Source organism: Mustelus asterias, chromosome 13, assembly GCF_964213995.1.
Source record: "Mustelus asterias chromosome 13, sMusAst1.hap1.1, whole genome shotgun sequence".
Classification (NCBI taxonomy): domain Eukaryota; kingdom Metazoa; phylum Chordata; class Chondrichthyes; order Carcharhiniformes; family Triakidae; genus Mustelus; species Mustelus asterias.
This window is the reverse complement of record NC_135813.1, coordinates 61,666,458-61,810,636: the sequence shown is the minus strand read 5'-3', so window position 1 is coordinate 61,810,636 and position 144,179 is coordinate 61,666,458. Positions and strand designations below refer to the sequence as shown.

At 43.9% G+C, this 144,179-nt stretch overlaps 4 protein-coding genes across 11 annotated transcripts in view; 3 read left to right on the top strand and 1 right to left on the bottom strand.

The window, feature by feature from the left end:
• Positions 1–49,208, top strand: part of lztr1 (leucine zipper like post translational regulator 1) — an 86,926-nt gene extending 37,718 nt beyond the window's left edge. Inside the window, exons 9-21 of one of the 2 annotated variants that reach the window (XM_078226884.1) lie at positions 1–195; positions 2,954–2,998; positions 11,808–11,918; positions 15,163–15,255; positions 15,492–15,587; positions 16,085–16,250; positions 20,968–21,137; positions 21,606–21,762; positions 26,565–26,691; positions 32,539–32,688; positions 38,081–38,186; positions 39,393–39,473; positions 47,042–49,208. The exon at positions 1–195 is cut by the window's left edge and continues 7 nt beyond it. In XM_078226884.1, the coding sequence (XP_078083010.1) occupies positions 1–195; positions 2,954–2,998; positions 11,808–11,918; positions 15,163–15,255; positions 15,492–15,587; positions 16,085–16,250; positions 20,968–21,137; positions 21,606–21,762; positions 26,565–26,691; positions 32,539–32,688; positions 38,081–38,186; positions 39,393–39,473; positions 47,042–47,158 (1,614 nt within the window). In that variant the 3' untranslated portion in view covers positions 47,159–49,208. Of the gene's footprint in view, positions 196–2,953; positions 2,999–11,807; positions 11,919–15,162; positions 15,256–15,491; positions 15,588–16,081; positions 16,251–20,967; positions 21,138–21,605; positions 21,763–26,564; positions 26,692–32,538; positions 32,689–38,080; positions 38,187–39,392; positions 39,474–47,041 lie in introns of both variants that reach the window. The other variant, XM_078226883.1, reaches the window with a different exon arrangement.
• Positions 49,209–71,687: 22,479 nt separating this feature from the next.
• Positions 71,688–93,941, top strand: LOC144502688 (uncharacterized). Its single transcript, XM_078226877.1, has 7 exons — positions 71,688–71,920; positions 73,790–74,024; positions 74,566–74,689; positions 78,812–79,029; positions 79,356–79,432; positions 90,872–90,988; positions 93,044–93,941. Exons 2-7 carry the CDS (start codon positions 73,803–73,805, stop codon positions 93,243–93,245), a joined length of 960 nt encoding a protein of 319 aa, XP_078083003.1. The 5' UTR covers positions 71,688–71,920; positions 73,790–73,802; the 3' UTR covers positions 93,246–93,941.
• A 5,466-nt stretch (positions 93,942–99,407) lies between these two features.
• On the bottom strand, positions 99,408–109,309 carry sirt4 (sirtuin 4). Of its 6 annotated transcripts, XR_013499373.1 has the most exons (5): positions 105,609–105,706; positions 104,387–105,181; positions 101,796–101,991; positions 99,862–101,192; positions 99,408–99,528 (listed from the first exon to the last, which is right to left on the bottom strand). XR_013499373.1 is itself a non-coding variant. In XM_078226879.1 (4 exons), exons 2-3 carry the CDS (start codon positions 105,179–105,181, stop codon positions 101,839–101,841), a joined length of 948 nt encoding a protein of 315 aa, XP_078083005.1. In that variant the 5' UTR covers positions 105,609–105,706; the 3' UTR covers positions 99,666–101,192; positions 101,796–101,838. The 6 variants fall into 6 exon arrangements, 5 of the variants coding, with proteins under 5 accessions (XP_078083005.1, XP_078083008.1, XP_078083006.1 ...); XM_078226879.1 differs by lacking the exon at positions 99,408–99,528 and having other exon boundaries at positions 99,666–101,192; XM_078226882.1 differs by lacking the exons at positions 99,408–99,528; positions 99,862–101,192; positions 105,609–105,706 and adding an exon at positions 109,225–109,309 and having other exon boundaries at positions 101,282–101,991.
• A 329-nt stretch (positions 109,310–109,638) lies between these two features.
• ctu1 (cytosolic thiouridylase subunit 1 homolog (S. pombe)) lies at positions 109,639–122,376 on the top strand. 2 transcript variants are annotated; one of them, XM_078226875.1, is made up of 4 exons: positions 109,639–109,721; positions 112,300–112,405; positions 115,627–116,134; positions 119,353–122,376. In XM_078226875.1, exons 3-4 carry the CDS (start codon positions 115,639–115,641, stop codon positions 119,880–119,882), a joined length of 1,026 nt encoding a protein of 341 aa, XP_078083001.1. In that variant the 5' UTR covers positions 109,639–109,721; positions 112,300–112,405; positions 115,627–115,638; the 3' UTR covers positions 119,883–122,376. The 2 variants fall into 2 exon arrangements, with proteins under 2 accessions (XP_078083001.1, XP_078083002.1); XM_078226876.1 differs by lacking the exon at positions 109,639–109,721 and adding an exon at positions 110,621–112,164.
• The last annotated feature ends 21,803 nt before the right edge of the window (positions 122,377–144,179 follow it).

Below are 144,179 nucleotides of genomic sequence, written 5' to 3'. Positions count from 1 at the left end.
AGAATTCCCACTGAACACTTACTCCGAGGTTCCCCTCCTCCACCTCAGAGGAGATATGGCCACACCATGGTGGCATTTGACCGTCATCTTTATGTGTTTGGTGGTGCTGCAGATAACACATTGCCTAATGAGCTGCATTGCTACGATGTGGACTCTCAGACTTGGGAGGTCATTCAGCCCAGCCCAGACAGTGAGGTGAGTTGAATTGTGTACTCTGTTCAAAATAAATTTTCCTTAAGTTTTGAAATATATTTGTTTGGTGCAGCATAATCTAATTTTTTTTTTTAGTTCTTTTGAAATGATAAATAATTCATACAATTTTAAATAGTAAAACACCGGTCTTGAAAATGACTTTTCTGATATATTGTGTTTCTTCAGTGCAAGTGACGTTCATGTATAATCTCATTAACCCTCCCCTTAGCTCACCACCCCTATTCATGGGCAGTTCTTTTCCTCATGTCATTGGTTGCTTTCATGCTTTTCGTGCAAGTGAGAGTATATATTGTTTATGCCTACTTTTGGCTTTACAGTACACTTCCTCTTTCTTCCACCCACATCAACCCCAACTTTCACGGATGTGACTCTTTTAACATATCTTTCAAATTCAAAAGCCCTTTGGTAACTCTTGGATATCTTTAGCGAGTTTTTTTTAATTCATCGATCATGATTAATGTAGATAGTTCACCATTATGTCTTCTAAAAGATGTTGACAAGTGCAAACTCAATGTCGCTTGCATAAATCGATGCCCTGTTCGATTGCCTAAGTTATTTGTAGTAGTTAAAGGATGTTGTCATTTTGCAATTGAAGATCCCAGCAGGATCTAAACTGAGCTATCTCAGTGCAGACATTCATAAAGCACCAATACGTCTGAACAAAGCATTGATTTTTGGATTTCATTTCAAAGCCCAACACATTAGCTGTAATATATTTTAAGGTGGTGCGGGAAATTTCATTTTGTATATTAGAGAATACACCTCAGCACAAAAGGCATGTTCAAAAGATTGATTTTACATGTGAGGGTGAATACTTTTGTATTTGACATATAAAAAGTTCTTTCATTTATTTCCTCTGTGAAAAATCTGTTCTTCACAAATGAGAAGCGAAATTGCAGTTTCCAGATGTTTTCCTTGACCCAAACAATTCGCCACATGTGTGCAAGAATAGCACAGTGCAGATGGCAAAAACTCCTTTAAAGGGTCTAATTTACTCTTGAAGTTTAAGTTTTTCATGTGGCCCTGATTGCTGAGTGTGGAAGTGAGGCTGATCTTTCCTAGCTGACTGGTTAGTCAAGGAGAGTGAACATTGTGCAAACAGTCAAACCAAGATTGTCAATTTGGAATGAAAGCGAGAATGCAGGAAATACTCTGGTCATTGACATTCACGAAGCAGAAAAAAATCAGAATTTCTGGTGTGCTAAAGCCCATCTTTCACTTTGCAAATGACGACTGATCTCTGCACCTAGCATTTACAGTTTTTTATTTTATTGTTATTTTGGGGCTTTCAGCAAGCTCAGGATCCTCCCCATCTATGTTTCACCACCCACCGCTCAGCGATATAATTGTTGAAATATCAAAACTAAACATCGTTTGAACATCGGCTGAATGTTTCATAGAATCATTGAATCCCTACAGTACAGAAGGAGGCCATTCAGCCCATCGAACCTGCACCGACAACAACCCACCCTATCCCTGTAACCCCACATATTTGCCCCGTTAATGCCACTCGACCTTGAGGTCTGGGTCCATAGGACTCTGAAATCGGCCCCGCAGGTGGAGGAGGTGGTTAAGAAGGCATATGGTGTGCTGGCCTTTATCAATCGAGGGATTGAGTTTAGGAGTCCGGGATAATGATGCAGCTATATAAGACCCTCGTCAGACCCCACTTGGAGTACTGTGCTCAGTACTGGTCGTCTCATTACAGGAAGGATGTGGAAAAGATTGAAAGGGTGCAGAGGAGATTTACAAGGATATTGCCTGGATTGAGTGGCATGCCTTATGAGGATAGGCTGAGGGAGCTCGGTCTTTTCTCCTTGGAGAGACGTAGGATGAGAGGAGACCTAATAGAGGTATATAAGATGTTGAGAGGCATAGATCAGGTGGACTCTCAGAGGCTTTTTCCCAGGGTGGAAATGGCTGCTACGAGAGGACACAGGTTTATGGTGCTGGGGGGTAAGTACAGGGGAAATGTTAGGGGGAAGTTTTTCACACAGAGGGTGGTGGGTGAGTGGAATCGGCTGCCGTCAGTGGTGGTGGAGGCAAACTCAATAGGCTCTTTTAAGAGACTCCTGGATGAGTACATGGGACTTAATAGGATGGAGGGTTATAGGTAGGCCTAGAAGGTAGGGATATGTTCGGCACAACTTGTGGGGCCGAAGGGCCTGTTTTGTGCTGTAGTTTTTCTATGTTTCTATGAAACTAGGGTCAATTTAGCATGGCCAATCCACCTAACCCACACATCTTTGGACTGTGGGTGGAAACCGGAGCACCCGGAGGAAACCCACGCAGACATGAGGAGAACATGCAAACTCCACACAGACAGTGTCCTGAGGCCAGAATTGAACCTGTACCCTGACGCTGTGAAGCCGCAGTGCTAACCACTGTGCTGCCCACTTTTATTTCTCTTTTTTAGATGGAAAATCTAAAAAATCTGGGTTTGGTAAAGTTTAAAACTCTTTGCTGTAAATTCAAACCAGAACACTTGTGTGTGTGGTGCTACAAAGTTGAAAAGATGAGAACTTCCTTCTTGCATAGAATATTGCATAGAATATACAGCACAGAAATTGTCCATCTGCTCCAACTGGCCTGTGCTATTCAGTATCCAAACATATTGCCTCCTATCTACTTGTACTGTTCTATCTGGTATGATTATGTATAACATGCTTTTTTATACATGCTACAGTATTCCATAACATAGGTCTAACTTAATCTATGTTTTACTGTCTTCAAAATATAGGGGAGCAACTTATACACAGAGGCAACTTATGATCCAGATTTTATGGTGAGTTGCTTATCCTGCCAATGTTGCTCTTCACCTAAGTGTAAAACACTGACTTGTAATCTCCAAGGAAATTAAGGCAAGGTTTGGGAGGGAGGGGGAGGTTATTGTGTATTACCAGATTGCAAGGTGCACCGGGATTGAAACTGGTGCAGTGTGAAAGGTTTGACTTTTCACAGTATTTCCATGTTTCCCGTGGGTTAAGGAAGCTTCTTTGTTCACTCATTAGTTGCAAGTATAGTCGTTTTTTTTATACCCGGTATTTCCTCTGAAAGAGGAAGAACAGCCAGTATCTGTACGCAGTGCTTTAAAACCATTGTTTTATATTGCCACTCTCATTAACAGCACACCTCCTCTTGAAAGTGAAGAGACAGCAGTCTTGCAAATTTGTTTGTTTTGGCATTAAGTGAGAAATATATTTAGTCACAGTACAGAATGTTTCTTCAGGGGCTTTGGGTTCAAGATAATGATGTCGTTAGTAAGTTTATTGTGGTGAGGCTGGCACAGTGTAATTCTGAGTAACTATTAACTAGTCTGATATTTTTTAAATATAAAGTGACTTCAGTGTTTTTGGGAACATGCAGAGTTTGACAGGTGGCACCAGTTGAAGGAGGGAAACTGGAGGCGTATTTAGGAGGAGTCGGATACAAACAGATAATTTTTCGGGGTGTTTGCATCACAAGCATAAAATATTCTATTTTTGCACTTGAGGCTAAGACGTTTATTGTGATAACATACTTGCCTGTTCTATTTGAACTGCATTTTGTATTTGTGTTTTGGCGAGTTAAAAGGTAGCTCTTTATCAGAACTTCAGTATCATCCACAGTAATGTTAGCTCAAAAACAAAGCTGAGGGAGAACACTCAGTGACTTTGGAAACTCCAATCACAAGCCACAGATCATCAGTGATATTGCAGATATGGATTTTGCCATAGACCATGGGTGGAATCTTTTCATTTTTTGACTTTGTGTCAACTCAGGCCCTGCCCGTCCAAGAACGTATGCTCTTAGACCTCAGTTCCTGACGGATCAGGGCACCCCGATGTCAAAAGTACAATAATAGAATGAAAGGACCACCTCCCCGTAACCACGGAAATGGAACCGTTGACCACCTCCCCTGGTACTGCCTGTGCATGAACCCCCCTCCCTGGGGGCTGTACTTAGCTGTGCGCTCCTAGGGAGTTCTGTCTGTCAATTCCTGGTTTTTAAAACCTATTGTAAACCCTGCCGATGTGATGATACACTGCCGGAAATGGGTGTGGAAAACGCTCCTCCCCAGTGTCTTGAGAAAGGATTTATAATGTATTCTGAAATGGGGACATTATGATAAATTCGGCATGTTTGATAAATGCCACACATCAATGGGGCAACAGTCTAGTGACTTGTGTGTGGCCCTCCGTGCAAATGTGAATCCACCCAATGATGGCAGTGAATCTAAATAAATTATTTCTGCAATATGGGATTTTCACCGCTGTGGATTTACACTAGCTTATTTAAAACAACTAAAGTAAAAGCAGGAAGAATCAAATTTACAACACATTGTTGTTTTAGCTTATCATTGTCTTCTCACACAGTTTAAGGTTAATCTCTGGATGTAGCTGCCAAAGACAACACTCAGTAATGGACTTCATAAATATTTAACTCTAAACGTTGAGGCTCAACAAACTGCTTTAATGCAACTCTGAGAATAAGGTTGCTATACTAACATAATTCATTCAGATTGAATTTATTTGTTTTGAAGAATTAAAGCTTCACATTTGACAAAATCTTGGGCCACCATCCGAGCTGTCAGCAACACTGAACGGAATGGCAGAATTAATGAATGAATCACTAACATCCTGAACCATTTGCTAATTTTGTCACAATTCTGCCTTGCAACTTAGTTCTGGACTTTACATGTGATCCAGAAGTATGTGCCTGAGTTCTGAACCATCTGTTTGGAGAGTAGCCTTAATAGGTTAGGAGTTTCGTACAATTTGAATTTTGGAGGCAATGCAGAATGACTTGAGCATTTTCTGTCCTTGCTCCACTTGGACTTTGAAGACCATCCAGGCTGAATGTCCCATTCACCAGTTAGCAATTGTAAAATTGGGATAGATTTGTTTTATTCATTCATGGGATCTAGGTGTCCCCAGCAAGGGCAGCTTTTGTTGCCCATCCCTAATTGCTCTTGAACAAGTAAGTGGTTCTACTTCAACCACTATAATCCATGTGGAGTAGGTACAACCACAGTGCTGTTCATGGGTGTAGTTCCAGGTTTTTGACCCAGCAACAGTGAAGGAACAATGATACAGTTCCAAGTCAGGATTCTGCGTGGCTTGGAGTGGAATTTGCAGGTGTTTGTGTTTCCATGCGTATGCAGCCTTTGATCTTCTTGGCAATAGAGTTTGCGGGTTCAGAAGGTGCTGCCGAGTTGTTACAGTGTACCTTCTAGAACTGAGATGGCACACACTATTGCTATGTTGCACCTCGTGAAGGGAGTGAATTGTGGTGGTGATGATGGGGGTGCCAATCAAGCGGGCTGCTTTGACCAGGATGGTGCTGAGCTTCTTGAGTGTTGTTGGAGCTTCACTCATCCAGGCAAGTGGAGAATATTCCATCACTCCCTTGGCACCAATAACTTCTAAGCAAGTGGACACAAACAAACATTGTACTTCTTCAGCCATTCCATCACACAACCTCTTTTAATAAGGTAGACGTGGCCTCTTATTAAGGTAGCCATCACCTACAAGTTTCCTTCTAAATTACACTTCACCCTGACTTGGAACTATATCGCTATTCCTTCACTGTCACTGGGTCAGATTGGAACCCCCTATTTAATAGCACTGACAGAGTGCCTTCACCACATATACTCCAGCAGTTCAAGAAGGTGGTCTACCACTACCTTCTCAAGGGTTAGTGGGCATGGGTCAGAAATGCTCTCCTTGCCAGTGATGCCACACTCCATAAATTAATTTAAAAACAGATTATGCTAGAAGACTGGGAGGAAGTGTTGTTTGTGATAATTTGCCATGAGAAAAGATCCAGTGCCTTGAGACTGCCCTGGTATGTCCCATTGAAGAATGTTTACACCAATGGTTAATCTCTGGAATTTTTAGTTTCAATCCCGGCTATTAGAACAACAAACTGTCATTTCTGTGCCAGTTAGAATGTATGTTGGTTAAATGTGATTTCAGTGGCTCACAGCAAGCAAGAAATAAGGATTGCATCTTTGCTATATTTCTTCAAAATGAGTTTTTCTTGTTTTCATTTTTAGCTCTCTTTTCTACCAGTTCTATATAACCCCTTCTCATCTTTATTTTAGTTTTCGATAATCTCTCTGATTTAGCCTTGTGTTTGAGGAGTTGTCTCCCACACAGACTGGTGTGGCAACCCAATGAAGTGAGAACATGTTTACCACATATTGGTGAATTTCTGATCTTGGCTAGGCCGTCATGGTTAATTGAGGAGAAATGCAAGTTGTTTTCCATAGAACGATGGTTAAATCACAGAGCCACACCAGAGTTATGCATTCCATAATGTTTTCCTTTGCATTTTCTGATGTCTTTGCATTTCAGTGTGAAAGAAAACAAAATCAGCATGGAATGCATTCTGCCTCCTGACCTCTGAGCTGAGGGGTGCTTCATGATGCTGTTGTATGATGTATGATGCTTCAAGTGTGGGGGGCGGGGAATATTTCAAGTTGATGAGTGCTTCCAGTTTGTTGTCTGGCATAGTTGAACAGCTGTTCTAGCTAAATGAGAAGTTAAAAAGCCAATTGAACTGTTTTGACGCTGCAATAACTTCACTGAAGAAATGTGAGCTTCAATGGAACATAAATCTAATCTTGCTTGTGTGTTTGCTCTCCGTCTCCCCACCACCACCACCACCTTGCATGACAATTCGAAGTGAAAGGGTAAAGCTTATTGGTTGTGTTGGTGAAGACAATATGGTCTCCGCTATTTTAGTTAAGCTCAAGTGTCCTGTCCATGTGGGATTAAACAAGCTTGGTGTACGTTAGCAGGTTGTAAGCTTAGCTCCTTAGAAAAAAGCTAGTTGCTCCCCAGGGTATGATCATGGTACAGTTCAGTACTTACCTGCAGAGATTATTCATATGCAACACTCTAGCACTATCCAGTGGGAGAGAAGTATTATTGCACTCACATTAGAACAAGTAATCCAGATTTCACCATTGTGCAATTTTTATGCTGTAATGGCTGAAAATGGCTTGAGCACACCTGGAGCATTGTTGGGTGGTACACTTGTGGTTTAGACAAGCAGACATAAAGACTCAGCTACTGTCAAAACATTTACATTAGCAATTTTTTCTTTTTGATATCTTGTGGTTATAAATAATTTTCTGGATGAGAGGGCAGACCTGTGACAATTCTGCTTTCTCATTACCTGCCAGAGGCAGAACAAAAGAAATTGGGAATAATGCTGTCACACATATTTCTCTCTTGGCAAATGCTAAGTCTCCAAAGTTGATATCAATACTCGGGAAAGTAGTTCTGATCAGATGCTAATGCCCTGATAACTTATCGCTTCAGCCCATTGCTACCAGGTCTTGCATTAGCTATAAACATGTTTCTTACTGGCTGTGGGGAACAGGGAAGAGAGGAACATGCGCAAAGTTGGGCACTTACACGGAGAGATGACACAAACTTGGATTGTATTCCCTGGAATTTAGAAGGTTATCGGGAGATTTGATCAAAGCTTTCAAGATAAGAAGCTAGGATTGATTGAGAGAAACTATTTCGGCTGCTTGGGAAGTTTAAGACTAGGGGGGTAGACATAGTCTAAGAAAATAGATTTTTCAGGAATGTAGAAGCGTATCTGTACACAAAAGGTGGTTAAGTTTGGAAGGGCAATTGCTGCTAATTCAATTAATTTTAAATTAAAATTGGCACGTTGGCACAGTGTCAGCACTGCTGACTCTCCCGCCAGGGTCCCAGGTTCAATTCCAGGCTAAAGTCACTGTCTGTGTGGAGTTTGGACATTCTCCCTGTGTCTGCGCGGGTTTCTTCCGGGTGCTCAGGTTTCCTCCCACAGTCCAAAGATGTGCGGGTTAGGTTCATTGGCCATGCTAAATTGACCCTTAGTGTCAGTGGGATTAGCAGGGTAAATACATGGGGTTATGGGGATAGGGCTTGGGTGGGATTATGGTCGGTACAGACTCGTTGGGCCAAATGGCCTCCTTTTGTACTGTAGGGATTCTATGAAATGTCTATGAAATCTGAGGTTGGTAGATTTCTGTTCACCAAAGCGGTTGAAGAATATGTGCATAAGCAGTGAGTTAGGTCACAGATCAACCATGACTAATTCAGTGAGCTGGATGACTTATTCCTGTAGCTGTACTATTCACAACCATAGACATCCTAAAGCATTGTTACAGCTAACTAGGTACTTTAGGAGTTCATTGTAGTGTAGGAAATGATAGTCATTCGTTCACTTGGTTATTTAGTCAATTTGCACACATAAAGTTCCCACAAATAACAATGTGATAAAGCCGCACAGTCTCTTTTTCTTGTATTAATTCGGAGACGTTGGGGGTAACACCCACGCGCCTCTTTGAAATAATGCAGTGGGATCTCTTAGGCTCATTGCAGAGAACAGTCGGAGGGAATTTCGGTTTATCTCCTCCTCTGAAAGGAGGCACCTCCGACTGTGCAGCACTCCCTCATTACTGCACAGGAGCTTCAGCCTTGATTTTTGTGCTAAAATCCTGGAGTGAACCCATAACCTTCGGACTCGGGCGAGAATGCTACCAACTGAACCATGACTGACACACAAAACAATTAGGAAAGGAAATGATGTTACTCTTCACGGCAAAAACATTGAAGCATAAGAGTAAATAAGTCCTTGCAATTGTTTAGGACCTGGGTGAGACCACATCTGAAGTATCATGTACAGTTTTGGCCTGCTTAACCTAAGAAAGTGTACACTTGTTTCAGAGAGAGTGAAATGAAGGTTCACCAGACTGATTCCTGAAGTGAGGGGATTGTCTTATGGGGAGAGATAGAGTAGACTAGGCCTTTATTTACAAGAGTTTAGAAAAATTCCTGATTGAAAAATATAACATTCTTAAAGGGTTTAACAGTTTAGATTGTGGGAGAATGTTTACCTGGCTGGGAGTCACAAACTCTGGGTCATGTAGGAACATATGACTTGGGAGTGGGCTATTCGGCCCTTTGAGCCTGCTTTGCTATTCAATAAGATCACGGCTGATCCGGTTGTGGCCTCCACTTTCCTGTCTGGCCCCTGTAAACCCTGGCTCCCTTCTCCTTCAAAATGTATCTGATTCAGCCTTGAAGAAATGCAATGACCTAACCTCCATTGCTTTCTGGGGAAGAAAATTCCATGGACTAACAACCCTCAGAGAAAAAAATTCTCATCTCCTTCTTAAAAGGGAGACCTATTTTTCTTAAACAGTTTCCCCTCATTCTGGTCTCCCCCAGAGGAGGAAATTATCCTCCTGGTATTCGCCCTATCAAGTCCCGTCAGGATGTTGTATGTTTCAGTAAGATCACCTCTCAATTTTTTAAATTCCAATGGGTACAGGGCTAACCTATTCCAGCCTTTCTTCATAAGGTAAGCCCTTCATCCCAGGAATGAGTCAAATAAACCTTCAATGACCTATTTCCAAAAACATTTCTCAAATAAGGAGACCAGAATTCAATACTGTACTCTAGATGTGGTCTCACCAAGGCCCTGTACAGAGGAGGTAATACAGCTATTCTCTCTTCATGCAATAAACGGCAACATTTCATTTGCCTTCCTAATCACTTGCTGTACCTGCAAACTAACTTTTTGTGATTGGTGTACCAGGCCACATAAATTCTTGTGTATCACTGAGTTCTGCAATCTCTTTTTATTTAAATAGTATTTAAATTCTTCCTGCCAACATGGACAAGTTCACATTTTCCCACATTATACTCCATTTACTAATCTTTTGCCCACTCACCTAGCCTATTTATATCCCTTTAAAGAATCTTTACCTCCTCTTGGCAACTTACCTTTTTACCTTTCTTGGTATCATCGGCAAATTTAGCCAGAAATCATGTGCCCCTTCTTCCAAATCGTTGATATCGATAAGGTCACAGACTCAGAATGAAGGGTCAACCATTTAGGCCTGAAATGAGGAAACATTTCTTCAATCAGATGGTTCTGAATTAATAGAACATAGAACATAGAAAGCCACAGCACAAACAGGCCCTTCGGCCCACAAGTTGCACCGATCACATCCCCACCTCTAGGCCTATCTATAGCCCTCAATCCCATTAAATCCCATGTACTCATCCAGAAGTCTCTTAAAAGACCCCAACGAGTTTGCCTCCACCACCACCGACGTCAGCCGATTCCACTCACCCACCACCCTCTGAGTGAAAAACTTACCCCTGACATCTCCTCTGTACCTACCCCCCAGCACCTTAAACCTGTGTCCTCTCGTAGCAACCATTTCAGCCCTTGGAAATAGCCTCTGAGAGTCTACCCTATCCAGACCTCTCAACATCTTGTAAACCTCTATCAGGTCACCTCTCATCCTTCGTCTCTCCAGGGAGAAGAGACCAAGCTCCCTCAACCTATCCTCATAAGGCATGCCCCCCAATCCAGGCAACATCCTTGTAAATCTCCTCTGCACCCTTTCAATGGCTTCAACATCTTTCCTGTAATGAGGTGACCAGAACTGCGCGCAGTACTCCAAGTGGGGTCTAACCAGGGTCCTATAAAGCTGCAGCATTATCTCCCGACTCCTAAACTCAATCCCTCGATTAATGAAGGCCAGTACGCCGTACGCCTTCTTGACCGCATCCTCCACCTGCGAGGCCGATTTAAGAGTCCTATGGACCCGGACCCCAAGGTCCTTCTGATCCTCTACACTGCTAAGAATGGTACCCTTCATATTATACTGCTGCTTCATCCCATTGGATCTGCCAAAATGGATCACCACACACTTATCCGGGTTGAAGTCCATCTGCCACTTCTCCGCCCAGTCTTGCATTCTATCTATGTCTCGCTGCAACTTCTGACATCCCTCCAAACTATCCACAACACCACCTACCTTGGTGTCGTCAGCAAACTTACCAACCCATCCCTCCACTTCCTCATCCAGGTCATTTATGAAAATGACAAACAGCAAGGGTCCCAGAACAGATCCCTGGGGCACTCCACTGGTCACTGACCTCCATGCAGAGAAAGACCCCTCCACAGCCACTCTCTGCCTTCTGCAGGCAAGCCAGTTCTGAATTCTTTGAAATTTTCTACCCCCAGAGGGTGAGAACATCCATTAACTGGAACTTGCTATTAGGGAGAAAAAAGTTGAAATAGGTTACTGGAATTTCTGTTTAGATGTTCTCCTTATCTCACCACCTTCATATCCCTGCCCCACTTCTCACTGTTCAATCTGCAATGGGAGCAAACAGCAAAGGCATTTTGCTGTGGAAATAATGATGGGATGAAGGGAGAGAGGAAAATGTTTAATTTTGTCTTCATTACAATTATGGGGGAAAATTAAACATTACACTTGTGCAGTAAAGATTGGAGTTGACGCACACTTATGGAGTAGAACAGAGATTTTTAAATACATTCAATTTGAGCTATATCCTCCTAATTTGGGACTGTTTGATGAAACTGTATTGACTTGACAGCACTTCTTATTGACAATGGATGCATAAAATTAAAGTTCTTCTGATTCCATTTGCAGCGATGACATCCCTCCCTTATCTCTTCAATCTTCTTGGTACCCCACCCCATGTAAAAATATATTTGTGAAGAGTATATAAGTGATCGTCAATACTTCAGTCCTGAAATGCTTTCATCCTTTCAATTCGCAGATGCCTAGTGGAAGACTTTTCCATGCTGCAGCAGTTATTTCTGATGCCATGTATATATTTGGAGGGACAGTGGACAACAACGTCAGAAGTGGAGAGATGTATCGGTTTCAAGTAAGCAATGCGCCAGGCACTTATGTGCACATGCACTTATGTTCATTAGCCCCTATTTTATATAACTCATGTTGCCTGGTGCCAATGATAGGCAGTAAATCTTGAAGAATGGATTGTTAGGAATGAGTGTCCATTCACTGTTCATTCATTCTTCAGGGCAGTGCCTTGGCCAATCAGAGTCAAACTGCCTGATTTAAATTTCAAACAATGCTTGGCAACTGTCAGTTGCCATCAACTGGTGCATTCCATCAACTGGTGCATTCTCCATGCATCGCCTCTACCAATTAAAGCCCAATTGCCAATAAATCACTGTCCTTTCAACCAGTATAAATGTGTTGTTTTTCCCTTACATTACTATTCTTGTGATTGTCCTGATGAGTGCAAGATGAAAAACTTTGACAAAGTGTCTTTTTTTCAGCAATACACTTTAAGTAATCAATCCTCATAATACTAAAATTGTGAAGGAATTAAGAGGTCCTGGGCATTCACAAGGCTCGTTGTAGTTATACTATACTGTGATTTTGGCAACATTACTATGCAGTATGATTTGCATGACCAGTACTGTATATTTTTTCAGTTTTAACAGATTATTTCCAACAGCATTAAAGAACCAAAAAAATGGTAGAATGTGAGTGCCTTTGCTGGATAACAGCGTGTGAGGATATGGAAAATTGAACTAGTTCACAACTATTTACGCAAACATCATGGCTTGCTTTTTTGAATAGTTTTTAAAATATTCATTTCGGGATGTGCTAGGCCAGTATTTATTGCGCATCCCTAATTTTGGTTGTGAAGGTAGTGGTGAAGTATCATCTTGAATTCTGCATTACAATGTGGTGTCGGTACACCTACATTGCTGCTAGGGAGGGAGTTCCAGGATTTTGACCCAGTGACAGCGAAGGAGCGGCGATATATTTCCAAGTTAGGACCGTGCGTGGCTCAGAAAGGAACTCCCAGGTGAAGATATCTACTATCCTTGTCCTTCTAGATGGTAGTTAGTGATCATTGGGTTTGGAAGGTGCTGCCTAAAGAGCTTTGGTGCATAACTGCAGTGCAACTTGTAGATGTTACTCACAGCTGCAGCGGTGGTGGAGGGAATGAATGTTTGTGGAAAGGGTACCAATCAAGCAGGCTGCTTTATCCTGGATGGTGTCCAGCTTCTTGAGTGTGGTTGGAGCTGCACTCATGTAGCCAGTGGAGAGTATTCCATCACGCTTCTAATTTGTGCTTTGTAGATGGTGGACAGGCTTTGGGGAGTCAGGAGTGAGTTACTCACAGCGGGATTCCTAGCCTCTGACTTGCTCTTGTAGTAACAGTATTTATATGGCCAGTCCAGTTCAGTTTCTGGTCAATGATGTTGATAGTGGGGGATTCAACAATGGTAATGACATTGAATGTTAGGGAGCAATTGTTAAATTCTCTGTTATTGGAGATGGTCATTGGGTGACACTTGTGTGGCACAAATGTTACTTACCACTTGTCAGCCCAAGTCCAGATATTGTCCAGGTCTTGCTACATTTAGACATGGACGGCTTCAATACCTGAGGAGTTGCGAATGGTGCTGAACATTGTGCAATCCAGGAATTTGTCATGTTTCAATAAGATCACCACTCACTCTTCTGACCAACAACGCTGCAGTATTTCCACACTCTTCCGCATCTCCGCCAGTCATCTTTGGTGAATTATACACTTTTTCGTCAATTTGATAGTATCTTTAATTTCATTACTTAGCCATAGATGGTGTATCCCTCTCTTTAAAGTCTTTCTTTCTCACCGGAATGTATCTTTACTGAGTATTCTGAAATATCTCTTTAAATGTCTGCATCTCTACTGACCTATCCCTTCACCTAATTTTCCAGTTCACTTTAGCCAGCTCTGCCTTCATGTCCTCATAATTGCCCTTATGGGTGGCACGGTGGCACAGTGGTTAGCCCTGCTGCCTCACAGTGCCAGAGCTCAGGGTTCAATTCCAGCCTCGGATGACTGCCTGAGTTTGCACATTCTCCCCGTGTCTGTGTGGGTTTCCTCCAGCTGCTCCGGTTTCCTCCCACAGTCCAAAGATGTGCGAGTTAGGTTGATTGGCCATGCTAAATTGCCTTTTAGTGTCGGGGGATTAGCGGGGTAAATACGTGGGGTTACTGGGATTGGGCCTGGGTGGAATTGTTAGTGCAGGCTCGATGGGCCAAATGGTCTCCTTCTGCACTGTAGGGATTCTATGATTCTATTTAAGCTTGAAATGCTAGTGTTAGATCCACTCTTCTCTCCCTCAGATTGAATGTGAAATTCATTCATATTATGATCACTTCTACCTTCAATACTAGTTCATTCATTAATCTTGTTCATTGCACATTAACCAATCTAGTAGAGCCTGCCCTCAGGTTGGTGCTAGAATGTTGCTCTAAGAAACTGCCATGAAAACACTATGAACTCATTATCTGCAGTACCTTTGCCACTCGGATTCATCCAAATTATATGTAGATTAAAATCGCTCATGATTATCACCGTACCCTTTATTTCTTCCTATACACCCCATCCTACAGTGTGGTTACTGTTCGGGGGCCTATCAACCACTCCCACAAGTGACTTCTTACCTTTACTGTTTCTCATCCCTATAGCTTGGCAAAGAAATTTAAAATGCTACAAAGCACTGGAATTTATTTCTAAGCACATGGAATTATCTTATATAACGCCCTGGTCAGGCCACACATGGACGCAGTTCTGGTTTCTATATTGTATCTCTAGAATCCTTGGAGAAAAAGCAAAGATGTACAAGAATGGTACCAGAGCAAGGAGATCACAGCAATTGGGAAAGCTTGAATAGGACTTTTTTTCTTCAGAAAAGAGAAGACTTAGACAGGACCGAATGAAGTTCTTAAAAATTATGGATTGGGTGGGACAGGGGAGCTATGAGGGTTATGAAACCCATAAATGCAAGATAGTTACAATTGGGATATCAGGAGAATTATTTTGTTCAGAGAATCGTTAGAAATTGGAACCCGCTACCATAAAAAGTGGTTCAAACAAATGGTTATGATGCTTTCAACAGCTAGATGAGTACACAGAAGAAAAGAGAATGAAAAGGTATGCTGAAAGGTTTAGTGTGGTAGATGGAATGGGTAAAAACTTATGTAACAGAAGCAGAGTGGTTTGTATTTGTGTGGTATATTTTATGTAATTCTTTGTGTTGTAAGCATGCAGCACCTACACATCTTACATAATTCAAATCTCTGTCTTTCAATTACAGTTTTCTTGTTATCCGAAATGCACTTTGCACGAAGATTATGGGAGGCTGTGGGAGAACAGGCAGTTCTGTGACGTGGAATTCATCCTCGGAGAGGTAACAACTACTAGTCCTGATTAACACCAGCACCTTCAGCCATGTTGAGATTTGGTTAATAAGGGCAAAACTGCCTTTAAAAGAAAGTTTGAAGTGTGAACATTGTCATTTCAGTACTAGACCTTGTTGTGATCAGGTGCATCAGGTGATTTTCAATGGCTTTTATCATCTACCCTACTTCATAATGTTTCCTAAGGGTCAAGTATTAATCATCATTTCGTCTGACCTGATACCAGAAAGAAGAACGAGTTAAAGGGCATATAGCAATGGTTACAGCTCGAAGCAAATGGTTAAGAAAGAAGATTACCCAGGCCAGAGATCGGCTAAAGCAGGTAAGTAATTGATATCTGGCGTAAGGACTTTGCTGCACTTTGTGGAGCTTGTTTTCTGAATGTTGCTGAAGACTGCATCATTTTAAACTGAGAAATCCAGATGTCTGGATCGTGTGTTAAACCCTGATTAACTCTGAAGTTGATGGAAAGGGATTGCAAGGGGATTTGCGCACAAGAATAAAGAAGTGTTGCTGCATATCCTAACTTCTTAAATTGCTTTTCCACGTTAATTAGATATTGCAAGAGTTAACACCATTGTTAATGTCAATGGTGACACTAACCATTGTCCTTGATGAGTTAACCTTGTAGTTATTCCACAACATGAATACAGATATGAATGGAACATGTTATTTTAACCTCCTGTCAATGGGGAAAATAATGGGGCGTTTGTGAACATTTTCTTGGTGTCAATTATCATGTAACCAATTTCTTCAGTACTATGAGTGTGACACTGATTTTAATATTTTACCCCAATGTATGTACTTCCTGGCCAGCAGAAAGCCAAGCAGGAGACCGCAGTTGGAGAAGAAATAGCAGGCACTAACCCGAAACCAACAAGTTCCCCACTTCAGCTGGAGGTGGTGATCCGTGAGGCTGAGGCACAACCATTTGAGATCCTGATGCAGTTTCTCTACACAGACAAAATCAAGTACCCACGGAAGGGTAACGTTCAATTTTTTTGCTGCTAAATGAAATCCCCCTACTTTGAATTTTAAAAATTAATTAAGGTATTAATTAAGCAGGAGCACCTTCAGCCATGTTGAGATTTGGTTAATAAGGGCAAAACTGCTTGCTGAATTTCAAATGTTTTTTGGGGAGTTGAGGGGACTCTGCTTACTCCTTCCGATATTCTGGAATTGACCCTTTATCCACAGAATTTCTCAAACTTTTCTCTTCCATTTTTACAAATAAGTTGCATATTAAATGTGCAGTAGGCAAGTGCCATTATAATGCTGCCTGGTCTGCTGAGTATTTCCACTCTTTTTCTGCTTATGTTAATCCTTCGATGGTTGGTCTCTTTTATAAATGTGGAAAAGCTGTCAATTTGACTTGCTGAAATCTTCCACTATGTTTCAACAATGTTAATTCCTTGGATTATCTGGTCCTTGGAACTGGGCTAGACTGGCACACATCTGCAAGATAAATCTGACCATGTATTCCAGGAAAGGATCAGAGATTACATTTTTGTGGTTTTCCCTAACATCTGGACATAACTCAAACTTTGCCTCTGATGGTGTACAGTGATTGACATATGTCCCGCTGTTGTCCATTCCATGTTTTGCAATTTTAACTGATGATGCATACTGTCCAATAATCTTACAGTTTTTGAGCCGAGCTTCGAACACGAATAATAAAACAACAACAACTTATATTTACAACCAATGTTCAGGACTCCCTCATTACTATCCCTAGGCATGTCCTGTTGCACCACAGGACAGACCCAACAGGTGACGGCACAGTGGTACACATTTTGGAGAGAGTGGCCCTGGGAGTCCTCAACATTGATTCCTGACACTCTGAAGTCTCAAGTCAAACAGAAGCAAGCAAACCTCCTGCTGATTGCCATCTACAATCTGCCCTCAGCTGATGAATCAGCACTTCTCCATTTTGGACGCCAATTAGAGCCATAGAATGGTTACAGCACAGGAGGAGGCCATTTGGTCCATAGTATCCATGCTGGCTCTCTGTAAGGGCAACACAGTTGGTCCTACTCCCTCGTCTTTTCCTCGTATCCATGCAAATTTCTTTGATTCTGATAATTATCCAATTTTCTTTTGAAAGCAGTGATTGAATCTGCCCCACCACACAGTAAGATGGTGTCTTCAAGGTCCTAACCACTCACTCACTATGTAAGCAAGTTTTTCCTCATTCCCCTTAAATTGGTATCCTCTGGCTCCCAACCCTTCTGTCAATGGGAAGAGTTTCTCTGTTTTCAAATTAGGTGACACCTTATGGGCAGGGATGAGAAGAAATTGTTTCCCTGAGGGTTGTGTGACTTTGGAACTGTCTGCCTCTAAAGGCAGTGGAAGCGCAGTCATTGAATATTTTTAAGACGGAGGTAGGTAGATTCTTTGACAAAGGGTCGTTTGGACTCAAAATGTCAGCTCTTTTCTCTCCTTACAGATGCTGCCAGACCTGCTGAGATTTTCCAGCATTTTCTCTTTTGGTAGGTAGATTCTTGTTGGGCAAGGGAATCAAAGGTTATCGGTGATAGATAGCAATGTGGAACTCAAAACATAAGCATCAGCCATTGTCCTATTGAATGATAGAGTAGGCTTGAGGGACCAAATGGCCTCCTTCTGCTCCTATTTTGTATCTTTGTATGTTATTCTGTCCAGAACCCTCATGATCTTGAACATCTCTGTCAAATTTCCTCCTATCCTTTACTTCTCTATGGAGAACTGCTGCAGCTATCCACGTCACTGAATTCTTTCATCTCTGAAGCCATTGTTGTAAGCCTTTACTGCCTTCACATCCCACCACACATACTCCCCGCGCCCCCCCCCCCCACCCCAGAATCACCACCACACCTCGACATGGTGCCCAGAATTGGAAGCACTGCTCCAGCTGAGTCCGAATGTGTTATTAAGATTCACCATAACATTCTTTTCATTCAGTGCCTCTATTTATAAAGCCCAGGGACCAATGGTCTTATTGACTCCTTCCTCACCTTGCTCTGCCACCTTCACCGATTTGTAAACATTAGACCCCAAAGCTCTCTGTTCTTGCATATCCTTTCGAATTGTATCCTTTATTTTATATTGCCACTCTGCATTCTACTAACCAAAATCCAACATTTAATACTTCTCTGCAGTAAATTTCATTTGCCTCACGTTCCACTAGCCTAATTATGTCCTCCTCAAGTTTTGATTTGATTTATTATTGTCACATGTATTGGCATACAGTGAAAAGTATTGTTTCTTGCACATTGTACAGACAAAACGCACCGTTCATTGAATACATTGGGAGAAGGAAAGGAGAGGGTACAGAATATCATGTTGCAGTTACAGATAGGGTGAAGAGAAAGATCAGCTTAATATATGGTAGGTCCACTCAAAAGCCTGATGGCAGCAGGGGAGAAGCTGTTCTTGAGTCAGTTGGTACGTGTTCTCAGACTTTTGTATCTTTTTCCCGATAAAAGAATGTGGAAGAGAGAATGTCCGGGTTGGGTGGGGTCCTTAATTATGCTGGCTGCTTTTCCAAGGCAATGGGAAGTGTAAACAGAGTCAATGGATGGGAGGCTGGTTCGCGGGATGGACTGGGCTACATTCACAACTCTTTGTAGTTTCTTGCGGTCTTGGTCAGAGCAGGAGCCACACCAAGCTGTGATAAATCTGGAAAGGATGCTTCTTATGATGCATCTGTAAAAATTAGTGAGAGTCGTAGTGGACATGCCAAAGTTTCTTAGCCTCCTAAGAAAGTAGAGGTGTTGGTGGGCTTTGTTAACTATATCACTATCCTTTTCATAGTTCACGATACTTCCAAGTTTTATATGATCTGTAGATTTTGAGATTATGCTCTGTGATCCAAATTAAGGGCTTTACTATAGATCAAGAAAAACAGTGGTCCTAACATTGACTCCTGGGGAACACGACTGCGCCTTTCTCCAGTCCAAAAACTTTCACTTGTCCTGTTTTCTGTCACTCAGCCAACTTCATAACAATGTTGCCACTTTCTCTTTCTTTCCATAGCTTTAACTTTGCTGATTAGCCTGTATGTGTACTTAATCAAACACCTTTAGGAAATCCAATGTGCACCACATCAGCTACATTACTCTTACCAAACCTGTGTTTTTTTTTAAAAACTCAATCATGTTGGTTAAACATGATTTGCCTTTAATAAATCCACGTTGGCTTTCCTTAATTAACTCACATTTGCCCAAGTGACTGTTTATCTTGTCCCAGATAATCGTTTCTAAAAGGTTTCCCACCATTTCCTGCGATGGTCAAGCATCTACCTGATAAAATGGAAAATTACCCAAGTATCTCCATCCCATCAAAAAACAGGACAAATGCAACCCGGCCAATTACCACTCCAGTCAACAGCAAAGCGATGCAAGCCGTCATTGGCAGTGCTATCAAGCAGAGGAAAGTGAGATAAAGAGGTGGAGGGGTGCAGGGAGGGAATTCAGAGTTCGAGAGAACATGATTTTATAATTGTGGATCTCCTGTGGCATTGCACGCTGTGTGCAAGTTGAAATTAGAAGACTCATAAGAGCAATTTTCCCAATGCTCTTCGATTTGTTTTTTACTTGAACTCATGGTTTCTATTGGTAAGCGTGGTGGTGTTTCTGTCACTACTGATAATCAAATATTGCTGAAAAGGCTAACGTCGAAGCTTCAACATATTTTTTTTCAGCAATACTTATGTTCTGTACAAAAAAATGACTTAATAATAAATTAATTGAGTTCAAACTCCACAATGGCAATTTGAAAATTTAAAACTGATTTGTGTGTGTGCATTATATATACCAGATATATTATATCTAATATATAATATTTTTATATCTGCATATAAGTTTGGCCTACATGTAATTCCAGTCACACACCAAGGTGGTCTGCTCTTAACTGCCCTCTGAAGAGGTGAGTAAGCTTCTCAGTTGCATTAAAGTTAAGGAAGGCCAAGCAGCTCGTTTTCAGGGCAACTAGAAAGGGGCAATAAATTGGTGGCAAAGCCCACATCCTGTGAATAGAACATAGAAAAAATACAGCACAAACAGGCCCTTCGGCCCACAAGTTGCGCCGGTCATGAGGAGTAAGATTGAATCCTGTTTCAGGTAAGGCTCTGTTTTAAACATTCACATTTCTGTGAGACTTTCCCTGTGTGCATAATGGGCTTTCTAACTTATTCTTGCTATGAAATTCTTATTTTAATAATTTTGAAAAGAAAATTAGGTGATTGTTCTGCTCATCAATAAGAGCAATGGTGGCAGAAAATGGAAATTTTTCCACCTTTTTTTTCCTTTCCTGTCAACACAAAGCACTCCCAGATCGGGTACTGCATGGATTAAGCACCATGTCTAGTTGCGGAATACAGGGAAATCTCTGTTATACAGCGTCCTCTGAGAATGAGAGATGCTGGTTAATCAAATACGTTGGTTAACTGAGATGTGAGATGCCTTCCTCGTTTTCACCCAATGAAAAAGCTCCAGGATGATCATGCGGGTGTCGAGTGAGTAGCGCGGAGGGGAGAGGGTGCTGCAGAGCAGTGCGAGGCTGAGACAGGAGCAAGGACAGGCTGCCAGTAACTATTATCAGTGAGCTTGACATCTCCAGCCAAAGCACACAATTCCAGTTAGTAGAGTGCCGGATAACTGAAATTTTACTGTATTATTTTCAACGCTGAAATAAATGGGCTGTGTTGTCTTTATGTCATGTAGGTCATGTGCAAGATGTTTTGCTGATAATGGATGTTTACAAGCTTGCCCTGAGCTTTCACCTGGCTCGACTAGAACAGCTGTGCTTACAGTATATTGAGGCCTCAGTTGACCTTCAGAATGTGCTCACTGTGTGTGAGAATGCCAACAAATTACAACTGGACCAACTAAAGGTATGTACACCATGTGGTGAGGACAAAGTGACCAAATGGCTTTGTATAAAAGTGCCGTTTACAGTCTCACTGTTCCTATCGCTGGGAGTTAACCTCTTCACCCACCATATTGCATATTCTTCTGAGCTACTTAAGTCCAACAGAGAGATTAACACCATCACTGTTTAATTAATTTGCTTCTGAGCAAGCTGTTTCCAGCATAGTGATAATTTTACAGCTGAATTGGAGACTGCTTGATGTTAGCACTTGGTGCCAAAAGTAAAAAAGTGTCCCATTCCCTGGCGTTGACTTAACTTCCCTGGGATGAATAGCATGCCTCTTCTCAAGCAGTTCTATTCTTGCGACGGGTAGTGATGGGCAGCTGTTGAAGTGGTGTTAAGTGGTGCACAGCGCAGGTACACTAATTTCTTTCAAGAACTGTTCCATTTTGGACAAACTGGAGTGGTTTTAATGTCTTCTTTGTTTCAGGAATACTGTCTAAATTTTGTGGTGAAAGAATCGCACTTTAACCAAGTGATAATGACCAAAGAGTTTGAGTATCTCTCCCCCTGCTTAATTGTGGAGATTGTAAGAAGAAAGCATCAGCCCCCGATACGAGTACATTCCGATCAGCCTGTTGACATAGGTAATTTGTGTCAAATGAACATTTCTTGTATGCAGTACTCTCTTGTACTAGTTCAAAGCAAATATACTTTTAATTTATTTATTTGTTCCCACTTTCTCTTTGTATAGATCTGTAATAGGTATCTATATAGACCTATAATAACCTTGATTACTGTCTATTACAACTGGCATCACTCCAATTGTTTCTTTCACTGTGAGGAGGTACTTCTCAATATTTCTTCCTGAAGTTCTCATCAACATCTGAAACTGTGTGCGGAAGAACTTGATCAAGGCACTAGTTTGGCTGCTCTTGCTTGGGATAGGAAAAGCAAAACTAGGATAAAATGGGAGATTTTGTGCTTGGGGAAGACTGAGGCTTGGATTCACGAGCTGATGGGATGCAATGCAGTGATCCAAGAGCTATGAAGCTTGAATCTGGTGCCATTGGTCCAGAAAATGTTTTAACCAGTTGCACTGATTACAGCGAGTGGAAGCAGAAATAAAATGCCTGAGCTCAATAGTAATGTTCCCTAATAGAAAAGGCAACTACTCCTTTACCATATACACCTATTATTCATAGAATCCCTACTGAAGGAGGCCATTCAGCCCATTGAGTTTGCACCGACAACAATCCCACCCAGGCCCTATCCCCACAATCTGGTATTTACCCTGTTAATCCCCCTGACACCAAGGGACAATTTAGCATGGCCAGTCCACCTAACCTACACATCTTTGGTGTGTGGGAGGAAACTGGAGTACTCGGAGGAAACCCACACAGACATGGGGAGAATGTGCAAACTCCACACAGACAGTGACCCAAGCTGGGAATCGAACCCAGGTCTCTGGAGCTGTGAGACAGCAGTGCTAACCACTATGCCACCATGCCACCCCTTATTGATGATCTTGTACTGACATCTGAGCAGTGCAGTGGAATATTCAATTATTAAAAAGAGAAAACAATAAAACTCTTGATCAGGGTTGATTGTGTCCACCCACGTAGGGGTGAGTTGACAGGTGCACTCTTCCTCCTTCATAAGGTACCATGCCCTAAGAAGGCATTGGAGACCATGGACTTGTAATGGATTGGTCCATGATTATGCTCGGCAGTGTGGCTGACCAGGAAACCTTCCTGCTCTTACTGCCTGCCATCAAGCCTATTAGAAGGACTTAGAGAATGATAATCAACCAGTCTGGCCATGTTATGGGTCTGCCTTCCATGGCTATCAAGTCCTGAAATACATCTCAAACTTGGAGCTTCTGTCGCAGAGGTACAGGTGCCACAAGACCTCCCGATGCATTATTACGTATATTTAAAAATTAATTGCAAAAGCAAATTGTACCAGAGAACTGGGAGACAGCTAATGTGATTCCTATATTTAAAAAGGGAGACAGAACAAACCCAGGGAACGATAGATCGGTTAGCTTTATGTCAATGGTAGAGGAAAGAGGCGTCTTTACTCTCAAGATGTAATAGAACATCTAGAAATTAAGATATTACAGAGTTCTGAGTGCAGATTTCAAAAGGCAGGGTCATGATTGATTTCTTTGAAGAAGTAACGATGTGAGTGAACATTTGTACTGCAGTTGACTTAAAAAGGTCTTTGATGAGGTACTGCATAATACTTACATAATTAAGTTGATGTGTAGGGGGGAATTTTCCCATCCTGCCTGCCACTGGAATCGTGGCAGGCGGAGGGCGGCCCATGCAAAGGTCTGTTAACATCAGGCAGGATTTTCCAGTTTTGGGGTGAGCACGGCTGGAAAATCCCACCTGTAGAGTCTGAACTAGTAGCAGAATGGATAAAATGTTGACTTCATAACAACGCAGAATAGGGTTTAAAGGAGTTACTCACACTGGAAAAAGGTAGGAAGTGGTTAGCCATAGGCATTGTTGTTTACCATCTACATAAATTATTTGTACTCTGGAATCAGAATTACAATTTAAAAATTTGTTGACAATGCCACCTGAGGGGATAGTTGATACTGAGAAGGACTGAGATAAAATACAGGATGACGTTAATAAACTTGCAGATTGGTTGCATAGTTGGCAAATAAACTTCAATACAATAAAGTGAGATATGATGCGTTTTGATCAGGAGGATAAGAAGGTGCCAAATTCCTTCGAAAATAAGGGGATGAATGGGTTAAAAGAGGAGAGGAATCAGAGGCTACAGAAAGACATTTAAAGTCACAAATGCAGGTTAATAAGGCCATTTAATAAGGAAAAAGTGAGCAAAGCAGTAGGATTTACTTTTGGATAAAATTGAAAAGCAGAGAAGTTGTGTGAAAGAACCTTTGTTCGACCACACATGTAGTATTGTGAACAGTTCCGGTCTCCACATTATAAAACGGATAGAGAGGCATTGGAGAAGCTGCAAAAAATATTCACTAGGAAGATACAAAAACTAAGATAATTCCTAACAGAAAAGATTGAATAGGCTGAAGCTCTTTTTTTTCTGGAAAAGACTGAGGAGTGAGCTGATGGAGGTCTTTAAGATGATATTTGATAAGGTTGGCAAAGAGTAGATGGGAGGAATTCTCCAGCTGCACTGGTCTAAAAGCCGGAAATTCCCGCCCGACTGTCAATGGGATTTCACATTGTCCGCAATCCGCCCGCTAAAATTCCAGTGGCGGGTGCGATGGGAGATTTCTGGCTGATGTCTCTACTTGCAGGTGGGGGAGACCAGAAGCTGGGTCCATAAATGTAAAATATTCACTAACAATCCCAATAGGAAATTCAGGAATACTTTTTTTTACCTAGAGAGTGATTAAAATCGAACCAAGGAGTAGTTGAGGTGAATAACAGAAGATGCTTTTAAGGGAAAGCCAGATGCAAGGGAGAATAGAAGAATATGTTGATTGGTTAGATGAAGTAGGGTGGGAGGGCGCTTGTGCAGAGCATAAACACTGGCAAGGACCCATTGGGCCGAATAAGCCTGCTCCTGTGCTGTAAATACGACCATGGATTTGATTAAATTTTTTGAGGAGGTGACCAGGTGTGTAGATGAGGGTAGTGCAGTTGATGTAGTTTATATGGATTTCAGCAAAGCCTTTGACAAGGTCCCACGTGGGAGACTTGTAAAGAAGATAAATTCACATGGGTTACAGGATAATTTGATAAAATGGATTCAAAATTGGCTCAGTTGTAGGAGACAGAAGGTGATGATAGAAGGCTGCTTTAGTGACTGGAAGCCACTGTCCAGTGGTATACCACAGGGATCTGTGTTGGGCCCCCTATTATTCGTCATTTAAATAAATGATATTGATGACTATGTGGGGGATAGGATTAGTAAGATTGGACGGGTGGTTAACAGTGGGGCTGAGTGTCTTGGGCTACAAGAAGATATAAACGGAATGGTCAAATGGGCAGCGAAGAGGCAGATGGAATTTAACCCTGAAAAGTGAGAGGTGATACGCTTTGGAAGGAGTAATTTGACAAGAAAGTACTCAATGAATGGTGGGACACTGGGAAGTTCTGTGGGACAAAGGGACCGTGGCATGTTTGTCCCCCAATCTCTGGAAATGGAAGGGCCGGTTAGTAGTGTGGGGCACTTGCCTTTATCAATCGAGGCATAGGTTACAAAAGCAGGGAAGTCATGTTGGAGTTGTATAGAATGGCGAGGCCACAGCTAGAGTACTGCATGCAGTTCTGGTCGCCACATTATCGGAAGGATGTGATTGTACTGGAGGGGGTGCAGAGGAGATTCATCTGGATGCTGCCTGGGATGGAAAATTTAAGTTATGAAGAGAGGTTGCATAAGCTTGGGTGTTTTTATTGGAGCAGAGAAGCCTGAGGGGTGACCTGATCGAGATGTACAAGATTGAGGGGCATGGACAGAGTGGATAGGGAGCAGCTGTTCCCTTAGTTGAAGGGTCAGTCACAAAGGGACAGAGGTTCAAGGTGAGGGGCAGGAGGTTTACGGAGGATGTGAGGAAAAACCTTTTTACCCAGAGGGTGGTGACAGTGTGGAATGCGCTGCCTGGGAGGGAGGTAGAGGCGGGTTGCCTCACATCCTGTAAAAAGTATCTGGATGAGCATTTGGCACATCATAACATTCGGGGCTGTGGGCCAAGTGCTGGCAGATGGGATTAGGTGGGAGTTCAGGTGTTTCTAATGTGTCAGCGTGGACTCGATGGGCTGATGGGCCTCTTTTGCGCCGCATGGTTCTATGATTCTGGATCCCAACATTTAATATTCATGTTTAGACCTTTACTCAGCAAATATATTAATCCCCCTTTTCTCCAAAGAATTGCTATACTCTGGGAGATGGCCTCAATTTTTCACTTCAGAAATACATGGTCAAAAAATGTACAATATCAAATTCAGTGGACGGTGATGAAAATGTCAGTTCTGATCTAAAGTGGGATCCTTACGATGATGCCATAGCCATAGCGAGTCAGAATGAATTTGATGAAGTCTTTTCATTCAATGCTGAAGGAAATGAATTTGACATTTTTATAAAAATTTTGATTATGGTTAGGTATCCTTGTCCAATTAATTCATTCAATAAAAAGTGTCACAATAATTTAATTTGAATTACTCGTGTCATGTTTTATTTTCACTTTTCAAAATGGTGACCATCTACACCAAGACATTTTATACTTGGCATATAAGTCAACCTCTGTTTTCTGAAGAATTTTTTTGAGGATTCAAAGATTGATATGAGCCTCATTACCCTCCAATGCATGTCATAAACTTCAATGCTTGTGATTTATAAATCCAATGTCAGTTGAAGGGAAGTATTTTTTATTTGTGTTATAGTTCACCAGCAGGGCAAATGTTACTTTTGACCTATAGATGTTTATTTTTAATTTCACTGTCAGGCACATCTCTGGTCCAGGATATGAAGAGTTATCTGGAAGGAGCCGGCATGGAATTCTGTGATATAACTCTATTGTTGGATGGCCATCCCAGGCCAGCACACAAAGCAATCCTAGCCGCCCGCTCCAGGTCAGTAACAAATGAAACATTAATTCTTTCACCTTTTGCTTTGCCGATGACTATTGGACTTCCTCTTGGTAACAGTTGAATGATGGTCAGAGCTGAGGAGGTTGGATCTCAGTCAATGTATGTAATTTTTCAGACATCCTTTTTGGATATTTTGAATTTACTCAAAGTTACCACTAAAGTATAATCATAGAATCCCTACAGTGCAGAAAAGGCCATTGAGACCATCGAGTCTGCACCGACTCTCTTACCTAGAATCTCTCCCCCATCCTATCCCTGTAACCCCACATATTTCCCATGGCTAATCCATCTAACCTACACATCTTGGGGCACTAAGGGGCAATTTAGCATGGCCAATTCACCCAACCTGCACATCTTTGGAGCATGGGAGGAAACCAGAGCCCCCGGAGGAAACCCACGCAGACACGGGGAGAATGTGCAGACTCCACAAGGTCATCCAAGGCCGGAATTGAACCTGGGCCCCTGGCGCTGTGAGGCAGCAGTGCTGCCTCACCATGTCTAGGGAAGATGAGGATGTGAAAAGTTGAAGCACTTAATTAAAGATGCCAATGATGCCTGTTTTATTTTTAGAATTGCTTGCTACACTTTGCAGCAGCTTTTCATTATAATCTGCCCACGACTGCATGTGTGACATGAGCAGCATAATGTGTTAACTAGTATGTGTCTCCAGAATAAATACATAACTTAAAATGGATTGAGTAGTTAGATTATCACTCCTTCCTCTCTATCTCTCTCCTTTTTAAAAGTGTGTTGTGGGCATGCATACCATAGAAACTCTACAGTGCAGAAAGAGGCCATCTGGTCCACCAAGTCTGCACCAACCCTCCAAAAGAGCATCCCACACAGACGACCCCCCCACCTACCCATCCCTGCAACTCCATGCATCCATCGTGTCAATAAATAAATTTAATCCACCCAACCTACATCATTTGGCATTTTTAAAAAGTACCTTGTTTAACATGTATCTGTACAACTCGAGATTAAATATAGCTCTAAATTTTACTATACTCCTATAATTTCTATTTAACACAATTTTTCAAAATGTATGTTGCAGAAAATTAAGTGAAAACTCCAGCTCTTTTGGCCTTATTTCTAAAGATTTCTAAATGTGTCTAGAAATAGACCAAGCAAAGCATGAATAATATATTTTTATTAGACATTAGCTCAAAGTGAAATGTTACCAAGGAGTATTCCTAACTTTTTAAAGCTGAGTGCCTTATAGCTGCTGTTGCTAATGTGAACATGGGAATTCAGCCAGGAAATGAAAATTTAATTGCACTAGTTCCCATTAAGTATATGTTCATGTTATGCACAGACTTAATAAAACACTAAATTAAACATGCTAAATTTTCATTACTCTTACTATCTATAGCAAAGGTCTGGCACAGATACAAAAGACCACATGGTCTTCGACTGCATTGTAAACTCTTATGGTTAAGGGTGACATTGTCCCCTCTGGCAAAGCTATCTCTTTTAATAAAACCTTAGTTTTAAGTACTGTGGAACTCCAAATCACTTAGTATTACAGTGAGGTTTCAAAACCACAGTTTACATTTGTATCATACCTACATATACTTTAGAAGATGGAGAAAAGAAAGGATGGACATTAGAGGGAATAGTTTATGGTGGGCTGGCAGTGGAGATTTGAGTGTTTAATTGCATGGCTTTTGTAATCAGGGAAGGAAATGACAAAGTGGAGGAGCGATCTAGGGAAGCAGTTTCACAGGGCAGGGGCATAGTGGCTGAAGGAATGACCACTGGCGGTGGAGCGCACAGAGTGGCAATGAAATGTGATCTGATCTATGGAATAGCAGTGGGATGTGGACAAGTATAGCTGCTGATGTCAAGGTGAGTGATGCCTTGGATGGATAAGAAAATGGGAGTAAAGGATTTCATCTTAGCTTGGAGGGCCATGGAAATTTACAACCAAAAGGGCAACAGAAAAAGAGAGCAAGATGAGACAATTAGCTAGATGTCAAGTTGAGGCTGCGATGTTACCTAGTAAAGGGATCAAGGTTCATCTGGATAATCCATCTTGGGTGGTAGTCATGCCATCCAGCAGTTGGCAAAATATGTTAAAGGATGGTAGAGTACAGGAAGAGACCATTTGGCCCATTCTGTTTGTGTTGACTCTTTGATAGACAGTTAATTCCACTCTCTTGCTCTTTCCTGTATGTTTTTCCTTCAAGTATTTATCGAACTCTCTTTTTTGAGAGTTATGATTTGATTTTGCTCCTATCACACTTTCAGGCAGTGCATTCCAAGTTACAATTTGCTGCATTTATTAAAATAGAATGTTTCCTCATATTGCCTCTGGTTATTTGCCAATCATCTTAAATCAGTGTCCACTGGTTGTTGGCCCTTCTGACACTGGAAACATATTCACTCTCATCAAAACTGATCATGACTTTGAATGCATCTATCAAACTTCCCCTTGTCCTTCCCCGCTCTAAGTAGAGTCCCAGCTTCTCCACATAACTGGAGATCCTCATTCTAGGCACCATTATAGAAAAGCTCTCCTGCATGCACTCCAAGACAGTGGTATCCTTCCTGAACTGTGGTGCCTAGAATTTAACATCATACTCCAGCTGAACCCTAAGCCCCCAGATCTCTATTTTCCTGAACCCTCTTTGACATTATACTCTTTAATTCATGTTGTCTCTCCACATTCTTCATACCAAAATGTATCACTTTGCATTTGTCCGCATTAAATTTTACCTGCCATGTGTCTGGTCCTTTCATGAATCTGACCTATTCTCGGTGGAAGCCCAGGGGTACTGAGGTCAGTTGTGAACTGGCCCTGCTGAACTGATCTAAGTAATGAAAATGGAACCCTTCCTGGTGTGTGAGGTGAGACTGGTTACCACCCAAGATAGGTGGTGACCAAGGGCGGCACAGTGGTTAGCACTGCTGCCTCACAGCACCAGAGACCCAGGTTTGATTCCTGGCTTGGGTCACTGTCTGTGCGGAATCTGCATGTTCTCCCCGTGTCTGCGTGGGTTTCCTCCGGGTGCTCCGGTTTCTTCCCACAGTCTGAAGGACGTGCTGGTTAGGTGCATTGGCCGTGCTAAATTCTCCCTCAATGTACCCGAACAGGTGGCGGAGCGTGGCGACTGGGGGATTTTCACAGTAACTTCATTGCAGTGTGAATGTAAACCCCTACTTGTGACACTAATAAATAAACTTTAAACTTTATTACCCAAAGCAATGTTGATTGCATTTCCAAGTTTTGTAGCATCTGTAAACTTTGTAATAAGATTGTCTATCTGAGTTGAGATCATTAATATGCTTCAAGAAGAGCAATAATCCACCCCATCATCTCAAACTAGGAGACAAACTCTTGAGAATCAAGTTAATTGGTATAAACATCATCAATTTCAAATTTTCTAAACATAAACCAGTGAAACATGACATTTGGTTTATTAACTCGATGGTTTATTTGCTAACAGGTCAGAGCTGTGCACAGAAAGTACACTGCTGCATCTGATAATGCATTACAAAAAAATGTTCACTGACTCCCTTACATGGTGTGGAGATGCCGGCGTTGGACTGGGGTGAACACAGTAAGAGTTTTAACAACACCAGGTTAAAGTCCAACAGGTTTATTTGGTCGCAAATACCATTAGCTTTCGGAGCACTGCTCCTTCGTCAGATGGAGTGGAAATGTGCTCTCAAACAGGGCACAGAGACACAAAATCAAGTTACAGAATACTGATTAGAATGCGAATCCCTACTGCCAACCAGATCTTAAAGATACAGACAATGTGGGTGAGGGAGCATTAAGCACAGGTTAAAGAGATGTGTATTGTCTCCAGACAGGACAGCTTGCAAGTCCAGGAGGCAAGCTGTGGGGGTTACTGATAATGTGACATAAAGCCAACATCCCGGTTTAGGCCGTCCTCATGTGTGCGGAACGTGGCTATCAGTTTCTGCTCAGCGACTCTGCGCTGTCGTGTGTCGTGAAGGCTGCCTTGGAGAACGCTTACCTGAAGATCAGAGGCTGAATGCCTGTGACTGCTGAAGTGCTCCCCCACAGGAAGAGAACAGTCTTGCCTGGTAATTGTCGAGCGGTGTTCATTCATCCATTGTCGTAGCATCTGCATGATGGCCCCCATAGCTTGCCTCCTGGACTTGCAAGCTGTCCTGTCTGGAGACAATACACATCTCTTTAACCTGTGCTTAATGCTCCCTCCACCCACATTGGCTGTATCTTTAAGATCTGGTTGGTTGTAGGGATTCGCATTCTAATCAGTATTCTGTAACTTGATTTTGTGTCTCTGTGCCCTGTTTGAGAGCACATTTCCACTCCATCTGACGAAGGAGCAGCGCTCCGAAAGCTAATGGTATTTGCTACCAAATAAACCTGTTGGACTTTAACCTGGTGTTGTTAAAACTCTTACTGTGTTCCCTTACATGGAGCAGGAGAATCAAGGCTCCATCCCTGACTCGTCCTCCCCCAGCATCCACACACCAGCACATCCTGTGGGAGTGCCGACTTGGTAATCAGGACCAGGGACCCTGACAATTTTTAATCTCCCAAACTCGAGGATTCTGATATTGATTTTTGCAACCCTGCCATCAACCTGACTCAAATCTGAAACACAGCGCAAACAATTCTCATTTCTGTACAGTCTTTCATATATTAAAATGTCCCCGAGGAGCTTCACACGTTTGTCATCAGACAAAATTTGATGCCAGGCCATATAACCGGATATAAGAACAAAGATCAAAGAAAAGTACAGCAAAGGAACAGGCCCTTCAGCCCTGCAAACCTATGCTGAGCGTGATGCCCTAACTAAACTAAAGATAAAACCTTCTGCCTTTACTCGGTCCGTATCCCTCTATCCCCTCCCTATTCATGTGCCCATCCAGACGCCTCTTAAATGTTTCTAATGTGCCTGCTTCCTCTGGCAGCACATTCCAGGTACCCGCCACTCTCTGTGTGGAAACCTTCCCCCACACATCTCCCTTAAACTTTCCCCCTCTTATCTTGAACCTGTGTCCCCTGGTAATTGACACTTCCACCTGGGAAAAAGCCTCTGACTATGCATCCTGTCTACGCCCCTATAATTTTGTAAACCTCTATCAGGTCTCCCCTCAGCTTCCATCTTTCCAGTGAAAACAATCCTAGCTTATTCAACCTCTCCTCATAGTCAACACCCTCGAGACCAGACAACATCCTGGTGAACCTCCTTTGCACTCTCTAAGAACTGGTGACCAATAGCTGAGCCAAAGTGGTAGGTTTTCAAGAGCATCTTTGAAGAGGAAAGAGATGATAGAGAGGCAAAGAAGCTTAGGAAGAGAATTCGAGAGATTTGGGGCCAAAGCAGGTGCCAGTTGTGAAGTGATTAAAATCGGGGATGTAAAAGATACCAGATGTGGATTATCTTCAATTAAATTTTAAAACGTGGTTGGAATGCTTCCTTGAACACAACTGATACGGCCTCCTGTCCATCTGTCTTGAGGTTAGTGATAATGGCAGCCACAATAGTATTGTCTCTCGTGTTTACCATGTATCCCTGAGGAAAACTGGGTTGGGGGGCTACAAGTATCAAGAAGTGCACTGTTAAAGTCCATCCAGCTAGAGCAGTTCAGGATTAATAAAGTTGTAAAATAGGGCCATTTTAATTCTAATTCCCAATTTGCAGGTTCAGTGACAGAATTACAATGTTTGGGTCTCTTTTACAGACAGTTGCAAATTAAAACGTAATACTCCAGCAGATTGGTTTTGATTAAATTAATTATGTTATGTTAGAAACTTTTAACCTGACAGTAGATGTACAGATATGTGACCGTGTTTTAATTATTGATTTCTCTGATGTTTCATAGTTATTTTGAAGCTATGTTCCGATCTTTCATGCCTGAGGATGGGCAGGTAAATATCTCCATTGGTGAAATGGTGCCAAGTCGACAAGCTTTCGAGTCACTCCTTCGCTATGTGTACTATGGTGAAGTCAACATGCCTCCAGAGGATTCACTGTATCCTTCCTTAGAGCATTGCTTATTTAGGCAACAGTATTGCCATCCTTTCCATACCATGCTGGCACTTCTGAACAAAATGGTATCATTGTGAATTAATGCTCCATCTTGCTGTACAGTGAGTAATAAAGTACAGATCCATACCTGTGGTTCATCACACAAGTTCACAGTTCTAGTCATGTTCTCAGTGGATGGAACTAATCATGGAATCCCTACAGTGCAGAAGGAGGTCGTTCGGCCCATCGAGTCTGAACCGACCACAATTCCACCCAGGCCCTATTCATAGAGTTATACAGTCATAGAGGTTTACAGCATGGAAACAGGCCCTTCGGTCCAACTTGTCCATGCCGCCCTTTTTTTTAAACCCCTAAGTTAATCCCAATTGCCTGCATTTGGCCCATATCCCTCTATACCCATCTTACCCATGTAATTATCTTAAGTGCTTTTTAAAAGACAACATTGTACCCGCCTCTACTACTATCTCTGGCAGCTTGTTCCAGACACTCACCACCCTCTGTGTGAACAAATTGCCTCTTTGGACACTTTTGTACCTCTCCCCTCTCACCTTAAACCTATGCCCTCTAGTTTTAGACTCCTCTACTTTTGGGAAAAGATATTGCCTATCTAGCTGATCTGTGCCCCTCATTATTTTATAGACCTCTATAAGGTCACCCCTCAGCCTTCTATGCTCCAGAGAAAAAAGTCCCAGTCTATCCAGCCTCTCCTTATAACCCAACCATCAAGTCCCGGTAGCATCCTAGTAAATCTTTTCTGCACTCTTTCTAGTTTAATAATATCCTTTCTATAATAGGATGACCAGAACTGCACACAGTATTCCAAGTGTGGTCTTACCAATGTCTTATACAACTTTAACAAGATGTCCCAACTCCTGTATTCAATGTTCTGACCGATGAAACCAAGCATGCCGAATGTCTTCTTCACCACTCTGTCTACCTGTGACTCCACTTTCAAGGAGCTATGAACATGTACCCCTAGATCTCTTTGTTCTGTAACTCTCCCCAACGCCCTACTGAGTAACTGAGTAAGTCCTACCTGTAACCCTGCTAATCCCCATGATACTAGAGTCAATTTAGCATGGCCAATCAACCTAACCCGCACATCTTTGGTCTGTGGGAGGAAACCAGAGCACCCGGAGGAAACCCACGCAGACACGAGGAGAATGTGCAAACTCCACACAGTGAACCGAAGCCAGAACTGAACCCGGGCCTCTGGCGCTGTGAAGCAGCAGTACCACTACTACTATGCCGCCCATAATGGAAATTAGTTTTCTAAAGGAACAGGGGGATGAAAACTAGAATGTGAATTGTCTTGGCCAAGTCTTGAGAGTGGCGCTCTCCCTCTTTGATTGGGAAATGGTTGCAGGGAGATAAGAATGTGTGAAAAGTAAGAATTAAAAGGGGAGGAATTGAAAATGCATTAAAGATGTGTGAACTTTACTCTCTTGCGCAGGTTCATTTTCAGCAAGTGAAGAGGGCACATAGCAGGGTGTCCATCAGGAGACTTCAGGTCAATCCTCATCAAACACCCTGCTCTGAAAATTCTGCTCACATATTGACAGCTGTGACAAATTGCCCCACAGCAATGGAGACAATCCATAATATTCAAAAAAACAGCCCGCTTGAGTGGCACCCATTCCACCAGAATCACAGAATACGAGAGTGCAGAAGAGGCCCTTTCGGCCCATCGAGTCTGCACCGACGCATGAAATGCCCTGACCTGTCCACCTAATCCCACTGGCCAGCACTTGGCCCATAGCCTTGAATGTTATAGTGTGCCAAGTACTCATCCAGGTACTTTTTAAAGGATGTGAGGCATCCCACCTCCACCACCCTCCCAGGCAGTGCATTCCAGACCGTCACCATCCTCTGAGTAAATCCCCCCCTAAGCCTCCCACCCCTCACTTTTAACTTGTGTCCCCTCGTAACTGACCCTTCAACTAAGGGGAACCTTGAACACCTCAATAGGTCGCCCCTCAGTTTTCTTTGCTTCAACAAAAACAACCCAAGCCTATCCAACCTCTCTTCATAACTTAAATGTTCCATCCAAGGCAGCATCCTGGTAAATCTCCTCTGCACTCCCTCCAGTGCGTTCACGTCCTTCCTATAATGTGGCGACCAGAACTGCACACAGTACTCTAGCTGTGGCCTCAACAAAGTTCCATACAACTCCATCATGACCTCTCTGCTTTTGTAATCTATAACCCGGTTGATAAAGGCAAGTGTGTCATATGCCTTTTTCACCACCCTATTATTCTGCCTTCAGCGATCTATGGACAAACACGCCAAGGTCCCTTTGTTCTTTAGAACTTCCCAGTGTCAGACCTCACATAGTATGTCCTTGTCATATTACTGATAGAACCACCTTAAAACATTCACTCCCTGTGCCACCAGTATAGCGTTGTGTACCAGATACAAGATGCACTGCTGTAATTCACGAAGGCTCCTTCAACAGCACCTCCCAAACCTGCGACCTTTACCAGTAAGAAGGACAAGGGCAACAATGAATAGGAACACTATCATCTCTCCAAACCACACATCGTCCTCACTTGAAACTACATCACCGTTCCTTCACTGTCACTGGGTCAAAATCCTGCAACTCCCTAAAAGCACTGTGGGTGCACCTACACCACAACAACAATTGCTGGCCTAGCCAGTGACATCGTGTAAAGTAATTTTAAAAAATATTCTAAATGAAACAACCTACAACAATTTTTTAAAAAGTCAATCTGCCCTATCTCACAATGTTAATGAATTCTTTAAAAAAATTCCGGATATGGTTCCTTATCTTTGCCAAAAACTAATCCGTTCTTTCTTGGGTCACACGCTATCTGTGGACCACAATTCATTGAAATCTATCCATTAGTTTTTGAGATGTATTGTTTAAGATTAACGGCCAAAAATATTACATTCATCCACCTTCAGTGGTGGACGTAATTCTTATTCGTCCTTCTCGGCAAAGGTGACCATTTTCATCAACTGAATTGTTTGGAGGGTTATGGTGGGTATGGTGTTGACTGCTGGGGCCCATCTGCAACCAGAAGGTTTCGCTACAAGTAGGGCTGGAATATCATAGGCAGATGAGTTTTGGACATGTTGATGGCTCAGGATTTCCTCTTCTTGAATTTTCTATCTGCCCCGATAAACAAAACAAAATAAATTAAAGATAGTATTAGATCCAAAAAGGAGTCATGTGATGTTGCTGGAAAAAGTGACAAGCCTGAACATCAGGAGCAGTTTAGAATTCAGTAAAGGAGGACCAAGTGATTGATAAAGAGGGGTTGCAGAAATCCTGGCCTTCTCCCAGTACTTGAAATTGATATTTAAATTCCTATGTGAAGCCTTCAGGGTGTCCTTTTTGACCAATTTGTGACGCACCTCAGTTTGAATCTTTCCATAGAAGATTCGCCTTGGTAAGCAAGTGTCAGCATTCTGGCTCCATGAACAGCCCAACTCAGTCATGACTGTCTCACTATTGTGAGGATGCTCGGCATGCCAGCTTGGGTGAGCACCTCAGTGTCTGGTATTTTGTTCTGCCAACTGATCTTCAGAAGCTTATGAAGACAGCTCAAGTGAGAGTGGCTGAGCTTCTTGGCATGAGACTGGTACACAGTCTAAGTCTCTCAGGTGAAAAGTATAGTGGGCAGAACTATTACTCTACAGACTTTCAGTTTCGTGGGCAGACTTACTCCTCTTCGCCCTGAGACTAATGTTTGAAGTCTGCCGAAAGCTACACTTGCTTCAGTAATTCTTGTCTGTGTCTCATCAATATAGATAGTTTCAGAGATTGTGCTGCCAGGATAAGTGAACTTATCCATTGCTGACAGTTTCTTGCCATAGACTGAAACCTTTTGCTCGAGATAGGGCTTTTCTGGAGCAAGCTGATATATTTTCAGTTTTCTTCTTGGTGACGGTAAGAGAGTGACACGGTTCAACATTGGAGAATGGACCTTGTACACCTCTGACATCTCGGTACAGTGTCCAGATCACCATCCTCAACGTATCTTGTCACCCTGAGAAAGGTCAATTCAAGGAAATCATTGCAAGTTGCACATTCTTTTTGGAGTGGCTGTAGAAAAGGAGAATGATGCATGAACCATCTTGTCAGTGAATTGACTTACTTTCCGCATGATGTTAATGATCACATGATGGATTAAACTCCTCTGTATGGCAACATGCAAGCAACTCTCATCAGTGTGTATGTCCCTACCATGACCAACAGTGATGAATCCAAAGAGAAATTCCATGATGACCTCCACTCCTTGATTGCTACTGTGTCAAAGACAGACTAACTCATCATTCTTGGTGACGGGAAGGGGTCATTGGAAAAAATGAGGTTGGCAGTTGTAACAGCAATCGTCTCCTCTTGCTGAAGATGTGCGCTGAGCATAAGTTCTTAATCACCAACACTATTCTCCGAGTCTCTAATCACAACAAGACCTCTTGAATGCATCCCCATTCTATGCATTGGCATCTAACCAACTCTCATCTCTAGGCAGAGAGACGGGCAGGATGTCTGAATGCTGGAATGCTATTTAGGGCATTGCTTCTGAAATGACTGTATACTCTCTCCGGCAGTTGTGGGATAGATGCTGAAAAGGAAAGAATACTTTGAATTTCCTGTAGAGTGAAATCTCAATTTGAACTACTCCATCTGAGAGAGGAGAGGTGGAATGCAGATATCCTGCACAGAGGCAATGACGTGGGAGTGTGGATTATCTAGACCATTCTATTATCTCTCCTAATGGCTCATAGAACATAGATCATAGAATCCCTACAGTGCAGAAGGAGGCCATTCGGCCCATTGAGTCTGCACCAACCACAATCCCGCCCAGGCCCTATCCCCATGTATTTACCCTTCTAATCCCCTGAAGCTAAGGGGCAATTTAGCATGGCCAATCCACCTAACCTGCCCATCTTTGGACTGTGGGAGGAAACCGGAGCACCCGGAGGAAACCCACGCAGACACAGGGAGAACATGCAAACTCCACACAGATAGTCACCAGAGACCAGAATTGAACCCAGGTTCCTGGTGCTGTGAGGCAGCAGTGCTAACCACCGTGCCACCTGATTGCAGATACGTATTAGCGGAGGCCTCCAAGGGAGACTAGCCTCTTGAGGTTGGGGGAAGGAGGGGAAATGGATACAAGTTGAAAACTATAATTGAGTGATCATTTTCAGTATGCATTGCTGTGCGTGAGGAGAAGAATAGTGATGAATGCTAATTGGCACCCTTTAACCTTCCAGCTACCTTACTCGCTGTATGAATGAAGAGGAATGGCTGTTTTCATTGAGCATGCATCTTTCATAAGATCTGTATAGCCGTTAATCCCATATCCACTGCAAAACAGATTTCTTTGACTCCTCTCTGACAGATATTTGTTTTCGGCACCTTATTATTATGGCTTCACCAACAATAGACTGCAAGCATATTGTAAGCAGAACCTGGAGATGAATGTGACGGTGGAGAATGTTCTTCAGGTGACTTGTCTTTTCTGCTTTTACTGCAAATATTCCATCATACGTGGTCAGACTATATTTCAGGTGATATTTTCACTGGATATTCCTGTTGTGAGAATATTGCACGTTAACCCAGCTGACATAGTACCTGTATTCAATTTGGAACTTGCGTGCCTTTATTTAGGAAAAAAATGGCCATCTTTGTCTCCGACTAACATTCCTCCCATCTATCCTGTCATTCTCAAGCCCATCATGTCTATGAAATGCCTGCTTTTGTGTTTCCACTCACGCTGAACTGACCATTTTGGTTTCCCTTCCTGACACCTATGTCAGCTGGTGTGTATTGTTTTCTCTCCGAAGGTCTTGTTCCCACCACTTTCAAAATAGCTATCTCGTTTCTGTCCTCAAAACAGTCACCCTCAAGCTCTCAAAACAGTCACCCTCAAAACATTCACCCTCAACCCTCAAAACATTCACCCTCAAGCCCTCAAAACACTCATCCTCTAGCCCTCCGTCCATTCTCCAACTTCCCTTTCCTCAGAAATCCTGGATCATGTTACCATGTAAATCTTTGCCCATCCCTCCTGCAACTCCCTATTTGAACCTCTTCAATCGAGTTTCCACATTTACCACAGCACCAAAACGACACTTACCAAGGTCATAAATAATATTTTCTATGAGTGACGATGGTACTTTTCCCATTTTTTTACCTCTCTGTTGTCTTTGACATAAGAGACCACATCATCTCATTTAAAGCCTCTCCTCCCTTGCCCAACTCATTGTGACCGCTCTTGCTTGACTCTTTTTGGCCAATTGTAGCCAGAGCAATAACTTCCCTTCCTATCTCTCACAGAAGAGAGATCTGTGGGCAGACCTAAGCCATTATTTTCACCCCCCACATACACTCCCCAAAACTGTCCTTTCTTCTGTCTCTGGCCTCTTGGGCATCCCTTTATGCCACATTGGTGATGGCTTTCAGCTACCCAGGTCCACTACTTTGGAATTTCCTCTCTGCACTCATCCGCTTCTTCATCTCCTTTGAGAAATTCCCTAAAATCCACCTCTTCAAACAACCTTTTCGCCTTCCTCCTTCGACCATGTCCATTTTTTGATTATGCTGTGAAGTGCTATGGACGTTTCCTTACACTAAGGAACCGTATAAAAATGAGTGGTTCAGTGAACAAAATAGGGTCTAAAGTAATTTAAATTATTTACCTGTCTCTTCAGATTCTGGAAGCAGCTGATAAGACTCAGGCTTTAGACATGAAGAAACATTGCCTGCACATTATTGTGCATCATTTCACCAAGGTAGGTAGGATCCTGTCTGGCTCTGTGAGAGTCTGTTGTCCTTTTATACCATCTTGGTTATAGCAGTAAAGATCCTATCCTTTCATTTGTGGTCAGATTGAGATCTGCTTTCTTGGACAAATCTTGAATAGAAATATTGCAATGAGTTCAGAAAAATCTGACAAACGTTGTCTTACTGTTATAGTGGTTGCAAACTTTATCTTGTGTTCACAATATGATGTTGAGTTTGTTTTCTTTTCTCTTCCTGCTGTGCTTTGACTGCCTGCCCAGCATCTATTGTTGAAACTTCCTACAGCTGAACATTGGCAACACTGAACCCTTCTCCTTTAGCTTTAGCAGCCCTAGTGTGCTTCTGGCACTCACTCCCCTAAATATCTGCAGCTGTTTGTAAACCAATCGCAATGTTCTCCATGTCTAATCCATCAACACTAGCGTCTCCCGATGTTGCCTGCACATCTTCCCCCCCCCACCCTTTCTGCACTTTTCCCATTGCATTGTAAAATCCACACCTTCATCAGCACAAGGTTATCGCTATTCTCTTCGCGTCTGCACTTTCCTAATCGTAGACATCCCAGAGCCTAATGACCTGAGTTTCTTTTCAGACATCTGTAACCCTCACCGACTTCAGTATCCCAATTAATTTAACTTTGAGATTCTTGCTTTCAAATCCCTCCTAACTCAGCTGCCCTTGTGTGCGGAAGAATTATCTTGGGAGAGAATTGTAATTGGGCTGTTCAAACGCAACTGCTTCAAAAAAATGCTGGACAAAGGCAAGTTGCCTCCTCGCTTTTGTGTGCTGTTCACGTGTGGCCCAGGGAGACAAAGTAAAGGCATTTAATGTGAGCAAATATGATTGTGTATTGGACCACAAGCATCTCTGCTAATCTACTGAGTAAGGTAGCAAAGATGTTTGGCTGTGTTAATTTGATATCATTTGGGGCCTAGAATTAGTTGATGGTTTTGTTGGCAGCTTTCCTCAATCTCTTTGAAACCAACCAAAGACTTTATCGAGTTTGCCATAATTAATCATCTTGATTTTGATATCCTCTAATGGATGTGCAATAAAGCAGTTCATACGGAGTGCCCTATTGTTGGGAACATTTCTACCACAGATCAGGTCTAGATGTAGCAGCAAACAACCAGTTTTTCCCCACCTTTTCCTTCCTATGGAAAAGTCTGTGATGTTTAGTACCCAGCTCAGATGTACCAGAGACCACATCTATTCCACCATTGTTTTGTGTTTCTGCAGTCATCAATGTGAACCAATCTTATTGATTTTCCTCCTTTGCCTTTGGTTTGTTTCCCAACTTTTTGAGCTGAAATTGGGAGTTTGCGGGAGCTAAAATTCTATTGCACTATCGGTATATTAAAGCCCAAGCCCACTTGTGTTTACAATCTGTAGCGGGAGGAAACAGCAAAGACCCTTATGCTATATTGCCAATACTGTTAAACATTAGAGATATCTGGTATGAACTATAACCTGATTTTGTTAATATTGTTGAATTTAAAAGTTTTATATAGTCAAATGGATTTTCTGTTGGCACAATAGCGTGGCAATCAAGTGACCAATTATGTCACTGTTTGCAACTGTTCTAAGTTTTCAACATAGACTGGTTTGGTTGATGCTTTATTAATGTTGAACTTCAAATAATGAAAGAATTCACAGAATCCCTACAGTGCAGAAGGAGGCCATCTAGCCCATCGAGCCTGCACCGACAACATTCCCACCCAGCCCCTCTCCCTGTAACCCCATGTGTTTACCCTGCTAATCTGACACTAAGTGGCAATTGAGCATGGCCAATCAACTTAAGTTGCACATCCTTTGTGACTGTGGGAGGAAACCGGAGCACCTGGAGGAGACGCAGACACTGGAAGAATGTGAAAACTCCACACAGACAGTTAACCAGGCCAGAATTGAACCTGCGTCCCTGGCGCTGTGAGGCAGCAGTGCTAACCATTGTGCCACCGTGCCGCCCAGTGCTGAAACGCTGCCATTCATTCCATGTAGCAAAGCCATAATATTCTTCGGGTTTAGTGTCCTGGCAATTAGAATCTGTGCCATAGACACAGTGCTTTCAGAAAGTGGACCCTAGAATTGAGATTTGTATTCCATTCAGCATAAGATGCCACAGAACAACTAATAATGACTGAGAAGAGTGGGGTTAGTAAAGTTGTGCTTCCACTATTATGAAATACTGAAACATTTTGAAATTAAGTTTATTATTTATTTATTATTAGTGTCACAAGTAGGTTTACATTAACACTGCAATGCAGTTACTCATTTGGAGTTAACTAAGATATCCACACTTTTTTAATATTTTAAAGTTAGTGAAACGATGTGTTTGAGAATATGATAAACATACTTATGCAAATATCAAACTGTTTTGAGCACCAGAGTTTTACAGCCGCTGGAATTTTACTGGGATTCATTTTGTCCTCAAATCTGAGCTGAGGAGCTCAGTGGATTTGAGCAATGGAAATGTGTTATAGATTACTCTGCTCATCAGTATCGCGCGATATTGTGGCATTTGCACTTTAATGAGAAACAAAATGTAAGTTATAAAAGCCAGACACTTCAGCAACCCAAACAAGTATTTTCTCATGACCATACCATCTCTGACTTTGAAAGCTAAAATATATATTTTATAAAAATACGATATCTGTTCCCACGGTGTTTGTGTGTGATGTAAACCTTTGCACGCTTAAGCCAACGCATTTGATGTTACAGCACTGTATCTTCCCATGGGGAAAAAAATGTATTTCTGACCTCATTGCCATCTCTCCATTCCTACTACAAAAACTGATGAATGTAACATGCATGTATAATCTAATATTGCTACAATTTTTAACATCCTGTTTCAAAGTGAATCATGTTTCCTATGTATTGCTTGCTGGTTTGTTCTTCTGTGTCACTGAAAACGCTGTGCCATTTTCCAGAAGAATTTCAACTGCAGGGTGTGCTGAACTTGGTTGCCAGATCAGCATCTTACTCCACCCAAAATAGAACCATCAAAAAATTACAGCACAGAAAGAGGCCATTTAGCCCATCGTGTCTGCACAATTGGTTTTAGTAAAATGAAACATGTTGCAACAGGCAAAGGACAATACTCGTCTCAACTCTGAGGCAAATTGGTGTCCTTGCTCTTGGATGCTTCTGCTTAGATCCTGAGTTGTGAATAAGACCAAGAAGAGTATTCTAGAGGCCGGAAAGAATGTTGAGCACATTGGCAAGACTCAAGATTAAATGGCTGGGTAGAAAGAACGAGGCTCAAAAAAATGCTCTGTTTTACTCAGCAGATAGAAGGATAATGCCTGTGAGCTGTGTGGAATGTGCATTATCTGTGCTAATGCTACTCTCAAACCCCACACTGGATCCCTCTATCTTTGCAAACTACGGCCCCATCACCAACCTCCCTTTCCTCTCCAAAGTCCTGAATCTGTTCTAAAGATGTGCCCATCTTTCCTGGAAACATGGACATGTGTACTCAGCCCTGCAATTTTGATGCCCCCTTAATTGCCCTGGAAACGGGTTACTTGTCCAGTTAAGGGCGATGTGTGTAATCTCGAAGCTGTAGGGCCAATCAGAGACCTAATAGCTTCGGAGGAACATCAAGCTACATACAAAGTAAGTAACTGGGAGGGCACCTCACCAATAAGATGCCCTCCCAACCACTTCTTTAAAACTTTAAGAACAAATACTAAAAGAATGCCAGGCCACGACTGTGAATTCTTTGTGAATGGGGAGGTCCCCACTACAGGGATGAACTTTGGCTGCATCCCAACCCAGGCAGGAAGGGCCTTTAAACCTAACTGAAGCCCCGGCACCTTGGCTTATGCCAACACTGGCAGAGCCCGAAAATTCATCCCCATGTCTAAATCTCTCCAGTCAGATATTTACCCCTGCTGCAGCATTAAAAATGGCCTTTATCAAAGACACAAGTTACATCTTTTGTGACTGTTATCCCTCCTCATGCCCTCTCTGCAGCCTTTGACACAGTTGATCACACCATCCTCCTCCATTCTTAACTACCTGGGGTGTCTACCTTCATTTGATTTTAACTGTGTAGTCATAGCTGGAAAATAATCTGCAATGGCTTTTCTTCCCTCTCCCACAATGTTACCTCTGAAGTTCCATAGGACCTACCTTTGCTCCTCCAATCCTCTTATTTCTTATCTACATGCTGCCCAGTTGGCAACGCATCAGGTTCCACATGTATGCTGACAACACCCAGCTCCAGCTTGCCAACACCTCTTTTGACCTCTCCACTGCCTCTGATTTGTCATACTTGCCTGATGTCCAGATTAGCAGAAATTTCCTCCAACTGAATATTGGAAGACCAAAGCCATAAGCTTTGTCTCCCGCCCCAGCCCCTGTTCCCTAACGACCGACTCCATCCCACTGCCTAGCAATTGTCTGAGGCTGAACAAGGCCATTCAGAAGCTTGCAGCCATAATTCACCTCAAGATGTGGTTCCGACCACATATCTGCCACCTTTCTGATCTCCTGTCTTAGCTCATCTGCTGAAACCATTGACCAAGCCTTATTACCTCTGGACTTGACTATTCCAATGCTTCCCATCTTCTACCCTCCATAAATCTGAACTAATCCAAAACTCTGCTGTCCTTATCCTAACACCTTTCCTTACTCCTTTTAAGATACTTTTTAAAACCTACCTTTTTGAACAAGCTTGTGGTTAACTGTGCTGATATCTCCTCTTGTGGTTCAGTATCAAATTCTGCTTGACAACACTCCATGAAGCACTTTGGGACATTTATTACATTGCGAAATAAATTCAAGTTGTTGTTGTCGGAGGTTCACCGTAACATCTCGGCGCTGATTTCTGATGCTGTTCAGTCATTCACTTTGTTGTGTTGTGAATAAACATTATGTCTTGTTCAGCAAGTACTGTATAATAAATTTGAAATGAAAATGACACCAAATAAAATAACCAACCGTTGTCTTATTGTTAGAACACTACATTGAATCTTCAGGAATCTTCATGACTTGTCAGCAAACATGGCTGTGGAACTGACTTTCCCTAAGTAGAAGCACTAAGCAGGAATTCATGTACCACCATTCTGTAGTGCAGGTGACTGTCATCATGGCTGTACCAAGAGGCTATTGGATTCTCGTTAACATTTTATTCTATAGCTCCTTGAATTGAAACCTTCCTAACAATAATGATTTAAGGGAACCAAGAGAAAATGCTGGAAAATCTCAGCAGGTCTGGCAGCATTTGTAAGGAAAGAAAAGAGCTGATGTTTCGAGTCCAGGTGACCCTTTGTCAAAAGCTTTACAGAAGATTTCAGATTCCAGTATCTGTAGTAATTTGCTTTTAACTATTTAAGGGATCCACAGTTGCTCATCAATATCTGAATGATTTTCATTCGACTTTATCAGATATACAAAATATAACAGAAAGTTACTTACGCAGCTGTCATGATAACATCACTGATTTATTTTTAAATCTAAAGTAATTTGGATGCAATTCATATGATCATAGAGGCTGCTCAAGAACAATTTCTTTTGGCAAAAACATAAAGGTCTTCTTCTAGAAGTTTGACCTGACAAGAATCTGTCTGAAATTTGAGTGTTAAGCTAGTTTTGTCAGAATCCTACAACTGATTATTGCTGCTTCAGATCTGCTACAGCAGGTCATGATTCAAATTCCCTCATATTTCACAACTAATGATCCATAGTAAACAATCATTAAACACTTGTTAAGCAAATGGAGGAATTATTTACCTAAAAGCAGGCAGCATGGTGGCACAGTGGTTAGCACTGATGCCTCACAGCACCAGGGACCCAGGTTCAATTCTGGCCTCGGGTGACTGTGGAATTTGCACATACTCCCTATGTCTGCGTGGCTTTCCTCCGGGTGCTCCGGTTTCCTCCGACAGTCCAAAGATGAGCAGGTTAGGATGATTGGCCATAGTAAATTGTTCCTAAGTGTCAGGGGGACTAGCAGGGTAAATAAGTGGAGTTCTGGGGATAGGGCCTGGGTGAGATTGTGGTCGGTGCAGACTCGATGGGCCAAATGGCCTCCTTCTGTACTGTAGGGATTCTATGATTAGTCCTGACTAACGCTTGTCGATCAACTATATAGATTGATGAGTGTAAATATTTATTTCTTAAAAAACAAGCTATGTCCGAATATATGACTTTTCCTTTTATAGAATAGCCATGTAGCATCTTAGTTTCTTCATTTGCGTAGATATTGCTTTCTATAGGTATTGGTGAGTGTGAAGAAAACTGGAAAAACAAATCTGCAGGAAGGATTTTCCTGTTTTTATTGTAACTGATGCCAGCCTTTGATTTTGCGCCATGTAATTTTCTTTGAAGGTTCAAAGGAAAATGCAGAATTTCAGCCTCAAAGACAGAAAGGTCATTTTATCCCACCCCCATTGCCTTGAGATAGGGGGAAATGCCTTTAAACCAGATCGATTAACACACCACTGTGCTTGGACAAATTCAACAAATAATTTCCAGACCATTACAAGGGTCCAGTTTGCTAATTCCACGGCGTACTGTACTGGCGGGTAGAAGCAAGAACCCCCAGTGAGCACTTGAGTAAACTTGCTTCAAAATAATGATCAGCAAAATGGTTAGTGAAATGCATAGTAGTGATAAGAGAGTGGTAATTGTGCAGCAGAAAATGCAGGCAAAGCCAGGCTGACTAAATTTTATTGCTTAAGCAGCCTCCTGCAAAGTAGCTCGATGTTGTAATCTAAATACAGTCAACAAATATTATGGTTTGCACATTACAATAGAGAGTACTCAGAATCTTTGCTTTGGTCTCTATTTGGACAGCTTATAGAAAATACTGTAGATATTACTGTACTTAAAGAGTGAATGAGACAAAAGATAGATTTCTTCATTGCAGGTATATTTGTTGTAATGGATTTATGCTGTTCTACAAGTCAGCCTTCACAGCTGTTCCCTGGTGCACCTAAGTCTGAATGATGAAGTGATGTCTGTATCTGTAGGATTTTTAATTTGTATAATCCCATGTTTCATAAAATCTTAATGACATTTATTTATTTTGAGTTCTGTGTTTGTGATACCTAACAAGTATTCCACTTTAATGGGAATTTGTGTTACTGCTTTCCCACCTCCATTCGCTGTCAAATGTATTAACCTGTTTTTTTCCCCTCCGACCTGAATTTGTATGGGGTTGATGGGGTGCAAAACTCGTGAGAAGTATTGAAACTACACTGGCACTGGATAATTGTGTTTGTTACCCCGACACTTGATATATCACACTGATGCAGATGTGAGATATTGGATGGGATTTTACGGCCTGCTCAGGCGAGACCGAAAATTCCCACCCGAGGTCAATGGAGATTTCCGTTATCGGGCCCTTGCCCACTCCGATTCTGTGGCAGGCGACTTGGTAGAGTTCCGGTCATTATCTGTTGTACTTCATAGTCCCATTTGTATCTCTCGTAACAGAAATTCAGGAGTTAGTATTTCCAGGTCTTGCTGAAAATAGTACTTCAGTTTAAACTCTTGCTGTGTAGCCCTCTGGTTTCCTAATATCTTAAATCCATTTTTTTCTTCCTTCAAGGTCTCCAAGTTGCCCAACCTACGATCCCTAAGTCAAGCGCTGCTTCTAGACATCATCGAGTCTTTAGCAAATCACATTTCAGACAAGCAGTGTGCAGAGCTGGGCTCAGATATGTGACAATTAATTTTAAACGCGGATTCTCAAATTGTTTTAGACACTTTGCTCTTTTGCGATTCAGATTTGTAGTATTTATTACATATATTTAAAGAAAATTACTTTAACTAGGACAGTTAGGATACAAGGCTCAAGGTATTTTGAGATCAGTGTTTAAGTCGGGTCCTTGACTAAAGATAGTGGCTGGAAATATAAAGTATCGATGTTCCCACCTTTTAGTTTGCTGGTTCAAACATATTAAAGGTGTAACTAAGTTTACTTTTTAAAGAAAAATGACATGGACAAATTATCCTTCACTCATAAGAGCACTCGCACAATTTAGTCATGAAATTTAAAAAGAACAATCCTATTTCATTTGGTCATGTATTTTCTTTTTGTACTTTTAAAACAATAACTGGAGTGAATACAACTGGCATTCCGAGGTGCATGCCGATGACAGAGGTGAGTATCAATCTCACTTGCTTAATTGTCTGGTAATTTTGAGACTAGTTGACAGCTTACTGTTATGTGATTCTCTGAGTGCCCAGGATTTGAACTGGAGCCCTTTCAACTGATGTAAGCTCCAATGGTATCTGTGTTAATTATTAGTTGATTAATACTGTGTGTAAATGAATACAAGTGGCTTTGCTTAGTGGGATCTGATGCCATAAGGATGCCACTTTGCTCTCACCAGGCATCTCAATTGACAACCTTTCTACAGAAGTCAAAGGAGCCATGACATTGATTATCATGACTGTTGTAGTAATGTTTACAGGAATTGTGCAAAGACCTGTTCATACCGCATTTGTAATGTGATAACTGATGTTCTGACAAAACAAATCTCACAATTTCAGTAGATCTTGCATATGGAAAGATCTGAAAGTAAAGAATATGAATGTGGGCTAATTTGTTGCTTCCATCACCCTGTCCCAGCAGCAAATGTGTTGAATCTTTTGACTGGCTTTTATTTCTATTGTTGCTGTTCTGTGTTGCAATTTTTGGTCCTGATCAGAAAAATTACCGCAAAGCATTGTTTTACTGTTGAAAATGCGAACAATTCGAGGAAGAGATTTCTTTATTGCTCCGTCGTTAGAATTGAAACACGAATTCTGACAAGTGACCCTTAATTTCAAAAAAAGTATGCAAACACTTGCAAAAGCAGAGCAAGCAGTTGGTGGCCAATATTCATAGAATCCCTACAGTGCAGAAGGAGGCTGTTCAGCCCATCGAGTCTGCACCGACAACAATCCCACCCAGGCCCTATCCCCGCTTAGTTACCCTGCTAATACCTCTAACCTTTCACATCCCAGGACACTAAGGGTTAATTTACCATGTCCAACCAACCTAACCCGCACATCTTTGGACTGTGGGAGGAAACCGGAGCACCCGGAGGAAACCCATGCAAACACGGGGAGAATGTGCAAACTCCACACATACGGTGACCCAAGTCGGAAATCGAACCCAGGTCCCTGGAGCTGTGAGGCAGCAGTGCTAACCACTGTGCCAAAGTGCTGCCCCATGTGTTACACAGTTCACGTGTCCATTAGGCTGTGCATCAGATGGTGTGTGTCATTGCTTGTGTCTGAAGTTAATTAAAATTCCCAGGGCTTCATTCACTAAAAGCAGTTTTCAAACTACCCCCCTATCACCCTTAGAAAAAGTAACCAGAAGCACTGCGTATTGTTTATTATTTCCAACATGTTGCTGTTAATTCAGATTAATGTACAACACGACGTGGTTGAAGTCAGACTCTGAACTGAACAATGGAAAGCCCGTGACTGCAATCCTACATCACCAATAACCATGTCATTTAGATTAATTAGGGTAGAGGACAATAGGGGTGTTAGTGTGTCGAGATTGAAGGAAATGTATCCCAAAGCTATTAAATACAGTAATCAAAATTCACTTTTATATTTGTTATATGTTATAAAATGTGTAACTGTAATGAAATTGTTATGGTTAAAGTGTAATATAACTTGCACATATCATTATTGTTGCATTATTCTGTTTCTTGTGCCTCATGTAGGCTCTCTTGTGTAGTATTCCTAACACTATAAAGTACGCTGTTATCCCATTTGTATTTAGTTGTGGTCATGTTTTCTGTGTAGCATAATGAATATTCTGTGAGATATGCCTGTATAAAGCAGTGAAACTAAGGGACTGGCCGCATAATAAAGCGGTTGTATTTGTAAAGGAGCAATGAATTGAACAAAAGATGATCAATACTTTGGGCTAAAAATCCACATTCTATTCATTGCTATAATGATGTTCAATCTACAGCTCTCTAATATGGCCTTATGTTAGCATTGCCTTTTGAAATGTAGGACCAGACTGTCTCCCAAAAATGATGAAGAAATGAGGTTTAATCACATTGGCTGGGGTGTGACAATACTCCCAATGACAATGATAGAGAAAGAGAGAAATCACATGTCAAGTATCTGAATTTATTGATGACTGCCTGTTATTTTACAACATCTTGTAAATCCCATATTGAAGGAGCAATATGTTCCTGAAAGTTCCAGCTTTGATAGTATGTGGCTGTTAGAAAACCCCGCTGATGTTATGTATGAGAGTGTTCCGACCTGAAACACTGGTTTCTCATGGTGTAATCTGTAGCTAAATTGTATATAGGCTGTTCAACTACCATGGCCATCAGCACTACCTGTGATCCTTCAATTCATTCCCAAAAATAAATTGAACCCCTGCATTAGGTAATTTCTCTACCAATCCTGCAGTTATTGCTCCCGCTTTAAAACTGATCTTTAAGTTGATCTTCACTAGAGGAATTTTCTTGTTTTCTCTGAATGCTTGTGATCAGAACAACTTCTTTTAGCATTCCTTCGGGACAAAAAGTACCTTTATCCCACAACATTGGAGATTGTTTTGCCCCTGTATCGCTCAGAATTTTAATGTCCTTCCCCATTCTAATCTGTCCACATGGAAAAATTTAACACACACAATCCTTAAAGACATCTGCCACCACCGGTCACTTTGCCCCTTAGGATTTGTGCACACGTTCATTTCCACTGGGTGCTCACTCACTCTGTGCATAAATCCTTTTCATATTCTCTGTCCTCTGACTTTGTTCTTCCCTGTTCAAGATTGATAACTCCAACTGGCTTTCCCTTTAATAGCCACCATTCTGATTTCATGTGACCCTGTTTATTGCAATGGCAACATCCAACTCTCTCGACTTCTTTCGAAGGGGTGAAACCTCTTCGGCACTGTCTTTTATCTGTTGTGATGAAAACTCTTTACGGGTTTCAGCCAGTCAGCCTCTTCCTGGACTGTCTTTTCTCACACCTTCTCATTTTCTATCTTTCTCCGATTTAAAATAATTACAGAAAAAAAGGTTTGGTTCTATGTACCGGTTCATAATCATCAGCTGACTTTGCTGTCTGTCTTCGTCAAACGAAGAGTTATCCAGACTTGAAACGTTGGCTCTATTCTCTCTCCACAGATGCTATCAGATCTGCTGAGATTTTCCAGCATTTTCTGTTTTTGTTTCAGATTCCAGCATTTGCAGTATTTTGCTTTTATCTTAGTCTGAACTCGTTCCTCCACGTGCATCCTAATAATCAAAGCGATTGAATTTTAAAAATTCTTCTAGAGCCATCACCTATCATAGAATTCATAGAATCCCTACAGTGCAGAAGGAGGCCACAATTCCACCCAGGCCCTATCCCCATAACCCCACATATTTACCTGCTAATCCTCTGACACTAGGGTCAATCTAGCATAGCCAATTAACCTAACCCGCACATCTTTGGACTGTGGGAGGAAACCAGAGCATCCAAAGGAAACCCACGCAGACATGGGGAGAATGTTCAAACTCCACACAGACAGTGACCCGAGGCCAGAATTGAACCTGGGTCCCTGGCGCTGTGAGGCATCAGTGCTAACCACTGTGCTACCGTGCCGCCCACTTCTTTAACATTTTCGGGATCTTTAAAGCCCCTATCCAACAGTCAAAATAGTTTTCCTTTAGTCTTTCTAATTCAAGATGAGTTTGCCCAAGCTATTTACTTGTGTTCCAAAACTTCTGCCTGTATGCCTCAGGAGTTAACCCGGAAGATGTAACTAGTAGGGTTGACAAGGGGGAACCAGTATATGTGGTATATTTGGACTTTCAGAAAGCGTTTGACAAAGTCCCGCAGAAGAGATTATCGTGCAAGATTAAAGTGCATGGGATTGGGGGAAGTGTATTGAGATGGATAGAAAACTGGTTGACAGAGAGGAAACAAAGAGTAGGAATTAATGGGTGCTTTTCAAATTGGCAGGCAGTAACTAGTGGGGTGCCACAGAGATCGATGCTGGGACCCCAGCTATTCACAATTTATATTGATGATTTGAATGAGGGAACAAAATGTAACATCTCAAAGTTTGCAGATGATACCAAGTTGGGTGGGAGGGTGAACTGTGACGAGGATGCAGAGATCCTTCAGAATGATCTTGACAGGTTGGGTGAGAGGGCTAATCAATGGCAGATGCAGTATAATTTGGATAAGTGTGCAGTTATTCAATTTGGAAGCAAAAACAAGAAGGCAAGATTACTACCTGAATAACTGTAAATTGAGAGAGGGGAGTGTACAGTGGGACCTGGGTGTCCTTGTGCACCAGTCACTGAAGGTAAGCATGCAGGTACAGCAGGCGATAAAGAAAGCAAATGGTATGTTGGCGAGAGGTTTCGAGTACAGGAGCAGGGATGTGTTGTTGCAACTATACAGGGCCTTGGTGAAGCCACACCTAGAGTATTGTGTGCAGTTTGGTCTCCTTTTCTGAGGAAGGATGTTCTTGCTCTCGAGGGAGTGCAGTGAAGGTTTACAAGGCTGATTCCTGGGATGGCGGGACTGATGTATGAGGAGAAATTGACTAGGTTAGGATTGTTTTCACTGGAGCTCAGACGAATGAGGGGGGATCTCATAGAGACTTATAAAATTCTAACAGGTTGAACCAGTTGAACCAGAGATTAAGGGCTGAATTCTAGACCTGTTAGAAGAAAGATAATAAAGCACAACAAAGAACAATCTTATACTTGGGCAAATTAACAGTAAGCACTTAGTCCCTCAACTCTTAAAAACCCAAAAGTATCAGTTTCTCCCGTAAACCTAAACTCTGCTGTTCCCAAAGAACAACTATATTGATCAAATCTAGCCAGTGAATAGCACACTGTACAACTTAAATGACTAGGACTTGGGACTGGTCTTCAGTTCAGTAAAGAAAACAATCTTTTGCACAAATTGGCTTTTGCCTTCAGCACTCCATCTGTAGCTGAGCTGTTTCCTAAGGATGGCTGCCCCCCTCCCCTGCCCTTCTGCTGAGTTCAGCCCTTAATCTCTGGTTGAACTGGTTCCTGGGGATGGCTGCCTCTCTTTCTTGCTGCTGCTTCTTCAACGCCTCATCAGTGTCTAAACTGCTTCCTCACTCACAGCACTCGACTATTAATTGTATCAATTGAAAAGAATACCCTGTTCCCTATTCTTTCCTTAGTTGTAAATTACTGTGGATGCTGGAATCTAGTTTACAAAATATATGGCAGTTTGATTTTACTTGCTCAAAAATAAGCATTCATTTTAATGGCATCCTACCATTTTGTGATAGTGGTGCAGATGGTCTATTGTCAAGTGATTCATCAGGGGCTGGGATCCATGAAGAAAACAGCTGAGCAACAGGAATATATGAACAATAAAACACAAAACAATTTCCAGACACTCTAAAGTGATGGGATTTATCAATTCCAAGTTGCCAGCAGATTTATATCTTGTACACAAGAATCTTTGCTGAGCTGCTGTTACTGATTGAGGACAAACATTTGTATTAGAATTTAGAGTCTGATTGCCTTGGAAAGGATGGAGCTGGGAATTGTTAAAACCTGCGCCACTTCAGCTGCGGGGATTCCTATAGTCAGACAGCAAATCTAAAATAATCTTTCATGGTATGCTAATGGATTGAATTAGGAGGCACTCATGGTATAATTTGGCACAGATATAGATGCTATCAGCACATGTCGATTCCAGTTAAAGCAGCAACTGGATTAAAACGTCTTGGTGTCTTAATTCAAACATGAGGGTGAAAAGTGTAGGATGGAGCATGAACTGAAATTCAAGAATGACTTATGGAGAGAAAATGAAGCCAAATTATTCTGCCTTGTGCCTGGAGGTAAGTTACCGAAAAAAGTGGTTAGCACTGCTGCCTCACAGCACCAGGGACCCGGGTTTGATTCCCAGCTTGGGTCACTGTCTGTGTGGAGTTTGCACACTCTCCCCGTGTCTGCGTGGGTTTCCTCCGGGTGCTCCAATTTCCTCTCTCAGTCCAAAGATGTGCGGATTAGATGTAGGTGGATTGGCCATGCTAAATTGCCCCTTAGTGTCAGGGGGACTAGCTAGGGTAAATGCATGGGGTTATGGGGATAGGGCCTGGGTGTGATTGTGGTCGGTGCAAACTCGATGTGCCGAATGGCCTCCTTCTGCACTGTAGGGATTCTATGATTTATTATGTCCTTTGAAGGATAAAGGTGTGTGAGCACCTGCTGCAGGGATTGTAGTTATTCGAATTCCCCCAGAGGATTGGATGTAAATATTTAACTTAATTGACAACAATCAAACATAAATATCATCTCATTTATCTCCTGTTGTTTATGGGACCTTCAATCTGGCAATGTTTCACTACAAAACAAGTGACTGCATTTCAAGAAAAAATAATTGGCTGTGAAGAAGACAAAGGATGTCCTGAAGATGTAAAAGGCACTACATAAATGCAACTCCTTTCGGTCCTTTTTAACTCACTGTTTAGAAAGTGATTATTTAACAGCTACAAATGAAAGAACCTTTAGGATCAGAATCCCTACAGTGCAGAAGGAGGCCATTCGGCCCATCAAGTCTGCACCGACTCCAACAGAGGATTCCACCCAGGCTCTTTCCCATAACTCCACGTATTTACCACGCTAATCCCCCAACCAACACATCTTGGAACACTAAGCGGCAATTTAGCATTGTAAGTCAACCTAACCTACACATCTTTGGAGTGCGGGAGGAAACCGGAGCACCCAGAGGAAACTCACACAGACAGGGGGTGAACATGCAAACTCCACACAGAAAGTGCCCTGAGGCTGGAATCGAACCTGGCTCTCTGAAGCTGTGAGGCAGCAGTGCTAACCTTTAGTCCTTTAGAATTGCTTATTTATGGCATAGCATCATAGTGCACTGGAGACTCAATTATGCTGTGCCAACTTTCCGGTCCCACTCCCAACTCTTCCCTCTTAGTCCCACGTATTTGTTCCTTTTTAGTAGAAATCCAATTTCTTTTTGAGCAACAAAAACTTCCATTTATGTAGTTTCATTAAAGTAGTCAAATATCCCAAATCGCTTCATGTCCACGTTGTGAAACAAAATTTCACACTGAGCTACCCGAGATATTGGGACAACAAAACGTTCAGAAGATATTTCAAGGAGTGTCTTAAATGAAGAAAAAGAGGCAGTGAGGTTTAGGGATGGAATTGTAGAGCTCGAGGCCAAGGCAGCTGGCAATGATGGAGGAATGGTGGATGTACAAGAGGTGAGAATTGGAGCAGTGCAGCAATCTGCGGGTAGCAGGGCTGAAGGAGGATGCAGAGATGGGAAAGGGCCATGCCATGGAGAGATTGGAAAATGATGCAAGTATTAAAATGGAGGCACTGTCCTACTGGAAGGTCAGTGAGTGCAGGAGTGAGCAGGACTTGATGTGAGTTCAGATTTGGACAGGATTGATTTTGATGAGCTTAAGTTTATGCTGGGTGGAAAGTAAGAGGCTGGCCAGAAGGGCATTTGAATAGTCATCAAGAGGGTAATAAAGGCTTGGATGAGACTATCAGCAGATGAACTGGAGTTAAGTGATATTACACAAAGCGCAAAGGTGATGAAGCAGATATGTTGTCAGACGGTCATCTCAGAGTCAATTACAACACCAGGTTTGTGAGCAGCCTGGTTCAACCTTGGGCAGTGCCAGAAAGGAGAAGTGTAGGTAACTAAGGAATAGAGTTTGGCAGGAAATGAAGACAAAACTCGCATCATTCCCAATATTTACTTGGATGGAATTTCTCCTTATCCACTACTGGATATCAGTCAGGCAGTGTGGCAAATCAGAGACAGCAGAAGAGTCGAGAGTGTTCCTATTGTATCTGATTCCACCACTCTACAAGGCACTAGTTGCAGGTTGTAATAACTCACCAATTTTTAAAAAAATACTCTCATCTGCTGGCATTGCTGATCATTCTACCAGTAAATAGTTTTTCCCTACTTACTCTATCAAGCTGAAGTCTAAATAATCATAGAATCCCTACAGTGGAGAAGGAGGCCATTCGGCCCATCTAGTCTACACCAACCACAATCCCACCCAGGCCCTATTCCCATAATCCCACTTATTTACCCTGCTAATCCTCTAATACTAGGGTCAATTTAGCACAGCCAATCAACCTAACCCGCACATCTTTGGACTGTGGGAGGAAACCTGAGCACCCGGAAGAAACCCGCGCAGACACAGGGAGAATGTGCAAACTCCACACAGACAGTGACCCAAGGCCGGAATTGAACCCAGGTTCCTAGCCCTGTGAGGCAGCAGTGCTAGCCACTGTGCCATCGTGCCGCCCCAATGATTTGGGGTCGTTTCAGTTGATGTGGTTGTTACAATGGTTTGAGATATTGTCATTCAAATGCAGTTCGAGTACAAGAGAGTGGGTCATACAAAGGACAGTCCTGACATCTGGCGTGAAGGGAAAAAATATCCCCAACAGCATCATAGGTCTACGGCCCCTCACATGCTTGGATCTGGATTCTATGGTGAGTGGCAAAGCTAACAGACGTTGCAGGCTTTTGAGGGACAATTTACGACATCTTTCTCTGCACTCGACAGGAGATTTGTGGCATATGTGAGCAGGACAAGTAACAACTTGGCTCTTGAGCCAATCAGATTGAAGAATCCTGGTGAAACAGGAAGTATCAGTTGGATTTGTTCAATCATTGTAAACATCACATTCCTCCCCCAGGTACCAGACCTTGAGAAGGTATTGGCGACTGTGAACTGGTCCACCATTATTGTGCCGTTGCCTTCTGCAGTCTGGCTGACTGGGAAATTCTCCTGCTCTCAGCGCCTGCCATCAGGCATATGTGAAGGATATACAGGCCAATAATCAACCTTTCCAGCCATAATACGTGCTCACATTTCTTCTTCCAAAAGACACACAGTAGAGTCTTGAGATCAGCAGCCTGAAGGAAGAAAATGTCTCAGTAAAGTCATTGCAATGTAACACTGAGGATCAGCAAATCCTTTTACACTGGCTGTGTGACGTTAGGATGAGTTGACTAAGGCCCTTGAGTCCTTCGAGAAGAATCAAACTCCCAGAAGCGACGGCTTACTGGCTGAGTTGTATTCAGCTCTGTGGGACTGGATTAACCCAAGTCTGCTGGAAGTGTACGAGAGTGTGCGTCAGGCTTGGAGTATTTCAGAATCCATGAGGGAAGGAATCAAGATATTTGGGCAAAGAAATGACAGACGGAGTTCAATCCAGATAAATGCGAAGTGATGCATTTTGTGTAGAACTAACATACGGGGGAGCTATACGATAAATGGCAGAACCATAAAGGGTGTAGATACGCAGAGGGACCTGGGTGTGCACATCCACAGATCCTTGAAGGTGACGTCACAGGTGGAGAAGGTAATGAATAAGGCATATGGCATGCTTGCCTTTATAGGACGGGGCATAGAGTATAAAAGTTGGGGTCTGATGTTGCAGTTGTATAGAACGTTGGTTCGGCCGCATTTGGAATACTGCGCCCAGTTCTGGTCGCCACACTACCAGAAGGACGTGGAGGCTTTAGAGAGAGTGCAGAGGAGGTTTACCAGGATGTTGCCTGGTATGGAAGGGCTTAGTTATGAGGAGAGATTGGGTAAACTGGGGTTGTTCTCACTGGAAAGACAGAGGATGAGGGGTGACCTAATAGAGGTGTATAAAATTATGAAAGGCATAGATAGGGTAAATGGTGGGAAGCTTTTTCCCAGGTCGGTGGTGACGTTCACGAGGGGTCGTAGGTTCAAGGTGAGGGGGGGGGGAGGTTTAACACGGATATCAGAAGGACGTATTTTACACAGAGGGTGGTGGGGGCCTGGAATGTGCTGCCGGGCAAGGTGGTGGAGGCGGACACACTGGGAACGTTTAAGACTTATCTAGATAGCCACATGAACGGAGTGGGAATGGAGGGATACAAAAGAATGGTCTAGTTTGGACCAGGGAGCGGCGTGGGCTTGGAGGGCCGAAGGGCCTGTTCCTGTGCTGTATTGTCCTTTGTTCTTTGTTTAATGCCTCATCATCAGAACTTTCAAACAAGCACCAAGACCTACTGTGGCTGGTGGTGAGAAAGGCCCTCCCCGTCAGATCCTTCCTACACGCCTGGAGTCTCACACCCTTCCACATGTTGCCCTCGAGGTGACTGTGGTGAGGAAGAGACTGTTGTCCACTTCCTTGTGGAATGTGCCTTTGCAAAGAACGTCTGGAGAGAGATGCAGTGGTTTTTGCCAAGTTTCATCCCGAGGAGTTTCGTGACACAGGACCCTGTGTTCTACAGGCTGTACCCAAGGACCTACACCGAGATGAATGCTGGCGGGACATCAACTTGGTAAAAGGTACCTTTTGGTCAGCCCCAAGGAGCTGTCCCCGACACATTCCAAAGCCTAGGACTACGTACTGAGGATCACTAAAACCTGGGACAGCAGTCGCAGAGGCACAATGCGGAGGGTCGCTGTCTAAGACCTTTCAACCATAGTGAACCGAGGGGAAGGGAGTTGTATAGAACCCACTGAACATATACTGTGAATAGTACATGTATCAAAATTGTATTGAAGCACCTCGGAGTGCAACTTAATCTATGTAGAAAATTAATATCTTTGCACCATTTTTAATGACCATTTTGAAATGTCTGTGATGTTCCTTTGACTGTATTGAAGCAGCTCAGAGTGAAACCTGATGTATGTAGAGAATCTGAATATTATTGCACGGTGTGTGACGGCCATTTTGAAATATTTATAATGTTCTTTCGGATATTTTATGAATAGTGTATTTTTGCAAAACGAAGAAAGGGAAAAACCTTCTGCTTTTTGGCTAAGATCAAGTCCCAAAATCAGACATAATGCCAGTTCTTGTCAGCTTGGATCTAGTATACCTCCTTGGTGAGGACCATGAACTGGATTCAATTTGACTTTGAGTTGGTTTTTGGAGCATGCAGGTGATCGATTAGGGGCTCTCCGTATCCACTCTGCACATTGACTTTGTATCTCTGAGAAAGGAATAAATCTGTTATAATCCAGATGTGGAGATGCCGGCATTGGACTGGGGTGGGCACAGTAAGAAGCCTCACAACAACAGGTTGAAGTCCAACAGGTTTATTTGGTATCACGAGCTTTCGGAGTGCTGCTCATTCATCAGGTGAGTGCCTCACTCACCTGAAGAAGGAGCAGTGCTCTGAAAGCTCGTGATACCAAATAAACTGTTGGACTTTAACTTGGTGTTGTGAGATGATATAATCCAGGTCAGAAACTCCAAGGTATTTTATGAAGTCAGCCTAGACCATAAGTTTTGCGCTTTGAATTTGGCATGGGTAAGCTTAAGATGTTTCACTTCAGGTATGATTCAAATGACCCACTAGGGAGCTTTAATCAAACAAAGTTTATTTAAGAATACAGTTAACATGTATAGAAAGAAAAATAGCAATCACTTTTACCAATTACAAACAAGAAAAAAACCACGATATTGTATAAACCTTAACAACTAAATCTACTATTCCAACACAACAAACCTCCTTATAAACATACATCTGCCACAAGTTTAGCACAGAAAATAAGAACGCTCACGTTGTTTTGCAGCTCAGCAATACCTGCTGTGAATGTGTCCTCTGGATTGAATTGAAACTCTGACTTCCCAGCCTTGGAGCTTCCAGCAGACCTCGAGGTAGAGATAAAGACACTGCTGGCCTCTTACAGCAAACCACTTACAGCAAAGTTTCCACTCCAGGAAGGCAAGAAAACTGCTTCCAACATAGCAGAATTTCTAATAACAAGGAGAGAGACAGAGACACTGCCAGGAGTCTGCACACCTTCCAGCAGCCAAAAACTGGAAGTAAAAGAACTCTTGTCACCTGACCTGTCAATCATTCCTCCCCCAACTATTCAAAAGGGTCATAAACTTGTCAAACTCCAGGACATCGCATTAGGCCCAGATTAAAAATAAACAAAACTCCATTTGAGCAGCAATAAAAGGACATCTAATCAGGCAGCTTTGTGCCAATAACAAAAACAAAAGGCTTGCTTACAAACTGCAGAGAGCATGATTTAAAAAAAATACATTTCTTAAAGGCACAGTAGCGTCACAAAACCTATTTTAAAAATGGGACTTGAACCTGGAATCTCTGACCCAGAGGTAGGGACACGACCACTGTGCCACAAGACCTCTTTAAAATCATGTACAGAAAGTGAAAAAGATGGAAAGAATGGGATTGAGAGAATGAGAGACAACAGAAAATGTTGGGAATCGGGGGGGACTTAATCTGTCAGTAATTAACCTCCTGAAGGAATGAGACTGCATGCTTTTAAAATTTAATTTTCAGTGCCAGAGAATTTGGCAGTGCTGAAGATGTAGCACTTACGCCAGAATGCACCAAGCCTGAACCGTTTCTGGCCTGTTGACTGGGGAAACGACTGCAACTTCACACCCGTAAGTGAATTTGAATGTCAAGTCTCTTGGCGAAGTACTGCTACAGCGCATCTTGTAGAGGTACAGGGAAAATCAAAAGTCAGGATTTCCAAATTTAATTACACATGCGAACATGCTTATCTCAGTGGCACAGTGGTTAGCACTGCTGCCTCACAGTGCCAGGGACCCGGGTTTGATTCCTGGCTTGGGTCACTGTCTGTGTGGAGTCTGCACGTTCTCCCCGTATCTGCATGGGTTTCCTCCGGGTGCTCCGGTTTCCTCCCACAGTCTGAAATACGTGCTGGTTAGGTGCATTGACAATGCTAAATTCTCCCTCAGTGTACCCGAACAGGCGCCGGAGTGTGGCAAGTAGGGTATTTTCACAGTAACTTCAGTGCAGTGTTAATGTAAGCCTGCTTGTGACACTAATAAATAAACTTTAAACTTAAAACCTGATTTACTCCATCTTAACCCAGAGCATTGATAGTCTTTGGGCGTCTGGTTAACAGAATGGATACAAGCTTATGATTGGGCATGATTGATATAAAAGTAATCAAAATTGTTTTCTGAATTCTGTATGTGGTCTGAAATCAAATTGATTTTCTTCACATATCAGGTTATATGATTTTGATACCATGGGTAAACTGGGACTTGATCTGAATTTGACCTGACGTGAAATGTGGTGTGTAGCTCCCTCTGCTGATGAAATGTGGGATTGGACATCAAATACTGGTGGAAACTTGCCCTTTCCCTCAGTTATACATTAAAATTAATGTTCCAATTATTTATCACCTGAATAACTCTTCAGTTAGCAGCATAATATTCAGAAAGATGAAGACAATATACATAAAGAATTTTTGCAAATGCAGTTGATATTTGATGCACTTAGGTTGCATTTGTTCAATTTGCCTTGTTTTGTGACATCTGTTTTTACTTTTGGGTTCTTGAGGGTCTCTCCTTATCCTCTTAATCCCATTATTTCCATCTTTGTCACTGTTATCGGTCAATTACTGCATTTCCATGTTAAATTTAGGATCAATGCTGTTGATAACAGTTTTGGATTGTTTTGTTCTGTGTTCATTTTCTTTCGATATCAATGGTGCGGCTGGTGGAGGTTCATGTGGGGATCCATTGTTCGTGGTGCTTTTCAACAGCCACAACAACTTGTATTTACAGTGCTTTTAACTCAAAACATCCCAGGGCACTTTACAAAAGCTTGTACAAAAAGCGATAATGGGGCAGATGGCAAAGACTTGGCCAAAAAGGAGTTCTTAAGGAGGGTCTTGAGGGAAGAAAATAGACAAATGAAAGGGTTTAGGGAGGGAATTTTGGAAATTAGGGCCAAGCCAGTTGAAAGCAGGGCCAGCAATGGTGGAGCTAATAGGGTAATAACCAGGCTAATAGCCAGACACTTACTACAGATTTCCTTCCAGATTACTGCACTAAATTGATCTTTCATTACACCCTAGCTGTGACTGTAACGCTGCACTCTCTCCTTTCCTTTTCTATGAATGGTATGCTTTGTCTGTATAGCGCGCAAGAAACAATACTTTTCACCGTGTACTAATACATGTGACAATAATAAATCAAATCAAATGCTGAATCAGAGAGATATGATACACGACAAAAGATGCACTGGGTGTTCACATTCAAGCCCTGTGAGAATGCAATTGGATGACTTAAATGCTGAGGAAATTGTAGAGGTATTGGTGATGATCTTTCAGGAATCACTGGAGGCAGGGAGGGTACCAGAGAACTGGAAAGTAGCGAATGTAACACCGCTGTTTAAGAAGGGAGGGAGGCAGCAGATGGGTAAATTATAAGCCAGTTAGCCTGACTTCGGTCATTGGCAAGATTTTAGAGTCCATTATTAAAGATGAGATCGCAGAGTACGTGGAAGTGCATGATAAAGTAGGACTGAGTCAGCACGGCTTTGTCAAGGGGAGGTCATGTCTGACAAATCCGTTAGAGTTCTTTGAGGAGGTAACAAGGAAGTTAGATAAAGGAGAGCCAGTGGACGTGATTTATTTAGATTTCCAGAAGGCCTTTGACAAGTTGCCACATAGGACACTGTTAAATAAGTTAAGTGCCCATGGTGTTAAGGGTAAGATCCTGGCATGGATAGAGGATTGATTGATTGGCAGAGAGTGGGGATAAAGGGATCTTTCTCAGGGTGGCAGCCGGTGACTAGTGGTGTGCCTCAGGGGTCAGTGCTGGGACCACAACTTACCACCATATACATTAACGATTTGGAGGAAGGAACTGAAGGCAAACTGAGTTTGCAGATGATACAAAAATATGTAGAGGGACAAGTAGTATTGAGGAAGCAGGGGGGCTGCAGAAGGACTTGGACAGGTTAGGAGAGTGGGCAAAGAAGTGGCAGATGGAATACAATGTGGAAAAGTGTGAGGTTATGCACTTTGGAAGGAGGAATTGAGGCATAGACTATTTTCTAAATGGGAAAACGCTTAGAAAATCAGAAACACAAAGGGACTTGGGAGTCATTGTTCAAGATTCTCTTAAGGTTAACGTGCAGGTTCAGTCGGCAGATAGGAAGGCAAATGCAATGTTAGCATTCATGTCGAGAGGGCTAGAATACAAGAGCAGGGATGTACTTCTGAGGCTGTATAAGGCTCTGGTCAGACCCCATTTGGAGTATTGTGAGCAGTTTTGGGCCCATATCTAAGTAAGGGTGTGCTGGCCTTGGAAAGGGTCCAGAGGAGCTTTACAAGAATGATCCCTGGAATGAAAAGCTTGTCGTATGAGGAACGGTTGAAGATTCTGGGTCTGTACTCGTTGGAGTTTAGAAGGATGAGGGGGGATCTTGTTGAAACTTACAGGATACTGCGAGGCCTGGATAGAGTGGACGTGGAGAGGATGTTTCCACTAGTATGAAAAACTAGAAGCAGAGGGCACAACCTCAGGCTAAAGGGACAATCCTTTAAAACTGAGATGAGGAGGAATTTCTTCAGCCAGAGAGTGGTGAATCTGTGGAACTCTTTGCCACAGAAGGCTGTGGAGGCCAGGTCATTGAGTGTCTTTAAGACAGAAATAGATAGGTTCTTGATTGATAAGGGGATCAGGGGTTGTGGGGAAAAGGCAGGAAAATGGGGATGAGAAAAAAATCAGCCATGATTGAATGGCAGAGCAGACTCGATGGGCTGAGTGGCCTAATTTTGCTCCTATGTCTTATGGTCTTTTCTTAGTTCTGAATACAAGAGCTGTACAATTATTGTCAAGAGTTACGTATAAACATCCAATTAGGAGTAGGAGCAGGAACAGACCACTCGGCCCCTCAAACCTGCTCTGCCATTCAATAAGATCATGGCTGATCTGAATGTAACCTCAACTCCACATCCCTGCCACCCCCAATTGCCTATCACCGCACCCCCTCTCCCCCCTCCCCCCCCCCTTTGCTTATCAAGAATCTATCCATTTCTGCCTTTAAAAAATTCAAAGACTCTGGGGCCGATTTTACCAAATCGGCTCTAAGTGCCGGGTGCGGTTGTAAATCAGACCCGCGCCCGGCAGCCCCCATACGCCTTTTTTTGGCACGGGTCCAGTGGGCGGGGCCCAGCGCATTTGCATCTGTCGGAGCACCGAACTGCGCATGCACAGTTTGAAGCCGCCAGCACTCAGCGCTCCCGAGCGCGAAAGTCAAAGGCAGCGCTGACAGCACTGCTGTCTGCACTGCCTTTGACTTTCCCTGGGGGTGGGGGGGGGGGGATGGGATGTGACATCTCTTCCCTGGGGGGGGGCGGGATGGGGGGGATCTGACATCTTTTCCCTGAGGGGGGGGGGATCTGGCATCTCTTCCCTGAGAGGGGGAGAGGGGGGGGGTAGGGGGCATCTGACGTCTCTTCCCTGAGGGGGTGGGGGGGGGTGGATGTGACGTCTCCGCCCCCCCAGGGGCAGAGGCACCACATCCCCCCCCCCCCACCCGCCCCCTCAAGGAAGAGACGTCACATCCCCCCCCAACCCCTCAGGGAAGAGATGTCACATCCCCCCCCCCCTCCCCCTCAGGGAAGAGACGTCACATCCCGTCCCCCCCGCCCCCCAGTCAGGGAAGAGACGTCACATTCCCCCCCTCTCCCCTCATGGAAAAGACGTCACATCCCCCCCCCCCCCCCCCCCACCCCCACTCAGGGAAGAGATGTCACATTCCCCCCCCCCCACCCCCACTCAGGGAAGAGATGTCACATTCCCCCCCCCCACCCCCACCCAAGTGAAGAGACGTCATCCTACATCAGGACCCCTGGAGCAAGGCCAGGATCGCAAGATGCTTTCGACGGACACCAGCGATCAAGGTACGTCGGGGGCCCGGGGAGTCCGATCCCGGGGTGGGGGGTTGGGCTTGGGGATGCTGGTGGGGCCTGTGTCCCAGGGTGGTCCGATCGGGGGGGGTGGTCGGCTGTCGGGGCGGTCCACGAAGGGTGGTCAGGGGCGATTCGGCGGTTCAGTTGCTGAGTTGAAGCCCTAGAATTCAGCAACACGGTAAATGCGCGGGCGCCGATCGGATCGGAGCCTCGTAAAGTGGGAATCCTTGGGTAAGTTGGGCGCGGGCTTCATTATGCCGATTTAAATGCATGCAAATTCATTTAAATCGGCCCGCTGGCTGATTCGGGCGTGCGCCGGATTGGCGCCCGGATCGGCCGTTGGTAAATTGGCCTTGGGTCGGGTCTGGACTGCATTTTAGGCCTGACGCCCAACTTTACCACAATTTCGCGCCCGGTAAAATCAGGCCCTCTGCTTCCACCACCTTTTCAGGAAGAGGGTTCCAAAGGCACACAGCCCTCTGAAAGAAAAAAATGCTCCTCACTTCTGTCTTAAATGGAATGTTGTTGGAGCTGCACGTATCCAGGACAAGTGGAGAGTATTCCATCACACTCCTGACTTGAGCCTTGTTGGTGGTGGACAGGCTTTGGGGAGTTACTCACCTCAAATATTCTCAACCTCTGATCTGTTCTTGCAGCCACAGTATTTTGTTCCAGTTTACTTTCTGTTTCATACCAGGATGTTGATAGTGGGGGATTCAGTGATGTAATGCCATTGAATGTGAAGGAGAGATGTTTATTTATTTATTTGTGTCAAACAAGTAGGCTTACATTAACACTGCAATGAAGTTATTGTGAAAATCCCCTAGTCAGATTAGATTGTCACTTGGAGATGACCGTTGCCTGGCACCACTACCATACAAATGTAACTTGGCACTTTTCACCTGAATGTTGGTTATACTACATACTGGAGTTCAAAAGAATACAACAACATAACATTTTATAGGTTGCTTCATTTTAGATAAGGTATTCATTTAATAAAAGAATTCAACACAAATTTTCAGTTGGTTTGGTGATAATGTTTGTGCCCAAAACAACACATGGATATTACTTGAAGTCAAAAATTCAGTCCACATACCCCTCTCTCTGACGTTTGGTTGAAATAGGTGGTAGACTTGTCATTTTTTTTGGCCTATGATTTCAGCTTCCAAAAATTCCTCAAGTTCCATAAATTCTGGTCCCACACAGGAATGTGAAGAGTAGGTATAATTTAGAAAATAAGTTTTCTGAATAGAAACAGTGCAAAGATGTGTTATGCTACGGTCCAACCCCCTATTGTGTGAATTTCTGACATTAATCTGCAGCCATCAAAATAGCCAGGAACCCTATGGTTAATAAAACAGAAAATGCTGGATAAACTCAGCAGATCTGGCAGCATCTGTGGAGAGAGAAACATAATTAACATTTCGAGTTGCCTTCTACAGAATTGAAGAGGGATAGAAATGTGATGAATTATATATCCCCCTCCAAGTATCTGTCCCTCTTCAGTTCTGTCGAAGGGTCATAAAATCCCGACAGCGCAGGAGGCCATTTGGCCCATTGAGTCTGCACCAACCACATATCCACCCAGGCCCTATCCCTTAACCCCAAGTATTTTACCCTGCTTGTCCCCCTGACACTAAGGGGCGATTTGCCATGGCCATTCCACCTAACCCGCACATCTTTGGACTGTGGGAGGAAATCGGAGCACCCGGAGGAAACCCACACAGACACGGGGAGAATGTGCAAACTCCACACAGACAGTGACCCGAGGCCGGAATTGAACTTGAGTCCCTGGCACTGTGAGGCAGCAGTGCTAACCACTGTGCCACCCGCTGTGGGGTGGCCTACTGAGAGCCAGCTCCCTGCCCTTACTGTTGAGCCCACTCCCCCCTTCCACTCTCTGGTGAAACCCATCCCATTTTTACTCACCTGGGTCCCTCGGTGGATGGATTGTCAGCAGCAACTACAGCTGTTGCTGCCTGGAATGAACAGCTGCCAGCTTCTGAGTTACTGGCAGCTTTTGGGGGTGGGATTATATACTGCCCATTATTCCTGTTCCTGTGAACCAATAATGAAAGGTTTCCTGCTCTCTATCATTATTGAATTTCTTGCGCTATATATTGGATCAGAATACTGCTCGACCACCTAAAAATTAAGGCAAGGTGGGTGATGCGCGTTATCACACACGAGGCTTGATGCTCAGGAAATAAAGGCTTTTATTTGCAATAACAAGGCAGCTACTAATTATATACATGATCCCAGACTGAGGGGTCCCAGACAGAGCAGGGACCTTTATACCTCCCAGGAGGCGGAGCCCGACTGGGATGTACCACAATACTACAATACAAAGGTGTAACAACCCCACCCTAACCCCAACAGCAACAAGTAGAACGACCCATCCCTAGCCCCAACAGCAACATATATACATACTTGTAGTACTGGCCAGACCCTGGCTCAGTACTATCTAGTGGGAACCAACGATGGTTCACCACATTCACCCCTCCTTTGAAGACAAAGGCCGGCGGGGTACAAAAACAGAATAATTTGTCATCAGTCTATAAGTTCAGACGGTCAGGGGGACCGCACCGTCATTGTGACCTCCTCAATACCGGCGATGACACCGGAGTAGGCACTTGCGGTGGCGTTCTCCCCAAGGCGATGTCCAACTGTTCCTCCACAGACTCATGGGCCGGCTGACCCTGAGGTGATGGTAATCCATGGAGTTCCGACACGCCCTGAAGTGGCGACCATCCTCTGGACTCAGGCAAGCTGTACACGGGAGTAAAAGGGTTAAGTAATGGTCCCGATGCCGCTCGCGCCGTGTCCGGAGGGGAAACAAGAGTTAAGGGGTTTGTAACAGGGGGTATGGGAGCGACAGGGGTTGCTACGTCCCCTGCTGGCGCCAGGTCTCGGATCGAGACCGTGTCCTCTCGCCCGTCAGGGTATGCCACATAGGCATACTGAGGGTTGGCGTGGAGGAGATGGACCTGTTCGACCAACGGGTCGGACTTGCGGGCCCTTACATGTCGCCGCAGGAGGACAGGTCCTGAGTACGTCAACTAAGACGGTAATGAGGTCCCCGAGGAAGACTTCCGAGGGAATGAAAACATCCTCTCATGGGGAGTAGCGTTGGTTGCCGTATACAGGAGTGAGCGTATGGAATGGAGCGCATCAGGGAGCACCTCTTGCCACCGGGAGACTGGAAGGCTTTTTGACTTCAACGCCAGTAAGACAGCCTTCCAGACTGTAGCATTCTCACGTTCCACCTGTCCGTTACCCCTAGGGTTGTAGCTCGTGCTTCTACTAGAGGCAACCCCGTATGAGAGCAGGTATTGCCTCAAGTCATCGCTCATGAACGACGAGCCCCTGTCGCTGTGAATGTAGCCGGGGTACTCGAACAGGGTAAAAAGATCACGGAATGCCTTGATAACCGTGGCAGCGGATGTATCAGAGCAGGGAACAACAAAAGGGAATCTAGAGTACTCGTCAATGATGTTGAGAAAGTACACATTTCCGATCTGTTGAGGGAAGGGGGCCCTTAAAATCGACACTCAGTCTCTTGAAGGGACGAGTGGCCTTGACTAAATGTGCCCGGTCAGGTCGGTAAAAGTGCGGTTTGCATTCCGCGCATACCCGACAGCTTCTTGTTATGGACCTGATGTCCTCCACCGAGTAGGGCAGATTGCGGGCTTTTATAAAGTGGTAGAGCCGAGTGACCCCAGGATGGCATAGGTCATTATGGAGAGCCTGCAAACGGTCCTCCTGTATATTGGCGCATGTTCCACGCGAGAGGGCATCCGAGGGCTCATTGAGTTTCCCTGGACGATACATGATGTCATAGTTCTAGGTGGAGAGTTCGATTCTCCACCGCAAGATCTTGTCGTTCTTGATCTTGCCCCTCTGCGTGTTATTAAACATGAACGCCATGGACCGCTGGTCTGTGATCAGGGTGAACCGTTTTCCCGCCAAGTAATGGCGCCAGTGCCTGACGGCCTCCACAATGGCCTGGGCCTCCTTTTCCACCGCTGAATGCCGAATTTCGGGGCCTTGGAGGGTGCGGGAAAAAAATGCGACGGGCCTGCCCGCCTGGTTAAGTGTGGCGGCCAGGGCGAAATCAGATGCATCGCTCTACACCTGAAAGGGGATGGACTCATCAACAGCGTGCATCGTAGCTTTTGCGATGTCGGCTTTTAATTTATCAAAGGCCAATCGGGCCTCTAGTGTTAGGGTAAAAGTAGTGGACTTAATGAGCGGACGGGCTTTGTCCGCGTAATTGAGAACCCACTCTGCATAATAAGAGAAGAAGCCTAAGCATCTTCTCAGTGCTTTTGCACTAGTGGGCAGGGGAAATTCAGAGAGGGGGCGCATACGGTCTGGATCAGGGCCAATGACCCCGTTTTCCACCACGTATCCTAGGATGGCTAAACGGCGCGTACGAAACACACACTTCTCCCTGTTGTAGGTCAGGTTCAGGCGAGATGCAGTGCGTAGGAAATTCAGGAGATTTGTGTCGTGGTCCTGCTGGTCATGGCCGCAGATGGTGACATTATCCAAGTACGGGAAGGTAGCCCGCAGCCCGTTCTGGTCCACCATTCGGTCCATAGCACGCTGGAAGACCGAGACCCCATTGGTGACACCAAAGGGAACCCTGAGAAAGTGATACAAGCGACCATCCGCCTCAAAAGCCGTGTATTGTCGGTCCTCTGGGCGAATGGGGAGTTGGTGGTAGGCAGACTTGAGGTCTATGGCGGAGAACACCCGGTACTGCGCAATCTGATTGACCATGTCAGATATGCGCGGGAGGGGATATGCATCCAGCTGCGTGTATCTATTAATGGTCTGACTATAGTCAATGACCATCCGGGGTTCGTTCCCACTCTTGACCACCACGACCTGCGCTCTCCACGGACTAGCGCTGGGTTGTATGATCCTTTCCTTAAGGAGCCGCTGAACTTCAGATCGAATGAAGATCTGATCCTCAGTGCTGTAACGCCTACTCTTAGTCGCAATGGGCTTGCAGCCTGGCACAAGATTCTGGAACAGGGAGGGTGTGGTGATCTTCAGCATCGAGAGGCTACAGGCGGGGCGCGTTGGGCAATTTGGAGGCTGCTGTTCTCCCACTGAAAGCGAAGGGAGTGGCCCACCGTACTGTAGGGTTACACTCCTCAAGTGCACCATGAAGTTTAGTCCGAGAAGTATTGGCGCGCAAAGGTGCGGCAACATTAGGAGCTTGAAACGCTCGTCAACTGTGCCTTGCACCGTTAAAGTTACCACGCAACTCCCTAGCACGGTGACAGACCGGGACCTTGATGCCGTAGAAATTGTCTGTTTGACAGGTTGAATCCGGAGTCCACACCGCTTCACAGCGTCTGGGTGGATAAAGCTCTCAGTGCTCCCGCTGTCAAACAGACAATAAATCAAGTGGTCGTTTACCTGAATGTCCATCATAGACTTGTCAAGTCTATGAGGCTTGGCCTGGTCCAGGATGATCGACGCCACCGTTGGTTCATGAGCGCCACTGCAGGCAGCTGAAATTGACGAGGAAGGCCCCTGCTGGTCGTTCGCGGTCGGTGCCGACCAACATGGCCGCTCCCATAGGTCGCACGTGGGTGATGGCGCCAAACTCAGCGACCCCTGGTGGTCACACATCTCCGACACTGTCGACCGTAATGGCGTCGTCCTGGCCTCGCACGTGGACGAAACCCTCGACGATTTTGACGACGAAGAACCGGGCTCTGAGGAATCGCAGGCCGCACTGCTGTTCCGAGAAGCCGATTTAGATCGGCACACTTTCGAATAGTGCCCCTTCTTACCGCAGGCGGAGCACAACACAGCTCCAGCGGGACACCGTTGCCGAGTATGCTTCGCTCCCCCACGGAAGTAACACCGCGGGCTGCCCGGAGCTGCTGCCATCGTCTGGCCCAAGTGTGAGCACGCCATTACGCAGCATTTCGAACCCGAGGGATGAGGAGGGATTGGCGACTGCTCCTGCCACGTTGTCTCCACGTGGTCTTCAGGATACAATACTAGGCTTTTGGAGGCCGTCTCCAGCATCTCCGCTAGTTCTATTGCCTGGGTAAGGTCAAGGTTACCTTTCTCCAGTAGTTTGAGTCGGATGTACGACGATCCGACTCCCGCCACAAACGCATCCCGAGCGAGGTCGTTCATATTCTGCTCAGCCGACACAGCTTTGCAGTTACAGCCCCTGGCTAGCTGTAGGAGCTCGTTTGCGTATTCCTCCATCGTTTCGCCGGACTGCCGTCGTCGAGTGGCTAAGAGGTAACGAGCGTGTATTTCGTTGGGCGGTTTAATATAACGCTTCTTCAGAAGCTCGAGGGCCTTTGTGTAATCGGTGGCCGCACGGATCGCGAGGTAGACAGTGTCGCTTACCCTCGCATGGAGGACCCGGAGTCTGTCATCATCTGTAGTGACCGCTGCGGAGGCTGCCAGGTAGTCCTCAAAACACTTCAGCCAGTGGTCGATGGTGTTAGCGGCGTCCACCGCACGTGGATCTAGTGTAAGGCATTCAGGCTTCAGTATCTGCTCCATACTCTTTTTTTTTCCTTCTTCGACGAGAGTTTATTTACAGCAAATAAAATTGATGCGCGTTATCACACACGAGGCTTGATGCTCAGGAAATAAAGGCTTTTATTTGCAATAACAAGGCAGCTACTAATTATATACACAATCCCAGACTGAGGGGTCCCAGACAGAGCAGGGACCTTTATACCTCTCCCAGGAGGCGGAGCCCGACTGGGATGTACCACAATACTACAATACAAAGGTGTAACAACCCCACCCTAACCCCAACAGCAACAAGTAGAACAACCCATCCCTAACCCCAACAGCAACATATATACATACTTGTAGTACTGGCCAGACTCTGGCTCAGTACTATCTAGTGGGAACCAATGATGGTTCACCACAGTGGGAAAAGGAGGAATAGAAGGGACACCCTGATTCAAAACGTTAACTCTATTCTCCCTCCACAGATGCTGTCAGACCTGCTGGGATTTTCCAGCATTTTCTGTTTCAGATTCCAGCATCTGCAGTATTTTGCTTTTATTCTGCCCTTACCAAGATGGCTGCCGTGTGGGCCTGTAGAGGCAGCAAGGACATCATAACAACCCTCCTCCCGATTGGTGGCTGCGTTGCTATGGATGTCTGATTGGTCAGTTGAATTTCTGGTGGGACTCGATTGGTTGGCGGTGGAAGGAGGGAGATTTGAGTTTGGTGGTTTGAAGGAAACGGGCCTGTCCCCGGGAGAGAGAGAGAGAGACCGGAGCCCGCGGCCTGTCCCCGGGAGAGCGGGAGCCCGCGGCCTGTCCCCGGGAGAGAGAGAGAGAGACCGGAGCCCGCGGCCTGTCCCCGGGAGAGGGAGAGAGAGAGACCGGAGCCCGCGGCCTGTCCCCGGGAGAGGGAGAGAGAGACCGGAGCCCGCGGCCTGTCCCCGGGAGAGGGAGAGAGAGACCGGAGCCCGCGGCCTGTCCCCGGGAGAGAGAGAGAGACCGGAGCCCGCGGCCTGTCCCCGGGAGAGGGAGAGAGAGACCGGAGCCCGCGGCCTGTCCCCGGGAGAGAGAGAGAGAGACCGGAGCCCGCGGCCTGTCCCCGGGAGAGGGAGAGAGAGACCGGAGCCCGCGGCCTGTCCCCGGGAGAGAGGGAGCCCGCGGCCTGTCCCCGGGAGAGAGGGCCCGGAGCCCGCGGCCTGTCCCCGGGAGAGAGAGAGAGACCGGAGAGACGCTGCTCTCTGCTGAGGTGATAATCGGTTCTCTTCACTGCGCCAGCCCCTTTCCCGGCTGAATTTGCTGCAGACAAAAACTGTGGAGTGAGAAGATGCAGGATTAATTGGCCTCTTTTCTCTCTGAACTTTATATTTCTGTTCACTTCTTCCAACGTTCAGCCTCCCGAGGTCACAGCTGTCAGTGACTGTCCACCAGATACTTTAACTTTCATCATTGTTGCGCACATTGAGGTAATCTTTTGAGATTCTAGAATATTTGGAAAAGGGGATTTTTACAGCAGCTTCATTACAGTGTTAATGTAAGCCTACTGTGACACTAGTAAATAAACTTAAATTTAAGCTTGCATTTAAAACCCAAATTTGTCGGTATGCTACAACTATCAAGTGTATTTATTTTTTCCAAACTTTTATACTGCACGCTTAAATAAACATTTAAAATGCAATCTTAATTTTACTTTCATAGAATCATAAAATCCCTACAGTCCAGAAGGAGGCCATTTGGGCCATCAAGTCTGCATCGACCCTCTGAAAGAGCACTCTGCCGAGGCCCACTCTCCCACCCTGTCCTCATAACCCCAGTAAGAAGTCTCACAACACCAGGTTAAAGTCCAACAGGTTTATTTGGTAGCAAATACCATAAGCTTTCGGAGCGCTGCCCCTTCGTCAGATGGAGTGAAAATCTGTTCTCCAACAGTGCACAGAGACACAACATCAAGTTACAGAATACTAATTAGAATGCAAATCTCTACAGCCACCTCATAACCCCATGCATTGATCATGGCTAACCCACCTCACCTGCATGTCTTTGGATTGTGGAAGGGAACCAGAGTATCTGGAGGAAACCCAAGCAGGAACAGGGAGAACGTGTAAACTCTACACAATCGGTCACCCTGAGGCAGCGGTGCTAACCACTGTGCCATCCTTACTTTCTTGACATTAAATCTTGCAACTTTGTGAACTTATGTGCCAGCTTTTTTTAATAATGCTGCATTATTTTGTATCTTAATTCCCAGCCAAGGTGAACTCAATCTACAAACAGGAAGTCAATTTGTTTCACCTATTACTATTATTGGTAGTGGTAAAGCAAATTGTGCGGTCTGGCAGACACAGTATCTTGCCATGTCACATTATAAATTTATTAGATTAACATTAAAGAGAGTACATCATACACACTACCCACCCTCTCCACTTCAGCATTCCTTTAGCCTTCCATGCTGTCTCTACCTTGAATTAAATTTTGCAGCATCTCCTCCTCCATCCTCCGCTGTACATAAATTCCAACTGATCAAGAATCTGATGCACAAGTCCTTTCTCGCACAAAAGACCTGTCACCCTTGTCCACATCTACAAGCTTCCCAAAGCAAATCACCCTTTTTTTTTCTTGTAGGCTCTTCTCTGGCCACATGTTGAAACTTACAATTCTTTTGGTGATTGCTTCTGAACCTTCATCCACGGTTTAAAGTTGATCTTTCAGCAACCATGCTCTGTTTCAAATTTTCTTCCAAAATAATATCATTTTGCCTTTGGAAACTTCCTCAAATTCCTTTGCTTCCTGAATAAAAGCTCCTTTGTTCCTTTGCTGACTACAGAGAAGCCACTCTGCCCTTTTTATAAGTGCTCTGAGACTTCCTTTCTATCAACAAATAATCAAACATGTTTTGCCTATTCTATCTGAACGACTGACAGTTTTCCTACGGTATGTGGGAGTCATGGCAATGTATAAAGCATATCCTCCTCTCTGCTCTCAGTCTCCCTTTCTCCCTTATCTTTTTGGTAATGTGTTTGTATGATTCTGTTTTTTATCATATGGCTAAATGATGCACTTTTGGAACCAGATGCGGAAAATGAATTGATGGATAAAATACAACATCTTCATTTTCCAGACCCGGACTTGAGATGGAAACTCTGGAGGAATTTGATCAAGAATACCCGCTGAGCAAGATGTTTTGTAAGCGCCTGACCAAAGAAGAATTTGAGTGCGAAGCACTGACCTATACGGAAAAGGCACTGCAGGACTTATTTCACGCTATGGACCAGAACCCATTACTGTGTGAGAAGGTGGTGCGCAAACGCAAACAGGCTGAACTGGAGAAGGCTGGGTTGAAATCCTTTATTAAGGTAATATAAGCATCACAAACCAGTGGAAACACAGTTGGTTACAACAGAACCCACTCCTTTTCACATCTTAACCAAGGCTTGATTCTCTAATCAATCTCTGCTACTGTTGCTGTCAGTGCTGTGTACATGACAAGTTATTGCAAACAACACTGGTTACCTAATCAATTCAGCAGTCAATTGCTTTGAGCACTGCCACCTGTTTCAGGTAAGTTAGAAGTGTGATGAATTACTAAAATTGCAAATAACTTGGAGCTAGATGTAGGCGGTCATTTCTACCCTTGAGTCTTGCAGTTTATGCTATTTACTGTTAGATGGAGCTCTAGTTTGGAATAGCAGCTAATACGACAAGATGATTACATGAACAAATGTAATGGAAAGGGAACTTTAAGAACAGGAATTCTGAACCAGATTTGCTTTGAGGGTTGAGCATCAAACTAACCTGCTCCCTTGGTGTGTTGGTTTCTCAAAGCTAAACCTTTCAAGCACTGATTGTGGGTGGGATCAGGTCAAAGACGAGTACATGTGAGCGTTTTCTTTGCAGGCCAAATTTTTCTCAGCCGTGGATGGTCGGATGAACCGCTGCAATGCTGTTGAAATGGATGAGTTACAAGAAAGACTCCGGCACTTGAAGGAGGAGATGAGAAAAGTTCAGACATATGCTTGTGGTAAGATGACCATCTGGTCAGATTTTCAATCCATGCTAGTTGAATGAGGAGATGGGCAGGCAATTGTGAGACAAACATTGAGTGTATTGAGGAATGAGAGTGATTTCCCTCGCGTTTGACATTGTAGGCTGTTACTTTCTCACTTTGAATCAACAAATACTGACTGCACAAATCAGCCATATATTAATGAGGGAAGCAGAGCTGAGTTAACATGCTGCGAGTGTTCATGGGATGTGATGTTACCCAATATTTCAACTTCTCCTCTGGGCCAGCCCCAAGGCAATGCATGCAGCTGTTTAGATACTTTCCTTTGTCTGGAACCATAGTGCAAACTGGGATGCTTGTGAAATGGGAATAGTCTCCAGTTTAGAAATGATAGTTAAAATGGTGTATTTGCAATTTTATGAATTCTAAACAGTTACGACATAAACAATAGACTTAGCAAATGTCTTCCACTGCATTATCACCAGTATTTGTTGAAAGAAGCACAAACTAAAGTGGGTACAAAAGTATTTTGCCCAGAAGAGATGTTTGGTCATTGTTTTACAATGTAGGAATAACCAGTAGTCATGCTTTACATGTACATTTGTACAGTGTACGTCTATTTTGGCACGGAAGTCTTGTGGCGTGGTGGATTGTGTCCCTGCCTCTGAGCAGGAATTCAGGACTTGTTGACCACAGAAGTGGTCTTCATGACTTGGTCAGGCTGTGTTCCAAACCTGCTAATCCTTCCAATATGCCCATGGCAGGCAGTAAGAGCGGGAAAGACTCCTGAACAGTTAATGGAAAAATAGTGGAAATCTGTTATTTCTGTGCTGGATATTTGAACTGTAAGAGATGGCATTAACTTGGGAGAGAAGAAGGAGAGTATGACTGCCTTTTTGGTAAGTTTTTCCAGACTACTGTTTAGCACCTTGCTAGTGTTTATCTCAACTTAAAAACAAATTGGCCAGAACCCTTACCACCTTGCCCGACACAGAACCGGAGTGGGTGAGGGTCGGACAACGTAGATCTCCATTGGCCTCAGGCTGGAATTTCCTGCCTTGCCTGAGTGAGGCCATAAAAGCACTGTCCCTCTCTCTCGGTTTAGGTGAGGGCAGGCACTGTCCCTCTTTCTCGCTCTTTCTTGGTTTAGGTGGGGGCAGTAGGAAGAATAACAGCGGTTAGAATGATGTCCTAACATTTTCTGATACAGTTGAAACTGGAGGATTCAATCATGAATCTTTAGCTCCAAGCCTTGGTTTTAGTACAATGTACAGCTTGTTGTTTTGAGTGGAGTTCATGTGGTTTTGATGAGTTACGGTTGCATCTCATACTTATTAATGATGTAGCAATGCTGCTTCTTTCAGATTCCTTTCCGTAACCATAGCTACACTGCTCAGTTAGATCTAGCTGAAAAAAACTGTCAGACCAGTGGCATTCTGCCATTAAATTAACCAAACTTACCAATTTCTCCAATATGGTTCAACACCAGATAGTTGAGTTCTTCTGGAACTTGAAAAAAATAAGTAAAATAGACTTTCTCAGATACAGAGACCATCCAGATAAATTGCTGAGTGCATGAGATACACATTCCTCCCCAGTACCTATGAGATTTGGCAGTGGCCACCTGGATGCATGCCAGCCAAGACTCAAACAATCCTTTCCTTGGCATTACCACATGTTACTGCAGGGAGATTTTACCCTATGTTTACATTGAATGGCTGAATACTGACCCAGTTTCTCTAGCATTTCTTTAATGACATTCTCTGTTGATGACATCGCTCACTTCAAATGATGCAGTGTGTTTCACCTGGAGTAGAAGTAGGAAGGGTACAAAGACAAAATAGCCATACTGCATTTGTTGTTTTGTCATTCCCTGCCAAACTTCAAACCTAACAAGAGGAAAACACATTTCAAGTCAGGGGAAGTGTTGTTAACTGAATTACTACCTAGGACACATAGACTTGGAATATCCAAATCTTTGGTTACACCAGGAATTTGGAAACTTATCTCGCAGAATTGCAGTAGGCTGGAGCATGATTTGTTTTGCTTTTAGCTGGATGTTATGTTGTTAAAGTTAATATGAATTTTTATTCTATGTCCAGTGTTGAATCACGTTGCTTTTTTTGGGTTTAACTCTAGTTTGATATGATGTGGCTTTTTGAGAGATGGTAATGTAACATCCCCCATCTCAGTATGATTATTGGCAGTAAGTTGTGTAGCACCAATCAGAACTGAATATGTACCCTTTCCCCGATTCCCAATCTCAATTATCATATTGTGGAGCGAGGTCACATTTGGCTTTGGGAAGAGATTCATTGCTTGCCTCTTGGTGAGGAAATGACACTTGTTATTTGCAAAGTGATTGCAGTTGGGGTGGTTAAGCAGCTGAATGAGATCTGATATATCTATCCTATCACTTGGGCTTTGTCGTGAATTTGACGAGCAAGAAAGGCAAATACTGCCCTAAAAGACACAAAAAAAGAAAGGCAAATACTGAAACAATACATTGAATGCTATGCAACCCACACTGCTTCAAGCCTTGTTTGTTTCATGTTTGCAAAATATGGAATTTACAAGCCTGCAATATCCCTATTACAAATTGCTGTTATCTGCTGCTGCTTTGGCCTCAGAGTTGATTAGTTGAAATATTTCATGTCATTGGGACACTAACGAGCACAACACGAGTCAAGAGCAGTGCTAGTTGATTAGTTAATCAAATGGCTTTTCTGGTATAAAATGATGACAGTATGCATTTGATAGCACCTTACCACGCACCTTCCAAAACATAGCCACTTTGAGCTCAGTAATAACCCATACATAGCAATGAGCTGAATGACTTTACATATGAAATAGGAGCAGGACCATTCAGCCCCTCTAGTCTACTCCACCATTCAACAGGATCATGGCTGATCGGTTTGTGTTTCAAGTTCTATATTCCCATCTAACCCCAATATCCTTTGGTTCCCTTGCCTTGTCTACTAGATGACCACCTGAACTTCAATTAAGGCTACAGAATTTTTAAGTATTCACTGGAATAGGCAGGTAAGTTTTGGCATATAACTCAAAGTGGATCATCCACTCAGTGCTACTCTGGAGTGTCAGAAAAGATTGTGCTTCATTCCTGGAGCAGGGCTTGAAACCAAACCTTCTGCAATTATTCCTAGTCAAATCCAGTTCAAAAATCAGTTCAGAATACTGAGGGGATCAGATGGATACTGCAAACAAGTCTTGTTCGCTAAAAGGATCACCTTTTGGTGGCTGGAATCTGGACTTTGTACCAGAGCCCAGCATTCAGGCTATCAGTTTGGATGCAAAATTGTAGATGAATCTCTGAGGGCATAGGTGCATTGTATGAGGGAGTGGAGTGTATCAGAAGCTGACTTGTCTTCGGGATTTCAATTCCTACCTCTTATAATTACCTCTTATAATCACTGGTAAGGAACGAGATATGTCATGAGTACACTAAAAGCATCCCCAGTTATAATGAGTGAGCAGAGCAAATTAATTTTGACTAATTACCGAGTATCGAGAAGTGAATCTATAAACATTGACAAGCTGAGTTGTTATGGTTGCTGCTCACAAACTGTTCAGTATTTTGCTTGCCTTGCTTGTTTCTTGCTGTGGTGTTTGTGTCTCCATGACCGCTTTGTCCATAAGAAATGGGAATAACTTGTTATGCTTCTATCTCCCATCATGGACAAGATGGTAGGTAGTTTTACAATACCAAACATTTATCAATCTTTTGAGATGAGCCAAATATTTTTATTACAGGTCACCAGGCAAGTTCCCCCAATTTGTTTACTTCCATCTCTTCTGGAGGAACCACCTCAGCATGAGCCCCGATTTGTTGTGATTCCGAATAGGATACCCCCAAATTAATATGTTCCAGGCTGGGGAGGGATGAATTGGCTCCCTTTCTTTATTCAACACCCTCTTGGTTGTATCAATGTACTAATTTTAAAATGATTCCTTCCCTGTCGATACCTTTTCCCAGTCCAAATGTATTTTAAAAAGAGCCAATTTATCCAGGCTTTCTTGAGTTAAAGAGTGAGCTTTTTAATTATGAAATGCAAGAAGAAACCAAAGCATGACATATGTGTTTACCATCTAGTATTCTTTGTGATATCTGCTTTTTAGAGTCTAAAGGTAATGCACAAAGGACCTCCAAGCGACTGGCTGAAAAGAGGCGGAAGGAACAATGTGAGGCTTCTACAAGTGCCGGCTCCTCACTACCTTCAACTTCTGCCATCCCTCCTGCTCCTCCTCTTCCACCACCACCACCACCACCACCTCTTCCAACTTCCAGTAATCTGGTGCTTAAAACCCCTCTGAAAGACAAGTCCAACCATCACACAGTAAGTAATCAGCCTCAAAAAAAAAGTTCAATAGGAGTGAATGGAGTGATGATTTTGATGCCTGATTTTGTGTGTGTGGAGAGTTCGGGTTGTGAGTGGAGGAGGAGATATCATCATACAGAAACCAATAGTGAGGGTAGTAGACATAACCAGTAGCAGCAAGGAAGCCCTGTGTTTTTGACTTTTGAAAGAAAAGACTTGTATTTACATAGCGCCTTTCAAACCATCAGGAAACCCCAATGCACTTAACCAACAAAGTGCTGTAAAGTGTAGTCATTGTTGTAATATTAAGAATGCAAATTTGAGACCTATTCCCTGTGTTGCAGAGAGAAGCAATGGTCTTGGCAACCCCAGATCTGCTGGAGAGTTATGGACTGGCCAGGTTGAATCGACGTTGTAAAAGGTGAGATGGTGTGTTTCATTTGAAGCGTGCTTATTAAAATGTGGAATCTAATCCTGTGTTTTTCTAGCATTATTCACAATCCTTTTCTGTCTAACTGATGGTAAGGTATGTTAGTTTGTTGTGTCATAGATGAGGAAACCTCGCACTCATGACTGAAAGCTACACTCCCGTGGCAGTGAGTATAGAAACAGGAGGATAGAGCAGATTGATGCGTGGCTGAAGAGATGGTGTAGGATGGAGGACTTTAGATTCCTGGATCACTGGGTCCATTTCTGGGGAAGGTGGGACCTGTACAAGTTGGACGGATTGTACCTAAACCGGAATGGGACTAAAATTCCTGCAGGATGTTTTGCTACTGTTGTTGGGGGGGGGTGGGGTGAGTTTAAACTAATTTTTTTGGCAGGGGGCTGAAATATGGCGTGAAGGCACAGTAGGGGTGATGCACAGCCACACATAAAAGAAGAAATTATTCAGACTGGAAGGCAGAATGATTATAGACAGGTTTATGCACAAGGGAGCAGTCTGGCATGAATGGATGGCACTGATTTTAATGGAAGGAGTCTTGCGAGTAAAGCAGATGAGTTAAGGGTGTTAACACATGAGAGTATGATATTGTTGCTATCACAGAGACAGGATTGAGGGAATGACAGTACTGGCAGCTCAATATTCCAGAGTATAGAATCTTCAGGCAAGACTGAGGGTAAAAGATCGGTGGTTTCACAGTATTGATTAGGGTTAGAAGGTTCCTCAAATATGGGTAGAACTTGGAAATTAAAAGGAAGCAATCACGTTGCTGAGAGTGTACTATAGGCCCCAAACAGTCGGTGAGAGACAGAAGGGCAGATATGTAGGCAAATCTTTGAGAGTTGTAAGAATAATAGTCGGGAGTTTCAACTTCCCCAACATTAATTGGGATAGTCAAGGTGTGAATTGGGGGAGGGCCAATTTTAATAGGATAAGACAGGATCTGGCTAAAGTTATCTGGGAGCAGCTACTTGTAGGAAAACCTACATCAGATCAGTGGGATTCATTCAACATGGAAATAGAATACAGGGCCAACATATTCCCATGAAAGTGAAGGGTGGGAGCAACAAGTCGAGAAAACCCTGGATGTTAAGGGATATCTAGGATTGGATAAGGAAAAAAACAGGAGGCTTATGTCAGATACCAAGGGCTCAACAGCGGAAGTCCTAGAGGATTATAGAAAATGCAGGGGGTTACTTAACCAATAAATTAGGAGAGCGAAAAAGGGACATGAAAAACACTAGGTAAAATAAAGGAAAATCCAAAGGTGTTTTAGAAGTATATTAAGGGCAGGAGGATGACCAGGAAAAGAGTAGGGACTAACGTGGCGATTTGTACGTGAGGTTTTTAAATGAGTACTTTGCATCTGTGTTTGCTACGGAGAAGAATGATGTAGGTATAGAAATCGGGGTAGGGCATTGTGTTTCACTTGAACAGCTTAACATTGAGAGAGGAAGTATTAACGGTTTTAATGAGCCTAAAAGTGAATAAATCCCCAGGCCCAGATGAGATGTCTCCCAGGCTGCTGTGGGTGGCAAGGGAGGAGATTGCAGCGGCTCTGACAATTTTCAAATCCTCTCTGGCCACAGGAGAGGTGCCAGAAGACTGGAGGAAAGGGGTCACGAAATGTCCTTGGCAGACAGGATTAAGGAGAATCCCAAGGCATTTTATTCATACGTTAGGAACAAAAGGGTTGTCAGGGAAAAAATCGGACCTCTCAGGGACAAAAGTGGGGAATTATGCTTGGAGCCCAAAGAAGTAGGGGAGATCCTAAATGAATACTTTGCGTCGGTATTCACAAAGGAGAGGGATGTGTTGACTGGGAGTGTCTCGGAGGGGAGTGTTGAACCGTTGGAGAAAATCTCCATTACAAGGGAGGAAGTGTTAGGTTCGTTAGAGAATATAAAGACTGACAAATCCCCAGGGCCTGATGGAATCTATCCAAGGCTGCTCAGGGAGACGAGAGATGAAATCGCTGGGCCTCTGACGCAAATCTTTGTCTCGTCACTGGACGCAGGTGAGGTCCCAGAGGATTGGAGGATAGCTAATGTGGTCCCGTTATTTAAGAAGGGTAGGAAGGATAACCCGGGTAATTATAGGCCGGTGAGCTTGACGTCCGTGGTGGGGAAGTTGTTGGAGAAGATTCTTAGAGATAGGATGTATGCGCATTTAGAAAGGAATAAACTCATTAACGATAGTCAGCATGGTTTTGTGAGAGGGAGATCATGCCTCACTAACCTGGTGGAGTTTTTTGAAGAAGTGACCAGAATGGTTGACGAGGGAAGGGCCGTGGATGTCGTCTATATGGACTTTAGTAAAGCGTTTGACAAAGTCCCTCATGGTAGGCTGGTGAAAAAGGTTGGATCTCATGGGATAAAGGGGGAGGTGGCTAGATGGGTGGAGAACTGGCTTGGTCACAGAAGACAGAGGGTGGTAGTGGAAGGGTCTTTTTCCGGCTGGAGGCCTGTGACTAGTGGTGTTCCGCAGGGCTCTGTATTGGGACCTCTGCTGTTTGTGATTTATATAAACGATCTGGAAGAAGGTGTAACTGGGGTGATCAGTAAGTTTGCGGACGACACAAAATTGGCAGGACTTGCAGATAGTGAGAAGCTACAGAAGGATATAGATAGGCTGGAAATTTGGGCAAAGAAATAGCAGATGGAGCTCAATCCTGATAAATGCGAAGTGATGCATTTTGGTAGAAATAATGTAGGGAGGAGCTATACAATAAATGGCAGAACCATAAAGGGTGTAGATACGCAGAGGGACCTGGGTGTGCAAGTCCACAGATCCTTGAAGGTGACGTCACAGGTGGAGAAGGTGGTGAAGAAGGCATATGGCATGCTTGCCTTTATAGGACGGGGCATAGAGTATAAAAGTTGGGGTCTGATGTTGCAGATGTATAGAACGTTGGTTCGGCCGCATTTGGCATACTGTGTCCAGTTCTGGTCGCCACACTACCAGAAGGACGTGGAGGCTTTGGAGAGAGTACAGAGGAGGTTTACCAGGATGTTGCCTGGTATGGAGGGGCTTAGTTATGAGGAGAGATTGGGTTAATTGGGGTTGTTCTCCCTGGAAAGACGGAGGATGAGGGGAGACTTAATAGAGGTGTATAAAATTATGAAAGGCATAGATAGGGTGAACGGTGGGAAGCTTTTCCCCAGGTCGGTGGTGACGTTCACGAGGGATCATAGGTTCAAGGTGAAGGAGGGGAGGTTTAACACAGATATCAGAAGGACATATTTTACACAGAGGGTGGTGGGGGCCTGGAATGCACTGCCAGGCAAGGTGGTGGAGGCGGACACACTGGGAACGTTTAAGACTTATCTAGATAGCCATATGAACGGAGTGGGAATGGAGGGATACAATAGAATGGTCTAGTTTGGACCAGGGAGCGGCACAGGCTTGGAGGGCCGAAGGGCCTGTTCCTGTGCTGTATTGTTCTTTGTTTCTTTGTAATATGGTACCATTATTCAAGAAGGGAAGTAGGGGAAAACCAGGAAATTACCGGCCAGTGAGTCTAACTTCAGTAGTAGGGAATCTATTGGAAAAATTCTGAGGGACAGGATTAATCTCCCTTGGGGAGGCAAGGATTGATCAAGGACAGTCAGCACGGTTTTATCAAAGGGAGATCATGTCTTACGAATTTGACTGAATTTTTTGAGGAGGTGGCTACGTGTGTAGATGAGGGTAGAGCAGTTGATTTAATCTACATAGACTTCAGTAAGGCTTTTGACAAAGTCCCACATGGGAGGCTGGGGTGGCACAGTGGTTAACACTGCTGCCTCACAGCGCCAGGGACCTGGGTTCGATTTTTAGCTTGGGTGACTGTCTGTGTGGAGTCTGCACGTTCTTCCCATGTCTGCGTGGGTTTCCTCTGGGCGCTCCAGTTTCCTCCCACAGTCTGAAAGATGTGCAGGTTAGGCGCATTGGCCATGCTAAATTCTCCCTCAGTATTTCCAAACAGGTGCTGGAGTGTGACGATCAGGGGATTTTCATAGTAACTTCATTGCAGTGTTAATGTAAGCCTACTTGTGACACTAATAAATAAACATTAAAACTTTTTAAGAAGAACCCATGGGACTTGGGTCAATTTGGCAAACTGAATCCAAAATTGGCTTAGCAGCAGGAGGTAGAGGGTGACGGTCAAAAGTTGTTTGTGTGGCTGGAAGCCTGTGTTCAGTGGTGTTCCTTGTACTGTACATTAATGATCTGGACATGAATGTAAGAAGTATAAAAAGAATGTTCGCAAATGACACATTTTTTACACAGAGAATAGTGGGTGCCTGGAACTCGCTGCCGGGGGAGGTAATGGAAGCGGATACGGTAGTGACTTTTAAGGGGCATCTTGACAAGTTCATGAAAAGTCAATCGTGTGGAGGGCGTAGAAGGTCTGCAGAGAGATTTGGACAGGCTGAGTGAGTGGGCGAGGATCTGGCAGATGGAGTATAACGTTAACAAATGCGAGGTTATTCACTTTGGAAGAAATAATAGCAAATTGGATTATTATCTAAATGGAAAGAAATTACAACATGCTGCTGTGCAGAGGGACCTGGGGGTCCTTGTGCATGAGACGCAAAAACCCAGTCTGCAGGTGCAACAGGTGATCAAGAAGGCAAATGGGATGTTGGCCTATATCGCAAGGGGGATAGAATATAAAAGCAGAGATGTCTTGCTGCATCTGTACTGGGCATTGGTGAGGCCGCAGCTGGAATACTGTGTGCAGTATTGGTCCCCTTATTTGCAGAAGGATATATTGGCCTTGGAGGGAGTGCAGAGAAGGTTCACCAGGTTGATACCAGAGATGAGGGGTGTTGATTATGAGGAGAGACTGAGCAGATTGGGTTTGTATTCGTTGGAATTTAGAAGGCTGAGGGGGGGATCTTATAGAGACCTATAAGATAATGAAGGGGCTGGATAGGGTAGAGGTGGAGAGATTCTTTCCACTTAGAAAGGAAACTAGAACTAGAGGGCACAGCCTCAAAATAAAGGGGGGTCAGTCTAGGACAGAGTTGAGGAGGAACTTCTTCTCTCAGAGGGTGGTGAATCTCTGGAATTGTCTGCCCACTGAAGTGGTGGAGGCTACCTCGTTGAATATGTTTAAATCACGGGTAGATGGATTCCTGATCGGTAAGGGAATTAGGGGTTATAGGGATCAGGCGGGTAAGTGGAACTGATCCACTTCAGATCAGCCATGATCTTATTGAATGGCGGGCCAGGCTCGAGGGGCTGGATGGCCTACTCCTGCTCCTATTTCTTATGTTCTTATAGGATGGGAATAGAGGGATATGGTCCCCAGAAGGGTAGGGGGTTTTAGCTAAGTCGGGAAGCATGGTCGGTGCAGGCTTGGAGGGCCGAAGGGCCTGTTCCTGTGCTGTAATTTTCTTTGTTCTAATTTTTAAATTCATTTTTGCATTAATTCATTTTTGCACTTTCTACCTGGTACTGGCAAGGTATCTAGAGGGGATGGGTGTGCAGGCAGTGCTATGTTCCTCTTGCACTATGTTTGAGGCGAGGGACGACGACAGTATCCCTGCTGACTACATCTGTGGGAAGTGCACCCATCTGCAGCTCCTCCAAAACCGTGTTCGGGAACTGGAGTTGGATGAACTTAGGATCATTAGGGACGCAGAGGTGGCCATAGACAGAAGCTTTAGGGATACAGTTGCTCCGAGGAATGAAAACAGATGGGTGACGGTGAGAGGGGCTGGAAGGAAGCAGTCCATGCAGGGATCCCCGGTGGTTGTTCCCCTTAGCAACAAGTATTCCACTTTGGATACGGTTGAGGGGGCTGACATACCAGTGGTGAGCCGCAGTGAAAGGATCTCCAGCACTGTGTCCGTCTCTGTGGCTTGGGAGGGTAAGGGGCAGAGCGAGAGGGCAATAGTTATTGGGGACTCGTTAGATAGAGGGATAGATAGGAGGTTCTGTGGCAGCAAAAGAGACTCACGGATGGTATGTTGCCTACCGGATGCCAAGGTCCGTGACGTCTCAGACCGTGTTTTCCGGATTCTGAAGGGGGAGGGGAAACAGTCACAAGTCGTGGTACACATTGGTACCAATGACATAGGTAAGAGAAGGGACGGGGATTTAAAGCAGGAATTTCTGGAGCTGGGCTGGAAGCTGAGAGCCAAGACGAAACATGTGGTCATCTCTGGTATGTTGTCAGTGCCACGTGATAGCGAGTTGAGGAACAGGGAGAGAGTGCAGTTAAACATGTGGTTGCAGGGATGGTGTAGGAGGGAGGGTTTCAGATACGTGGATAATTGGAACACATTCTGGGGAAGGTGGGACCTGTACAAACAGGACGGGGTGCACCTGAACCAGAGGGGCACCAATATCCTAGGAGGGAAATTTGTTACGGCTCTTCAGGGGGGTTTAAACTAATTTGTCAGGGGAGTAGGAAAAGGAGTTGTAGTCCAGAAGTCAGTGAGGGTGGTGAGGTATTGGGGAAGGTATCAGGGTCAAGGGTGGGTACCGGTAGACAGGAAGGTGGGTTGAAGTGTGTCTACTTCAATGCAAGGAGCATCCGGAACAAGGTAGATGAACTTGGGGCGTGGATTGGTACTTGGGACTACGATGTTGTGGCCATTACGGAGACGTGGGTAGAACAAGGACAGGAATGGTTGTTGGACGTTCCGGGGTATAGATGTTTCACTAAGTGTAGGGAAGCTGGTAAAAGAGGTGGAGGAGTGGCATTGTTAATCAAAGATAGTTTAACGGCTGCGGAAAGGCACTTCGAGGGGGATCTGCACACTGAGGTAATATGGGCTGAGGTTAGAAATAGGAAAGGAGCGGTCACGTTGTTAGGAGTTTACTATAGGCCCCCAAATAGTAATAGAGATGTGGAAGAGGAAATTGCTAAGCAGATTATGGATATGTGTGGGGGTCACAGGGTAGTTGTCATGGGGGACTTTAACTTTCCAAATATTGATTGGAACCTTTGTAGGTCAAATAGTTCGGATGGGGCAGTTTTTGTGCAGTGTGTGCAGGAGGGTTTCCTGACACAATATGTGGATAGGCCGACAAGAGGTGAGGCCACATTGGATTTGGTACTGGGAAATGAACCGGGCCAAGTGTTAGATTTGGTTGTGGGAGAGCACTTTGGAGATAGTGACCACAATTCGGTGTCTTTTGTTATTGCAATGGAGAGGGATAGGGCCGTACGGCAGGGCAAGGTCTACAATTGGGGGAGAGGTAATTATGATGCGATTAGGCAAGAATTAGGGGGCATAAGTTGGGAACAGAAACTGTCAGAGAAAGGAACTAATGAAAAGTGGACCCTTTTCAAGGAACAAATACTGGGTGTCCTTGGTAGGTATGTCCCTGTCAGGCAGGGAGGAAATGGCCGAGTGAGGGAACCATGCTTCACGAAAGAGGTGGAATGTCTTGTGAAAAGGAAGAGGGAAGCTTATGTAGGGATGAGGAAACAAGGTTCAGATGGCTCGATTGAGGGTTACAAGTTAGCAAGGAACGAGCTGAAAAAGGGGCTTAGGAGAGCTAGGAGGGGACACGAGAAGTCCTTGGCGGGTCGGATCAAGGAAAACCCCAAGGCTTTTTACTCTTATGTGAGGAATAAAAGAATGACCAGGGTGAGGTTAGGGCCGGTCAAGGACAGTAGTGGGAACTTGTGTATGGAGTCAGTAGAGATAGGCGAGGTGATGAATGAATACTTTTCTTCAGTGTTCACCAAGGAGAGGGGCCATGTTTTTGAGGAAGAGAAGGTGTTACAGGCTAATAGGCTGGAGGAAATAGATGTTCGGAGGGAGGATGTCTTGGCAATTTTGAATAAACTGAAGGTCGATAAGTCCCCTGGGCCTGATGAAATGTATCCTAGGATTCTTTGGATTGCAGAGCCTTTGGCTTTGATCTTTGGGTCCTCGCTGTCCACGGGGATGGTGCCAGAGGACTGGAGAATGGCGAATGTTGTTCCTCTGTTTAAGAAAGGGAATAGAAATGACCCTGGTAATTATAGACCGGTTAGTCTTACTTTGGTGGTTGGCAAATTGATGGAAAAGGTCCTTAGAGATGGGATTTACGACCATTCAGAAAGATGCGGATTAATCCGGGATAGTCAGCACGGATTCGTGAAGGGCAAGTCGTGCCTCACAAATTTGATAGAATTTTTTGAGGAGGTAACTAAGTGTGTTGATGAAGGTAGGGCAGTTGATGTCATATACATGGATTTTAGTAAGGCGTTTGATGAGGTCCCCCATGGTCGGCTTATGATGAAAGTAAGGAGGTGTGGGATAGAGGGAAAGTTGGCCGATTGGATAGGTAACTGGCTGTCTGATCGAAGACAGAGGGTGGTGGTGGATGGAAAATTTTCGGATTGGAGGCAGGTTGCTAGCGGAGTGCCGGAGGGATCAGTGCTTGGTCCTCTGCTCTTTGTGATTTTTATTAATGACTTAGAGGAGGGGGCTGAAGGGTGGATCAGTAAATTTGCTGATGACACCAAGATTGGTGGAGTAGTGGATGAGGTGGAGGGCTGTTGTAGGCTGCAAAGAGACATAGATAGGATGCAAAGCTGGGCTGAAAAATGGCAAATGGAGTTTAACCCTGATAAATGTGAGGTGATTCATTTTGGTAGGACAAATTTAAATGTGGATTACAGGGTCAAAGGTAGGGTTCTGAAGACTGTGGAGGAACAGAGAGATCTTGGTCCATATCCACAGATCTCTAAAGGTTGCCACTCAAGTGGATAGAGCTGTGAAGAAGGTCTATAGTGTGTTAGCTTTTATTAACAGGGGGTTGGAGTTTAAGAGCCGTGGGGTTATGCTGCAACTGTACAGGACCTTGGTGAGACCACATTTGGAATATTGTGTGCAGTTCTGGTCACCTCACTATAAGAAGGATGTGGAAGCGCTGGAAAGAGTGCAGAGGAGATTTACCAGGATGCTGCCTGGTTTGGAGGGTAGGTCTTATGAGGAAAGGTTGAGGGAGCTAGGGCTGTTCTCTCTGGAGCGGAGGAGGCTGAGGGGAGACTTAATAGAGGTTTATAAAATGATGAAGGGGATAGATAGAGTGAACATTCAAAGACTATTTCCTCGGGTGGATGGAGCTATTACAAGGGGGCATAACTATAGGGTTCGTGGTGGGAGATACAGGAAGGATATCAGAGGTAGGTTCTTTACGCAGAGAGTGGTTGGGGTGTGGAATGGACTGCCTGCAGTGATAGTGGAGTCAGACACTTTAGGAACATTTAAACGGTTATTGGATAGGCACATGGAGCACACCAGGATGATAGGGAGTGGGATAGCTTGATCTTGGTTTCAGATAAAGCTCGGCACAACATCGTGGGCCGAAGGGCCTGTTCTGTGCTGTACTGTTCTATGTTCTATGTTCTTTGACACAAACATTCGTGGTATGGTAAATAGTGAGGAGCAAAGCTTGGATTACAGGACAATGTAGTTAGATGGACAGAACCGTGGCAAATGGAATTTAATCCTGAAAAGTGTGAGGTAATACATTTTGGGAGGACTAATAAGGCAAGGAATACACAATGAATGGTCGGACCCTAGGAAGTGCAGAGGATCAGAACGACCTTCGTGTTCATGTCCATAGATCTCTGAAGACAGCAGAACAGGTAGATAAGGTGGTTAAGTGTTGAGGGTTCCCACCTTTACTCCCCTTTCAGACAGTGAGTTTCAGATTCCCACTGCCCTTTGGGTGAAAAAGATTTTCCTCACATCTCCTATAAACCTTCTGCCCCTTAACATCAATCTACACTCCCTGGTTATTAACCTCTCTGCTGAGGAGAAAAGTTTTCTTCCTATTAGCCACTCTGTCTATGCTTTTTATAATTTTATACACCTCAATCAGGTCCTCTCTCAGCCTTCTTGGCTCCAAGGAAAACATCCCCAGCCTATCTCATAGCTGAAATATCCTGGTGAATCTCCTCTGCAATCACATCCTTCCTATAGTGTGGTGACCAGAACTGCACACAGTACTCCAGCTGTGGCCTACCCAGCATTTTATACAGCTCCATCATAACCTCCCTGCTCTTATATTCAATGCCACGGTTAATAAAAACAAGTATCCCATATGCCGCCTTAACCTCCTTATCTACTTGTCCTGCTGTCTTCAAAGATCGTCACGATGCTTACTGCTATAAAGAATGACTGAAATTCTCATTCCCGTATGTGAGGTGTAGGTTCACATGGTGAGGATGAGTATGATTGCCCTGACTGAACAGATTGTTGAAGTACTGATGCAAGTTCCTTTCTGGGCAACGATATGCAGCACAAAATGTACAGTATTCTGTTTTATTAAAATCAACTTGTAGAAATATTTCAGGTGGACACACTAGGGAAGATGTAGGTGAGAACATCATTGCAATTTATCCTACAGGAAAAAAAATTACCATTACAGGATGATACTGACTGTGAAATGTGCCTGACAGATTGTTGCTAAATAGGCAATGTGTCATTGATAAATCAGCAGCAAGGAATATTGCAGAAAAAACCTCAGCATGGGTCCAATTGTTCATGGCATTAAACTGCTGTGCACAATCCAGTGAAATCTGATCCTCCACGTTTCATGTCAAAGTCAAGCCCTCAAGTCTTGGACCTCAAATACTCTGGAGCTCTCCCAGACTGAATAAGATTGGGGGTTTCCGATGCCTTTTAGTGGGTGTTTACAGCCCGCTAGGGGTTGACAGAATTTCAGTATTCTGGATTGGGAACGTCTATCAAGCAGTTATCTAGAACTGAACCTGAGACCTTGTGTTTTCTCCCCTAAACCATCAGAGAAGCGACATGAAACCATTAGCTGTTAGGAGGAAACATTGTTTTGTGGTGATACCTCTTTTCTCACCTTTATAAATAAGATTTACAAATATAAATATTAGTAGAAATGACGTTCCCACTGAAATGCAGGATGAAAAAGGAAGTACTAGTACTTTGAGCTAGATTGAACAGGGCTGTGGTTGTTGAAAAGGAAACCGGTCTGACTTCCAACTACCTTGAGGATTATGGGAAAAAGATGCTGACAGAAGTTTGTGTAACAGTTTTACATCCTATTCTAGGATAGTGAGATTGAATTTTCCAGGCCCCCATCGTGTACAAGGAAGGTGCATATAGCTCTCGGGGCTAAAGGGGGTCAAAAGATATTTGGGGAAATCAGGAACGGGTTACTGAGTTGGATGATCAACCATGATCATAATGAATGGTAGAGCAGGCTCGAAGGGTCAAATGGCCAACTCCTGCTCCTATTTCCTATGTTTCTATGTGTAGTTGTGGCTTACGCATTGAGCCTACTCTTATGTCTGGCTTAGCTGGCGACACTGCTTAAAGTGCCACTCTCCTACACAAAACACGAAGGTGTAAAGCTAGATTTTGAATAACCATACTATTTTCACTGACTACTTTGTTTTAATTCAGTTTATGGATTTGCTTCTGAATGTTGTGCTTCTAGTATTGGGGATCTCAGAGTTCCTGAAAGAGACCACAGCATCCAGCCTGTCCAAAGTTTACACTCTGAGCTCCTGGCTGCTAACCATTTTAAGAGGCTACGATCGACAGGCATCCATCGGTATGTGAAAAACTTTCTGTTAAATGTCTACCTGCAAAAGTCATCTGACAATTTCTACTCCGTTATTCCATGCCTTTTGAACTAGTGGATTAAAGCAGAAATCTTCAGAAATGATTTCTCTGGATGCATAAAGCCCTGGAGATTTTACATGGAGCAAGTCTGAGCATTTCTGATGCCCCAGTGTTTGCTTCTTATAACTCCGTTTGAGCTTCAATGTAAAAAGGATCTGTGTAACAGCTCTACATGCTGTCTCCATCTTCCAGCTAATTTTAGTTTTTTCTTAGTTTGTTAGATGACTGGAGTTAATTTTGAAGTGGGCGGTCACAAGGGTTGTGGTGGAGGCAGGTTCATGCAGGTATTCGGGGGAATTAGATGATTACTTGAAAAAGAAGCAAAGTGCAGGGTTACGGGGAGAAGGCAGGAGAATGGCACTCTGTGAAATGCTCATCCAGAGAACCAGTGCAAGCATGATGAGCCAAATGGCCGCCTCCTGCACTAACCGTCGTGTGATTAGGAGAGATACAAATAAAGCTGTATTGATAGAGAGGCCCAAAAATAGTTTATTTACACCGAAAATCAGTGGAGTTGGGTAAAATAAAGGAGCATTTTTACATTTGAACTATGAAATAGGAACAGAAGTAAGCCATTTAGTCCCTCAAGCCTGCTCCACCATTTGATGAGATCATGGCTGATCTATTTACCAAACTAAACAAGGATATGCACCCACTCACACAGCGACTGGATCATTCCAAGTCTTTGGAGTAGTTTCCTGTTCAACTCGCATTGTCATTGCTGATTACTTTGTCAAAAATGAGAAACGGGTCTTGTTTAATTTTACGAGCATGTGGCTTTGAGACACAATCTTAAATCAATGGTTCATTTTCAGTTTTCTTTTTAAGTAGTGCTGTGAAGATTACTTAGTAAAGTCACCATAGTCCCAGATGACCATAGACTGCTGCCCCTTTGAGGTGGAGAGCTGACTGATGGTGATTTTAACCTGAGGATCAACACACCTCAGGCAAGGGGCAGGTTTGAGAAGGCGGGACCTTCATGAATAACCTCAGCCAGTATGGGAATCGAACCCACGCTGTTGGCATAGCTCTGCATCACAAACCAGCCGTCCAGCCAACTGAACGAAACTGACCCCCCACGACTGGTCTTGGTGTGCTTTGGATAAAAAACACATAATTTGCTTTAATGTGGAGTGCTCTTCCATTTGTGATACACTCAAATCAATCACCTTGAACTGATTGAATTCCTGCTGCATCGCACCAACAATATACCATTATCAAAGTTCTGCATTTAACGTCTAAAATAAAATGCTCGAGCAGTAACATCGTTTTATGTGGTGGAGATGCTGGTGTTGGAGTGGGATGGGCACAGTAAGAAGTCTCACAACACCAGGTTAAAGTCCAACAGGTTTATTTGGAATCACGAGCTTTCGGAGCGCTGCTCCTTCGTCAGGTGAGTGGGCGTAGGTTCACAAACACAGTATATATAAACTGATAGCCAAGTTCTGCATGCATGAGGACAACCTCAACCAGGATCTTGGATTCATGTCACACTACATGTAACCCCCCACCATACTGCCTGGGTTTGCAAAATCCTACTGACTGTCCTGGCTTGAGACAATTCACACTTTAACCTGTGATTATCCCTCTCTCCATGCACACTGTTCATACCTGTAAAGACTTGATTACCTGTAAAGACTCATTCCAACCATTCTTCACACTCCAATCTGTAATTATCTTGCAATTGTGTCTTTGCCTATATATGCCGTGTTTGTGAACCTACCTCTCCACTCACCTGATGAAGGGGCAGCGCTCCGAAAGCTCATGATTCCAAATAAACCTGTTGGACTTTAACCTGGTGTTGTGAGACTTCTTATCGTTTTATGTGTTGGACAGTAAACTAACTAAATTCTACTAAACACCAGTTTACTCTGCTTATGTACTATTCTTCTCATGATAACACGTAAATAACATTTAAAAAATAATTAGACGTCATGCATCTGCTACTTGTTTAAGAACAATCTCCTTCCTGCTCCTCTTGCAGATCTCCAGGTGGAACTCCGTCCAAAATCCCCAAGAGCCAGCAAGCAAAGGGCAGGGACATGATCTCTCCGGCATCTGCCTTCAACACAACATTGCTGGATAAATTCCGCAATACAAAGAGCCCAATTGAGAGTGCTCCACGATCACCATCCACCAGCGACAGTGAGAACTCTGGATTTGCCACTCCTCCTGGGAGCCCATGAGAGAGAAACCCTCTAACTTCATCTCCCAAAAGAGACTGAAATCTCTGGTTCTGCCTGTCACCCAAGAACGGATTTCAACTGATAAACATCTGGCCTTGGTCAAACACTGCCAATAAAAAGGATGTGAGCCAATGTAATAGGAGCACCTTTTGGGGGAAAAACCCTTACTTTTAAAACAGACAGCAAGAGTAATTTCATCCTCTTGATCCTATCCTGTCATCTGTTTATTCCATTTCTTTTTAAATCCCTTTTGCTAAACTCAAGGATTTGGGACTCTTGACTTTATATAATTCAAAGCACTTAGCTTGCAACTCTTGAGAGTTCTGTCTGGCAGCTGGGTGCAGATCAGTTTGAATTTGGGGACATCACAGCTGGGGCTTCCTACGGTTATTCGATTCAGAAATGTACACGGTGTGAGAAAGTGTTTTGATTTTTAATTGTGTACATAGAGACTACTTCTAAATGTATTTTGCAAAGTCAATCGCCATGCTGCTATTTCTTAGCATAAATCTTCCGTAAGAACCTTGAAAGCCGTGATTTACAATGTGGAGAGATCCAACTAGTCCCTTCACTCCAACAACCCTTTCTCATTAACCCAGAGGATGTGATGTAAATTGTGCCCTGGCATCCCTTAGTAACGTAATTTATCTTTTCCTCCTATTACTTATCTACAGAATTCTAAAATTGCAGCAGTGTCTTATAACCATAAATTGTTAAAACATTCACAAAATCAGCAGGTCAATTTCTTGCTTCTGTTGGTGACCCATTTTTAACAGCACTGTCCCCATGGTTATGAATCATAGAATCCCTACAATGCAGAAGAAGGCCATTCGAAACTTCAAGTCTGCACCGACCACAATCTCACCCAGGCCCTATCCCCTCAACCCCATGTATTTACCCTGCTATTCCCTCTGACACTATGGGGCAATTTGCCATGGCCAATCAACCTAACCCACACATCTTTGGACTCTGGGAGGAAACCCACACAGACACGGTGGGATCATGCAAACTCCACACAGATAGTGACCTGAGGCCGGAATTACCCCGGGTCCCTGGCGCTGTGAGGCAGCAGTGCTCACCACTGTGCCAGCGTGCCGCCCATGTACAAAGCTGAAATGGAATTTGTGAAATGCCAATGATGAAGTTACCAAAAGTGCAATTTTTCTGCCCACAGAGTTTCAAACTAAAGAGGGCTAATCCGTAACTAATTATATACTTATTGGTCATCTGAAGTTCAGGTTATTACATCGTGTCTGATGGGACACATCACAAAGGAACGATTTTGAGCTGCAGCTGAGAGGCACCTACTAAAGGCATTCTCTCAGGACTTGAGCTGTATGTAAATAATTGTTGAAGGATATCATGTGACCTGAACAGTTAAACAATTCAAAGCACTTCTTGAAATCCATCATCAGCTTTAGGGTCTATACTCTGGCCAGACCATCCTTTCTTCCTCCTCTCGGTATAATCTCAAAGGTGCTTCTTAGATGTTGTCTTCCTTCACTGCTTCCCAGGCAAAACTTTTGGGATCAGCCACAAATTTCCAATCTCAGTCTGGAACCACCGTCCTTGAGAAAGCTACTGAAAAGAATCTTTACTTATGCAACTATCTGTAGTATTACGCAATAAAGCTAAATCAGGGATAAATGTCAATTCTTTTTAAATGATTTCTGAAGACTTTCTAAGCAAGCTTTAATTTGTGAATCAAAATCTCATTTTCTCTGCGAGTTTATGCCAAAGTGCAAACTGTTTACTCTAAACAAATGAGGGAATTTGTGTTTTATATTCTGGATTCTTGCATTTCATTGTTATATCTGCCTCACCTAATCAGCTCCAAAAATCTTCATTTTAATAGTAATGCTGACTATGTATACTTGTATTAGTGAGACTTCTGTACAGAAATGTATAATCATTCATGTACATTGATAATTCTGCGACAATCACAATATTGAGCCTGTTTTTGTCACAAGCTTCTGTTCTGAAGAATTATTGTTCACCACGTCCAAGTTTCAATGGTATTGCTCAGTGTTTTTAATTGCAGCATTGTATATGTGGCGTTGTGTTGCAGCGCGACGGGATGCAGGGTTCATTCCTCTGTTACGAGTGCCTTATCCGAGCTATCGTGAAACTGCTGAGCAGAGACTCCCCCACCCAGCTGCCACTATTGTGGGGGTGAAGGAGAACTGTCCCTATCTGCTTATGTTTGTTCTCTTATAGCGAGCTCAAAGCAGCTTTTCCAGGCTCCCAGGAGTGGAGTGATAACTTTTAGCTTTCCAGGATGTCACTGCGCCTATGTGCATCCAACTGACTCAGGGTGCACTCTGAACCCACCCCATACAATCCTCCTCCACTTGTTAATTCTCCATCCCACAGTGACCTCCTACAGTATTGCAACAAAGTTCAATGATAGTTTGAGGAACACTTCTATCAACTAGGCACTTTGGATTCAATATTGAGTTCAACAATTTCCGATCGTAACCATTATTTTTGATGGAATGCTGGCAAGCCCAGCATCGTTTGCCTGTCCCTAATTATCGTGGTGAGCTACTGTCCATCTGGTGTAGGAACATTTCCAGCGCTACTAGGAAGGGAATTCTAAGATTTTGACCCAGTGACAGTGAAGGATCAGTCATATAGTTTCAAGTCAGGGTGGTGTATGACTTGGAGAGGAACTTGCAAGTGCTGGTGTTTCCATTTGTCCACTGCCCTCGTCCTTCTAGGTGGTAGATATTGTGGGTTTGGATGGTGCTGTTGGAGGTTTGGTGAGTTGCTGCACTGCATCTTGGATATGGTACAAACTGCTGCAACTGTGTCCCAGTGGTGGTGGAATTAATGTTTAAGGTGGTAGATGAGGTACTGAGCAACCAGGCTACTTTGGCCAGAATGGTTTCAAGGTTCACTCAGCTAGGCAAGTGGAGAGAATTCCATCATATTCCTGATTTGTGGTTTATAGATGGCGGACAGGCTTTGGGAAGTCAGGAGGTGAGTTATTCACTGCAGAATTCCCAACCTCTTGACTGCTCTTATAGTCATAGCATTAATATGGCTGGTCCAGTACAGTTTGTGGTCAATGGTAACCCTAGGATGGTGAAGGATTTGGTGATGGTAATGTTGTTGTATGTCAAGGGAAGATGGGGAGGTTCTCTCGTTGCAGATGGTCATTGACTGGCACTTGTGTGGCATGAATTTTACTTGGTTTCCATTTCCAGCTCTTCTAGAAAGATCTTTGTTCCCCACTTGTCCCATTATCCCCTCTGTTGCCTTGCACCACCATCTTCTGTCATTTAGATTACATCTGCTTTCCATCACACTCCTTATGTTCTTCCCACCCCTTCCCACTTTCCATGCTTCTGTACTTAATAACTGTTCCTCTCTCCACAAATAACTTGCCAAGAATTTTCTGTTTTTACTTGTGCTTGCATCTGCAATATTTTGCCTTTCCTTTTTGTGGATATGCTTATCTCTCAAATGTCAAAATTACACAAAGAATAAGTAGTTCCCTTCACAGATTATGCTGTTGCTAACCTTGAGAAAAGCATGGCAGGCTCATTCTTAGATTCTAGGTTTGTATGTTCCAAAAGTCACTGTTGGGAGATTTTTTAAAAAACAAGCTTGAATATAAAATGGATTCCTTAATGCGGCCCTTCTTTCCACTGCTAACAGACTTTTCCCAAAATTCCAATCCCGAATGTTCCCAATTGAAAGAACTGTAACAGTCCTTAACTCAAACATGTATCACAATTTGTTTCAGGCTGTGGTATTCTGATAAATACTTTATAAAGCATCTAACCTAACACTGCTTACAAATGTTATAGTTGGGACCATCATCCCAATCAATTTGGAATTGCCTATTAAACCGGAATGTATCCGAGTGCTTCCTCACTTTAAACAGCTGTCATATTCCCTATTGGTCTGCATTTATCTTTGTAAATAAGCCCAATTCTTGGAGTCTATCCTCATAACGGAGCTCTGAGGTTTTAATCATTTTGGCCATTCTCTGCATTTTTCCTCAAATCCTTTACAACATCCATGTAACCAATACTAGATGAGAAACTCCAAGTGTCAGTCCTACTTTGCCTAAGATAGTACTTGTTACGTTGTAGAAAATGGTCTTAGCTTAATGCAACTTCAAGCCATTAGTTTTCCCTACAGATGTAGCTACCAACAAAATGATGGCAGTTAGAAAAAGGCCTATGTGCTGAAGGGAGCAGAGGCCAAGGATGGTGGTCAGTTGAGTTAAAGTGGCCTGTTTTGGTGTGGCTGCAATAACTGCAAGTCGGTGGTCTTAATTGCTTTGCTCAACTCCCTAATATCCTTTTTCTCAGGTTGGTTCTTCTGCAGGTGCGTGGCCTTGGAGAGGAGAGTTGCATCATTGGAGCTGTTGCCTGCCATTCAGCAGAACGCTTTTGGGCTGGAACACGTCTGTACAAGAGTAGGTTGAACCAGCAAAAGCATGCGGTCTCCTTGACGTAGAGCTTTTTGGTACGGGAGAGATAGGATTCTAAGGCTGACTAATTGTCTAACAATGAACTGTGACTCCAGGGTGGAAGAGCTTCCTAAAACTCCATATTTGCCTCATTCCAGTACCCCTCAATGTATCATCAATGCCTGGTACAGGTTTGGAGGACATATCACCAATTTAGATTATTGGGTGTATCTGTATTGGGGAGGGAGCATGAAGACCCATCTTTTTTATTTTTTTTAGCCATGATGTAGGTGCTGCACTGTAGTGACATGGATTGTTATATTGTTCTGTAATATTTTCCTCCTTGTATATGCATAAGAAACTGTACTCAGCAAATTTCCATAAGACCAAATAAAATGTATTGCATTTAATTACTATTTGTACATCATGCAACTTTCTGCAACAGATAAAATAGAGCTATCAGCACCTCATTAATTTTGGAACACATGACATGCATAGGCAGCTGGGATCAAGTGAATCCTTGAAGAGTATAGGGGGTGTAGGAGTAGAATTAAGGGAGAAATCAGGAGGGCAAAAAGGGGACACGAGATTGTTTTGGCAGATAAGGCAAAGGAGAATCCAAAGAGCTACAAATACATAAAGGGCAAAAGAGTAATTAGGGAGAGAGTAGGGCCTCTTAAGGATCAGCAAGGTCATTTATGTGCGGATCCACAAGAGATGGGTGAGATCTTAAATGAATATTCCTCATCACTATTTACTGTTGAGAAAAGCATCGATGTTAGGGAACTTGGGGAAATATATAGTGATGTCTTGAGGAGTGTACATATTACAGAGGAGGTGGTGCTGGAAGTCTTAAAGCGCATCAAGGTAGATAAATCCCCAGGACCTAATGAAGTGTATGCCAGGATGTTGTGGGAGGCTAGGGAGGAAATTGCGGGTCCCCTAGCAGAGATATTTGAATCATCGATAATCACAGGTGAGGTGCCTTTGTTTAAAAAGGACTGCAGGGAAAAGCTTGTGAACTACAGGCCAGTGAGTCTCACATCTGTGGTGGGTAAGTTGTTGGAAGGTATTTTGAGAGACAGGATCTACAAGCATTTGGAGATGCAAGGACTGATTAGGGACAGTAAGCATAGCTTTGAGTGGAAAATCATGTCTCTCAAATTTGATTGAGTTTTTTGAAGGGGTAACTAAGAAGGTAGATGAGGGCAGTGCAGTTGATGTTGTCTACATGGACTTTAGCAAGGCCTTTGACAAGGTACAGTATGATAGGTTGTTGCATAAGGTTAAATCTCACGGGATTAAGGGTGAGGTAGCTAAATGGATACAAAATTGGCTTGATGACAGAAGCCAGAGGGCGGTTGTAGAGGGTTGTTTTTCAAACTGGAGGCCTGTGACCAGTGGTGTGCCTCAGGGATCAATGCTGGGTCCACTTATTTGTCATTTATATTAATGATTTAGATGAGAATATAGGAGGCATGGTTAGTCAATTTGCAGATTACACCAAGATTGGTGGCATAGTGGACAGTGAAGGTTATCACAGATTGCAACAGGATCTTGATCAATTAGGCCAGTGGGCTGATGAATGGCAGATGGTGTTTAATTTAGATAAATGCGAGGTGGTGCATTTTGGTAGATTGAACCAGGGCAGGACTTACTCAGTTAATGGTAAGGCATTGGGGAGAGTTACAGAACAAAGAGATTGGGGGTACAGGTTCATAGCTCCTTGAAAGTGGAGTCACAGGTGGACAGAGTGGTGAAGAATGCATTCAGCATGCTTGGTTTCATTGGTCAGAACATTGAATACAGGAGCTGGGACATCTTGTTGAAGTTATACAAGACATTAGTAAGGCCACACTTCATAGAAATCATAGAAACCCTACAGTGCAGAAGGAGGCCATTCGGCCCATCGAGTCTGCACCGACCACAATCCCACCCAGGCCCTACCCCCACATATTTACTTGCTAATCCCTCTAACCTACGCATCTCAGGACTCTAAGGGGCAATTTTTAACCTGGCCAATCAACCTAACCCGCACATCTTTGGACTGTGGGAGGAAACCGGAGCACCCGGAGAAAACCCACGCAGACACGAGGAGAATGTGCAAACTCCACACAGACAGTGACCCGAGCCGGGAATCGAACCCAGGACCCTGGAGCTGTGAAGCAGCAGTGCTAACCACTGTGCTACCGTGGAATACTATGTACAGTTCTGGTCACCCTATTATAGAAAGGATATTATTAAGCTAGAAAGAGTGCAGAAAAGATTTACTAGGATGCTACCGGGACTTGATGGTTTGAGTTATAAGGAGAGGCTGGATAGACTGGGACTTTTTCTCTGGTGTAGAAGGCTGAGGGGTGATCTTATGGAAGTCTATAAAATAATGAGGGGCATAGATCAGCTAGATAGTCAATATCTTTTCCCAAAGGTAAGGGAGTCTATAACTAGAGGGCATAGGTTTAAGGTGAGAGGGGAGAGATACAAAAGGGTCCAGAGGGGCAATCTTTTCACACAGAGGGTGGCGAGTGTCTGGAACAAGCTGCCAGAGATAGTAGTGGAATTGTGTAGTAGTAGTAGTACAATTTTGTCTTTTAAAAAGCATGGAGACAGTTACACGGGTAAGATGGGTATAGAGGGATATGGGCCAAATGCGGGCAATCAGGACGACCTTAGGGGTTTAAAAAAAAGGGGCATAGACAAGTTGGGCCGAAGGGCCTGTTTCCATGCTGTAAACCTCTATGACTATGACAAATATTTTGGAAAAATTTACAATATACAAATTTGTTTTTGTACGATTTTAGTTATCCACTGGTGTATATATTTGAAGATTCCTGGTTTCAGTAAGCCCCAGGTCCCTGTGAGATGCTCAACACTGGACGTCAATATTGGAAGATCAAAAATACAGATGGGAGGAAAGATTTGAAGAGAGAGGACACACAGGTTCTGGATTGGGTCAATGTGAGAACCCAAATCGCATGAATGCTACACAAGTTTCACAGGATCTCCAGAGATTCTTTATGCCTTGGGTAAACAATGTGAAAATGTACATGTACTGTCTTCAAACCCAGCTTACCTGCAAACAATGATTAACAGAGTAAGATCAGAGGACTGGTATGGAGAGCATGGTGGAAAGCAGTTCAAGTAATACACCAGTACACCAGTTCGGACAGGAATTTCAGCATCTGTAGATTGCAAAACATTCGAGCAGATGTACATTTGTTGAAAGGTGAAATATTTAAGAGTGCACATAACTCATTGTAAAGATGCATTCATGTAGCAAAGAGCTGAGCCAGACAGACTGAGAGGATTCCAGGACTGCAGAGTTAATTGATTTCAGCCTTGAAGAGTTAGACAGGTAGAATTTACTTCTGTCCTTCCAAATGAAGTGGAGACGCCAGCGCTGGACTGGGGTAAGCACAGTAAGAAGTCTCATAACACCAGGTTAAAATCCAACAGGTTTATTTGGTAGCACAAGCCACAAGCTTTCAGAGCACTGCTCCTTCATCTGGTGAGTGGGAGTTCTGTTTACAAACAGGGCATATAAAGACACAAACTCAATTACCTGTAAAGACTGACATTCAACCACTATTTTGTAAATTGAGTTTACACCCTAACTAGCACGTCTTTCAGATTGTGGGAGGAACCTGGAGAAAACCCGCGCAGACACGGAGAACATGCAGACTCCGCACAGACAGTGAGCCAAGCCGGGATTCGAACCTGGATCCCTGGTGCTGTGAGGCAGCAGTGCTAACCACTGTGCCACCGTGCGTTTTTTACCGAGGTAGACTTTTCAAGTGTATGGAATAATTCAGCACCTCAAATTGCTCTGTTTTAAATTGCAAGAATATTGTTATGCTAAGTTAGAAATTAGTGAATATGAAGATAAAGTTGCTTGTAAGTAAATCCATACAGTCTAAGAAACACTATTTCACTCAGTAAGTGCACTCTGAACTTTAGGATTATTATGCCATTGAATCATTGACTCATTTCCACCAGTCCTACCTTTTGTTTCCCTATTTTAAAAAACAGCCCTAACAGTTGCTGGAAGAGGAACTACAGAGTGAATTTCAACTAATAAACAAATAACTTGTTTTCCCCAACAAAACACTTTTAAAAAATATTACCAGTACTGTAATGAGGAATTTTCAGGTTTGCAGCGCCACAGTCTCAAAGGTGAAGAATACAGGACAGCACCTCTCCACATCGAGCATTGATTTTCAGAGTAGCCTGTTCATCTGCTCTGGTATCCCCAATGTTCAGTAATGCAATTGGTATCTTCTTCTCATAGGCTGCAATGATGAACCTATATCCAGAATAGACCTATTTATACACAACAAAATCAGCAATGTTAGTTTATAAACCACAAGGGTTTGTATGTTGTCTAAAGGTGGATTTGAACCCAACCTAAAGGCTGGGATTGAATTCTATTCTGACACAGTATAAGCAACTCCCTGAGGCATCGGCTGTGGCTCAGTAGTAGCAAGCTCAGTCCCAAAGGATGTGGGTTCAAGTCCCACTCCAGAAACTTCTTTGAAGTTGAGTTGACATTAGCACCACCATGCAGTCCATTTTTCTTAAGGTGCGATCCTTTTGTATAGACACCCAGATGTTTCTCCAGGACAAGGCCTGTGTGGCCATGCACCCATGCAGTTTAATAGGTACAATGTCGAGGACCTAGGCCAATACTCCAATGCTGCACTGTCAAGAGGTGCCATCTTTCAGATGAGACATTGAACCGAAGATCCGGCCGCCCTCTCAGATGAGCACATAATAGTGCCTACATTTCAATTGCTTGCAAAGTGATTTGCAGTGCCTTGATGTTCTGAAAGGCACTATATAAATGCAAGACATTTTTAACAGGGGCGTTCTCCCTGGTGTCCTAGCCAACATTTATCCATCCATCAAAACCTACCTGGCCGATATCTCACTTCTCATTTAGAACCTTGCAAATTGGCTGTGAAGTTTCCACATTATTATGCTGATTACAATTCAAAACAACATATGTTTGTATAAAAAAAGCTCTGTGATGTCCTTGGACTGTGAAAAGTGTTATGTATATTTTTCTTTCTAAAGACAAGCTACCACAATTTTTACAATTTCTGAAACATTAACAAAAAATGACTTGTGATGTCCTGGCTTGGAACATCAGAATAAATTTATACTCTCCGAAACAAACATATCTCCCAGACTCATTCTTATAGAATGGTGCAGCACAGGAGACGATGTTTGAACAAATTGTCCAATTATTCTAACTGTTGTTTCCCATCACCCTGAAAAATGTTCTGTTTCAAGAATAGATCCAGTTCTCTTTTGAAAGTTATTAATTCTGCTTCCACCACCCTTTCCACCAGGCATTTCAGGTCACAACAACCTTTTTTTTAAAAATGCTCATCTCTGCTTTGGTTCGGTTGCCAATAATCTTAATTCTATAAATCCCTCATTCTTAGCTAACCTCTGATAAATCTTCTCAGCACCCTCTCCAAAGTCTTGACCATTCTCCCTAAAATCCGGTGCCCAGAATTTGACACAATTCTCTTCTGAGAATTGAAGCCTCGGCAGTGATTAATAATGGTTTAGCATAACACTTACGTTGCTTGATTGGAAAAGTCTAATAGTGTTTGCAAGCAAGGCTGCTTCATACCAGCACAGCACAGTGTTCCAGGCAAATAGTCATTTAGTATAAATGTTCTTAAATTGGTGGAATTTGTTTGCAGTTGTGTGAGCTAATTGAGAACATGTCACAGATCTGAGTAAACTGCAAGAATTTTTGTTCAGTTTCAGTCAATAGTCCTGCAACTATTGTACCACGCTGACTATATCATAAAAAGGACAGTCAGCAACTTACACCAGTTGGTGGATTACAACACAACTGAGGTTAGACAATATTAGATATGAATTTATATTTCCAGTAACTGGAAATATAAGGGCGGCACGGTAGCACAGTGGTTAGCACTGCTGCTTCACAGCTCCAGGGACCTGGGTTCGACTCCCGGCTTGGGTCACTGTCTGTGTGGAGTTTGCACATTCTCCTTGTGTCTCCGTGGGTTTCCTCCGGGTGCTCCGGTTTCCTCCCACAGTCCAAAGATGTGCGGGTTAGGTTGATTGGCTATGCTAAAAATTACCCCTTAGTGTCCTGAGATGCGTAGGTTAGAGGGATTAGCGGGTAAATATGTAGGGATATGGGGGTAAGGCCTGGGTGGGATTGTGGTCGGTGCAGACTCGATGGGCCAAATGGCCTCTTTCTGCACTGTAGGGTTTCTATGATTCTATGAACTAACTTGAGCAAAGGGAATCTTGAACCAGCATGTAATATCTAAGGGAATGCAAATGTAAGTGACTTTGTATGTAACTCATTTCAATTTAAATTTTTCTAACCTTTTGTGCTGGTTTTGACCAATCCAACCAGATTGTGCTGATATAACTAGTGTGAACTCAGTTCCCAAAATGTTAAGTCCAAGTTCCCATCAATCTGTGTATACCTGAAGATGCTTTTCGTGCTAACAGATTAAGCTATTCTGATTTGGGATTTATTCACTAAGGAGACAGCTCTTTGAGGCCTGTGAAACTCAAACAGTGCAAACCAAGCAATATAGTAACAAATATCACTGAGCTTTCATGGTCCCCAGGCTGGGCTGTAAAACCCAAGCCGTCATAGTCAAGTGGCCACAGGTTGGACATCCCTAATGTAACGTCTTTGATAATCTCACTCACACACCTGCAATGAAGAACCTGCCACCAGAACTGCATCAGACTCAACCACACGCTCATAGACAAAATTCACTTTCTCCTTGTTCACCGTGTCGCCAAAGAAAGTGACATCTGGTTTCAGGATACCGCCACATCTCCCACAGGGGGGAACGTTAAAATCTGCAACTTGTTCATCAGTCAGGAAGACATCTCCATCTGGAGCTATTCCGTGTGCTTCTGCAGCCCAGCAGGGATTCAGAGCTGTGAACTTTTCTTGAAGTTGGCTCCTGGGTGTGACATCCCCACACCCGAGACAGAGCACCCGGTGAGAACAGCCATGAAGCTCCGTCAGGCGCTGACTTCCTGCCTTGGAGTGCAAAGCATCCACATTTTGTGTCACCAGCCAGTGCAACTTGCCCAGGCTTTCCCATTTACTCAAAGCATTGTGTGCCACATTTGGCTGGTGACCACAAAACTGTGGCCACCCAACATAATTCCGTGCCCAGTACCTCTGCCTGCCCTTGGCACTGCGGATGAACTCAGAGTGCTGAATGGGACGCCTTGCTGTGCGAGCATAGAGCCCCACACCCTCAGACCGATAATCCGGAATACCAGACTCTGTGGACACCCCTGCTCCCGTCAGCACCAGCAGCCTCTTGGACCGATGCACAAAATCCTGAAGTTCCTCCAATTCAATGGAGTCCAGTGGGCGGCTCAAAGGAACAAAAGCCAAATTGGAAGCAGTAGCTGCACTGTAGTTCCTGCAGGTTTGTTTTAATAACAGCCACTTCTCAACAAGCACAAATGCAGGCAGCAGTCGCATCTAGAAATAAACACAATCAAATGATAGAACCTATACTACAACATGATCAAAACCATATGTCAGGAAAGTAGCTCAGAAATAGCTCCTACAAAAATAGACATAGTGAAGACTTGCTGTATCTGTCGCCTGTACCTATAAGCTGTTCTCTGCAAGAGGTGACCCACACAAACCGTAATTATCCAGTTCATTCAGAAATTCCAGTCTTTAAACTTCGTGTCATCAGGGAGAGGGAAGATTATTGCATACATACAAAATAAGTCCTTCGTAAATACATCGGCAGAAAAATGCCAGGTTTTGATTTAGCACTGACTTTACTTCTAAAATCTCTGCTGTCGGAACATTTTCAGGGTCAAGTTAGGTAACAGTTACTGCGCAGTCTATCCGAGCAGCAGTTCGGCCCCCGCCCCGATCCTTGCCTGCAGCTTACCCTGGAGAGCCGGGTTCCAGGCCGGGAACACTCGGCGCGACCATCAAAACAAGTGTTACAAAACAATGCCGGTATGGCCTGCTGCCATTCGTCGCTCCGAATACGTAAACTGATAACACGTGATCTGTAACCTCGGTGAACCTCCCCCTGGATCTGATCACAGGAAAGCACAGAAAGAGCCCACTCACCATTCCTGCCTGTTTTTGTTCTTGGACAGAGCATTGAAAGAGATATATGGCACAGTGGTTAGCACTGCTGCCTCACAGCGCCAGGGACCGCCAGGGACCTGGGTTCGAATCCAGGTTCAGGTCACTGTCTGTGCGGAGTCTGCACATTCTCCCCGTGTCTGCATGGGTTTCCTCCGGGTGCTCCGGTTTCCTCCCACAGTCCAAAAGACGTGCAGGTTAGGGTGCATTGGCCGTGCTAATTTCTCCCTCAGTGTACCCAAACAGGCTCCGGAGTGTGGCGACTAGGGGATTTTCACAGTAACTTCATTGCAGTGTTAATGCAAGCCTACCTGTGACACTTACAAATATACAGGTAATTGACCTGGAACTTAAACTGTTTCTCCTTCTCTCCAAATGCTATCTGAACAAGTGGGGAAGTAATTCCATAAATTATCTAAAATGAGCATTATTCAGGTACCTGGTGCAGCCAGCATAAAGAAGGACCCCACGCACCCCAAAAATACTCTGTTCCACCTTCTCCCATCAGGAAAAAAGATACAAAAGTCTGAGGGCATGTACCAACCGACTCAAGAACAACTTTTTCCCTGTTGCCATCAGGCTTTTGAACGGACCCACCTTATATTAAGTTGATCTTTCTCTACAGCCTAGCTATGACTGTAACACGACACTACTAACATCACAGAGTGCACTACTCTGCACCCTCTCCTTTCCTTCTCTATGTACAGTATGCTTTGTCTGTATAGCGTGCAAGAAACAAAACTTTTCACTGTATAAAAACATTGAAAATAGGTACAGGAGTAGGCCATTTGGCCTTCGAGCCTGCACCACCATTCAATATGATCATGGTTGATCATGCACTTTCAGTGTCCCACTCCCGTTTTCTTTCCATACCCCTTGATCCCTTTAGCCACAGGGGCCATGTCCCTGTTTTTTAAAAACTGACCCCAACAGCTTTCTGTGGTAGAGAATTCCACAGGTTAACAACTTTCTGAGTGAAGAAATTCTTCCTCATCTCCGTCCTGAATGACTTACCCCTTATTCTTAGAGTGTAATACTAATACATGTGACAAGAATAAAATCAAATCATTAACAATTGCCATTTTAAAATAATAGGTGCAGAAGTGATGATCTGAAATTGTTGAGCTGAATGTTAAGTCCAGAGGGTTCTGAGATGTTTAATTGAAGGATGAGGTGCAGTTCATTATGTTCAGCTTTACTGCAACAATGTAGGAGGCCGAGATTTAAGTGAGAGTGAGACGGCGAATTAAAATAACAGGTGACTGGAAACTTGGGGTCACACTCATGGACTGGATTGAAATTTACTTCAATCTGTGTCTAGTCGCCCCAATGTAAAGGAAGCCACATTATCAGGAGAGAAAACAGTATACTAAATTGAAAGTACAAGTAAATAGCTTGAAAGTGTTTGAGATCCTGGATGTTGGTAAGAAAGGAGGTAAAATGGCAGGTATCACAGGAAAGAGAGGCACATATTGATGATTTAAGAGTGGATTGGGTGTTGTGGGGGAAATCATAATGTCAAAAAGGGGAGAAAATGTGTTTCATGGGAGCGTCAAGCTCAAGATAGAAGAAATGGCAGGGGAGCAGAATCATCAAATACCTTTTCTTCTGCTCAACCGAGCATTCCCCTCCATTATGACTGACAGGGACCCTTGACCGCCTATCCCATTCTGCTCTCACCCCTTGCTTATGCTCCCAAAAGCATCTTTTAGGTTCCACTCGTCCTGCTGCCAAACCTCCACCATTGTTGACACCTCCAATGTCGAGTCATTCACCTCTGCCCTATTTTTTTCGGACTGTAGTTGTTGGCAATGATTCTGCTGCCATTTACACCTCATCACTACCCATATATAAAAGCAAATTAATGCAGACGCTAGAATCTGAAACAAAAATGGAAAATATCAGAAAATCTCAACAGATCTGACAGCATCTGTGGAGAGAGAACGTTTCGAAACATTGATGCTGTCAGACCTGCTGAGATTTTCCAGCATATTCTGTGTGGTTTCATCTCTACCCATCTCTTGTTTCTTTACTTGTCCTCTTCACCCTTTGCATGATTATTCCTTGTATTATTTAATCTCAGTAAGAGTTTTAACAACACCAGGTTAAAGTCCAACAGGTTTATTTGGTAGCAAATGCCATTAGCTTTCGGAGCCCTGCTCCTTCGGCAGATGGAGTGGAAATCTGCTCACAAATAAGGCACACAGAGACACAAAATCAAGTTACAGAATACACGGGACACAGTGGACAGAGTACCCTGCGTCGTCCAGTACTTCCCCGGAGCGGAGAAGCTACGGCATCTCCTCCGGAGCCTTCAACATGTCATTGATGAAGACGAACATCTCGCCAAGGCCATCCCCACACCCCCACTTCTTGCCTTCAAACAACCGCACAACCTCAAACAGACCATTGTCCGCAGCAAACTACCCAGCCTTCAGGAGAACAGTGACCACGACACCACACAACCCTGCCACAGCAACCTCTGCAAGACGTGCCAGATCATCGACACGGATGCCATCATCTCACGTGAGAACACCATCTACCAGGTACACGGTACCTACTCTTGCAACTCGGCCAACGTTGTCTACCTGATACGCTGCAGGAAAGGATGTCCCGAGGCATGGTACATTGGGGAAACCATGCAGACGCTACGACAACGGATGAATGAACACTGCTCGACAATCACCAGGCAAGACTGTTCTCTTCCTGTGGGGGAGCACTTCAGCGGTCATGGGCATTCGGCCTCTGATCTTCGGGTAAGCGTTCTCCAGCGCGGCCTTCACGACACATGCCAGCGAGAGTCTCTGAGCAGAAACTGATAGCAACTGATAGCACACATGAGGACAGTCTAAACCGGGATCTTGGGTTCATGTCACACTATTGGTAACCCCCATAGCTTGCCTCTTGGACTTGCAGAATCTCACTGGCTGTCCTGTCTGGAGACGATACACATTTCTTTAACCTGTGCCTAATGCTCCCTCCACTCACATTGTCTGTATCTTTAAGACTTGATTAACTGTAAAGATTCGCATTCTAATCAGTATTCTGTAACTTGATTTTGTGTCTCTGCGTGCCTTGTTTGTGAGCAGATTTCCGCTCCATCTGACGAAGGGGCAGCGCTCCGAAAGCTAATGGTATTTGCTACCAAATAAACCTGTTGGACTTTAACCTGGTGTTGTTAAAACTCTTACTGTGTTCACCCCAGTCCAACGCCAGCATCTCCACATCATTATTTAATCTCACCTGTCGTCCCCTGTATCAGAGACCTTTTTTTGTCTCCCTGTCTCTTTATTTGTTTTAAACCTGTTGTATCTGTAACCCTTTCCAGTTCTGATGTAAGTTCTGTTTCTCTCTTCACAAATACTTGCTGAGTATTTAACAATTTTTGGTGTTATTTCCTTGAGATTTACTCCGCAGTAATTTGCTTTGGTGCCTTTTCAGTTACAACAACCGAGATTCCGTCAACTGAGTGGGAAGACATTCTCTCAGCCCTCCTCCGCGCTTGGATTCGGAGCTCAGCCCCAGGCCGCCGCTACCATGGCAACACGACAAATCCCATCATGCAGCGGGCGGATTGTGGGCCATTGCCATTGGATAGCCTGGGATCACATGATCATCACGTGGCGGGGAACTGACCAATCGGAGAGCCATAAGGTGGGGCCTCGCGGCACTTGACCAATCGGAGAGCTCAGAGGCGGGGCCACGCGGCACTGACCAATAGGAGAGCCCTGAGACGGGACCACGTGCCGTGAAACCGACCAATCGGAAAGTTCTGGGGCGGAGCCACGCGGCGCTGGCCAATCGGAGAATCCTGAGGCGCGGTTGCGCGGTGTGGCACTGACCAATGGGAGAGGCAGCCTGGGCGGGCCCAGGCGGTGCGGACGATGCTGGTCTGGGGACGCCTGAGGTAAGGAGCCGGCAAGATGGAAATGTGTATGGGACAGGCCGGGGCTCCCATGCGGGTAGGCCCTATGGCTGGCGGTGCTGCACCCGGAGGTAGCGGCAGAGCATGTCCGCTGAGGGGTGCCGCGGCCTGATCCGGGCCCCTGCTGCTGCCTAACTCTCCCCTCCTCTTAGTCTGTCCACCGAGGGCCTTCCCTGCACCGCCTCCTGGTGTGAAGCAGATATTACATTGCATTGACTTCATGGAAACGGGCCATTCGGCCCAACGTAAAGCCAAGTGTCAAGAACTTTCTCAATCGCTGGAGTGTAGGAGAATGAGGGGTGACCTTGTAGAGGTTTATAAAATCAGGAGGGGCATGGATAAGGCGAATAGACAGGGTCTTTCCCCAGGGTAGGGAAAACGAGAGTGACACAAAAACAGAAAATGCTGGAAAGTCTCTTGGTTCTATTCTCTCCCCACAGATACTGTCAGGCCTGCTCAGATTTTCCAGCATTTTCTATTTTTTCAGATTCCAGCATCCACAGTATTTTGCTTTTAGATACGTAGAGATGAGGCATGAATGACAGCAGAATCATTGCCTTTACCAAAACTAGAGGGCATAGGTTTAAGGTGAGAGGGGAAAGATTTAAAAGGGACCTGAGGGGGAACCTTTTCACACAGAGGGTGGTGGGTATTTGGAATGAGCTGCCAAAAGAAGGTGGTAGAGGTGGGTATAATTACAACATTTAAAAGACGTTTGGACAGTGAAGTCGGAAATTATACCTCTATAGGCTGGTATGAGTCAAAATACAGTCATGCTTTATTCTCATAAGCTTATGGGAGAACTTGACCCCTTGAAAGCGGAAGCCAAAGTTCTCACTGAACACAAGAAGCATGGATATTTATACATCAGGGTTCCCAATACAAGTCATGAAGCAAAGTCCAGTTAACAGTCCTTGATCGTAAATTATAGTTCCTTTAACAGCTTCTGATAGTCTTTGGATCATGGTTAGAAACCATCTGGTATCCTTGGGTCATAAAGCACAATTCTTCTGGTCGTTGCAGTCAAGGTGTCACCTCTGGTCCCCTGCTCTTCCCGCAGCGTTTCCTTTGAAGTGACTGAGTGCAACTGTCCCAGTGGGAGTCCTCCTTCAAACGGCCATTCTCGCACTCTACCATTTGGTCGCTGCTTCCTCTGCTTAAATCACAGACAAGCCTACGAGAAAGAAAGACTAAAATCTATATTCAACTGTCTGTTTTATCAGAATGATATAAACAAGCGAGGGAACCATGAACAAATGGCTTATACTAAAGTAAAAGATGAAAGACATGAACAAATGGCTTATGCTACTACCAGGAGCAATATAAAAAAGGGATGACTCGCCACAAGGAAACGTTAGGTTTGTGATACAGTCCAGGTACAAAGTTCAACCTTTTAGGTACAAAATACATTGAGTACAAAAAAACATTAACCCTTTCCCTTCTTCAGACAGGTACGTGGATATGGGCCAAATGTAGGCAACTGGGACTAGTTCAGTTTAGGAAGCCTGGTTGGCATGGATGAGTTGGGCCAAAGGGCCATGACACTGGTTAGACCTCCGCTGGAATGCTGTAGGTTATTCTGGGCACCACATTTCAGGGACAAAAAGAACCTTTAAAAAGCCGGGCTGAATTGGCTTACGAAGATTGAGAGGATTCAGTTATGAGAAGTTGGAAAAGTTAGGAGTATACTACTTGGAACAGCGTTTATGAAGTGAACTGTTAGAGGTTTTCAAAAAATTAGAGGTTTTAATAGAGTAGCTAAAGATAAATAATATTCACTGTGGCAAGTGGATCAGTAACTAGAGGTCCTCATTAAAATCATTAGGATAAGTTCTTGAGATAACTTACAAAATATCGAGAGGGGAGTATTTTCCCTCAGTAGTGTGGATCTGGAACATTCTAACTGCAGAGATGATATAAACTGATTTCATAAATAATTTCTGAATGAAGTCACGTGTATGCTTGACAATTAGGAACTTTTAAAAATTCTTTCATTGGATGTGGGTGTCGCTGGCCATGCTAACAATTTATTGCCCCATCCCCAATTGCCCTTGAGAAGGTGGTGGTGAGCTGCCTTCTTGAACCATTGCAGTCGTCAACAATCACAACCAAATTTCATGTGATAGGGTTGACGCCAACCAATGGAGTCCTCCCTCTGAATCCCATTGACTCCAGTTTTGACAGGGTTCCTTGATGCCACATTCAGCCTTCATATCAAGAGCAGTTACTCTTACCTCATCTCACCTGTGGGGCTAACTAGAGGAACATTGGAACAGGCAAGCAGAATCGGAAATCTATTAGCTGAGAAGAGAGCCCAGAGAAAAGCAAAGCCAACAAATTGTGCACCTTCTCAGCCCACTGGCTTTCTTTGCAACAAGTACATCAGAGATTGCCATGCCAGAGTGACGCTCTTGAGCCACACCAGGTGATGTTTAACATATTTGACCACCAACGTGCAAACCATCTTCTCACATGATAGATTGCTGTCAGAAAGTAATCCTCTCTGTTCTTATATCATGAAAATTTTGATTAAATCACTGCATAATCTTCTAAATTTCAGGAATTGCAACTCCATTTTGTGTCATCTCATCTTGTGATTTAACCCCTGGAGTCCAGATGTTATTCTGGTAAATCTACGCTGCACAGTCGAATATATCTATCCTAAGGTGGGTGCCAGAACTGCTCAGTATTCTAGGTGTGGTTTAAGCAGGGCTTTGTATGATTGAAGCTTGTATTCCTATCTCTAGATAAAAAGGTCAGCATTCCATTATCCTTTTGATTATCTTGTACCTTTTCATGACATTTTAATGATCTATATACCTGGACCCCAAACACTCTACTTAATTTTCCACCATTTAGAAAGTAACCTGTTCTGTCCTTTTTTGGCCCAGAGTGGATGCCCTCACATTTACCAATGTTGAAATTCATTTGCCAGAGTTTTGCCCATTGATTTAATCTAGCAATATTTCTGTAATTTTTTTGGTTCCATTTGCTTTGCGTATAATAGAACAGAGGTCTGACAAAAGGGCAGAGAAGACTAACAAGAGAATAAGTTACTGCAATCACAAAAAAGTTACTGGTTGAGCAGCCTGCAATCTGCTGAGCCCCTGGTTATCCAGAAGTATAGAGGCCTAGGTAAAGCAGGAAAAAAAGCTTATGACAATCACAAAAGACTTAATACTGTATAAAGCCTAGTGGAGTATAGAAAGCACAGGGGTGAAGTAAAAATGGGAATAAGCAAAGAGGATACAAAAACAAATTGGCAGGTAAAATCAAAGAAAATTCTAAGATGTTTTACCAATGCATTAAGAGCAAGTGAATAAGGAAATGGTAGGGCCCATTAGAGATGTACATGGTAACTTGTGGGTTCATTCAGAAGATGTTGGCTGGGTTCTCAGTGAGTACTTTATCTCTGTCTTCATTAAAGAGAGGGATGATTCAGACATACTAGTTAAGAGGATGAGTATGAAATATTAGATATAATAAACATAGTGACAGGGTAAGTGCTGGAGTAACTGGCATTCTTGAAGGTAGATAAATCACCAAGGCTGGATGGATTGTATCCCAGACTGTTGAGGGAAGCCAGGGAGGAAATAGCAGATGCCCTGAGGATCATTTTCCAAGCCTCGGGTGAGGTACCAGGGGGTTGAAGGTCTGCAAATGAAATACCATTGTTTAAAAAGAGTGCAAGAGATAAGTCGGAAAACTATAGGCTGATCAGCCTGATTTCAGTAGTGAGCAAATTATTGAAAAATTCTGAGAGACAGGATAAACTATGACTGAAAAAGGCACAGATTGTTCAGAGTTAGTCAGCATGGTTCTATTAGGAGAAAATCGTGTCTTCATCAAAAAATTATATTAAGTTGGTATCAAGAAGAATTGATGAGGGTAGCACAGTGAATATTGTCTACATTGATTTTAGTAAGACATTTGAGAAGGTGCCACATAGCAGACTGGTCAGAAAGGTGAGATCTCATGGGATAGAGGGGAAGGTGGCAGGTTGGATCCAAAATTAGCTCAGTGACCGGAAACAAAGGGTAATGGTCGTTGGATGTTTTTGCGAATGGAAAATGGCTTCCAGTGTTCCACAGGGCTCGGTGTGGAGGCCATGCTGTTGTGTATATTAATGATTTAGACTTAAATGTGGGTGACATAATTGGGAAATAGCAGATGACACAAAAATGGCCATGTAGTTGGTAGTGAGGAGGATAGCTGTGGACTCCAGAATGATATCAATGGTTTGGTTGAGTGGGCAAATGGAATTTAATCTGGAAAAGTGTAAAATAATGCATTTGGGGAGGGCAAACAAAGCAAAGGAATACTCAAACAGGAAGGTATTGAGAGGGGCTGAGCAAGAGAGAGATCTTGGACTTCATGTCCACATGTCCTTGAAGGTGGCAGGACGATGGACAAGCTGGTCAAGAAAGCACATGGAAAGTTTTCTTTATTGGGCAAGATATTGAATACAAAAACAGTGATGTAATGATGGAACTGTACAAAATGCTGGAGTTTTGTATACAGTTCTGATTGCCACATTGCAGGAAGGACATAATTGCTCTGGAGAGAATGCAGAGGAGATCTACAAGAATGTTGCCTGGGTGTGGAAATTGCAGCTATGAGGAGCAATTGGATAGGCTAGAGTTGTTTTCCTTAGAGCAGAAGAGACTAAGGGGTGATCAGACTGAGGTTTCCAAAATTATGAATGACCATTTCATGAGTCCTTTGCTAGGCAGTTGGCCTCTGGTTTACAAAATAATTGTGCAGGAATGTGCAGTGTACAAGTAAGTGCTGGAGACTTATTGCCCTGGCCATTATCATTTAGAAGATCTTTTGAGTGTGGAAGGAATGCAAAGCACGAAGATTGGCTGCCTTGTGGCATGTTGCATAGCCAAAGAGTTCTGAAAAAATCATTAAGCCTTCCGTTGTGTCACTGCTGAAATGCATGTTACTGCCATGCCATACCAGAGCAGTGAAAAGAAAACATAGATACTTTAGCTTTTGCTCTGAAGTGTCAGAAAATGTTGCTTCAAGCTGCATTTCAGGAATTGAATGTCAAATCTAAGCTGATGCTTCAGTACAGCATAAATGGAATGCTTTTTCGCATGCACTGTATTTCAGGTGAAAGATTAAATTGAGGTTCCCCCTTAAGCATTTGAGTCAAATAATTGGAGTCCCTGAATAATGAGAGTAAACCACCTTGTGCCATTTTGGTATCCGTATTTAAGGAAGGATATGCATATTTTGGGGCCCAAAATTTGTTGGGTCTTGACAGGGTAGACACTGAGAGGCTGTTTCCCTTGGCTGTGGAATCTAGAACATGGGGGCACAGTCTCAGGATAAAGGACCAATTATTTAGGACTGAAATAAGGAGAAATTACTTCACCTAAAGGGTTGTGAATCTTTGGATTCTATCCCAGAAGGTTGTGGATGCGTCATCATTTAATACGTTTAAGGCAGAGGTAGACAGATCTTTAGTCTGTCCAGGTTCTTGATAAATCAGGGGATCAAGGGTTACAGGGAGAAGGCAGGAGAATGAACTTGAAGCCCATGTTGAATGAGAAAGCAGACTCGATGGACTATATGGTCTACTCTTGCTCCGATGTTCTCATATTCTCTTCAGTCCTGTGGATCAGTATCTAGGAATAGAAAAAATATTGCTCTGTCATGTTTTTCCTTAGTCCAAGGTTTAAGAAATGTTGACATATCACAATCTAGATTTGTCACATCCCCTTGCAAAGCACAGTGTGCTATAAAATAGTTTGCTATGGTCTTATTAATGAAAAGGATTTTACTGTAAAGCACTGCAAATGTTCAGGCTTAATTATAGTAACTCTTGTTGGCTGCACCTCAGATATGCTCAATCATTTCACTTTGCTTGCTCTTTCAGATCTACTCCAACATGCCCATTCCCTGCAGCAGCTGTGACAAGAAGACGGCAGCTCTCAGGCGGCCCAAAACAGGCCACTCCCTTTGTAAAGAGTGCTTTTTCTGGGCCTTTGAAGAGGAGGTTCATCAGACAATCCTATCTGCAAAGCTTTTCCAGAAGGGAGAGACTGTAGGAATTGGTGCTTCTGGTGGGAAAGACTCAACTGTTTTAGCTCACGTTCTAAAAGTCCTAAACGAGCGGTATGATTATGGGTTAAATCTGATGCTGATCTCTGTGGATGAAGGCATCAGTGGTTATCGCGATGACTCCTTGGAGACGGTAAAGAGAAACCAGCAAGAATACGATTTGCCCCTCAAGATCGTTTCCTATGAAGAGCTGTATGGTTGGACAATGGACCAGATTGTGAAGAAAGTTGGTTTGAAAAATAACTGCACGTTCTGTGGTGTCTTCAGGCGGCAAGCTCTTGATCGAGGAGCCATGATGCTGAAGGTAGACAAGGTCTGCACAGGTAACACGCATTGACTTCCCATCCATCTAGCCTCACTCATAAGTTTATATGCATGACACAATGACTTTAAATATTCACTGGGACCAGTTCAGTTCCAGTAAAAGATGGACCGTTGCTCCCTGACACTCCATCTCATCTCCATCATGGCGAAAATCTCCTCTATATGTTTAGGTTTCAATATCTCAGGATGGCTTGCACTCCGTGTATTACCAAAGCTATCAATTCCACCTCTGTCTATCAACAATTGTAACTTTGTTTTTATTTTAGTTAATCTGAGATATTTGTATAGTGATCATCTCCCAAGTTTCTTTACATTGTGTTGTGTTAGCTACTTGGAACTGTGTGGAGTAATTTGATATAATCCCAGCCCCACATTGTTTTTGTTTACCTCTCCCCATTCATCTCACCCCTTTGCTTCTTTACTCCCCGCGGTAATGGGAAAACTGAGGATTTGGATTATCACTCAGCGGTCCATAATTTTTTACAAAGTCTGTGCTTGCGCCACGCTAAACATTCCCAAAGTCATTGTGATTTTTCTACTGTGTTAGAATCTGGAACCAATCCCACCGGTTTCGAGATTAGCAAATATAACACTACTGTTCGAGAAAACGGAATTCCGGCCAAATAGCCTGACATGAGCTGTCAGGAAAATGCTGAAATCTGTTATTAGGGAAGTGGTAGAAACATAGAAAACAGATACAGGAGTAGGCCGTTCGTCCCTTCGAGCCTGCACCACCATTCACTATGATCATGGCTGATTATACACTTTCAGTATCCCACTCCCGCTTTCTCTCCATACCCCTTGATCCCTTTGGCCACAAGGGCCACGTCCAGCTCCCTCTTGAACATATCTAACGAACTGACCCCCAACAGCTTTCTGTAGTACAGAATTCCACAGGTTCACAACTGAGTGAAGAAGTTCTCCCTCATCTCAGTCCTGAATGGCTTACCCCTTATTCTTAAACTGATAAAAGGACACTTAGAAAATCATTTGGTTAAGCAGAGTTCAAATGGTTTTATCAGAAGGAAATGGTGTTTGACAAATCTAGATGTTAGAGTTTTTTGCAGATGTAAATAAAGCGTGTACCATGAAATCCCTTTCGGCCCATTCAGTCTGCACAGACTCTGAAAGAAAATCCTACCCAGCACCTCACCTCAGCCCTATCCCTGTCACCCCTTGCATTTACCATGGACACCAAGGGGCAATTTAGCATGGCCAATCCACCTAGCCTGCACCTCTTTGGTCTGTGGGAGGAAACTGGAGCACCCAGAGGAAACCCACCACAGTGCAAACTCCACACAGACAGTCGCTCAAGGCCAGAATTGAACCCAGGTCACTGGTGCTGTGATGCAGCAGTGCTAACCACTGTGCCACCCGTGTAGTATACTTGGCTTTTCAAAAGGCATTCCATAAGACACAACATGAAAAATTGCTGCAAAGGATAAGGGCTCATAGAGTTGGAAGTCATTTGGATGGAGAGTAAAGAACAAAAGTGGAATTAAAGTTCTGGAATAAACTTCCTGATTGGATGGTGGAGGCAGGTTCGATCGAGGTATTCAAAGGGAAATTGGATTGCTATTTGAAAGAATTGCAAAGTTACAAGGGTAAAGCAGGGGAGTGGAACTAAAAAGAATGCTCTTTCAGAGAGCCAGTGTGGACTCGATTCGCTTAATGACCTGCTTCTGCACTTTAAAGATTCTGTGAAACATCATTTTCAGTTTGATGGCCTATTACTAGTGGGAGGATTTAAGCAGGTAGATACTGAGAGGTTGTCTCTTTGGCTAGAGAGTCTAAAACCAGAGAGCATGGTCTCCGGGTGAGGGTTGGACCATTTAGAATTGAGTTGACAAATTCTTTCATTCAAAGGGTTGTGAATCTTTGGAGTTTGATACCCCAGAGATCTACAACTGTTCAGTTGACCAGGGTTGATTGACCATTACAGTATTGGGTGAAAAGATGGTGGTATGTCAGTATATGTATGGACTCAGTATAGAGGCAAGAAGGATCCATACAATAATGTGCCTTTGGGAGAGAAATGGTTAACCGCTTGACAATTGAAGGAGGTGGCCAGGAAGGTAATGGTATTATTGCCAGACTATTAATCCAGAAACTCAGCAAATATTCTGAGGACCTGGGTTTGAATCTCCCATGGCAGATGATGGAATTTGAATTCAATAAAAAATATCTGGAATTAAGAGTCTACTGATGACCACGAAACCATTGTCGATTGTTGGAAAAACCCATCCGGTTCACTAATGTCCTTTACTTGGTCTGGCCTATATGTGACTCCAGTGCCACAGCAATGTGGTTGACTCTCAACTGCCCTCGGGCAACTAGGGATGGCCTTAAATGCTGGCCAGCCAACGATGCCCATGTCCCATGAATGATTTTTTTTAAAGTGAAGAAATTTGGGAAAGAGTGGGGAAAGAGACCAAAAGCATTAAGAGAACAAAGGATACATTAATTGTGAGAAGTTAAGTAACAAGGCAAGGTTGTTTGTTTTAGCATGACCTTGAGAATAAGCATATCTCCTAGAGCCATTGTTATAGGATGAGGCGGCACAGAAGAAGGTCTGTTTAATTAGCCCCACTCCAGTGCTCCTTTGCCACAGCCCTGAGTCTTTCCTCTTGAAGTATTTATCCAATTCCATTTTGAAAATTGCTGTTTAATCTGCTTCTGCTACCATTTTCGGCAGTGCATTCCCAAACAAAATAAAAGATTTCTATTCATCTCCCCTCGGTTTTTCATGGCATGGAATCCGTTTCTGGAATGGCTGGGAGTTCAGCTCGGAGGGTGGTGTGGAAAGACTGAGCAACAAGCAGGAATCCAGAGTTGGAGCAATGGAGGGCTTTGGACTGGGACAGGTGACTGCCAAAACAAAATCCCAAAGTATGAGGAATATGACCACCTTCAGTATCTGCACAGATAGGTTTGAAAGCAATTCACTGGGGCTGAGAGGCTGGTCTAGGATGGTAATTTTCAGAAACCACTGGGTGCACGGCACTTGGTTGTTAGTTAAGCTTGTCCCACTTGTTCCATGATTCAACCCGGCCTCCGCCCCCATTTTGTATAACACATTGAGTCATCTGGATGGCCTCGATTTGGAGGCCAATTGGTGATGTGGGTTCCTGTCGCGCTCCTGCACAGTGATTGACCTGTAATAGTGCATCTGTGGGTCTAAAGGGTAATGACATCCTTCTTTCTCCCCCTTCTCCAGGTCACAATGCCGATGACGTTGCTGAGACTGTCCTGATGAATTTCCTTCGTGGCGACATTGCCCGACTCCGCCGCTGCACCTCAATCACCACAGGCAGCGAGGGGGCCATTCCCCGCTGCAAACCACTCAAATACGCCTATGAGAAAGAAATTGTGCTGTATGCTTACTTCAAGAAACTGGACTACTTCTCTACAGAATGTGTGTACTCCCCTAATGCGTACAGGGGTTATGCCCGTGCTTTTCTGAAAGATCTGGAGTCGATCCGGGCCAGTGCCATCATGGATGTGATTCACTCCGGTGAGAATCTGTCTGTGAAGGAGGACGTAAAGATGCCCACACAGGGAAACTGCACTCGCTGTGGTTACATTTCCAGCCAGAAGCTGTGTAAGGCGTGCGCGTTGCTGGAGGGGCTGAACCGAGGGCTGCCTAAACTTGGTATCGGCAAACACCACAAATTGCACAATCGACTGCTGAACAAGGAGCCACTCACTGAGGAAGAAGAGAGGAAACTCGGAGCAATTCATTTCTGAATGCATGCATTCATTATTCATTTTTAAACTCTGCAGATTACCTGGCAAAGGCCGGTCTTAGATTGTTAACTAGCCAGTGGCGAATGTGTTTACGACCAAGGTGGAAACTGTATCTAATCTCCATCATAAGTGCACTGGATAGAACGGCCATTATTGATACCTTTAACCACCAAATACTTCACCTTTCTTATCATGTGTGCCACTTTGCTGAATATTATAAAGTGCAATTTTAATTTTTAAACACTTTGGCTGCTGACGTTGTAGCGCACAGATTAATTTTTGGAGGGATATTGAGCCTAATGATAAAAAGATAACATTCTGCACACCCTACGAATTCAGTTAAAACTGATTACTAATTTTCTTGGAAATCACTGAAATTCTTAAGAGACGTATTTGATTTGTTAAAAAAACATGCAAGAGCTGATCAGTAAAATGCAATTTATAATTTGCACCCCAGGCAACGGGAATCTGTATGTAAGCAAGACTTGTATACCAGGTTTTTAACCATTGCAAAAATCTCCCCTTTCTTATTAGAAGGGGGAGATTGAGCGAATGAAATTGGATTAATCTGAACTCAGTCCCTATTTTATGTAAACACAGAGCACCAGTCTCTATTGGTTTGAATCTAAAGTAGCATAAAATTTGGCAAATTCCCTAGGAAGTGGCAAATGTTGCAGTGATGTGTTGGGGGAGAAGAGGAAAGAAGGGTTAGAGGTACATGTTGGGCAGGGTAAGGGAGTGTCATTGTGTATTAGCTCTGCTGACCCTCATGCAATCTGGGAGTGTTTGATGCAAGCAATTATTGACTTTAAAAATGAGCAAATAGGTTCCACTTGCTCATTCTGAGCTCTGTGTGGGACATCCTATACTCACTCGATCCAAATCCTGGATTGCCCTGATTTGGCGAATGGGAAGACGATAAATTAAAGTGAAAGTCAGCCCAGGCCATTTTGACACTTGGCCTAATTGTAATCCAGGGGCAGCTTGACTGGCTCTCATCCCAGCTACACTGTGGATGGAACTTTAAATATGGATTCAGATAAGTAGTAAGAACTGAGTATTTTGGCCTTTGCATTACTCTGTGCTCATTCCGGAACCCCCTCTTCTTCACAACCCAATTATCTGATTCTAGGGCGTCCATCGTCTGGTGAAACGGGGACAGATAGACAAATTGGGTTCATGACCATGATCCTCATTGAGCTGTTTGTGAAAAAATCTTTTACCACTTTTAAAGTTTTTTCACTAACTGATTTTAATGTTTTAGCCCCGAGTTCCAGGAGAGTGGGTGGTGGGGATTCCAGTGATTGCTGGAGGAATAATTTACAATAATGTCTGCACTAAACACTGCCCTGACTATGCAGCCCAGGGTGACTGTAAATGAAACATCTGTGTTTAACTGAGCTGTAGATGGTACAAAATCTATCCATCTAGTTTTATATTTATTGTCATCAATTTCTAGATTTATTTTAATAAAACAGTTATGATTATTTAATAATGTAATTTTTGTACAGATCCCACCTATAATACAAAAATATTGAGCCAAACTGAACCATTAACCAACTTGTTAGAAACCTCCTATTGAAATGAGTTTCAGCAAATCCAAGGCCATTCCTGGTCAGCAAAGGTCAACCATCCCTGAATTTGCCCCTATTTTTTGAACAGGTTTGGTATAAAATTGGTCATTTCATTGAGAAAGGCCAAATGTTTGGTTCAGCAGGAAATGGAAACATGTCACACAGTTGACAATCGATTGGCTCCCCTTTTGAGGTTGGGACAGGCAAAAGGGAGCTTTTCTCTACATCTGCCTAGCTGCACCTAACCTGGAAATGCTGGTCATCTGAAATGAATTGCATTCTAAGTTAGTACTAACGCTTGATGCCTTCAAAATTCAGTAGGTGAAAAGTAAACCTCTGCTTAATTGTAGCAACTTTCCGAGGGCAAAGTTCTCCCAAGTCAGCCCTTTGACTAAAACTTGTTTCCTGGACCTGATGTGTTAGGGTTGGCCTTTAAACGAGAACTGTATTGAAACCTTATATCTTACTATCCCTACAGTCTTAAGTCCGAGTGAGCAACCTCAAGAATCTCCCTTTTATTTTAGATAATACCAGATGCATCATTCCAAAGCTTCAATTCTTTCATTCCTTTTAGTTTGTGATTTTTACTGCAGCAGGAGAGAAGAAAACGCCAAAAAATGCTCACATTGTTCTGAAAAGTTTGGGTATGTAATTCTGAAAACTTGAAATATTCCCTTGTAATATATTGATGCTTTCTGCCTTTGGGATTGTCATATGTAGTTGAAAGCCACTTCTATTTAATTAATATTTGTGCAGAATACTTTGTTTCCTATTAATGGATAGTTTTGTATAAAAGACAAAGGAAATTCCGTTTCAGAGGCTCACTGACATTGTTCAAGCTAATGGTTATGTTAACGTGAGTGGAAAGGCAGCAGATGGATGAAGAATAAGTCCTGTAAAAATGCATTCGGTTCCCATAGGGATGAAACTGAGAAGATGGCGCCATCTGGAGCAATGAGCTCAAATTACAGTCGAAGTTGATGCAGAATCATAGAAACCCTACAGCGCAGAAGGAGTCCCACCGAACCTGCATCGACGACAATCCCACCCAGGCCTTATACCTGTAACTGCCCCCCCACATATTTACCTTGCTAATCCCTCTGACATTAAGGGGCAATTGGGCATGGCCAATCAACCTAACCCGCATATCTTTAAAGTGAAAATTTGGCATGTCAGCTACGACTCTCACCAACTTTTACAGATGCACCATAGAAAGCATTCTTTCCGGTTGTATCACAGCTTGGTACGGCTCCTGCTCTGCCCAAGACCGCAAGGAACTACAAAAAGTCATGAATGTAGCCCAATCCATCAAGCAAACCAGCCTCCCATCCATTGACTCTCTCTACACTTCCCGCTGTCTTGACAAAGCAGCCAGTGTAATTAAGGACCCCACGCACCCCAGACATTCTCTCTCCCACCTTTTCCCTTCAGGAAAAAGATACAAAAGCCTGAGGTCATGTACCAACCGACTCAAGACAGCTTCTTCCCTGCTGTTGTCAGACTTTTGAATGGACTTGCCTTGCACTAAGTTGATCTTCCACTACACCGTAGCTATGACTGTAACACTACATTCTGCACTCTTGTTTCCTTCTCTATGAATGGTATGCTCTGTATAGCGTGCAAGAAACAATACTTTTCACTATGTTAATACATGTGACAATAAGTCAAATCAAAGTGTGGGAGGAAACCAGAGCACCCAGAGGAAACCCACAGGGAGAATGTGCAAACTCCACACAGACAGTGACCTGTGGCTGGAATTGAACCTGGATCCCTGGCGCTGTGAGGGAGCAGTGCTAACCACTGTGCCACCAATTCAGGTAGGTGTGTCAGAAAACAAATGCATCAAAGAAAGCAACAGCTCCTGGTCAACATTTGAAATGAGTATTTAACTAGGTGGAGCTAGATATTACTGTGCTAATGCTCTTAATGCTGAATAACAGTGTTCGGTTTGTAGCCTTGAGCGAGTTAGATGTTGTCATTGTTTGACCTCCCACTAGGGTTGAGGGGGAACCCAATATCAGTACCTGTGGAAAGTGGCAACCATAACTGCAGGGATTATCATATGCCTTGGTGAAGAAAGTTGGTGATGATTCTGTAAAGGGAGCAAGAAAGGCTTGCGAATCAGATGAGTTGCAATTCCATCCCCACAAGACCAGCCTCAGTTGACATTTCCCTTGGCTCTCTCTCACTTTTTCTGGATGTAGAGAACAGCCGTGTGCTACGGGGAAATTAAATCAATAGATTAGAGCTGCTTTGCATGAAAGTCATTATCCACATAATAGATTTCTCATCCTCGTGACAGGTTTTTGGATCTCTGGATAATGATTATTTCATTAGCTGTGAATATTCATTGCTAATTAACATAGGTATAGGTTTAATATCTCATTCCCTGCATCGACATACTTTGCATCATTTTCTACCCATTGTCTTTTAGTGTTGGCTTCTTTTCTGGCAGTTTTGATTTATTTTGACAGAAAATTGGTCCTTTCCCCAGTTCCATTACTTGTCTAATGCAGATCCATGGGTGTGGATTTTCAATTTGCTCTGGGGCACAAACTGGCATTGTGGTTCAGCTCAGCTGCTGTCCTAGAAACCAACTTGTTTTCACTTCCATTGATTTAATTTTGTTTCTTTTTCCAATGTTTCTCTTGAACGAGCTGGTTCAGACGTGAGAACATTTCATGGGTGCCTGCAGACCTCGTTATCTCATCTCAAGTGCCAATCCCATGTGTGATCCTCAGCTGCGTGTCAGACTGTTTATGGAGAATGTCATCTTGCCTGATGGTCCTTTTACATCACTGGTCACAGCTTGACAATCGAGTTTTTAAGCATGCTGTGACCAAAGTAGTCATGATGTGGAGATGCCGGCATTGGACTGGGGTAAACACAGTAAGCGTTTTAACAACACCAGGTTAAAGTCCAACAGGTTTATTTGGTAGCAAATGCCATTAGCTTTTGGAGCGCTGCTCCTTCGTCAGATGGAATGGATATCTGCAGATATGCACTCCATCTGACGAAGGAGCAGCGCTCCGAAAGCTAATGGCATTTGCTACCAAATAAACCTGTTGGACTTTAACCTCTTACTGTGACCAAAGTAGCCAGCATAAGACAGGGATCAGATATAATCTTCCTGGTCTTGTATGACCCAGTCCCACACTCAGCAGTGCAGTGTTGAGAGCTCTGTACATTCATCCTTGATCTTTCACTTTACTCTCGGTTTTCAAATAACTCTTCTTTATGATAAAGTATCTTGTATATGTCATGTACGTTGTGTTTCTTGTTGAAAGTCAAAGCTGCTAAAAGTTTCCTATCCCAACGCATTCTTGCAGAGTCATTATGGCATCAGAGATCATAGAAGGAGGCTATTCGGCCCATCAAGTCTGCACCAACTCACCAAAAGAAGTTAAAGTTTATTTATTAGTAACAAGTAAGGCTTACGTTAACACTGAAATGAAGTTACTGAAATTCCCCTAGTCGCCACACTCCGATGCCTGTTTGGGTCAATGCACCTAACCAGCACGTCTTTCAAACTGGGAGGAAACCGGAGCACCCAGAGGAAATCCACGCAGACATGGGGACAACGTGCAGACTCCGCACAGACAGTGACCCAAAGTCAGAATCAAACCAGGCGCTGTGAGGCAGCAGTGCTAACCACTGCCACTGTGCCTCCCATTCCCCATCAAGTAACTGCTGGCACTCTGCAGAGCAATCCAGTCGGTCTCACTCCTCTGTTTTATCCCTTAGCCCTGCAAGTTTATTTCCCTCGTGCCTATCCTATCCAATTTCCTTTTGAAACCATTGACTGTCTGTTTCTACCACACTGTAAACCACAAGTTCTAGGTTTTACACTCGTTCTTTTTTCTTTCTCACATCTCCCTGCATTCCTTGCCCAAAACCTTAAACCTGTGTCCCCTAGCTTTTGTACCAACAGCCAATGGGAGCAGCATTTCAGTCCATCTTGCCTAAGCCTACTATAATCTATAAAGCTCTCAGATCCCCCTCAACTTCCTTTACTCCAAGGAGAACAGTCCCAGCTTTTCCAACCTAACCTTGTAACTAAGTTCCCTCATCTCTGGAGCTATTCAGATAAATCCCTTCTGCATTTTCTCAAGAACTTTCACAACATTCCTCAACTTTGGCCAAAACTAGACAAAACTTTATAAAGTTTTAGTCGACCTTCCCTGCTTTGGTTCTCAATATTCCGATTTATGAAGCCCAAAATGCTTTGCTAAATACTCTTGCAATGTGTCTTGCCAACTTTGGAGATTTATGCACATGAAACCCCAGGTTCCTCTGTCCCTGTGCCGTTTAATCTAGATTGTCTGACTCTGTCCCTTCTGCACCATCATCTTTATATTAAATTCCACCTGCCACTTGTCTGTCCATTCTTTTGGCCTGTCTTTGTACTTGTGCACTCAATCATCTTCACTATTTGCCACACCTGCAAACTTGGTGTCAATGGCAAATTTTAACATTTTATTCTGTATTCCTGTATTTCAGTATCCATCATTTGCAGTGGTCCTAGCACTGGCCATGGGAGCATTACTGTCTCCCATAGGCCAGCCTGAAAAGCAGCTGTGTATGACTCATATTTTCTGTCCATAAACCATTATTTTTGTTCATGCTGAAACTGACCCCTATTCTGGGCCTCAATTTTGTTAACCAGCCTTTATTTTGTACTTTGTCAAACACTTGCTTAAGGTTCATATAGACAACATCCCCAGTGCAATCCCTTCATCAAACTTCTCTGTTACTTCATCAAAAATAAAAGATTAAATTAGTCAAACACTATCTGCCTTTTATGTGTCCATGCTGGCTCCTCTTAATTAACTCATCGCTCCAAGTTTCCAAGTATTTGTTCTTTCTTCTCACTCCCCCCAATTATTGTTATAAAACCCTAACCACCGCCACTAACAGTTAAACTGACCAGTCTATAGTAACCAGGAATGTTGTTACACCCTTTATTGAACGAGGGTGCCACATTTGCCACTTTACAATCCTCCAACACTCCTCCTTGATCTACAGAAGATTGGAAGATAATGGCAAACCCTTTCACTATCTCCACCCAAACTTCCCTTAGCAACCTTGGATGCAAGCCATCTAGACCAAGCACTGTTATCCATAAGCATATCCACATTATTCTTCTTTCTACTTCTAAATGCTTGTGCGCATCCCTTCCAGTTTAATCCCAACTATGCTAATGAACCTCCCCACAAGGGCATTGATTCCACCCCTTTGAGATGCAAGTCATCCCTTTTGAATAGGTACCTCCACCGCCAGAACTGATTCTAATCCTCTAAGAATATGAAGCCCTCCCTCTCGCTCATGCCTCAAGCCACACATTGATCTTATTATTGTTGGTGAATGGCACTGGGAGTAATCCAGAGATTACTACTTTTTGAGATCTTACTTTTCTTGCCTCCCCCACACCACCGCCCCCCCCCCCCCCCCCCCTCCCCGCCCCCAAAGTTAGGACATCAGCATTGCCTTCTCTATGCCATTGATACTGATGTGCAAGGCAACTTCCAGCTGGCTCCCTCTCTTCCCCCCCCCCCCCCACCACCCCCCCCACCCCTCCCCCAACACCCCGCAGAATATTCTGCACTCGCTGTATGATGACCTTTACCCTGACACCAGGGAAGCAAAACAACCGGTCCGATTTTACCATCACGTTGCGCCTGTTTTCGGTGCCCACCTCCGCGCTGGTTCTCCCTTTGCCAAGGCTGAAAATGGGCACGGTGGCCATTTAAATGCATGTTGCATGCATTTAAATTGGCTGCACGCCCAATTCTACCGGGAATTCCACCTCTACCACCGCGTTCGCCCATCCAGAATCGATGCGAAACAGATATGCTCCATAAAAGTCAGATTTGGGTGTTCCAGTTAGTGAGGAGGTAGATGACTAGCATCCGACGGCTTTCTGCTTGGGATCCGGGGGGGGGGGGGGGGGTCTGCTACCACTCTGCCTGAGATCAGTGTGGGGGAAGGGGGTGGTCTACTGCCACTCTGAGATTGATGGAGGGGAAGGATGTCCGCTACCACTCTGCCTGAGATTGGTGGGGGTGAAGGGGGGAGGGGCACGTGATTGGTCTGGGTGGGGGGGATGGGGGGAATAAGGGGTTCAGTAATGTTGGGGGGCTGGGGCGAGGCATTATCCGGCCCAGGAGGGCTGTGACAGCGGAGCCGCATTCGATCTTTTTTTCTGCGCATGCGCAGTTGGAGGCACTGAACGGAACTGCAGGGTTTTGGGTGCGTTAAGCCCCACCCACAGGCTTGTGCAGTGCGATTCGGACTTGCTGATATTTTTGCAGGCAGAGTGTTTATGGGGGTGCCTGAGAACTGCATATAGCTTCAATGTATTGCCAGTCGTCTCCGGGGCTGAAAATTAGACCCATCCTGAACACTTGATGCCTCTTCTTGTTTTTCTAGATGGCGCCTATCTCTACTGAACACACTATCTGCCTATGGGAGCAACCACCTCCTGGAACATTGCCACCCAGAAAACTCTCAGCCTCCCTGTTTCTCCAGCTGAGAAATCCTCAGCTTCAGCTAAAGCAACTGGAGATCCTGCCTACATGTGGTTCCCCCCAAGATGCATGAAATGTGTTGAAGTTACTACATGATGTGGAGATGCCGTCAATGGACTGGGGTGGGCACGGTAAGAAGTCTCACAACACCAGGTTAAAGTCCAACAGGTTTATTTGGAATCACGAGCTTTTGGAGCACTGCTCCTTCATCAGGTGAGTGCTCCGGTTCTGGTGACCATGATGACCCTCTCTCCAAGGCGGTGTCCAGTGACTCCTCCAGTTCCTCACGGACGGGTGGACCACGAGGTGGCGACAATCTCCTGGACTCAGGCAAGCCCCGAGGTGGCGACAATCTCCTGGACTCAGGCAAGCTGTACACGGGAGTAAGAGGATTAAGTGGTTGTCTCGATATTGCCCGTGCCGTGTCAGGAAGGGAGATAAAGGGCAAGGGGTCCCTAACCAGGGGTGCGGGAGCGACGGGGGTTTCCAGGTCCCCTGCAGGCGCCAGATCTCGAATAGAGACCGTGTCCTCTCGCCCGTCAGGATATGCTACATAGGCATATTGAGGGTTGGCGTGGAGGAGATGGACCTGTTCAACCAAAGGATCGGACTTGCGGGTCCTAACATGCCGTCGCAGGAGGACAGGTCCTGAGTACGTCAACCAAGACGGTAGTGAGGTCCCAGAGGAAGACTTCCTCGGGAAGGTAAACATCCGCTCATGTGGGGTAGCGTTGGTTGCCGTACACAGGAGGGACCGGATTGAATGGAGCGCATCAGAAAGTACCTCTTGCCAACGGGAGACTGGAAGACCCTTAGACCTCAACGCCAGTAAGACAGCCTTCCAGACTGTAGCGTTTTCTCTTTCGACCTCCCGTTACCCCTGGGGTTGTAACTCGTAGTCCTACTTGAGGCAATCCCTTTAGAGAGCAGGTATTGCCTCAAGTCGTCACTCATAAACGACGAACCCCTATCGCTGTGGATATAACTGGGGTAACCAAACAGGGTGAAAAGATCCCGCAAGGCTTTGATAACCGTGGCAGCGGTCATGTCTGAACAGGGAATGGCAAAAGGGAATCGGGAGTACTCGTCGACGACGTTGAGGAAGTACACATTCCGGTCTGTCGAAGGAAGGGGGCCCTTGAAATCAACACTCAGTCGTTCAAAAGGGCGAGTGGCCTTAATGAGGTGTGCCCTGTCAGGTCGGTAGAAGTGCGGCTTGCATTCAGCACATACCTGGCAGCTTCGAGTTATCGACTTGACATCCTCTACGGAGTAGGATAGATTCCGGGCCTTTACAAAATGGAAGAGCCGAGTGATTCCCCGGATGGCAGAGATCATTGTGGAGGGCCTGTAGCCGGTCCTCCTGCACACTGGCACATGTTCCACGCGACAGGGCATCTGAGGGCTCATTGAGCTTCCCCGGACGGTACATGATATCATAGTTGTAGGTGGAGAATTCGATTCTCCACCTCAAGATTTTATCATTTTTGATCTTACCCCTTAACGTGTTGTTGAACATGAATGCCACGGACCGCTGGTCCGTGAGCAGGGTAAATCGTTTTCCAGCCAAGTAATGGCGTCAATGCCTGACGGCCTCCACAATGGCCTGAGCTTCTTTTTCCACAGCGGAGTGCCGAATTTCAGGGCCTTGGAGGGTGCGAGAGAAAAAGGCGACGGGCCTGCCCGCCTGGTTAAGTGTGGCGGCCAGGGCGAAATCAGATGCATCACTCTCCACCTGGAAGGGGATGGACTCATCGACAGCGTGCATCGTGGCTTTCGCGATGTCAGCTTTTATCCCTTCAAAGGCTAAGCGAGCCTCTGCTGCCAGGGGAAAAGAGGTAGACTTTATGAGCGGACGGGCTTTGTCCGCATAATTGGGAACCCACTGTGCGTAATACGAAAAGAAGCTTAAGCATCTTCTCAGTGCTTTGACGCTCGTGGGTAGGGGAAGTTCAAGGAGGGGACGCATGTGGTCTGGATCAGGGCCGAGGACCCCGTTTTCCATCACGTATCCGAGAATTGAGGCGGCGCTTGCTGAATACACACTTCTCCCTGTTATAGGTCAGATTCAGGCGAGACGCAGTGCGTAAAAACTTTAGGAGGTTGGCATCGTGGTCCTGCTGGTCATGGCCGCAGATAGTGACGTTGTCCAGGTACGGGAAGGTAGCCCGTAGCCCGTTTTGGTCCACCATTCGGTCCATTGCACGCTGGAAGACCGAGACCCCATTAGTGACGCCAAAGGGGACCCTTAAGAAGTGGTAGAGACGACCATCCGCCTCAAAGGCCGTATATTTTCGGTCCTCTGGGCGAATGGGAGCTGGTGATAGGCTGACTTCAAGTCAATGGTGGAGAACACCCGGTACTGCACAATCTGGTTGACCATGACAGATATGCGCGGGAGAGGGTACGCGTCCAGCTGCGTGTACCTATTAATGGTCTGACTATAGTCTATGACCATCCGGGGCTTGTCTCCAGTCTTAACCACCACGACTTGTGCTCTCCATGGGCTAGTGCTAGGTTGAATGATCCCTTCCCTGAGGAGCTGCTGAACCTCAGATCGAATAAAGATCCGATCCTCAGCGCTGTAACGCCTGCTCTTAGTTGCGATGGGCTTGCAGCCTGGCACGAGATTTTCAAATAAAGACGGCGGGGTGATTCTGAGTGTCGAGAGACTGCATGTGGAGCGCGCTGGGCAATTTGGAGGCTGCTGTTCTCCCACTGAAAGTGGAGGGAGTGGCCCATCGTACTGCAGGGTCACACTCCTCAGATGGACTATAAAGTCTAGTCCCAGGAGTATCGGAGTGCAAAGGTGCGGTAACACGAGGAGCCTGAAGTTCTCATAAACTGTGCCCCACACCGTTAGGTTTACCACGCAGCTCCCAAGAACGGTAACAGATCGGGACCTCGACGCCATAGAAATTGTCTGTCTGACAGTCTGTACTCGGAGACCGCACCGTTTCACAGTGTCTGGATGAATGAAACTCTCCGTGCTCCCGCTGTCAAACAGACAATGTATCAGGCGTTCATTTACCTCTATGTCCATCATGGACTTGTTGAGTCTGTGAGGCTTGGCCTGGTCCAGGATGATTGACGCCACCGTTGAATCTTGAGTGCAACTGCAGGCAGCTGAGATGGTCGATGATGATGACCCCTGCTGGTCGTCTGCGGTTGGTGTCGACCAAAATGGCTGCGCCCATGGATCGTACGTGATCGATGGCGTTGAAAGTGGCGGCACTCGCAGGTCGCACGTGTCTTGCGTCGTCGTCCTCAGGAATGGCGGCGCTCGTGAATCGCACGTTGTTGAAGACCTCGACGAAGCCGGAGACGAGGAGACAGATCCTGGAGAGTCACACGCAGCACTGCTTGGCTTCGAAGGTGGTTTCGCTCGGCACACTTTAGCATAGTGCCCTTTCTTCCCACACGCGGAGCAAAATACCGTTCTGGCCAGACATCGCTGACGAGGGTGCTTTGCCAATCCACAGAAATAGCACCGCGGGCCACCTGGAGCTGCCGCTGCCGTCAGGTCCAAGGTTGAAAACACGATCGCGCAGTTCCTAGGAACCGCTGGGTAGAGTTGAGTCGGTGGCTGTACGCGCCACGATGTTCCCACGTGGTCGGTGGGGTAAGTTTCAAGACTTCTGGAGGCCGTTTCCATCGCATCAGCCAATTCCACCGTCTTAGCTAGGTCTAAGTTACCTTGCTCTAGCAGCCGCAGGCAAATATAAGATGAGCCGATTGCCGCCACGAACGCATCTCGGATCAAATCATTAGTATATTGAGTAGCCGACACTGGCTTGCAATTGCAGGCTCTGGCTAGCTGCTGAAGTTCGCGCAGGTACTGTCCTGTCGTTTCACCGGGTTGCCGCCGTCGAGTGGCAGGTGCCGAGCATGAATCTCGTTTGGCGGTTTGTTGTACAGCTTCTTAAGTAGTTCGATGGCCCCTTTGTAGTCTTGGGCATCACGGATTGTTGCATACACAGTGTCGCTTACCCTTGCGTGGAGGACCCGCAATCTATCGGCGTCGTTTTGGATTGCTGTTGAGGCGTCGATATAATCCTGGAAACACTTCAACCAATGGTCAAAAGTGTTCGACGCTCCAGCGGCACGCGGATCTAAGGTAAGCCGATCGGGTTTTAACATTTGCTCCATGGTTTTTTTTTTCTTCAACCAAAATTTGTTGCTAATAAAATTGATGCGTGATTAATTCACTCGGGAGGCTGGATCGTACCTGGGAAATAAAGGCTTTTATTAGCAACAAGAATGGAGCATACTGCTTAACAATACAATCCCAGACTAAAAGGTCACTAGGCAGTGCAATGACCTTTATACTCCTATAGGTAGGCGGAGCCAACCGGAGTGTACCACAGAAGAATACCAACAGGTGGAACACCCCAACCCTAACCCCAACAGTAACAAGAGTAACATATGTACAAGTACCCATAGTGATAACCATCTATGGTTCACCACACTAAGTTACTAAATGGTGCTGGAATTCCAAGTAACAGGTCTCAACCACATGATAGTCACTCAATCACTTCATTATAAACCATTAAAATAAAATATTCATTAGCAAAGTGTTTTAAATCACAAATGTAACCAAAATTGTATTTCAACAACTTTTTCCTATCTGCCATTCGTATAATGTTTGCAATCGGAGGACATTTCCATTTTCCATTCACCCACCCCCTCCCTCACTCCATACCTCACAAACTGTTCTTAACCAGCAGCTGACTTATGACCTTTGGAGGCTTCCCAATAGGGGAGAGTTTCCCTGGAGGGCCCAGCAGCTGGGGTTGCAAAGTAGATCCTCATGCACAGAGATCTCCCGTCTATCTCCCACCCACATGACAAGCCAGTAGAATCCTGCCTTTATTTGTGAATCGAGTAATTGCAGAGAGTAAATAGAGAAACAGGCTGGTGTGTGTCTATCTGTTGAGCAAATCATGTGACAGCTGTAAAGCAGAGAGGGGCTTGAAGGTTGAGGGAATAAGTGGGAGTGATCAAGGATTCGACTCCCAATCACTGTGCTGAATAAAGCCCGGCAGCTTCAATGTAAGAACTCAATAAATATCCCTGTACTGAAGAAAATGGGACAAACATCGCATTGGCTTGTTAATACAATCAATTTCAGATTGCATTGCAGCCAAAGCAATTCTTTTGGGATGTTTTAATATATTTCATTGATGCTTTGCACTTTAATAAGGAAGTAACGCAGCAAAGATTGCCCTTGAATTTTAAGTCGACATATGCAAAGTAGAACACAAGACCTCGTCTGATTACACTGTGTGACTCATAGTTCCACAGCAGGAGATAAGCAATGCAGCACTTTCCAAAGGTCATTTCAGTAATCAGTTGTTAATTTACCTCCTATTAAACCATTAAATGTTCTTCATTATGAACAATGTTCCAAGTGACATTTACTGCTGTCCTGATAGCTCTGTTGATAATTGCTTTGTCCAGAGTGGCATTTCTTTTTCTGTATTTGTTCTTGGGATGTGGGTGTCACTGGCTAGGCCAGCATTTGCTGTCCATACCTAATTTTCCTTGAACTGAATGGCTTGCTAGGCCATTTCAGAGGGCAGTTTAAAAGTCAATCACTGGGGATCTGGAATCACATGTAGATTACATAGGCTACAATTACATCAGCAGAAGTCGGCAAATTCAGCCCTTTGAGCCTGCTCCGCCATTCAATCAGATCATGGCTGATCTCTCCCTGGTCTCAAATCCATCTCCCCACCTGTTCCCCATACCCCGTTATCCCTTTTTAAAATAAATGTATTTATCACCCTCTTGAAACCATTCAACGATTCAGACTCCACTGCGCTATGGGGCAGTGAGTCCCACAAATTCACCACCCTCTGTGAGAAGTAGTTCCACCTCATCTCAACCGCCTCTCAACCTATACCTGTGACCTCTTGTTCTAGATTGCCCCACAAGGGGATACATTTGGTCTACGTTTACTTTATCAAAACTTATTTAAAATTTTATATACCTCGATCAGATCCCCCTCTCATCCTTCTAAACTCCAGCGAGTACAAGCCCAATACGTCAATCCTTTCATCTCTGGAATCAATCTGGTGAACCTCCTCTGAACTGCCTCCAATGCCACCACAGCCTTCCACAAATAAGGAGACCAAAACTGGACATAATACTCCAGATGTGATCTCGCCAACACCCTATACAATAATAATAATAGAAGAATAATACACCTGTATTATTCTGCATTAATCCAGTACCACAACTGACTTGGGGATGTTGCCTAGAGGAAGATTTGTGCTTTGTTACTAATGGAATGTTTTTGAAATCTGCATCTAGTTAAGCTTCTGTCAATTCCATTGCATAATTAGGAACCAGAAAATATGCATACCCAGCCTGACTCAACTGCATGTGATGTTGTAAATTAGCATATTCATTAAGGGGTGGCATGGTGGCACAGTGGTTGGCACTGCTGCCTCACAGCGCCAGGGACCCAGGTTTGATTCCCGGCTTGGATCACTGTCGGTGCGGAGGCTGCACATTCTCCCTGTGTCTGCGTGGGTTTCCTCTGGGTGCTCCGGTTTCCTCCCACAGTCTGAAAGACGTGCTGGTTAGGTGCATTGGCCATGCTAAATTCTCCCTCAGTGTACCTGAACAGGCACCGGCATGTGGTGACTAGGGGATTTTCACAGTAACTTCATTGCAGTGTTAATGTAAGCCGACTTGTGACACTAATAAATAACCTTAAAACTTAAACTTAAATGCAGTGAAGGGAAATCAATCCAGTATTCAGACTACCAGTTGGTTCTATTCTCTCTGCACAGATGCTGTCAGACTCTCTGAGATTTTCCAGTATTTTCTGTTTTTGTTTCAGATTCCAGCATCCGCAGTATTTTGCTTTTATTTCAGAATGCCAGTGCGCACGGGGGCTGTCTGTACTGGGGCCTGAACCCAACTCTTCTAACTCAGGTTCAGGGGGCAGTGTTCCTGTACTAATGGTGTCTATCCAGGTGCAGGAAACTCACTGGATATCAACCTAGTATTTAGAATCTATAATCTACTCTTCATTCATCTGAGCTGTCTGGAGTGGGGCTCAAACGCTTCAACTTGTGACTGAGGAATGGAATGTTACTATTAAAGTAAAATAAGATGCTTGGTCCATTTATATGACCGCACCATCTCTAATCATAGAATCCCTACAGTGTAGAAGAAGGCCATTCAGCCCATTGAGTCTGCACCAACCACAATCCCACCTGGCCCTATTCCTGTGACTCCACATATTTACCCAGTTAATTCCCTGACATAAGGATCAATTTATCATGGCCCATCAATCTTTGGACTGTGGGAGGAAACCGGAGCACCCGGAGGAAACCCACGTAGACATGGGGAGATTGTGCAAACTCCACACAGACAGTTACCCGAGGCCAGAATTGAACCCAGGTCCATCGCGCTGTGAGGCAGCAGTGCTAACCACTGTGCCACCGTGCCACCCGAATATTATGAGGAAAACCATCATGTTTTCTGGGGTCACAAAATGGGCAGTAGCAGATTAACTGTGTTATATGTCCCACCTGATTTTCATTTCCATTTGACTGAATTAAAAAGGAAGATCAGGTTGAGGTGTATAATGGACATCCAATCTCCACCCCTGCAGAACAGAATTTCATCTTCCATCTGCCTCTTGTGTGATACCTTAACATCTCCTCCACTTTATCAGTACTCAGTCCATACCTCAAAGAACACCATTTAATTTACCAGAGAAAAAAGTGTCACTGATACTTCAATATTAATAGTTGATACAATTAAATTGTATTAACAATAAAAATATACACGTCTTTATAAAACAGTTAAACTGCTTAATAGTATCCTGGTGCAATGCCTGTAGTGCATGCAGATGTATTTGATTCCTTTGTGTGGTCTTGTTTTTTTTGTAAATTCGGTTTCAATGAGCCTTCTGGAAAATATACAAAAATAACCACTGATGTTTGCAAACTGATACTGTCACTGTAATTAGCACCTCAGGCAGTGTGGTAGTCACACTGTGTTCATGTCTGTTGTTCTATACTAATTATTAACAGTTTCTGGGCAATTAGAGTAGATGCCAGTTTTAGAGGAACAGAAGAATCTGTCTGATCTTTGGTACCGCTGTTGCATTCAGAAACCACAGCCATCACAGTCGAGTTGCTATTAACAGAGTGAAGGAAGAAGGCATCACTGCTTGTTGTTGGTGGCCGTCTTCGGATTAGTGCTGGCCCCACTCAGTCAGTCTCTGCAAATGTTAAATAAAAACAGAAAATGCTGCATAAACTCAGCAGGTTTGGCAGCATCTGCGGAGAGAGAAACAGAGTTAACGTTTCGACACACGTTAACTGGTGTGGACTCAATATTATCCCCCTTGCTATAAGGGCAGCAAATTCTTGGCTTGCTCAGCCTCACTGCTGTGCCTGACCTGGCCGATATATTCAAACACCCCCCCTTCCCCCATGCTCCTAGTTGCAGAGCAGATGAACATTTGAACTCGCCCCTCCCTGAGTCTGAGATAATCAAGGCAAGAGAAGCCAAAGAGGATGAATTGACTTTGCTGCTCTCCAGCCAGAAGAGTTGGGGGGTCGGTCATCCTGCTCGTGTTACCTCTGCCACCAGATGGCGATGAAGCGCCTAACAAATCTACAAGCCAATTTGTGGCAAGTTTGTGACATATTTTTGACAATTTCTTTCGTCCCAAAGTACAGTTACCTGGCAGAGGTGAAACCATGATCAGGCTGGGGATGAGGCCAGCCCATTGCATTCCGGGTGTGCTGACGTCTGTGATCGTGGTTTGCCTAAGCTGGAGTAAATGATCAGGGTAGCCAATGAGGTAAAACCGAGGCACTTATTGAAAGCTATCTCGGACTTTTGGCTGAGATGAAGTGTTGGATCCAGCCCAGGAGGGGGTGCGATACCTCATTCTGTCAGCTTGGTGTGCCCAAGATGGGATGCAATGTCTTGTCTTGTCAGCTTGGGTCTGGTTTATCCCTTACGTGGGGACCATGAGTTGGATTTAATTTGAATTTGGTTTTTTGGATGGAATCAAAATTTGAAAAAAAAAACCAAACAGTTTGACTGCCTGTGTCTATCTCTAATGTTCAGCACTGACCCATTTCGAAATGGGTGTAGCCCACTCAACATTTTTCCTAAGTCCGAGATGTTACTCAAGGACAGCTCTCTCTTCCCCAAGATCTTGATGAATCCTCCCTCAGTTTCGGAACATTAGCTGTGCATGAATCATAGAATCATAAAATTCCCTACAGTCAGAAGGAGGCCATCCGGCCCATCGAGTCTGCACCGACCACAATCCCACCGGGCACTGTCCCACAATCCCACCCTGGCACTGTGAGGCAGCAATGCTAACCACTGTGCCACCGTGCTGCCCCAAAGTTATGCACTGACCCCATGGTCAGGAAGTTCTTCAGTGCTAATGAACTGTGAATAATGACTCGCTATGGAAAAGGCAACATTTGTATTTGTTAATTAAATCACCCAAAAAAAAACACAATATCGTCATTCCACACTCTCAATGCTAATGGGCTTTTAAGCTGCAGGCAACATATAGGCTATTCGGAAACATTTGGCCTGATAATTGGATCAAAAGTTGTGAGCCCTGGAACAGGAGATAGCATTGAATTGAGGAAATGAGCTGCCTGGGGCAGTGTTTAAAGGGGGTATTTATAACACAACAATGCAATCTCAATGGTGGCACAGTGGTTGGCACTGCTGCCTCACAGCGCCAGGGACCCAGGTTCAATTCCCGGCTCGGGTCACTGTCTGTATGGAGTTTGCACATTCTCCCCGTGTACGCGTAAGTTTCCTTTGGGTGTTCTAGTATCCTCCCACAGTCCAATGATGTGCGTGTTAAGTGGATTGGCCATGCTAAATTGCCCTTTAGTGTCAGAGGACTAGGGTAAATACATGGAGTTATGGGGATAGGGCCTGGGTGGGATAGGGCCTGGGTGGGATTGTGGTCAGTGCAGACTTCATGGGCTGAATGGCCTCCTTCTGCGCTGTAGGATTCTATGATTCTATGATTTCAGATTCTTACTGACATTAGTAAACAGGGCCTGAGCTGACCTTAAGAATGAAGATAGTGGCAACTCCCTGCTTCACATTGCTTCAAATGCTTTATAAATCTAGCAGGACAGCAAATCCATTTGGCTCCCTTGGCACTTTTCACTATATACTAATACATGTGACAATAGTAAATCAAATCAAATTATCCAGTGAATGAAGGACATCAAGGTTTGCACATAATTTATTATTGCTGAAGAAAGACATTTTGTCAAAGCTTTTCAACTTGCATTCATCTTTGCAGACAGAAAGAACAGATATGCACATTGCACCTGTTTCAATAAAATGAGTGATAGCCATCCGCTGGTTTATTCCTCGGGGTGATGCCTTGACAAATAAGATTCAAGCTGCCTGGTTTAAATTTTCAAACAATGCTTGCCAGTGAATGGTCAGTCCCATTAACAGATGCATTCTCCATGGCAACGGCTCTACCAATCAGCATCCACTTGTCAACCAATCGATACTCTCTTAGTTTTAAGTTATTGTTTCCACTGACATTGGTATTATGCAATTGTTCTGATGAGAGCAAGACAAAAAGCTTCAACAAAATATATTTTTTCAGCAAAACTCAAGTTCTATACTACCAAACAACAATACAAAACTCACTGTTAAGCAATTTGCATGGCAAACCTTTCATTGATAGTAAAATTACTACAAAAAAGCACAAAGGGCAGGATTAAAAAATTCCGCCCACCATGGGAATCGTAGCGGGTGGGGGTGGACCATGCAGAGGTCCATTGACCTCGGATGGGAATTTCCGGGCGAGTGCGGCTGGAAAATCCCGCCCAAAATCACGAATTGTTGGCAGTTGTTCAGGGAAAAGTATCGCCACTTTTCCAATGTAGAAACTTTTATTCGTGAATGCTTGATTCAGGGGGCTGAGGCTGGTGCAAAAACAGACAGCAGTCTCAACTCATGGCGAGTTACACTTCTAGTGGCTGATAATGACTTTCAAAAATTATCTCGGATGCCCTCAGGCATTCAGTGTCAGATTATATCAGTACACCAAATCCTTGACATTCTGGTTATTCATCTGGCAACATACAAAGCTCCTCTTCAGTCATATCAGTTCACATTCCAAATGGGTCACATTACAATAGCCGTAGGTTATAATTGTTCATGCGACATTCATTTTTAAATAGACTTTCTATGGTTCCCGACTGACTTGAGTGAGTAAGTGGCCCATTGAGCTATAAGGATGGTCCCAAGTTCAATCCTTAGTCAGGGCTGTTAGTTAGCTAATGCAGCAGTGAGGGGGCTACAATTGACAACAGTGTCTCTGAACTGAGAGAGCAGGGAAAGTTAGAGTGGGTTTCTACTTCTGAATTTTACCAAAAAAAGGTCTATTGGAAATATATTTGTGTACATGAATATTGGTTAAATATGAATTGTAAAGGACAGGTCATGCCTAATGAACCTGATTCAATTTATTTGGAGAGGCCACTAAAATAGTGGAGCGAGGAATGTCAATGGCTGTTCTGTACATGGAATTTCAGAAGACATTTGATAAGATCTCTCAGAAGGAGTTGTGGGCGGCACGGTGGCACAGTGGTTACCATTACTGCCTCACAGCATAAGGGACTCGGGTTTGATTCCCGGCTTGGGTCACTGTCAGTGTGGAGTTTGCACATTCTCCCTGTGTCTGGTGGGTTTCCTCTGGGTGCTCCAGTTTCCTCCCACATTCCAAAGATGTGTGGATTCGGTGCATTGGCCATGAACAGGCACCAGAGTATGGCGACTAGGGGACTTTCACAGTAACTTCATTGCAGTGTTATTGTCAGCCTACTTGTAACTAATAAATAAACTTTTGGCTAATGTCGAAGCTCATGGAACTGAAGACAAATTATTGACCTAGTTAGGAAATTGACTCAGAGACATTGCGCAGGTACTGTAATTAGCAGGATATGAGTGGCGTCTGCAATAATCTGTGTTGGTGTCTCAACTATGTGCAGCATTTATTAATAACTTGGATATTGCGATAAAAAGCCATGTACCCAAACTTGCTGATGACACAGCATTGTAGACAGAATTGTAAACACTGTAGATGGAAGCAGAAAACCACCACAACATACTGATAGATTAAATGAATGGGCAAAACAATGGCAAATGGATTTCAAGGTAGGCAAATGTGAGAGCATCTGCTTTGGACTCATCAAGGATAGAACAGGATACTTTCCATATGGTGAAATGCCAGCAATAAGGGAGGTCCAAAGAGACTTGGGGTTTCAAGTACATAAATCATTAAAATACCATGAACATGTACAAAAGATTATGAAATGGCTAATGGAATGCTGACGTTTACATTTAGAGGACCAAAATTCAAGAGGGTGCAACTCATGCTTCAGTTATACAAGGCATTTGTGGGATCACACCTGGAATACAATGTGCCATTTTGGGTCCCACACCTTAGGAAGGCTACATTGACCTTCGAGAGAGGGGAGAAAAGGTTTACCAGGACAATACTTAGACTCCAAGGGTTACATTATGAGGAAAGGTCGCACAAGCTAAGCTTGTATTCTATGGAATTTGGAAGGTTGAGGGTCATATCGATTGAAGTTTTCAAGATATTAAGGAGATCAGATAGGATAAATAAAGAGAAACTATTTGCGCTGGTTTGGGCTTTAATAACCTCCCAGAGAAGATCACAAGCAACCATTGAATCAAACCAGAACACATCTTCATTTGCAGGACAACAAGAGGTATGCCTGAAAACAAAGGAAATTCTCTATCTTAGTTATAGGAGTCCTGTGTGCTATTGGCCAATCTCTTGCCAGTTTCTAGTCAATACAGATGTACAGCACATTGCACCAACAATTCTGCCGAGATTCCTAATTCCATTTTTTACAAGGAGCATTCGCCATTATGGGCGGTACAGTGGCACAGTGGTTAGCACTGCTGTCTCACTAGGGACCCGGGTTCGATTCCGGCCTTGGATGCCTGTCTGTATGGAGTTTGCACATTCTCCATGTGTCTGCATGTGTTTCCTCCAGGTGCTCTGGTTTCTTCCCACAACCCAAAGATGCGTGGGTTAGGTTGATTCGCCATGCTAAGTTGTCCCTTAGTGTCGGGGGGAATTAGCAGGATAAATACGTGGGGTTGTGGGGTTTGGGGATAGGGCCTGGGTGGGATTGTTGTCGATGCAGGCTTGTTGGACTGAATGGCCTCCTTCTGCACTGTAGGGATTCTATGATTCTATTATTGAGACCTGATTTAGGTAAACACTGCCCTGCAGGGGAGGAATAGTTCTGGCCTCCAGTCTCACTTTAGATTGCCCAATTTTGAGGTTAAGTAATCTGTTCTCTATACATAAGAGACCATTTTTCGCATGGTGAAAATCTGATCTATGTCCCATTTTCATTTTTTGTTTTGCAGGGAAAACAAGTTCAGTTTTGTTAGCCCTTCTTGTAACTTTACTTTCTGAGTACCAGAATCAGTCTGGTTGATCTTTGAACCATCTCCAATCCATTAATATAGTTTGAAGGCAACATGTCTATAATTGCATGCAGCATACCAAATATGACCTCACCAGGGAGTTATAAATGCTTAAAATAGCCTGTTTCAACGTGTAATCAAATGCCCTGAAGTTACATTCCAGAACCAGACGAGTCTTGCTAACAATGATCTTTCATTGACTGGAAATGTTTAGTGAATGTTTGAAAATAACATCCATATTGTGATTCTTTCTCAACTCTGTAAATGGAGTCCCATCTATCATGTAAATAGGTTTGAGGTACAGTGCGCCTGATCTTATAAGTGTTTCCATTTTTGCCCTTCTGTTTAATTAGCCACTCCCTTTGAGTACTTCATTCTCCCTGAACTCCTCTCAGACTATAATAGTGCAGTTAATGAACACAGGCTATAATAGTGCAAGTGATTTGATTTGATTTATTATTGTCACATGTATTGGTATATAGTGCAAAGTGTTGTTTGTTGCACGCTATACAGACAAAGCATATTATTTAAAAGGTACCTGGGTGAGAAGGAAAGGAGAGGATGCAGAACATAGTGGAGGTATGATATTTTGTAGGATTGTGGGGCTGGAGGAAATTATGGCGATTGGGAGGAACAAGGCCAGGGAACAATTTGAAATAATAGATGACAATTTAAAAACTAAGGTGTTGATGAGGAGTCAAATGATCAATAGCGAGCTCTGGGTTGATGGATGAACTGGACTTGGTGGAAGCTAGAACATGGGCAACAACATTTTAGAATGATCTCACATTAACAGTGGGTGAAATGTGGGAGACCGGACAGGGAATAGTCAAGTCTAGAGGTAACAAATGCAAAAAAGAGGTTGGTGTTGTTGCAGGTCTCCCTACACATCAGCAATCAATATCCATCACTTATCTGTATCTCCTGATTATATTTCTTCAATAAGTTTGAGTCCAGTCTTGCAAGCCAGTGAAACATTTTCTTTGCAGCATTACCTCCTGACCTCAAGGAATCAAAGCCAAACTGTCTCAAGAGCAGAGTTTGGATGTAAAAGATCAGCTTAACATATGATAGGACATTCAAAAGTCTGATGACAGCAGGGAAGACATGAACATGACAACAATCGTAGAAGTACCCTTTTCTAATTTATGAACGGTACAGATAGCAGTGATCAACAAGAAACTCAGGGAGATTGTGACCAACAACCCCTGTCAACAGAGTCTCCTATATATGTTTTCACCTTCTCCTAATATTGCAAACCAATGTTTAATAAGTGCACTTGACATTAGAATCATAGAATCCCTTCAGTGCAAAAGGAGGCTATTCAGGCCATCAAGTCTACACCGGCTCTCCAACACAGCATCCCACCCAGGCCCTTGGGGCGGCACGGTAGCACAGTGGTTAGCACTGCTGCTTCACAGCTCCAGGGACCTGGGTTCGATTCCCGGCTTGGGTCACTGTCTGTGTGGAGTTTGCACATTCTCCTCGTGTCTGCGTGGGTTTCCTCCAGGTGCTCCGGTTTCCTCTCACAGTCCAAAGATGTGCGGGTTAGGTTGATTGGCCATGCTAAAAATTGCCCCTTAGTGTCCTGGGATGCGTAGATTAGAGGGATTAGTGGGTAAAATATGGAGGGATATGGGGGTAGGGCCTGGGTGGGATTGTGGTCGGTGCAGACTCGATGGGCCGAATGGCCTCTTTCTGTACTGTAGGGTTTCTATGATTTCTATGATTTCTATCCCCGTAACCTCACACATTCACCCCGCTAATCCTCCTAACCTACACATCTGGAATACTAAGGGACAATTTTAGCATAGCCAAGTATATTATATCCATTACTTTCTTTTTAAACCACAAATACAGTTACTCCTTCAAAAGAATTTCTGTTGAGTTGTAGAGGGTGACATCTTTCTTTTAAAACCATGCCAATTTTCTTAGAAATCTGTTCTCTATAAATGAGCACTTTCAGTTTTTGGTAACGGTCTCATTTTCACCAATTTTGTAATCCATTGAATGATGCCTCACTTCTTTGTTTACATACAGATTACATAAGTAATGCTGAGAGTTCAAGTACAACCGCCAAGTATTTAAATCAAGCCTCAACTATTTCCTGGCACATGTCAAACAAGCATTCAACAATGCATCTGGTCCAAGTGCTCTGCAGTCACTTAATGATTTGAGTTGCGACATGGCAAACTCTATTCATCTTTACATCCAAACTTTGCTCTTGAGACAGTTTGGCTTTGATTCCTTGAGGTCAGGAGGTAATGCTGCAAAGAAAATGTTTCACTGGCTTGCAAGACTGGACTCAAATTTATTGAAGAAATATAATCAGGAGATGCAGATCAGTGAAGGATATTGAGCGCTGATGTGTAGGGAGACCTGCAACAACACCAACCTCTTTTTCACATTTGTTACCTCTAGACTTGACTATTCCCTGTCCGGTCTCCCACATTTCACCTACTGTTAATATGAGATCATTCCAAAATGTTGTTGCCCATGTCCTAACTTCCATCAAGTCCAGTTCATCCATCAACCCAGAGCTCGCTATTGATCATTTGACTCCTCATCAACACCTTAGTTTTTAAATTGTCATCTATTATTTCAAATTGTTCCCTGACCTTGTTCCTTCCAATCGCCATAATTTCCTCCAGCCCCACAATCCTATAAAATATCTGCCTCCACCA

Bases quoted from the DNA above. Each gene is read 5' to 3' on its own strand.
- LOC144502688 (XM_078226877.1), top strand. From the start codon at position 73,803: ATGGAAACTCTGGAGGAATTTGATCAAGAATACCCGCTGAGCAAGATG. The intron at 74,025-74,565 runs GTAATATAAGCA...TTTTCTTTGCAG, and splicing joins GGTTGAAATCCTTTATTAAG to GCCAAATTTTTCTCAGCCGT. The intron at 79,433-90,871 runs GTGAGATGGTGT...TTGTGCTTCTAG, and splicing joins TTGAATCGACGTTGTAAAAG to TATTGGGGATCTCAGAGTTC.
- sirt4 (XM_078226882.1), bottom strand. From the start codon at position 105,181: ATGCGACTGCTGCCTGCATTTGTGCTTGTTGAGAAGTGGCTGTTATTA. The intron at 101,992-104,386 runs GTGTGTGAGTGA...GTGTATAAATAG, and splicing joins TGGCAGGTTCTTCATTGCAG to GTCTATTCTGGATATAGGTT.
- ctu1 (XM_078226875.1), top strand. From the start codon at position 115,639: ATGCCCATTCCCTGCAGCAGCTGTGACAAGAAGACGGCAGCTCTCAGG. The intron at 116,135-119,352 runs GTAACACGCATT...CCCCTTCTCCAG, and splicing joins GGTAGACAAGGTCTGCACAG to GTCACAATGCCGATGACGTT.